The sequence below is a fragment of the Hemiscyllium ocellatum genome, chromosome 29 (genome assembly GCF_020745735.1).
Source record: "Hemiscyllium ocellatum isolate sHemOce1 chromosome 29, sHemOce1.pat.X.cur, whole genome shotgun sequence".
In the NCBI taxonomy this organism is placed as follows: Eukaryota; Metazoa; Chordata; class Chondrichthyes; order Orectolobiformes; family Hemiscylliidae; genus Hemiscyllium; species Hemiscyllium ocellatum.
Genome location: NC_083429.1, coordinates 18405579 through 18549757, shown reverse-complemented (window position 1 = coordinate 18549757; position 144179 = coordinate 18405579). Strand labels below are relative to the sequence as shown.

The window sequence follows — 144179 nt, the reverse complement described above, 5'->3', positions numbered from 1 at the left end:
GCATGTGTACATGCAAAGGCTTAAGTACAGACACATGTACATCTGCACACACTTATATTACACACTTATATACATAAGTGCACTAGCAGATTCACAGCAATGTGCAGACACTCTTTTTCTGGAAACAGTCACTATTTGCAGTTTGATGAGAAAGGAGGAGGGTGGAGTTGAATAATTTCCTGGCTATTGTTCCTACCCACCCAACCTCTTGTATCCAAAGGCAAAATTGTCCTGTCAAAACAGGGAGGTCCTGATTAGTTGTCAGCTCAGTAGTTCAGGACTTGAAGTAAAAGACAGCATCTAATGCAGGTGAAATCAGGAGAAAGTGAGGACTACATATGCAGGAGATCAGAGTCAAAACGTGTAGTGCTGAAAAGCACAGCAGGTCAGGCATCATCTAAGGAGCAGGAGATTCGAAGTTTCAAGTATAAACTCTAATGCTCAAAATATAGCCTTTCCTGCTCCTCGGATGCTGCCTGACCAGCTGTGCTTTTCCAACACCGTACTTATTGACTCCAGATGAATTCAGCCGACTTTATTCAAAGCAAGGTCCTATTGAACAGGTCTTTTACTTTTGAAAAAAGATTCTTTGGAAAACACTTGTTTCCGAAATTTCTGAAGTTGCTCAGGGTAGTGGGTAGCTGCAGTCTGCTTTTTATAGCATCTTGTGAGACACAAACTAATCTTGGCTGTTGCCCCATGATAAGACAGTCTTTAATTCTCACTAAAATAAACATTTTCAGTTAAAACCCCGAGAAGGATACAAAGATGGTGCTGGAGTGTTGCGACTTCTTGAGAGTTGTCTACAGCAAATCTTATTCTTAAGTATCTCATAATCATTCTGCTCCTTTAAAACTTAATTCTAGGTCTGTCAAAATTACTAGCAATATTCCCTTAAATCTACTTGCAGGCCTGACAATGGGGCCTGATTACCAACACCAGAACTGCAAGACCAAAGAAACCCTGAACCGAGGGCCAATCAGTGCAGCAACAGGACCTGACTCCACAACAACTCAACATTGAGAAAGCCCGACCAGATCGACCAGAAGACTGCCCAAAGTGATCAAGGCCACGAGTAAAATGTGAGGTCTGCAGATGCTGGAGATCAGAGCTGAAAATGTGTTGCTGGTTAAAGCACAGCAGGTTAGGCAGCATCCAAGGAACAGGAAATTCGACGTTTCGGGCCAGAGCCCTTCATCAGGCTGTGCTTTAACCAGCAACATATTTTCAGCTCTGATCAAGGCCACGACCAGTGCCCAGGCCCTATTGGGAGCACACATTTAGCTCTCAGAGCAGCAGACTTCCCTCACCGACGCCTGGGATCAAGTAGGAGCAGCCACCTACCCAGGATACGTGGGAGACGCGCTGGACTTCAGGTGGAACTGAAACTCTGAGGTTTCAAGCTCCCCCTCCCCAGCTTATGCCTGGCAAATGTCCAAACTAAACAAGATGCATGATCTTAAAGCTAGACTCACCTTCCAAAAGGAATTGAGGGACTGTTGTGTGCTGTGTTGTACACAGACATAGCTCACTTCCGCTATACCTGACTGCACCTTCCACCCTGAAAGTTTCTCAATTCACCAAATGGACCACTAGCGCCCTCGGGCAAGGCAAGGAGGGGTGCAGTCTACCTCCTCATCAACATCTCCTGGTGCTGAGACATAGTGGCCCCGGTGAGTCATTGCTCCCTGGATCTGAAATAATTAACAGTGGAATGCTGTCCATACTACCTGTTGCATGAGTTCACCTTTGCTATCCCTACAGCAGTCTGCATTCCACCCCATGTGAAAGTGGGGATTGCAGTTGATGAAGTATATATTGCTACAAACCCTCTTCAGATAGAATATTCCGAGGTCTAGTTCATAATAGCCAGTGACTGCAACAAGAATGTGCTACCAGAGTACCATCAATAAGTGTCCTGCTCCACCAGAGGTCTGAACATGCTTGAGCCTTGCTACACAACCACCAAAGATGCCTACCGTTCCATTCCCCGTCCATGAAAATTAACACTATGCACCTGCTCCAGGCTTACAAGCAGAAATTGAAGTGTGAGGACCCAATATAGAAAGTAGCACAGTGTTGGTCTGAGGCAATGGAAGGGCTTCTACTGGATCGGTGGATGGTCCACGTTAAAGAAATCAGTGACCAATACCGTTACAGATTGCAGTAGTAAGTAGATCGAAAACTGCATGCCAAAGAAGTTGGCAGCTGGAAACCATGAAGATCCACTCCCTAATGAGGTTCAGGTCTGAGGTATTCAAGTCAGATAACCCTGATCTATACAGGAAATCCAAGTAAGATCTTTACAAGGCCATCAAGGATGCCAAGAGGTAATACCAAACTAAGCATGGGACCCAGACTAGCCACATGGACACCAGTCATTTGTGGCAAGATTTGGACAACATAATGAGCTTCAAAATGAAGTCAAACAGAATCATAGACTAAGTGCATCTACACCCAATGTGCTCAATGCATTCCCTGTGTTCAATTTGAACAGAAGGTCAATTAAACCTCAGAAAGATTGAAGGAGCTAGGGCTTTTCTCATTGGAGGGAAGAAGGATGAGAGGTGACTTGACAGAGGTGTACAAGATGTTGAGGGGTATGATGGAGTGAACAGCCAGAGACATTTTCCCATTGCGGCAGTGTCTATCTTGTCAGGGTATAATTTTAGGGTAATTGGAGAAAGGTTTAGGGGAGATGTCAGAGGTAGGTTCTTTACACAGAGAGTGGTGGGTGCTGGAATGCACTGCCAGCAGTGGTAGTAGAGTCAGATACACTGGGGACATTTAAGCGACTCTTGGATAGGCACATGGAAGATAGTCCAATGAAGGGTATGTAGGTTAGTCTGATCTTTAAGTAGGATAAAAGGCCAGCACAACATCGAGGACTGTAATGTGCTGTACTGTTCTATGTTCTATATTCTAAATAATGTCACCGACCCCAAAAGCCTTGGATCCACAGTCACCACTACAAACATGAGACCAGCTTTCTTGAGGGTCAACCCACAGAAAGCAACTAGCCTGGATGGAACCCCCAGCCATGCACCCAACATTCTACATGGACCAGTTGGTCATAGGCATCTCCAACTTCTCCTTACTACGGTCCGAGCATACTCTAACATTAGCATAAGGCAATCCACTGGATTGTGACTGGCATTGAATTCAATTATTAGGCTGGACAATGTGAACAATTAGTAGCAACTGACCAAACTTACATCAACAGAACTTCTCCAATGTGCGCTTTGTACCAGCAAACAGCTCAAGCAACAATGCCACGAGGAAACATCACCTCCACATTTCCTTCCGAGTTATACACTATCCAGCCTTGGATATATATCATCACTCCTTCATCTTTGCTGAGTCAATCGCTTTGAATTTGTTAACCAAATATTACGTTTCTCAAGATTCACAATTTCAGAATATCATCCCTTCAAGGAATACCTATATTGAAAGAGGAAAACAAAAACTAAAATCAACTAACATTACAGGATTAAGTTGTTAGGTGAAGAGCAGTCATCAGACATTTTAGGATGACTTTCTTAAATTAATCCATTCATTAAATGTTGACATCACTGGCTGAGTTAGTACGTACTCATCATCCCTAATCGTTCTTGAGGAGGTGGTGCTGAGCTGCCTTCTTGAACTGCTGTGGTCCATGAGTGATAAGTGTCTGTCATTTGTGTGGCATCAATATTAATGGTCAGTTATCAGCACAAGGCAGGTATTACTGCATTTCGACACAGACTGCTCCAGTATTTGAAGAGTCACAAATGAGTCATAGAGATGTTCAGCATGGAAACAGACCATTCGGTCCAACCCGTCCATGTCGACCAGATATCCCAACTCAATCTAGTCCCATCTGCCAGCACCCGGCCCATATCCCTCCAAACCCTTCCTATGCATATACCCATCCAAATGCTTTTTTAAATGCTGTAATTGTACCAGCCTCCACCACTTCCTCTGGCAGCTCATTCCACACACAACCCACCCTCTGTGTGAAAACGTTGCCCCTTAGGCCCCTTTTATATCTTTCCCCTCTCACCCTAAACCTATGCCCTCTGGTTCTGTGCTCCCCCAACCCAGGGAAAAGACCTTGTCTATTTAACTCATCCATGCCCCTCATGATTTTGTAAACCTCTATAAGATCACCCCCCCAGCCTCCAAAGCTCCAGGGAAAACAACCCCAGTATGTTCAGCCTCTCCCTATAGCTCAAATCCTCTAACCCTGACAACATCCTTGTAAATCTTTTCTGAACCCTTTCAAGTTTCACAACATCCTTTACACAATATTCCAACAGTGGCCTAACCAATGTCCTGCACAGCTGCAACATGACCTCCCAACTCATGTACTCAATACTTTGACCAATAAAGGAAAGCATACCAAACGCCTTCTTCACTATCCTATCTACCTGCGATTCCACTTTCAAGGAGCTATGAACCTGCACTCCAAGGTCTCTTTGTCTAGCAACACTCCCTAAGACCTTACTATTAAGTGTATACATCATGCTAAGATTTGCTTTCTCAAAATGCAGCACCTCGCATTTATCTAAATTTAATTCCATTTGCCCGCTCCTCAGCCTATTGGCCCATCTGATCAAGATCCCATTGCAACCTGAGGTAACTTTCTTCACTATCCACTACACCTCCAATTTTGGTGACATCTGCAAAGTTACCAACTATACCTCTTATACTCACATCCAAATAATTTATGTAAATGACAAAAAATATTGGGCCCAGCACTGATCCTTGTGGCACTCCACTGGTTACAGGACTCCAGTCTGAAAAACAACCTTTTACCACCACACTCTGTCTTCTACCTTTGAGCCAGTTTTGTATCCAAATGGCTAGTTCTCCCTGTATTCCATGAGATCTAACCTTGCTAAACAGTCTCCCGGGGGAACCTTGTCGAACCTTGTCTGCCCTCATCAATCCTCTTTGTTACTTCAAAAAACTCAATCAAGCTTGAGAGACATGATTTCTTATGCACAAAGCCATGTTGACTATCCCTAATCAGTCCTTGCCTTTCCAAATACATGTATATTCTGTCCCTCAGGATTCCCTCCAACAACCTGCCCATCACTGACATCAGGCTCACCAGTCTATAGTTCCTGCCTTGTCCTTACCACCCTTCTTAAATAGTGGCACCACGTTAGCCAACCTCCAGTCTTCCAGCACCTCACCTGTGACTATCAATGATACAAATCTCTCAACAAGAGGCCCAGCAATTATCTCCCTAGCTTCTCACAGAGTTTTAGGATACATCTGATCAGGTCTTGGGAATTTATCCACTTTTATACGTTTCGTGACATCCAGCATTTCCTCCTCTGTAATATGGACATTTTTCATGATGTCACCATCTATTTCCTTACGTTCTATATATTCATGTCCTTCCCCACAAAAAACTGATGCAAAATACTTGTTTAGTATCTCCCTCATCTCCTGCGGATCTACACAAAGGCCGCCTTGTTGATCTTTGAGGGGCCATATTCTCTCCCTAGTTAACCTTTTGCCCTTAATGTATTTGTAAAAACCCTTTGAATTCTCCTTAATTCTATTTGACAAAGCTATCTCATGTCCCCTTTTTTACCCTCCTGATTTCCCTCTTAAGTATACTCCTACTTCCTTTATATTCTTCTAAGGATTCACTCAATCTATCCTGTCTATATCTGACATATATTTCCTTCTTTTCCTGAACCAACCCCTCAATTTCTTTAGTTATCCAGCATTCCCTATACCTACCATCCCTTTTTTTTACCCTAACAGAAATATACTGTCTCTGGTGTCTTTTTATCTCATTTCTGAAGGCTTCCCATTTTCCAGCCGTCCCTTTACCTGTGAACATCTGTCCCCAATCAACTTTTAAAAGTTCTTGCTGAATAACATCAAAATTGGCCTTTCTCTAATTCAGCTTTTAGATCTGGTCTATCCTTTTTCATCAACATTGTAAAACTAATAGAATTATGGTCGCAGACCCAAAATCCTCCTCCATTGATATCTCAGTCACCTGCCTTGTCTTATTTCCCAAGAGTAGGTCAAGGTTTGCACCTTCTCTGATAGGTACATCCACATACTGAATCAGAAAGTTTTCTTATACATGCTTAACAAATTCCTGTCCATATAAACCCTTAACACTATGGCAGTCCCAGTCTATGTTTGGGAAGTTAAAATCCCCTACCATAACCAATCTATTCTGAACATTGTGCAATCTTCAGTCAATATTCTCACCTCTGACTTCATCATCAATGATAAATATTTACAAACCATCTATTTATATTTGGGTCAATGCATTTAGATCAATATATTGAGATAAATGTTCACTTACCATTAGCGGTTTACCACACGTGGCTCAGTATATAGTCAGCACTCTTTCTGCACTATTGCACTACTCCTACCAGGGACCATTATAACTCCCATTATAGTCTTAAATACTTATTCATGTAGTGATGCTAAACTTGAGTATTACTGGAGAAACATATTTTATTGAAGCATTTCATCTTGCATTCAACAGGATATTATTTCAAGGGCTAAGGATGATTCAAATATCAAAAAAAAGGCAGCTGGACAAGGCAATTTATTTATTTCCTCTCAACAGATGGGGGCATGACTCAACATCCAAGTTTGTGCTTTCCCTGCCAGGAACTGTCGAAAGCAAGGTTTAAAAATCAATTACAACCCCTGGTCTGTGTTGTTAGTGGACTAACCTATTGTGAAGTTCATAACTTAAGGACAGTCATTAAATTCCTCTGCATTGCAGGTAAAAGAAAAATACAATATCTTGCTCTGAGTGCTGAAAGTCAGCCACCATCAAAAGGAAACAGAACAGGTTTGATGGGCCTGATGGCATATTCCTGTTCCTATTTCTTATATTCGTCTGAAACAAAGCAAAAAGAAGTTCAACTAAGCTGCAAAACCAAACATCTTAAAATCAGTCATATATTCAAGAGGTTCCCTCATGTAATCTTTCAGCAGTCAATTAATTGTATTGCTCAGATTTTCCATTCCCAGTCACTTTGGCTATTTGTCATGTTTTGAAATCACATGTTGTACTTAAAAGTCCAATATTTCCATAGGTAATCTATGGTTAAGGTCCATGGTTATGACATTTATTATGTTCTCTCTTATTATTGAAGTGATTCATTTTTTTTAATTCGTTATGTCTGCTCCAATGTTTTGTAAAAAAAAATCAGAAAAACGTTTTGTGAGAGATATAAAGGACATTAAATGTTTTTATAAGCTTATTAGCGAAAAAATTACATGTTGTCCATGTGTGTGAGAAATGGATGACTTCCAGCTCTCAAGAAACAAAAACTTAACTCTATCCCAAACCGCTTTCAGTTTCAATGTTTATGGTGTCCACTCATCGTGGTCAAGAAAACACAAGCAAAACCTGTTCTTCCTCAGGCAGCTCCGGAAATTTGGCATGTCCATAAGGACCCTCATTAACCTCTATAGATGCACCATTGAAAGCACACCATCTGGGTGCATAACAGCCTGGTATCCAGGACCATAAGAAACGACAGAAGGTGGTAAGCACAGCCCAGGCCATCACAGAAGCCAACTTTCCATCCATGGACTCCATTTACATGGCTCGCTGCAGCAGAAAGGCTATCAACATCAGCAAGGACCCATCGCACCCCAGCAATAATCTGCTACAATCTCTTCTGTCAGGCAGAAGATACAGAAGCCTGAATATATGCACCAGCAAGTTCAGGAACAGCTTCTTCCCGGCTGTTATTAGACTGATGAATGCACTCTGTAGCCTCAAATTATGCTGGCCTTGGTAATGTTGGTCTCACCTAGTGCATGCCCTGTATAATGTAACGTGTCTTTTTCTGTCTAAGTCTTTCTGATCTATATGTCCTTGTTTACTATGATCTGCTTGTACTGCTTATAAATAAAGTTTTTCACTGTACTTCAGTATCAGTGACAATAAATCAATCAAATCAAATGAAAAGGTCAGAGTCACATTTACAACAGTCCTCTGGAGATTCAAAAGGGGTCATTTGAGGATGCTTGATAAGTTACTGCTGCACGTCCAGTACACTCTGCAGTAATATGCTGCAATGTTTTGCATTTCTCCACAAGTACCTAATTCGTTTGTCCTGAGGCTCTTGCAGTGGCTGCACAGATGCCCCTACCTTGTCCTGAAACCAATTACTAAGGATCACTCTCCTCATGGGAGTTCAAAATCAATAAATAGAGTTTGTCACAAGGAAATATTTAATACCCTTCCTGTGTTTCCCACGCCAAGTAGTAGTTCTGATTCTCGATGGTTGCTCCATCTAGGGCATCAGATTGGAAGGTGTGCAGTAAGTTGGTCGAACAGATCATTATAGAGTGGGTAACCATGAGGTTTCAACCTGTTTGTGAGTTTTTTCCAGTCAATGGATCTGTTGGGGAAGGGTTGCGTGCAAAGACAGAAAACCAAGGAAGATGTATTAAGTATAAGTTTGAATTGTCCAAGAATCATAGAATCTCTACAGTGTGGAAGCAGGTCAGTCAACACATTGAGTTCACATCAACATTTCAAACAGCATCCCACCCAGACCCACCCCATCCTGTAGCCCTGCATTTCTCTTGGCCAATCCACCTAACATTTGAGTTGTGGGAGGAGAACAGAGCATCCAGAGGAGACACTGGGAGAACATGCAAACTCCACACATACAGCCACATAATGATGCAATTGAACCAGGTCCCTAGCACTGTGAGGCAGCAGTGCTAACCATTGAGCCACTGTGCCATCCAATATGTTGCGCATTGCTGCATTTAATTAATTGTCAATAAGATGTTAGGGTGAGATCTATGTCAGGCAGGGCCACAGTACACTGCAGAAAAGAATAAGACAGCAAGAGCTGAGGACTGGAATGTTCCCAAGAGGAAACAGGGGATCCTGACAGCAGAATGAGTTCCAGCAGCAAATTGAAGGAACAGACACAGAGAGTGCTGGAGAATTGTAACTGGTTGGACAACATCTGCGAAGACAGAAACAGAGTTAACATTTCATCTTAAGCAACATTTCATCTTCCATTTAGGCACTTTACAGTTTCAGGGTCTCAGTATTGAATCCCATTCCTTCAGAAACAGACCATAATATGCATGTTCCAAGTTTTCTTAAACTCTTTGCCTGACTCACACACTCCGGCCGCAGCCTTGTCTTGGTTACTCGGCTCACAGCAGACAAGACCCATTCTCTCCCCTTTCATACCTTAATTTACACTCATTTTACATTTTTTTTCACTCTTTCACCACTATTACAATCCTTCTGGTTTTTGCACTGGCCATCTATACCATCTGTTCCCTTGTATTTTCTCCATCTCTGTCAAAATTATACTTTTAAAAACCCATTTCAGTTCTTAAGAAGGATCACATTGACTAAAACTGAAAGAACTGCGGACGCTGGAAATCAGAAACAGAAACAGAAATTGCTGGAAAAGCTCAGTAGGTCTGGCAGCATCCATGGAAAGGAATCAGAGTTAATATTTCAGGTCCAGTGGCCCTTCCTCAAAATTGATGCTAGCTCAGAAGAAGTTGTTTTTATGCAGAAGTTAGGGTGGATGAAGGGATTAAGGAGCAAACGATGGGTGAAGATTAAACCCAAAAAGAAAGAAGAGCAGTTGGACAGACAAAGGAGTGGATAACGATCAGTCTGGGAGAATGAAGAGCTACTCATGGGGACAATTCAATGAATCAGAGAAGCTCTACAGTGTGGAAGTGGGCCATTTGGCTCATCGAGTTCACACTGACCACTGAACATCATTTCCCACTATGTCCCCCCCCCCCCAACCAACTCTATCATTGCAACTCTGCATTGACCATGGCCAAACCACCTAACCTACACATCTTTGGACTGTGGGAGGAAACCAGAGTACCTAAAGGAAACCCACACAGACACGGGGAGAATTTGCAAATTCCACACAGACAGTTGCCTAAGGCTAGAGTCAAAGTCCCTGGCACTTTGAGAAGTCACACAATGCTAGGTCATATTCTCAACAGGTTTATTTGAAATCACAAGCTTTTGCAACACTGCACTGAAAGCTTGTCATTTCAAATAAGCCAATTGGAATATAAACTGGTGTTATGTGACTTCTGACTTTGTTGACTCCAGTCCAACACCAGCACCTCCACATCTTGCTCTGTGAGGCAGCTGTGCTAACCACTGTGCTACTCCATATGCTATTCACACGTTAATAGGTCACAATGGATTGTATGCAGTAGCAGACCATATGATAACAAGGTAAAAACAATGACTGCAGATGCTGGAAACCAGATTCTGGATTAGTGATGCTGGAAAAGCACAGCAGTTCAGGCAGCATCTGAGGAGCAGTAAAATCGACGTTTCGGGCAAAAGCCCTTCATCAGGAATACAGGCAGAGTGACTGAAGGGTGGAGAGATAAATGAGAGGAGGGTGGGGGTGGGGAGAAAGTAGCATATAGCACAATAGGTGAGTGGAGGAGGGGATGAAGGTGATAGGTCAGGGAGGAGGGTGGAGTGGATAGGTGGAAAAGAAGATAGGCAGGTAGGACAAGCCATGGGGACAGTGCTGAGCTGGGCCTTTGGATACTGAGGAGAGAGGACATAAAGCAGGAGGTGCTACACCTGCGATTGCAGGGGGAAGGTATTGTACTCTGTGCTACTTTCTCCCCACTCCCAACCTCCTCTCATTTATCTCTCCACCCTTTAGGCACTCTGTCTGTATTCCTGATGAAGGGCTTTTGCCCAAAACGTTGATTTTACTGCTCCTCAGATGCTGCCTGAATTGCTATGCTTTTCCAGCACCACTAATCCAGCATGTGCTAACAAGGCCTGGTGTGTGGGGTTTGGGGTAAGGACATGGGAGAAGGTGCCTCAAGGCCTAAAATTGTTAAACTTGATATTGAGTCCAGAAGGCTGTAGAATTCTCAAGCAGAAAATGAGGTACTGTCCTTCCAACTTGCAATGCAACAGGGTTAGGGTTAGGGTTAGGGTTAGCATTACATCAAGCCAGGGAACAAGGTAGTGTGTTGAAGCACCAGGCAACTGGAGGATCAAGGTTTTTTTTGCACACAAAACATAGATATTCTCTGAAGTGGTCAACGAGTCTGTGCTTTGTTTTCCCAATGTAGAGGAGACCACATTGTGAGCTGTGATTATAGGTGTGTGAAGTGCAGGTAAAGTGCTGCCTCAGCTGGAAGGTATGTTTGGGCCTTTGGATACTGAGGATGGAGGACATAAAGGGGAAGGTGCTACACCTTCTGTGATTGCAGGAGGAAGGTGCCATGGGGTATGGGGAGGTGTTGGGAATGAAGTAGGAGTGGACTAGGTTCTCCCAAAGGATCAGTTATTGCAAAAGGCTGACAAGGGAGGGGATGGGACTATGTATCTGATGGTGACATCCCACTGGAGGTGCCGCACATGGTGGCTAATGATCCTCTGGATGTGGATGTTCAATAGACAGACAAAGGAGTGGACAACAATCAGCTTGGAAGAATGTATAGCTACTAATGGGTGAGATGTAGGTGAGGACAAGGTGGATCCTTTTGCTGTTGTGGAAGGGATGAGAGAGAGAGAGAGGGCTGAAAAGAGGGCAATGGGTCAGACCCAGCTGAGAGCCTTGTCAATTACAGTGCTGGGGAATCCTTGGTTGAGGAAGAAAGTGGACATTTCAGAAGCCCCGTTGTCAAAGATGGCATCATTAGAACAATGTGGTGGAGATGGAAGAACTGGAATAATGGAATAGAGTCTTTTCAGGAAGTAAGGTGCATAATCAAGGTAACTGTGGGAGTTGATTAGTTTGTAGTGGATTCATACTTAGTACTCTGCTCTTCTATTTCTCTCCAATAGTTCTGGGGCCAATAGGGTGTGCCATCAACCAACTTGCTGCTGTGTCCTAACTAGTGTCCAACTTTTTGAGTGTTGTTTGAGCTGCGCTTGTTCAGGCAAGTGAAGAAATTCCATCACGTCCTGATAAAATTGTGTTAAACAGCGGTTTAACTAGTAAAGAGCAGAGAATCTAACTTTATCCTTGAATACTGAGTCAACATTGAGAAAGATCCCTGGATATGTCGCTGCTCACCAAATTTCAGTGATTCCTTGTCATCAAAATGAGGGTGACTACTCCAATAGACAAAACTATGTTGTAAAGATTACATTCTTTTAGCTAAAAAGTTTTTCAAGTTCAGGGTTAGTGTGGACGATTGATACAATTATGAATTCTACAAATTTATGAAGGTTTGGGATACGGCTGGGACTTTCGTTCCCTAGTCTGGATCATAGAGGTGGGATATTTCCTAGCTCTACAAACCTGACTAGTGAAGCTGGCTTTTTGAGGTCGGATTCTAAATCCAGTTGGTGTGACTTGCTGGGAAGCTCGAAACAAGAACAGGTCAGACCTGGCCCCGTGCTCTGCTATCCCTGTACTGTCACTGACTAGGGATTAATAAATAATGAATGAAATCATATGCATCCCTCCATGCTTCAGCCTTCACAGTCTCTCTCACTCCTCCATCACACACTCCCTATGTCCTATCAATGCTAAGCCATGTCCCATAATCCCTTGTACCCAACCTTCCAAGATGGCGGCAGTGGAGCAGCAGTGACCAAGCTTCTCGCCTCTGGCTTGTCCATTCCATCTGTCTTTTTTTTCTTTTTTCCTTTTTTCGTTCTTCTTATAATTTCTTTTAAAAGTACTTTTTTAAAGTTTTTTTTTGGAAAGCAACTTACCTTGGAGAAATGGTGACAATATAGGAGCAGCTGAGGGCCAGATCAGAGTGGGCTGGAGGTGCAAGTGGAGTGGGGTGGCTAGCTTTGCCAGAATGGATCAGGACAGTGCTTGGATTGGGGACCGGTGTAGGTGGTTAGTGGCTTGCAAACCCAATCAGACCACATGTTGAAATGCCTTGCAAATGATCTACTCAGGCCTTTTGTTGAAAGACTGCAATGATAATCTTTTTAACTTTTTCTTTAACCTGTACTATAAATAACTGAAATGTAATTTTTTTCCCTTTCTTTCCTTTATTTCTCGATTTTGCATTTAAGATTTGTACCCAGGTATTTTGTACTGAAGATGGCGCCACGTGGGGTGACATTGTACACTTTTCACTGGATTCCTGAACTTCTGTACCTGAGTACACCTGACAATAAACCTAATTCTAATTCTTATGTCTCACTCCATCCTTCACACCACATATACCCACCTTTCTGCTCCTCCATAACCCAAGTTCATCTATGATCCCACTCTCCCTTTGTCATCCTGATGACAACGTAGTGCCAACATAGCCTGCCTAACCACCCTTCCTTCACCCATACCCACACTGTCACCATACCAGTTTACCAAATGTCCACCATGGCAATGTCAGGAACCATGCTGCATAGCGTAACATTAAATGTTTATAGATGAATTCACTATTTACAAGTATCACATTTATTTAAAAGAAACATTCAACACATTGAAATCCCTTCAACTAATCTCACATGAAAACAAGCACTGTATTCTAAGTTCTTTAATAGCTTTGATCGTTGACAGATTTAACAGTTATTTGACAGTTCTGAGGACTTTACACACATTTTAGGTCCATTCATGTCTACTTTTAACAATCCAAACGTGTACCAGAAAATTCCAACCACTCCAATGGCGTATGAACTTTCCTCAGGGTTCATGAACAGTGGATATTCTAAGCTGAGCTGGGACCATATCTAAATGGGCACTTCAGCTCTCTGAGCTGGTCTAGTCTATGCATTCTGAGTTCCAGACAGTGGGGATATGCAAATAAGATTTATCTGGATACAGTTGATCATTTAAGTGACCAGTGTGGCACAGGAGAGTGGAGGAGAACGGGAACAGGAGATTCGATGTTTCGGACATAAGCTTTTCAAGGAGTGGCTGTGCCCGAAGCGTTGACTCTCTTGTTCCTCAAATGCTGCCTGACCCACTGTGCTTTTCCAGCCCCACACTTTTTAACTCTAACCCTCCAGCATCTGCTGTCCTCACTTTCTCCATCTGAATGAATCCATGAACCGCACACTTACGAAGCCTGGCTGCCTCCAATCCAACCCCATGAAATCGACAATGTTGAATTCAGGAAGAGGACTTCCAATTTTCCGGAATCTTCACTACATTTGCTTCATGAACGGGACTTTCTGCTGTGGCCATACTCTGGGCTAGAGTTTATGTTGAATTGCTGGTGTTGAACTGGGGTGGACAAAGTCAGAAGTCACATAACACCAGGTTGTAGTCAGCAGGGTTATTTGAAATCACAAGCTTTCGGAGCACTGCTCCTTCATCAGGTGACATCTGATGTCATGTGACTTCAGACTCTGGGCTAGAGTGTTTAATCAAAGTGAAAGTGTTTGGGGGAATGGTATCTTGTGTTTCAATTCTGAAGTCTGCCTAATACCAAGTCTGAATTTTTTGATGTTTAGAGTTTAAAGAAAACTCATTTTTAATTTGGGAAAAGGTGAAAGATCATTATATTTGTAAATAATAGCAACAGCTTGGGCACTGATAGTGCGTCTGCAAGGTCCATCAAATGTGTTGAGAAAGTCAGGATTTAACCAGTTGTGCTTTAATCTTTCTATTTAATTTCAAGATGAAAGAGTTTTGGGATCTCACAGGCAGCTGACTAGCATTTCTACCTGAATACAAGGCTCATGTAATTCACCTTGGTGATAGACTTTGATGAAGGAAAGTTTTCTAAAATAGACCTGAAAATGCACTGACACAAGCCATCTGCCAAGACCTGAGAGCAGCTAAAGGTCAAAATTTTGAATGGTTTACCACACTGGAATATGGTGGCAGCTCAGATTCTGATTGGAAAGTTCTGAATGTGTGAGGCATTCAAATAAGCTAGAAGATTTTCTTAGCTTTAGCTAGACAGAGATGTCTCCAAGAAATCTCACACTGCGAAAGACAGGTCTAGTGTTAAAGTTTCTAAGCTGGGAAAGACAAAGATCAGAAATAAACTGACAGGAATAAAGAATGACTTTTAACTGGTCTGGGAATACATCGACAGAAAGGACTATAAACATTTACTTAATATAAAGACTTATACAATTAAAAGTAGGGCCTGGGACAGTGTTTCTGAACAGAGAGACCTTGGGGTTCAGGTACACGATTCTTTGAAGTCTGCATCACATATAGATGGGGTGGTTAAGAAAGTATTCAGCACGCTTGTCTTCATTGCTCAGTCCTTTGAGCATAGGGGTTGGGACATTATGTTGACGACTTACAGTTCAGGCCTCTTCTAGAGTGCTGTGTCCAGTTCTGGTCTCCCTGTTATAGAAAGGATATAATTAAGCTGGAGAGGGCTCAGAAGAGGTTCACTAGGATGTTGCCAGGAATGGAGGGCTTGAGATATAAGGAGAGGCTGGAAAGGCTAGGATTTTTTTCACTGGAACATAGGAAATTGAGAGGTGACCTTTTAGAGGGTTATAAAATAATGAGGGGTGCAGGTAAAGTGAATGATAAGGGTCTTTTCCCAAGAGTTGGAGATTTCAAGATGAAGAAGCATATTTTGAAGATGAGAGGTGAGAAATTTAAAAGAAGACATGGGCACAATTTTTTACACAGGAAGTGGTTTGTGTGTGGAGAGATCTTCCAGAGGAAATGTTGGACACAGGTATATTTACAATGTTTAAAGGACATTTAGATAAATACATGAATAAGAAATGTTAGAGGGATACGAGCCAAGTTCAGACAGATGGGGTTAGTTTTGTTTTGAAGAATGGTCTGCATGGGCTGGTTGGACCAAAAGGTCTGTTTCCATACTGTATGAATCTATGGATCTACAATATTTATGGTTGTGCTATATGCTCAGTATAGATTAAAGTGTAAATTGCATACAAAAAGAGTGTTTAGCTAATTGTGCTTTAATACCGTTTGAATAGTAGATGTCTTAAAACATGAAATCTTATCATGTCATCTGCTCAGCTATCAACTGGAAGTTTCAATCAATTTCTTTTTAAAGATGATTAGTCTCTATTTGAAATGTATTTTTTCCGCTATATTGCACATTCTCCCCGTGTTGGTGTGGGTTTCCTTCAGGTGCTTCAGTTTCCTCCCCTGGTCCAAAGACATGCAGGTGAGGTGGATTGGCCATGCTGAAGTATCCATAATGTTCAGGTGGTGGATTACCCATCGCAATATGTTGCGTTATGGGGTTAGGGTGTTGGGCTAGGTGGGATGCTGCTTGGAGGATTGGTGTGGACATGATGGATGGAATGGCCACTTTCCACATTGCAGACATTCTATGGAATTCCTCACAACATACAATTTCATTCCAAAATTCAAATATCCATCAGATAAGGGAAACCGCAACTTATGTTGAATTGAATTGAATTGAATTAATTGTCACGTGTACCGAGGCACAGTGAAAAGCTTTGTCTTGTGAGCAACACAGACAGATCACAGAGTTAAGTAGCATAGATAAGTAATTAATAAGCAGCAAAAACAAAAATGCAGGTACAGGCGAATGCTATGAGTTTGTGAGTCCATTTAGTATTCTAACAACAGTAGGGTAGAAACTATTTCGAAATCAGCTGGTGCGTGTGTTCAGGCTTCTGTACCTTCTCTCCAATGGTAGAGGTTGTAGAAAAACATTACCAGGGTGGGATGGATCTTTGAAAATGCAGACAGCCTTTCCTTGACAGCGGGCCTGGCCAATGGATTCTATAGATGGGAGGTTGGCTTTTGTGATTGTCTAGGCCAAGTTCACCACTCTCTGTAACCGTCTCCGAACTTGAATGGTACAGTTGCCATTCTGGGTAGTGATACTTCCAGAAAGAATGCTCTCAATGGCACACCCATAAAAGGTATTCGCAGTCATGCCAAATTTCCTCAGCTGCCTGAGGAAGAAGAGACATTGTTGGGCCTTTGTAACCAGTGCGTCCACATGAAGAGTCCAAGAAAGCTTGTTGTGGATGACCACTCCCAGGAGCTTGACACTCTCCACTCGTTCCACCTCTGTGCTGTTAATGTGTAGGGAGGCATCAGTAACATCACGCTGAAAGTCAGTAATGAGTTCCTTGGTTTTGCTGGAATTGAGAGCTAGGTTGTTCTCAGTGCACCATTTTTCCAGATCTTCCACCTTCTGTCTGTAGTCTGTTTCGTCGCCATCTGAGATTCAACCGACTATGGTGGTGTCATCAGCGAACTTGCAAATGGAATTGGTCTGGTATCTGGCGACAGAGTCATAGGTATACAGCGAGTACAGTAGGGGGCTGAGTATGCACCCCGGGGGTGGGGGGGGGGGTGGGGTGCTCCAATGTTGAGTGTTCATTAGGATGAAATATTGTCCCCAGTCTTCAATGACAGTGGCCTTTGGGTCAGGAAACTGAGGGTCTAGTTGCAGAGAGTGGAGCTTAGTCCAAGATCACTAAGTTTAGTAATCAGTCTCATGGGGATAATAGTGTTGAAGGCTGAACTGCAGTCAATGAGTAGGATTCTTATGTAGCTGTTCTTGGTGTCAAGATGTTCTAGGGAGGAGTGAAGGGCACTTGATATGGCATCTAACATGGATCTGTTGGTCCAATAAGCAAATTGGAGTGGGTCAAGAGTAGTGGGGAGGCTGGAGTTGATTAATGCCATGACCAACCTTTCAAAGCACTTTATGACCACCGAAGTTAGAGCCACTGGGTGGTAGTCACTGAGACATGCTGTATGAGCCTTGTTGGGCACAGGGATGATGTTGGCCTCTTGAAACAGGCAGGAACAGTGGCCTGCTGCAGGGAGAGGTTGAAGATGTCTGAGAAGACCTCAGCCAGTTGATCTGCACATGCTCCGAGTGCACGGCCTGGTAACCTGTCTCAGACTGAACTCCAGTTTTATTCGACAAATTTGACTCTGGAATGGTCAATTAAGCTATTTAGTTGTAAAATAACTGCCACTGGTAGAGGTCATGAGCAGGAACAAATACACGCAAAAGGCAACAATGTGAATTGATAACATGGAGCACATTCGATGAAAAAATATAATCAGATAAATATCTCTGCTATTACCCTCTTAGATCAGTCTCCCCTTGTTTGAAAACCAAAACAAATATAATCTATAAAGAATCCATCATTTCTGTCCAATCAAGATTAAGACTTTAGGATTGCAATTAATATTCTTGGACATGTCTAACTTTCTCCAAACAAACCTTATTCTGCTATGGTTTTATATTGAAATTTAGCACCAGAAAAGGAATCATTTAACTCAAAAACTTGTTCCTGTTTTCTCCACATGCCCTTTCAAACCCAGAAACCTAAGAATTATATATCTAACTCTTTGTTAAAAGCATTTAATGTTTTGGCCTCAACAGTTTTCCTGTGGGAAAGAATTCCACAGGTTCACCATTCTCTAGGTGAAGAAATTTCTCCCCATCTCAGTCCTAACTGGCCGACCATTCCTGTGTCTTTCCTGTCTAGTCCTGTTAGAATTCAATAAAGTTCTATGTGATTGCCCTTCATGTTTCTAAACTCCAATGAATATAATCCCAACCGATCCAGTCTCAGTTCATATGTCAATCCTGCCATCCCAGGAATCAGTCTGCTAAACCTCTGTTGCACTTCCTCCATTACCAGAACATTTCTCAGATGAGGAGACCTAAGCAGCACATAGGAATCTCAATGTGGTTGCACTCGGCAAATGCAGCAACAAATCCCTACTCAGTGCTCAAACCCATTCGCTACCTACAAGATACACACTACAGAAATTCACTAAAGATTGTGAAACAGCACCTTCCAAACCCATGCCCACTTCCAGCTCGAAGGACAAAGTGAGCAGATACATGAGAACATCACCATCTGCAAGTTCCTCTCTCACACGCTCAACATCCTGACTTGGAAATATATTGCCATTCCTTCACTGTCATTGGGTCAATATGCTGCAATTCCCTCCTTAACGGTCAACCGATAGCTTGTGGACTGCAACAGTTTAAAAACTCAACTGACCATCACCTTCTCAAAGGCAGCTAGGGATGATCAATAAATGCTTGTCCAGCCAGCAAAACCTACATCCCAAGAGTGAATTAAAATGTCATGGAGATATTCCACTTCGTTCCCTCATCTAAATCATTAATATGCTTGTCAATTGCTTGGATTCAAACATGGATCCCTGTGGTACCTCACTAAGTTATTGGCTGCCAATCAGAAATAGATCTATTTATTCCTGCTTACTGTTTCAAGTCTACCAGGCAGTTCTCTATCCGTGTCAGTACACTGCCTTCAATCCTATGCACCTTAATTATACATGCTAATCCTTTTTGAAGAACTTCATCAAAATCCTTCTGAAAATTCAAGTAAACCACATCCACTGGCTTCTCCTTATCTACTCTACTAGATTTATCCTCAAGATATTTCAGCAGATTTATCAAACATGATGTCCTTTCATAAATCTATTCTGACTCTGTCCCACCCTGTTTCTGTTTTCCAAATACTGTGCTATTAAAACTTTTCAAATGTACGCTAGCATATTCCTTATCACTGATGTCAGATTAACAGGTCTATAATTCAGTTTCTAAATAGTGGGGTTACATTAGAAACACCCCAATTGCTAGGAACTGTTCCAGAGTCAATAGAATCTTGAAAGATGACCATCAATGCATCTATTATGTCTGGGTTCCATTCCTTAAGTGTTTTGTGATGTAGCTTATCAGGTCCTGGGGATTTTATCCCATCAATTTTCCTGACATATTTTCTCTACTAATACTGATTTCCTTCAATTCCTCCTTCTGACTGGACCTTGTATTCTTCAACATTGGGGAATATTATTTCTGTCCTCTTTTGTAAAGACATAACCAAACTTTCTATTCAGTTAATCTGTCATCTCTTTATTTCATGGAATAACTTCCCCAGTTTCTGATTGTAAGGGACCTACATTTGTCTTCATTCATCATTTTCTCTTCCCATCTCTATAGAAATTATTACAATCAGTTTCTATGCTCCCCATAAGCTTACTCTTGTATTCTGTTTATCTGCTCTTAATCAATCTTTTCATCCTCCTTTGCTCAAATCTAAAGCACTTCCAATCCCCAAGTTTGTTGTATTCTTTTGTGAATGCATGTGCTCTTTTCTTGGGTCTAGTGCTCTTCCTAATTTTCCTTGTTAGCCATGGCAGACCACCTTTCCCATTTAATTTTGTAGGAGAAAATGAGGACTGCAGATGCTGGAGATCAGAGCTGAAAAATGTGTTGCTGGAAAAGCGCAGCAGGTCAGGCAGCATCCAAGGAGCAGGAGAATCGACGTTTCGGGGCATAAGCGAAACATCGATTCTCCTGCTCCTTGGATGCTGCCTGACCTGCTGCGCTTTTCCAGCAACACATTTTTCAGCCCATTTAATTTTGTCTCAGGTAGGAATGAACAATTGTTACCGTTCATCCATGTGTTCTTTAAATGTTTATCATTGCCTTTTCACGATCATCCCTTTAAGTAACACTCCCCAGTTTGGCTCCAGAGCCAACGTGATGTCATCACCCTTTATTTGGTCTGAATTCTCTCCAGTGGCTGAAACCACTTTTTTAATGTCAACCTCATTCACCACCAGAAACTTTAATAACCATCAACATTGGATATGTCCAAAAAGCAGGTTGATACATCCTGAAAACCAAAATTGATACATAAGCTATTGCCAACATGTGACCAGTACACATCATAAATGACACGTCCCCGAACAAATGGCACTCCATGGTACAAGCTACAAGAGACCAACTCACAGCTTTTAATGGATCATCAATTCCACGCCATAACACAATCATATTGCAGTGGCAGTACACAAGTTCAACTTGGATTTTTGAAGTTTTCCACTTTGTTGATATCACTGGTGCAGCAATGGTCAACACTACCAATATACACAAATCTCAGCATCGTAACCATTTAGAAGAAGCATACACACACAATGTTGAGAATTGAAAATGCTCTGTCCCAGTTGGGGAACACTTCAGCAGTCAAGGACATTTGGCCTCAGATCTTCGGATGGCCATCCTCCAATGCTGGTTTCAAAGATACACAACAATGCAGAGCCACTGAGTAGAGTTTGATAACTCAGTTCAGTACCCATAAAGGCGGCCTCAACCAGAATCTTGGGTTCATGTCACACGGCAGGTGACCCCACGACATAATACACTTCACACACAAACTCACACAAAAGCACACATACATTTGCATTTACACACATACTCTTACACAAAATCACACTCACACAGAGAGCCTCTCTCATACACATGCTCTCTCTCAGACACACACACACACTCTCTCTCTGTGTCACTCTCTTTGACACACACACACACACGCGTCTGTGGGGTCAATTAGTATTTGTAGATATATTCTATTTTATTCAAATTGCACACAATCTGTAAGCAGTCAGTCCATGATGAATTTTATCAATTCCTACTTTGGAAATAGAACCAATCTGACTCAAGGTTGGGATACAGACAGATTCTAACCTCACACCTTTAATCCATTGTCTGAGCTAAATGTCGCCTTCTTTTTATAAACCCTGAAGTTAGCTCAGGAATGCGACTTGAAAGAAATTCCCATTCTAAATGATTAAAAACTTAACAGAAATCTAGGTCTATTCAATACATCATACCAGTTTATGACACTTTGATCTTTTATTATAAATTCTGTTTCCTATAATCCTGTCCCACTAGCTACCTGATGAAGGAGTAGTGCGCCGAAAGCTTGTACTTCTAAATAAACCTGTTGGATTATAACCTAGCATTGTGTGATTTTAAAGTTTGTACACCCCAGTCCAACACTTTCCTTTTCAAAGAGTGAGGAGAATGAAACAGATAGCAATAACAGATAAATAGAAACCTCCAGCAAGAAGGTAGGGAACTATTACAATTACCAACTAGACAGACCAAGCAAATGAGAAACCCAGTCACAAGTATCTGGATACCAGAAAGTTTTCAGAGACAGCCAACAAGCCCAGGTCATATGACATCATGACCAATCATGAAGCTGATTTACAAGGGACTAGAAGCCAGCTCAGACTATTGTATGATGCATCAATCATTAACACAGAGTGAGGAAGGAATTCTGATAATGATTGTGTGATGATGCTTATTGACAGCAACAAAACACAGAAGCTGTCAGCCAAAAATAACAAAGAGTAGAGTCATAGAAATACCAGGCCATGAGATTGGAGATAATGTTTGAGTACAATTCTGCTGGTGCTGATAACTCAAAGCACCATTTGGATACACAATCTTGAGTTGCTAGAGCTCATTGAAATCTATACCATTTATATGGAAGAAGTATTACAAACTTAAACTTCCTTTTGGAAAGGAGAGGGCTGTTGCATGTATACCTTGCCATTAAGAGACTCACGTTTAAGGAGTTTATATGCCAAGTACATACAATGTTGTGATTTTGCATCCCAGTCAATCTGCTGTGGATTTGCAAGCTACTCACACAGAAATCAGTTAATGCATTACAATATCTGCTTTATTAATTAGAATGTGATTTACTGTTTCAAATACATTAATCCATGGAATTATTCAATCCCCAGTGAGTGATTATTTGATCATTATCATTAACATGATACCAGCTAAAAAGACAAAAGCAGCAGACATTTGGGAACACCACCACCTACAAGTGTCCTCAAAGTCACAAAGCATAGAAGAAACTCTGATGAAGATCTGGAACTATGTGGCATTTCTTCAATTTCACTGAGTTAGAATCCTGGTATTCCACCTCTGTCCTTGCCCAATCCAAACAGCATTATCAATGTATTTTTACCTCATGAATTGCAGCAGCTCAAGAAGGTGACTCACAAGCATGTTTGCAATAGTAACTAAAGATTGGTAATAAATGATAAATGAGTGATATTCACAGCCTGTGAATGAACAGAAAAAGAGACTCCTTGTCCAATCCAGTCATGGATGACCCACAGTTACTTCAAACTTAACATTGGCAAGAGAAAAGCCATCACCTGTACTCAAACTCTACCTATATCATATAACTGCAATGCATCCGGCTCAACCATTCCCTGACTTTACAGACATTTGCCCAGTTTGCTGGATTCCTCATTACACCTGAGTTCATTTCTTTCTGTGCATGTCTCTGTGAAATGCATTTGTTTATATTTATACAAAAAGCAGAATGTCAATGCATGTTGCTGTTATAATAGATGCATGTTTGAAGAGTTAACCAAAATGGACCTGCAAAACTTCTTTCCAACCATCCACTAATTTGCAGACAGTGCATGGAATGAGCTGAACTGTGCACAATTGTACTGTGTATGTGACTGCTGTACTTACCCATTGGCTTTACACTACTTTAAAAGAATGTTCATTGTTGTGCTTTATTTGATGCAAAGGCATACGAAAATGTCCAGGTAGCACTGTGCCATAGTGGGACATGTAAAGGAAACAACAATATTCCTTTTCTTGTTCCTGCAGATTTTGTACAATTACACAAAACCACTTTATAACAGGATGTGAAAGAAAACAGTAAAGCTTTGGAAGTTGTGGGATCATTGACTACTGACTATCTGTAATGACATCACCATTAAACTCAGGGGTGCCTGAAAAATAGACTATTCCTATTTCAGTTCTGAAGAACTATTCGTATGTACTGTTCCCAAATGAAAGTTTATAAGAATAACTCAGAGAACCAAACATAGTTGCTGATCCTATTATCCTATTTCCACTTGAAATATAATGGGAGATTACAACTTTTTGGACTTGCTCCTAAATTAAAATTTACAACACAGTAATAGTCATTTTACTGATAAATGAATGTAAAAATTCAAATAAATTTAAAAATAAAACCCTGGAGCAAATGCAAAATGTGCTTTTCCTCATGTCATACAGAGTTCTAATGTAGAATAATTCATAGCCATCAATTGTTATGAGGTTTGACCTCTAGGGAGAGGCTGAACAGACTGGGGATATTTTCCCTGGACCATCAGAGGCTGAGAGGTGACTTATAGATATCCGTAAAATCAGGATGGGCACGGATAGGGTAAATAGAGAAGGTCTTTTCCCTGGGTAGGGGGAGTCCAAAACTAAAGGTCACAGGTTTAAGGTGAAAAAGGAAAGATTTAAAATGGACCGAGGGGCAACATATTCATGCCGAGGGTGGTGTGCATTTAGAATGAGCAGCCAGATGAAGTCGTGGAGGCTAGTACAATGACAACATTCATTTGGCATCTGGATGGGTGTATGAATCAGAAGGGTTTGGAGGGATATGGGCCAAATGGGACGAGATTAATTTAGGATATCTGGTTGGCACGGACGAGTTGGATCGAAGGGTTGGATTCTATGCTGTATATCTCAACGATTGTGTCAGCAAACCTCCATATTATCATGATATCATGTAATTTCTGGCATAGTAGAAAGAAAAGAAGATGGACTTCATCATGTTGTGTCTCGCAACATTAAATGCATCAAAGAGTTTAGGATTAATTGGAGTGCAAATATGCTTGAGGTATCTACAGCAGAATATGGAACACAGAACAGTACAGCATAGGAACAGACCCTTCGACCCACCATGTCTGTATCCACTATGATGCTATTCTAAACTAATTCCATCCACTTGCACATTGTCCGTATCCCTCTATTCCTTGCCAATTTGTGTGTCTGTTTAAATGCTTCTAAAGTGTTGCTATCATATCTGCTCACCACCTCCCTGGCAGCACCCCCTCCAAGCACCCAACACGCTCTGTAAAGAAAATTCCTTGTGCATGTCCTTAAAACTTATCACTCTCACCTTGAATCTACACCTCCTCGTACAGGACATTTCCACTTTGGGAAAAAGACTCTGAGTATCCATCCTATCCATACCTCTCATAACTGGATATACTTCTATCAGGTCACCCCTCAGCCTCCGATGCTCCAACAAAAACAATCCAAGTTTCATATAATCCCTACAGTGTGGAAGTAGGCCATTCAGCCCATTGACTCTCCAAACAGCACCCCACCTAGACCCAACCCTTACTCTATCCCTGTAATCCTGCATTTCCCATGGCTAATGCATCTAACCTGCACATCTTTGGATTGTGTGAGGAAACCAGAGCACCCAGAGGAAGCCCACACAGACGGGGGGAGAATGTGCAAACTTGACACAGACAGTTCCCGAGGCTAGAAATAAACCCAGATCCCTGGCACTGTGAGAAGTCACACGACTCCAGGTTATAATCCAATAGATTTATTTGGAATTACGAGCTTTCAGGGCTTGAGAGTGGTTTATCCAACCTTTCCTCATAATACACTCCAATCCAGGCAACATGCTATAAACATTGTGACAACGCTGCCCCTTTACCATGTATTTTTCAAGAGAGGTCATAAAGGCAGAGGTGCCGAAATGTCTGGACAAGTGTCAGGTTTCACAGTGCCAGAGGAGTGGTCAGTTCTCCCAGGTGTTTTCTAGTTTCTTTTTTATTAGATTAGATTAGATTAGACTTACAGTGTGGAAACAGGCCCTTCGGCCCAACAAGTCCACACCGACCCGCCGAAGCGCAACCCACCCATACCCCTACATTTACCCCTTACCTAACACTACGGGCAATTTAACTTGGCCAATTCACCTGACCCGCACATCTTTGGACTGTGGGAGGAAACCGGAGCACCCGGAGGAAACCCACGCAGACACGGGAGAACGTGCAAACTCCACACAGTCAGTCGCCTGAGTCAGGAATTGAACCCGGGTCTACAGGCGCTGTGAGGCAGCAGTGCTAACCACTGTGCCACCGTGCCGCTTTTGTAGTAGCAGAGAAAGTGCTGTTGTGCAGAAAGATTCCAAGCTTCAGCAGACGGTTCCTGACTGGCTTTCTCTCTGAAATCTCTTTGGAAGTTGTTTCCTCGTGCCTGTAAAACTGGAGTTTGAATTGACCTTTTGGCAACGAGTGTGCTTCTGGGATGCTATGGGAATTGGAACAGCTCTTTAGTTAAGTTGCTATATCGAGTCAGTTGAGTTTTCAAATAACTATGTTCTTCTAAATTCTGTTTCCTTGTGTTCGTGTTTCAACTGTAGTGTCTATATCAATTCTGTTTTGCTTAAAGCCAAGTGGTTTAACTAGTTATATCACTCCTGGAATATCCACTTCACATCTGCCTTTAAAATGTTAAAAATAAGAGTCTAGGTTTACCTCTTGAAATGTTTTGAGGGGGTTCAGTCGCGTCTATAGCAACCTCTTTGGCACCCATTTCAAAGCCTCCACATTCTTCTTATAGTATGGTGACCAGAACTGTACATAATGCTCCAAATGTGGAGGAGCTCTAACATGACTTGCCAACTTTTATACTCAAATTAATTGCAGCACCAATCTTCTGATAACACCATAAACCACACTGAAGTCCATTGGGCCGCATGACCACCATGAGACCATAAGAAACTAGTTGAAAAGGTGCTCGGTAATGCAACAACCAAAATTAATGTTTGGTCAAAAGAAAACAGAATAAAGAACAAAGATCTTTCCGACGTAACAGAATGAAATAAATCAGAATGTGAATAAATAGTTGGGTCTCAAAATATAGGCAGGGGATTGATCAGCCCCTTTTTTTTAAATAATTATCAGTACAGCTTTGAGAAGTTAAGTGACTGTTTCATTTCTGCTCCTCATCCATATGTTCATCTGGGATCAATCTCAAAGACAGGCTGAAGCAAGTTGAAATAGGAACAATGCCTAAAAATAATATTGAATGGAAGGTTACTAAGAATGTCTTGGTGTAGCAAATAATTTTTTAAATACATAACAAACAAAATGTATTTGATAGGGCACTCAAACGCAAGAAATCACAGGCATTAAATAGCTACTCCTAAAATGAAACAAGGACTGTGCATGCTGGAGATCTGAAGCAAAAACAAACATTGCTTGAGAAACTCAGCAGGTCTGGCAGCATCAGTTGAGATATAACAGAGTTAATATTTCAAGTCTAGTGACCCATCCTCCGAAATGGAAATAGTTACTTAATTTCTTTTTTTGATAAGGGAAGAGAAAAATCTAACCTTCAGGATCAAGAAAGGAATGAGTCAATACTCAAATGGTAGGTATGGTTATGAATAGGTGAGATGATTTTATATCTTGCAAATATTTGACGTGTTTTATAAAGGAAACTAGAAACTGACATTTATGGAACATGTTTTGTTTTGTAAATTGATGAATGGATTTGTTGTCTTGTTCACTGTGAATGATGCATCAAACCACAGTTTAATGGAAAGGTGCAAGCCTGGTGATTGCTCTGATCCTGTCAGGCACTTTCAGTTATATCATTCACTTGGATCTGTGAATTGTGGATTATAACCTTACAGGAACCATGCCTTGTTCCCCACCTGCTTGATATCTTGCATTTCAAAATAAAAAGAGAACTTTTCATACTTTTATACTTTTACTTTTTATTCAACTTTTCTCATGCTGATTTTCTGCATTTTGATACTGAAATTAAAACTGAGAAGTTCCCTTTAAATCAACATTAAAAAGAAAAGTTAAATATTCATCATGAATGAACAGTCAATGAGAATTGAGACACCTTCAGGTGTTTTGGTCTCAGGCTTGGGTATTTCAATCCTATTTTTAGTCCACATGTGCACTATTTACTTTTAAAGTTACCTGATTACTCCATTTTCATTTAACTCTTTGCCATCCTCCCCCCATTTTAGATCTATTTTCATCCAAATTCCTGTTTCATTTTGGCTTTGTCATGCCATGCCCTATGCACAGTCAAGCTGCATTCAGTATCTCATTTTTGTGACTTACCCAAATGAGTATGTTTCTGGTGTAAACCCAAGCAATGAGAATTAGAAACTAATCAGCAATGGACCTATCACAGGCAAACCTGATCCTGACCTGAACTCATGTCCACACATATTCCTAGCAGTGGTTTCCTGGGTGACAATCAACAATAAGAATTTTGGATGAATTTATGTTTTGTTATAATCTTCTGAGGAGGTGTCTAATAGTTTAGATTAGATTAGACTAGACTTACAGTGTGGAAACAGGCCCTTCGGCCCAACAAGTCCACACCGACCCGCCGAAGCGCAACCCACCCATACCCCTACATTTACCCCTTACCTAACACTACGGGCAATTTAGCTTGGCCAATTCACCTGACCCGCACATCTTTGTGACTGTGGGAGGAAACCGGAGCACCTGGAGGAAACCCACGCAGACACGGGGAGAACGTGCAAACTCCACACAGTCAGTCGCCTGAGTTCTCCTCTTATTCCTCATGTTGGAATACCACAACGACATTTTTTTTGAAGAAAAGAGTATTCTGGTTCTTTGTTCATAAAATCCCCGTTTGCAGAACCCGGGTGGTCAAAGTGAGCAGACAGGGTTCAAAGTTTGTTATCTTACAAAAGTGAGAGATAATAGACAGGAACCCACTCTAGGTGATCTTTCTTCAGTGGCTTAATTGCTTGTCCTAATCTTCATGAGTTGCACTTATTTCTTCTGGGACTAAGGACAAGTCTGTAAAATATAATTTAAATCTGGGCTGGTTTATTTGTAATCATTTTGTCTCACCATTCCCCTGGTTGGGGATTGAGGGCAGATTAAGTATGAAACCATTCTACTTCCATTCCTTCTCCTCCTAAGGCTACACATCGTACTTCTGTATCCAATATGGCAGTGATTTCTAGAATCGTAATGACAGCACCACATGCGCCTTTGCAGTCCTTCCTATCTCTCTGTAAGAGTGATTCAGTTCACCCCATTCCCATGTCCTTTCCCAGTAACACTGCAAATGATTTCTCTTTTCATGTTTATCTAATTCTATTCAAAAGCCACTGTTGAATTCAACTCCTCTACTGTGCATTCCAAATCCTAACCAGTCTTGTGTAAAATAGCTTTCCCATGTCACTGCCATTTTCCAACCACCTTAGATTACTTTTCTCTGGCTCTCAACCCCTTTATCAATGTGAATGGTTCATATCCATCCATATTATTTCGTAATAGTTTTTCATGACATTCAACACATTTATCAAATCTTGTCTCAGTCTTCTGTATTTTGAGCAGAACCAACCCTGGATTCTCCAATCCATTCATGAAACTGCTGTCTGTCATCCCTGGAACTAATCTCACCATGTTTTACACATTCTTTAAAATGCTTTTAAGTCCTGCAGTGCCCAGAATTAAGAGACAGTGTACCAGTGGAGATTCTCTAAAACTTCATCATGACTGCCTGTCCGAGAATTTCTCACATTCCCCCAGTTGTAGGTTGAAGGAATGAACCAAAACATTGAAAACAAAAAAGGGTGAACTAATATAGAAGAAAGTTGAAAATGTGTTGCTGGTTAAAGCACAGCAGGTTAGGCAGCATCCAAGGAATAGGAAATTCGACGTTTCGGGCATAAGCCCTTCATCATTCCTGATGAAGGGCTTATGCCCGAAAATTCGAATTTCCTATTCCTTGGATGCTGCCTAACCTGCTGTGCTTTAACCAGCAACACATTTTCAACTGTGATCTCCAGCATCTGCAGACCTCATTTTTTACCCTGATATAGAAGAAACCCTTGTTTAACAATGAGCTTATTGTTTTATCAATGTATACATTATAGCTCTGAATGTCTAGATAGCTATGTCTCCATATCTGGAAAGCACTCAAGTTCGGTAAAGCTGTGAAAAAGAAAAGGTACAGACAGAAAACAAGGTACAACAAGTGGAACTGAGAATATATGTTGAATCTGTCTACATACTCTATTCCCCCAACTCAGAAATCTTCTCTAGCCCTAGACCCTGGATTCTCCAATCCATTCATAAAAATGCAGTCTCCCATTTCTGGAACTAATCTTACCATGTTTTACACATTCTTTAAAATGCTTTCAAGTCCTGCAGTGCCCAGAATTAAGTGACAGTGTACCAGTGGAGGTTCTCTAAAGCTTCATCATGACTGCCCTGTCTGAGAATTTCTCACTTTCCCTGGGTTGGGAATCCAAAATTCCAAGACCACTGACTTCCTCCAAATCTGATCTATGCTGGCCATGCCAATAGCCACTATACTTCTAGCTGCATAGGCCATCAACACTGAACTTCTCTTTCTGAACCTCTCTGCCTCTCTAACTTTCTTTCCCACTTTATGTCTCTCTGTAATACTACCCCATGCAAGCTGTCCTAATAATTCTTTCTTTGGCTCAGTATCAATTTTAAAAAAAAATAGGATTAGGCTCCTGTTCAATGCGTTGCGATATTTCAGTGTATTAAATGCAAGTTGTCGAGATATCAACATCAAAATGGTTTATAACAGCAGCTATTGCTTTCAAATAAATTGCAATCTGTGTTCTTTGAACAGATATTAATCTGTTTCTTACAATATCACAGAAACAGGTTTATATGCATTAATTGCCTTTTATAGCATAGTTTGTTCAACTTACCCTTTTGCAATACAAGGTATATACAGACATTCAACTTGTAAATTAGCTTTTAATCCTTTGACTAATGTTGGTGCCTTGTCTATTCAAATTAGCATAGGTTTAGGTTTTGGGTGCAGTGTTGGAAAATTTGAAAAAAATGGTGAGAGAGAATGAGTACAACAGGAACAGGAAAATGAGGTGCTCTAAACTCTTCACACTTTAGAATTGGAATTTGGGTTACATCAGTAACAAGTTGCTGTCAGTGAGAGGGATTTGTTAAGGCACTCCCTATTGCCACTGTTTATTAAACATTTTACATAGTGTAAGAAACTGTTACACATGCCATTTCTTCGATAGTACACAGTTCTTTTTCATGTAAAAATGCATGCATGTAATAACAGAAACATCTGTCTGAGGAAATAGTTCATGGCAGTTAATTTTAAGTCAGAAGTAGCCCTTGTATAAGTGTTTTGGTTTAATACTTAATATGCTGCAAGGGATTAATTGTAAAGTTACATAATCATCATCATCAAGAACTATTTGCATATATAGTAGACGATGTCCCATTTTAATGGGAAAATCGCGTCGGTGATTATTTAATAATGCTATATTTTAAAAGTCCAAAAGCTCTAAGAACTAGGGAATAAATTGCTTCCAGCCATTCGCATCTTATAGAAAATAGCTGTATCAGTGCTTTTGTCATTAGTAACACTTTATAGGAATAAAGTTTTCTCAACAATTACTACCCTATGTGTCCCTTTACTCAGTAAAAAGGCAGAGCCAAATGTACAGATAGAAGGTCTACAGGCTACAAAATGACTATATTTTGTCAAAATGGATTTGATAGTAAAACTGCATCTGTGACCGAGGTCAACTCGTGTAATACTGTAACTTAAAGGATTTGTCATTTTCTGCATAATTTATACAGTAACTTGCTTTATACGAGGATGCGTGGTTGATCCAACATTGAATTCTTACAAACGCACAGCGTTCGCGTATCTTGTGTAATCAAATTTTCTTTAGCATTCCTAAGGACAAAACACAGCTCTTTGTAGCAATGTTCTTCACTTGTTAACACTGTTTGTCAGGTTAGATGTTCCAACAGATGTGCCTTTTCTTTCAGTTCATTTCATTGAGGAGACATCCCTGTTCAACAGATGTCCTTTCTGGAAAAAAGCATCATCAGTAAAATAGAAGCTGGGAGTAAGTTCAGTTCCAGTAGTCCTGAAACTAGTCAAATGCCCACAACTGGTCTTCCAACTGGAAATTTGTTGGTAGATCCACAGTTACTTTACACTGCGGATACATTGTAGGACTGCTTAGTAATCCAGTGTTGCTAAATGATGATCAAAGGAACAACATCTGTAACTGGCAAATGCCAATAATTAATTACAAGCTCTTAATTGTTGCAAATGTCTAATATTTGCTCTTGCTTCATGGAAGATCATTGTTAGTTGGTCAAAATGGTTACAAATCTGCTGATGTACAAAACTATTACAATGTGTTCACTTGGTCAATGTTCACTTTGAGACAACAGCTTACTGTTTGGAGACTTTAGAGGTGGCAAAATGTCCATAGCTAGCTAATGATTCAGGAATGGACATCAATCCAGTTTAGTAACAGTTCTGGCACATATTAATGTTCCAAGGACAAATGAAGTTCCATGATCCCAAGAGTTCCAATATTGGGTATGGATTCACTTAAGTTTCCAAGCAAGGAGAAATAAAGGTTAATGCTAGTAATAGCTGCCCAAGTGAGAGGGAACATGTGTGTTAGGATGACGGGGCACATTTGGATTGGGGTAAATGCCCGCCGTAGGAGAACTCCAGTATGGTGAGGTTGCTCCAAAGAAGCTAGAAGACGTCACTGGCATAGAGGTGGGATGAGGGGATACAAAGTTCATCTTCTGTGGATGTGCATGATAAGCGGACATGTAGGATAGGTCTGAAGGATACTTATACATAGAAGACTCTGTTGGATGTGGTTGGAGAGCCTGTGCAATGCCATGGAAGTCAAATTTGTATGCATAACGTTTGCCATGAACTTTGGTCATGATGTTTTTGTCGTAATAATAGCGCAGAGCTCTGCTCAGCTTGTCATAGTTCATGTTCGGTTTGCTTTTCCTCTCTCCCCAGCGCCGCGCCACTTCATCTGGATCTGTCATTTTAAACTCGCCATTGGTTCCCTCCCAAGTGATGCAGTTGGCATTGGAACTGTCAGACAACAACTCGAGGAGGAACTGCCAAAGTTGTATTTGTCCACTTCCTGAAAGAAAATGAAAGTTTTGGGGTAAGGCTTTTGCCACTCAGTGATAATATGCAAACAGCAAATTCACACTTTGCAACATTTAAAATATGGACATCAATCAAAACTTTGATTCTATAAGTTACAACCAACAGTTGAATTGAGCCTTACAAAATTGCTACTTAGAGCTGCTATATTCCCACTGCTAACACTCAAGGTATGTTAGGGTAAACCAGCAGAGACCAGTTTGGGATCCTGATCACAGTCTAATGATGGTCCACTTGGCTGATATCAGGCATAGAGGGATTGTCTTATAGGGTCGTAGAGTCATACAGCATGGAAACAGACCCTTCAGGCAAACCAGCCCATGTTGACCATAATTCCAAACTAAACTAATCCCACCTGCCTGCTCCTGGCCCTTATTTCCCCCAAAACCTTTCTTATTCACGTACTTACGCAAATGTCTTGTTGTAATTGTATCCACATCCACCACTTCCTCAGGAAGTTCATTCTACATATAAACCACCCTCTTTGTAAAAGGTTTTCCCCTCATGTCTTTTTAAAATCTCTCTCCTCTCACCTTAAAAATGTGCCTCCTATTCCTGAAGTCCACCATCCAAGGAAAAAGGCACTTACCATTAACCCTATTGAAATTCCTCATGATTTTATAAACTCCTATAAGGCCACCTCTCAGCCTCAAAATCTCCAGTAAAAAAAGACTCAGCCTATCCAGTCCATCTTTATAAGTCAAACCTTACATAATTGGCAATATCCTTGTAAACCTTTTCTAAACACTGTCCAGCTTTATAATATCTTTCCTATAACAGGGTGACCGGAACTGGACACCATACTCCAGAAGAGGCCTCAACAATGTCCTGTACAACCTCAACATGTTTTCCCAATTCCTATACACAGAGGACAGAGCTGGGGAGAGGTTGAGTAGATCCAGGCCTGTACTCATTTTACTATAAAAGAATGAGAGATGATCTTATTGAAATATGTTAAGATTCTCAGGGGGCTTGACAGGGTATATGCAGAAGGGTTGTTTCCCTTGTGGCAGAATCTACAATAGAGGCCATTATCTCAGAATAAAGGGGTCACACATTCAAAACACAGATGAAGAGAAATTTCTTTTCTCAGAGAGTTGCAAATCTGGGGAATTCTTCACAACAGAATGCTGTTGAGGCTGGATCATTCAAGCACATTCAAGGCTGAGATAGACAGCTTACCAATCAGTAAAGGAACTGAGGGTTATGGGTAAAAGGCAGGAAAGTGGAGTCGTGGGTTATCAGGTCAGCTATAATCTCATCAAATTGTGAAGAAGACTCAATGGCTAGAATGGCCTCCTTCTGCTGCTATGTCTTATGATATTGTCTTCCTAATCTACTATTCACAGTTTTCTGCTATGTCAGAACAGAACTTCTCTATAGTAATATCCTGAGTGCAAATATATTAAATATCTACATTCAACTGTCAATGATTTGATGAATTGACTGGAAGAAATAATTATTGGTATAACATGGGGTCGGCAATGGTTTTGTAATTCACAGAATTATGACAACACAGGAGGTCATTTGGTTGCTGACAACAGAGTCAAATCTATCAGTGGATGTGTCAGTCAAGAGCTGTGTCTGAAGAATCTAAAGTGTTTATTAGTTCTGACGTCAATCTGGGTCAGCTGCTGACTTGGCTACCGTAAATTCTGTTGAAACTGAAAAGCTGGACATACGAGCAACATTCATAATTCCACCTCAGAGCAGGCAAAGTACATGTACAAACAATGACATCTTCTGGAAGTCTATCTTTTTTAGCAGATTCTGAAAGGAAACTCTAAAAAAAATCAAAAGACCAACAACCATGTAACTATGTAGCAATAAAAAATAGCAAGGTGATTTGAATTATAAGGAGAATTCCTTGGAATAATGGAGGTACTGATGTGACCAATGAGTGAGGTCATAGGAAGGTGTTTTTGTGTCACTTGTGCAATTTTGGAATTACCTATTGAATAAGGTAAACTTGAATGCATTAACGTGCTGTGCACCCTGTCAGCAACATCACTGTCATTTTGCCTATTTGTGGCATCTAGTGACAGATGGAAAGAAATGTTGGTTCTACACATCAACAAACCGAAGCATCCCAACAATGCAGCATATTGTGAAAAACTGAACAGTGCTGAAACATAATATAGAACATAGAACATAGACAAGTATAGCACAGAACAGATCCTTTGGCCCACAATGTTGTGCCGAGATTTAATCCTAATGTCAAATATAGTAACTTAACCTACGCACCCCTCAACTCACTGCTATCCATGTGCATGTCCGGCAGTCGCTTAAATGTCCCCAATGACTCTACTTCCACCACCACAGCTGGCAACGCATTCCATGCATTCACAACTTTCTGCTTAAAGAACCTACCTCTGGTGTCTCCTTTATACCTTCCTCCTAATATCTTAAAACTATGACTTCTCGTACCAGTCAATCCTGCCCTGGGGAAATGTCTCTGGTTATTGATTGTATCTATTCCACTCATTATTTTGTACACCTCGATCAGGTCTCCTCTCTTCCTCCTTCTCTCCAGAGAGAAAAGTCCGAGCTTATTCAATCTTTCTTCATAAGGCAACCCCTCCAGTCCAGGCAGCATCCTGGTAAACCTTCTTTGCACCCTCTCCAAAGACTCTGTATCTTTCCTATAGTAGGGCGACCAGAACTGGACCCAATATTCCAAGTGTGGTCTCACCAGGGACTTGTAGAGCTGCAGCAAAACCTCATGGCTCTTAAACTTGACACCCCCCCCCCTCCCCCATTAATGAAACCCAAAACACCATATGCTTTCTTTACAACCCTATCGAACTGGGTGGCAACTTTGAAGGATCTATGTACTTGCACATTCAGATCCCTCTGTTCCTCCACACTGCCAAGAATCCTGTCTTTAATCCTATATTCAGCATTTGAGTTCAAACTTCCAAAATGCATCACTTCGCATTTATCCAGGTTGAACTCCATCTGCCATTTCTCAGCCCAGCCCTGCATCCTGTCTATGTCATACTGCAGCCTGCAGTAGCCCTCGATACTATCGACGACACCTCCGACCTTTGTATCATCTGCAAATTTACTAACCCACCCCTCAACCTCCTCATCCAAGTAGTTTATAAAAGCTACAAAGAGCAGAGGCCCAAGAACAGAGCCCTGCGGGATCCCATTCAACACTGACCTCCAGGCAGAATACTTTCCATCTATAACCACTCTCTGCCTTCTGTCTGCCAGCCAATTCTGAATCCAGATTGCCAAATCTCCCTGTATCCCATACTTCCTAATTTTATGAATGAGCCTACCATGGGGAACCCTATTAAATGCCTTGCTGAAGTCCATATACACCACATCCACTGCTCGACTATCATCGACCTGCCTTGATACCTCCTCAAAGAACTCAATAAGATTTGTGAGGCATGACCTTCCCCTCACAAAGCTATGCTGACTGTCTTTAATCACACTATGCTTTGTCAAATAGTCATGAATCCTATCCCTCAGAATTTTTTCCAAAATTTTGCTGATCACAGACGTAAGACTGACTGATCTGTAATTGCCAGGGATTTCCTTATTACCCTTCTTGAAAAGAGGAACAACATTTGCCTCCTTCCAATCCCCCGGTACGACTCCTGTGGAGAGTGAGCAGGCAAATATCCTCACCAGCGGCTTAGCAACCTCCTTTGTTGCTTCCCAGAGCAGCCTTGGATAAATCTGGTCTGGCCCTGGGGACTTAGCAATTTTAATATTTCCAAAATTTCTCGCACATCAACTTCATCAGTCTTGATCTGGTCAAGACTGTATCCCAGCTCCTCTAAGTTTCATTTACAACAAGTTCCCTTTCCTTGATGAAAACTGAAGCAAACAACTTATTTAGGGCTTCCCCTATCTGCTCAGACACCACGCACAAGTTCCCTACACTATCCCTGATCGGCCCTACCTTCTCTTATTCCTCACGTATGAGTAAAATGCCTCTGGGTTCTCCCTAAGCCTTATTGCCAACCCTATTTCATGCCCCCTCCTGGCTCTCCTCAGTCCAATTCTGAGTTCCTTTCTCGCTAGCCTGTTATCCTCTAAAGCTGTGCTAGATCCTTGCTTCCTCCACCTTACGTAAGCTGCCTTCTTCCTTTTGACAAGAAGCTCCTCTGTTCTCACACTTTAAGTGTATAAAACAGATTGACATACTGAACTGTTCAGTGATAAACTGCATCATGTTAAAATGATAGAGCACATTATGTTGAACTGAACCTTTCTAAATTAATGTACCATATAGTAATAACATTAGAGATTGTCTCACATTATGATAAAAAGCACTTTGCTAAAATGCTGTAGCCCACAAAAATACTATACCACACTGGAAAAACTGAAACAGATTAATATATTGTAGCAAACTGGAAAAACTGAACAATAAACTTTCACCTTTCTGATAAACTGAACACTATAATAAAACACGGCACCAAACAATAATAAACAACTTCATTTGAAACATTTTCAACATTGAAGTGTAACAAATAACATACCATACTATTCTATGACAAACTGAGCCAAATTGTGGAACCACACCACAATAAAGTAAAACCTGGAAAATATTGTGATAAACTGCAGTACTCAAATGAACATACTGAACTAAATTTTAAAAATTATTGGATTTTTTGCACACTGTTCTAAACTAACCCACATAATAAATTGTATTACACAATGATAGAATGAATCACATTAATGTGTCTGCAGTAATAAAGTGAACAACTCTAAAACAATGCACCACATTGTCATAAAATTAGGAAATTCACTATAGATGGGATAACTGGCTAAAGGATATCCACTCCTCATGGAAGTAAGGTAAGTGCCGTGTAATCTTTAATAGCACAATGGAATGTGGCTTTTAGATTGGAAGATGATTAATGTTGTCCACACTTGTTAATAGAAAGAGATAAAATGTATTTAATTAACTATAGGCCCATTAATTGGATGTCAGTATTAGGGAAGATATTTAATGGAATCATGCAGGAGGCAAAAGCTGACTATTTAAATTGAGAAAGATATTGTACGATGCCTTCATGACTACAATAAAAGGGAATTTCTGTCACATATCCTTGACTATGGCTTTTGGTGCAGTTTGGAATAAGAATGAAGATTTTTGATATTAGAGGCTATCACCTGTAATCTAGCTCTTACCCTTCCCCTTGCTTCTGACATCAATCCCATCTTCACTCATCTCTGACTTTGGGTCTTTCTGTGATCCTGAGCACTGGGGAGATGTGATGTTCTTGGTCAGATCCATGCCCCCCCAACAAATCACCCTCCCCTCCTGGCACCCTCCCCTGCCACTACAGGAATTGCAAAACCTGTGCCCACATCTCCTCCCTCACCCAAAGGAGCCTTTCTCAAAGTTTTACCTGCACATCCACCAATGTAATTTATTGTATCCGTTGCTTCAGTGCGGTTTCTTCTACACTGGGGAGACTGGACGCCTCCTTGCAGAACACTTCAGGGAACATCTCTGGGACACCCGCACCAGTCAACCCCACCGCCCTGTGGCCCAACATTTCAACTCCCCCTCCCACTCTGCCGAGGACATGCAGGTCCTGGGCCTCCTCCACCGCCACTCCCTCACCACCCGACACCTGGAGGAAGAACACCTCATCTTCCGCCTCAGAACACTTCAACCACAGGGCATCAATGTGGACTCCACCAGTTTCCTCATTTCCCCTCGCTACACTTTACCCCAGTTCCAACCTTCCAGTTCAGCACTGTCCTCATGACCTGTCCTACCTGCCAATCTCCCTTCCTAACTATTCGCTCCACCCTACCCTCTGACCTATTACGTCCATCCTTAACAGCCGATGCTTCCCCTGGCTCCATCCAATGAAGAACAGCAAGCCTTTGATTGTCAAGTAGCTCTCAGTGGGTGGGATACCTATCACCCAAGTCCTTGATCAAAGGAAAGACGGACAGCAGTCAATTAATACCTCGACTGCCAAGTGGTGACCTTCCACTTGCTCTCAAGTCAGTGAGCAAGATGCCTGTCAGCTAACAAAATGCCAGCCACTCTGTCTAGTTTTGAGTCCACATATGATGTGTGATATTCAGGTTTAGTGAAAAAATGTCAAGGAGATTAAAGGATGAATCAGATTGACAGTTTGAAAAATCTTGCTATCAAGATGGACCCAGGGCTGGAACTGTCACCTTGAAAGGTGCTTTAAAAGAGAAACATAAGATGGCAACCTAGTATGTTACACTTGATTTAACTTGCTTCAGTTTATAATAGATAACAGAGTCACAATCCTGTATGGTTTGAACTGTCCACTTGAAAGAAGAGTTAATTTGAAAGAGATTCATTAGATCATGAAACACTAAGTTATATTTACGCTGAGTTGCTAAAGGTTATAACAAACAATTGGGTCACAATCCTCCACCATTTAAGTCTAGACATTGGATAGATATAAGGAGTAGACTTTTTTTGGAGAGTGATGCACCTATAAAAAAAAGCCAGTCAGTTCTGGCAAAAAAAATGTTAATTTCCTTCAAGAAAGGGCAATACCTGTGTCTGGTGAAGATGGAGCTTGAGTACTGCATGACATTAAACAGGGCAAGAGTGATCCCCTGAACTTGTTTCCAAAACAACGTCAGCAAGAAATTATCCAATTAATTTTTATTTAAGTAATATGGCTTTTATTCAGTTTCCTGCATATTTCTAGACCAGTGAGTGAGGTTACATACAGTTACAATTTTTATCCTGTCTAACACTGTAGGTGTGACTCTGCACATATTTAAAATACTGCAATCCGTACTGATAAATTGACCAACTCTAAAATACAATAACACTTTATAAGATACTGAACCACAAATATCACATTGCTGTATAGTATGCAAAGTGCTGCACAATAAATTACTAGATCACATTATGGTTCAGACAAACACCATGCTAAATTTTTGGATCATACTAAATGAACTAAGCTGTAAATAAATATTATCCCACATTAGTACAAATTTAAGGAAAAAACAATGTTATGAATTGACCTGCATTTAAATATTCTACCAAGCTGAACAACAATAACATATGCATTGTAATACACAGAACTGCACTAAAATACTGTACAATATTGTAGTAAACTGAGTTACAACAAAATATTCAGCTACACTGTGATAAACTAATCCACAAAATTCCATATTAGATAGTAATAAGTTCAATAAATTCAAAAAATTACAAAATAAAATATTTTCAAACTGTAATGAGCTAGATGATACTGAAGTACTCAAACCACACTAATGAAAAGAACCACATTAATATACAATACTCTGCAATGTAGTCAGTATGAAATATTGTACCAGACCATACAAAGTAAATAACATAGTGTCTCACTTGAACTAAACCATTCTAAAATAGTTAACTGCAATGCATTAAAAATAAATCATATTAAATCACTGTAGCACAATATAATCAACTTACTAACCAAATAAGTATTGTTTTAATAAATATTAATAAATTTAACTACCATAAATACTGTACCACACTGTAATGAACTGAACAATAAAATAACTGCAATACAATGAAGCACAACAGGACACCAGCACACTGCAAAAACTGCACTATAAAAAATACAGCAACACATTGTAATAATAAACGACAGCATTTCACTGCAATAAACAGCACAATAAAGTACTGTACCACATTTTAATGAACTGAACCATGATAAAATAGGCAACTATTTTGTAATGAACCAAACAAATGCAGTATTACACTGTAATGAACTAAATGATGACAAAATAATCTAACAAGCTGCAATAACCTACTCACATTAAAATATTTCACCACAGCATAATAAACTGAACCACAATGAAATAAACTAAATATTATTCTACCCAGTAATAAATTAAATGGCAGTAATTATTCAACTTCAATATAATAAACATAAATCAAAAATAAAAATCTGTAAAAGAAACTGCAACACCTCAAATCCGAAATAAAGAACTAATTGTGTTTTAAAAGCAAAATGAAAGTGATCTACTACAGCACAGTGCAATAAACTGATGCAGACTAAAATACTGTAACATACTATAATAAGATGACCCAAATAAAAGCTGCTGTATCACATTGTAACAATTGAATCGCAATAGTGCATTGTACCAACTTGTAATAAAATTAAACACAATGAAATACCATGCGACACTGTAATATACTGCACTACAATAGCATACTGTATACCTGAAATAAACTGAATAATACTAAATATTGCAAAGCGCTGAACTATTATAGGACACTGGTATACTGTTAGATTTGAACCACAATAACCTGCTGTACCATATTGTAATGAACTACATCACAATGAAGTACTGTGCCACACATAATCAACAGAATTGCAAAATGCTTCACCAGAAGGTAATAAACTCAACTACTATTGAAAATTTCACCATTGTGTATTGATATTCCTTTACCATGTCATAATCGCAATGACAATTTAAGAAACTGCACCACAAAATACTAAATCACACAAAAATTAATGGAATAATAAAACATTATCTCATAAATAAAACCACAAAATAATGCAAATTACAACAAACTAAATCACAATGGAATACTGAACTCCAAACTATAACAAACAATACAATAAAGTTGTGTACTATATTGATGAAAGTTGGACCAAAAATTAATAATGTATGATATTGTAAAAATAATAGACTGTTATTTTTCAATAAGATACAGTACCACACTTTGATAAACTGAATACAATATTGTATCAAACTTTAATAAAATGAACCACACAAAGGCACTAACCTAAGTTACTGTAACACATTGTAAGCAACTGAACAGATTCTAAGCAACTGAACAGATTGGTCTACCATACTGAATTAAACTGAACCACAATAAAATATCACACTACATTGCAACAAACTGAACTACAATAGGGCATTGTATCACACTGCAATAAATTGCAGCACAAAAATAGTGTAGCTCAGCTATTGGTGGGCGGCACGGTGGCACAGTGGTTAGCACTGCTGCCTCACAGCGCCTGTAGACCCGGGTTCAATTCCCGACTCAGGCGACTGACTGTGTGGAGTTTGCACGTTCTCCCCGTGTCTGCGTGGGTTTCCTCCGGGTGCTCTGGTTTCCTCCCACAGTCCAAAGATGTGCTGGTCAGGTGAATTGGCCAAGCTAAATTGCCCGTAGTGTTAGGTAAGGGGTAATATGTAGGGGTATGGGTGGGTTGCGCTTCGGCGGGTCGGTGTGGACTTGTTGGGCCGAAGGGCCTGTTTCCACACTGTAAGTCTAATCTAATCTAATCTAAAAAGAAATATTGACAATCAGCGAAATAAAGCATCTTACCACAATTTAATAAACGAGCACACAATAATATAGTTCATCACATTTTACTGAACCACAAAAACATTTTGAATGACATGGTAATAAATTGACTCACAATAACAAACTGAACCTCAGTAAAATATTGTACCACTCTATGAAGACAAACACAGAATGAAGTAAGTCCCATTCTGTAATAAATCCAGGGATGTAATCAAATAGTGTAATAATCTGGTCTACAGTAACATATTGCATAGTACTGTAATAAACTGAAGAATGAACCACAGTACCACACTGTAATAGAGCTAAGAGGGGTGGCGGAGACAACAGCATAGTGACAAAGCCATGAGACTAATCATCCAGAGACCCACAATAATAATCCAGGAACATAGACTCAAATCTGACCACAAAAACTGGTGATATTTAAATGCAATAATAATTCTGACTCATAAAGATAACTTCAGCAATGGTGTTGGTGACAATTATTATAACTCTTACAATAATTTGTCTGGCTCATTAATTCCTTAATTCCCTTCTGGACAGGAAATTTACTATCCTTACGTGGTCTGGCCTACAGTTGACTCCAGACCCACATCAATATGGGTGACTCATAGCTGCCCTCAGAAATAGCCACTCAATTCAAAAGCAATTACAGATTGTCAACAATTTGGACCTTGCCAGAAAGGGTTCCATAAATTGATAAATAAAACCTTAAATACACCACAATGAAACAAATGATATTACTTTGCAAAAAATGGATTCTGTATCGCACTTATTGTACCAAATGGTAATAAAGTGAGACACAATAAAATACAGTCAGAGTGATAACATATGCAGTATTAAATGTGTTATTTTTTATTAATTGGTGGAATATAGGCTTCACTGGTTGGAACAACATTTATTATGCCTCCCTTAGTTCCTTTATTAGGCCATTACAGAAGACAACTAAGAGTCAGCTGCATTGCCTTCGGTTTGGAGACATATGTAGGCAGGACTAGGCAAGGATGGGAGATTCCTCTCTGAAAGGACTTTAGTGAATCAAATGGGTCACATGGTTGTCAATAGATTCATGTTTTTAAGTCCAGATTTTTTTAAAAAATTGAACTCAAATTTCGTCTGCCATGGCAGAGTCCAAAACTATGTCCCAATATATTGGTGCTCTGAATTTCTGACATTACCACTGCAATACTTAAACATCATAGAAATTAGAGAAACGATAATTTTCTTTCAGCAAATCCGTGTTACCAGCACATCTGACATGATTCTTTTTTCTTTTTCAGTTCATTGGATATGGGTATTATTATCCAGGCTGATATTAATTATCCATTCCATTGGAATGTGCTGTTGAGCTGACTTCCTAAGCTGCTGCTGATGTAGATACACCACAGCACCAATAAGGAAAGAATTCCAGAATTTTGAATGAGTGACAGTGGAGGAATGGCAATCATTGCAAGTCAATGACCTGCTGCTTGAAGGAGAAATCACAACTAATGGCCTTCCACAAGCATCTATCTTTCTAGATGACAGAGGTTGTCAGTTTGAACGATGCTGTCAAAAGACCATTGGCAACTTTCTGCAGTGCAGACTGTAGATGGAGGACAGTGCACTGTGGTGGAGAGAGTGAATTTCTCAGGTGCTGATCATGATACTAATCTACCAGGATGCCTTGTTCTGAAATGTGAAGAGCCTCTTGTGTGTTTTTGGAGTTTCATTCATCCAAGCAAGTGGAGAGGATTGTGTCACACTCCTGAAGTGTGCCTTGTGGATATGGACAAGTTTTAAAGAGCTCGGAGGTGAATTATTTTTCCCAGAATTCCCAGCATCCGATCTGCTCTTGTGGAACTGAGTAGTTATATGGCTGATCCAATTCTGGTTCTTGGACTGAGGGTTCAATAACCATAATGTCTTTGAACATTGAGGGAAGTTAGTTAGATTCTCTCTTGTAGGAAATTGGTCTCTGCTTGGTATTTTTATGGTAGAATGTTACTTGCTACTTACCAGGACGAGCCTGAACTTTCTCAAAGCCTTACTGTTTGTGAGTCTCAAGACTTGAGTTTAGTCAAACAGGTAGATTTTAAGAAGCATTTTAAAGGAGGAGGGTAGAACTTTTGAAAGGTTTAGAGAGTGAGTCTCAGAGTTTCCTGTTATAGAGATGGAACGTAATGATCAACTTCACTGCGATTAATGAACTACATTAAAATACAAACTATATTCATAAACTACACTATATTAAATAACATACCAATAATGAGGTAAGGTTTTAGTCAGAATGAGGCACAGATTTAAAATAATTGGCAAATAATTCAGATGGAGCACAGAAGTTGTATTTTTATAGCAAGTTGTTTTGATCTGAAATGTTACCCAAAAGAGTGGGAGTAACTTTCAAAAGCAATTATATGCAAATTTGAAGTGGAAATATTTGGCAGGCGACTAAGAAAGATATATATTTATATAGTGCCCTTCACAACTCAAAACATTCCAAATTGCATTATGTCCAAGTAGACATGAATGTAAGAAACATAGCAGTCAACTTGCATGCAGCAAGATTCCATAAACCACAGTGTGATCATGACAAGATTATTTTATTTGAGGGGCAAATACTGGACTGGACATCGGGGAATGATATTCCCATATTTTTCAAAACAACAAGTGAAATCTTTTATGGCACTTTGGAAAGCAGACAGGACTACTTCTTTCTGGATCTCATCCAGAAGACTCCCTCAAGCATTGCATTAAAGGGGAAGGGATGAGTTGGGAAATCAGACAAACTGAGTACCTCCTTCAAATATCCAGAACAAGCAGAAAGGTTATCTCTTGTGTTAAATAATTCAATGATTGTACACAGTGCACTGCATCACACTACAATATATTACTTTCATACTGCCATGTGGTGTAACATACTGCACAGTAATATGTATATAAAGTGCCACATTGAAAAGCTGCACCACAATATAATTCATTACCTGTGCTATTATAAGCAAAATAGATAATAACTCAACACAGTCAGTGGAGCCCGAAATGTCTTTTCAGCTTTCAAGATATGTTGCTCTGCTATTAAGCATCTGTAAAATCACTTTCTCTAAATGTCTTCTACATATGATTGTGAAAAAAAAACTGAGAAATACTGAGGATCATTGTCCCTTTGTTCCTTTGCCAAGTTATGGAATTTTTTGATGTTTTTTTTGACATAAATAGCAGTTCCAAATAGCAGAAAGTAAATACAGCTAATCAGCCTGTGCCTCTAAGTCAATAAACATATGTCCATTGCTCATTGTTTCTGGTGACGTTGCAAATCAGTTTTCTTTTGTTAATTCAGTACAAATAATGAGCACTGGTACACTCCAGCATAGTTCTATATATCTTTCGCAGATAATCGCCCTTTTATCGATTCATCATCTTACCTGGATTGGCTAACCGGCTGCTGGTGGGTCCTAGAATTTGATATGGATCTGAAATACAGAAGCACTCTCCTCAGTATTCACCAGAATGGAAAACTAAATAAAAATGGATTTAAATTAAAAGAACATTCAAATCAAATGTTGGAATTCTACAACAAGCATTTATCTAAATAGAAAGCGTCAGAAAAGTATCAAATTTCCTCTGTTTCAGACCCGCCCTCTAGCTCACGCTGGCCTCTGCCCTTTGTTGTGCAATCACCTCAGAAAATGTACCGGACTGGTAAATGACAATTACACCAGAGAGTCACTGATACTGCCCAGTCAGTTTACTCATCCAGTTTTGGAGCAGATTGCAAGAAGTTTTGAACACCAGATCACCAGACACACATTTGGTTTCCTATTCCAATATATGTTCAGTCTATAGCCCTGTGTGGAACAAATCTGATTTCATATGCACACAGCCAACTCCTCAGTTTTAGATATAAGCAATAAGTTCTTGCTTTATACATCAGCCCATCCAAGGCTAGTGCTATGAAGATTGAAATGTTGGAGTTGAAGTTTAGGCTTAGGGAAAGTGCCCAGGAAAGGTGAAGATCTTTTAGGGATGTGGAAGGAGAGTGAAAATAAAGGAAGAACACTCAATTAGTGTCCTACATTAGTTTACATCTTCTCCCCATTTCTTTCCATTGCTACATTGACAGAACATTCTGCAAGGCCATCACACTCTTTCTTTTACTCTTCACTATTACCTGGTTGGGGTCGAGGTTGTTCTGAGCTTTTATTCACACTTTGCGTTGCTCCAGGAGAAGCTGAAAAAATAGATTCATAAACTAATTCAAAGCATTATGTATAGAAGCACTTCTTTGAACAGAGGATGAGTAACATTTGTCAGGAAGGTTGAAAGTGGTCAGAAAACACGCTTTTTCTGAAAAACAGTTCAATAAATAGGAGACAAAAATAGAAATTTCTGGAAGAGCTCAGCAGGTCTGGCAGCATCTGTGAAGAATTAACATTTTGGTTCAAGTGTCTCTTCCTCAGAACAGACTGTCATAGAATTGGCATTATGGAAGAGAGGAGGGACTGAGGAACCGTTTATCATCCAACCTTTGGAAAACATTCGTTCAAATAGTGTTTTCAGTGCTCATAGTAAAAACTAACCATGCTCTGAAATTTGACAAGCATGTGTTTCTCAACCACTAAGATTTGAAATCAGATAACACACTTTATGGTTCAGAAATTAATGAACTGACACTGGATCTCAGAGCCATATTGATGGAAAAGGACCTGCCATTGATCTGTCTGTGATGGATCATTTGACAATAGAGGAAATGTTCTAATTGGCCTTCAAACATCTTAGGAAAGATGTTGCAAAATTTGCAAGGGTTCAGAAAAGATGTACAAGGATGCTGCCAGGACTGAAGGGTTTGAGCTGTATAGGGTAGGACTATTTTCTCATGAGCATCAGAAGCTGAGGGGTGACCTTATAGGGGTTTATAAAATCATGAGGGGAATGGATATGGTGAGTAGCCAAGGACTTTACCCCAGGGCTGGGGAGTCTAAGAGCAGAAGGCATGGATTTAAGATGAGAGGGTAACAATTTAAAAGGGAACTAAGGGGTAACTTTTTCATGTAGAGGGTGGCACGTATATGGAATGAGCCGCCAGAGGCGTAGGTGGAAGGTGGTACAATTACAACATTTAAAAGGCATCTGGATGGGTAAATGATTAGGAATAGTTTAGAGGGATATGTGCCAAATGCTGGAAAAATGGCACTAGACTAATGTAGGATATCTGGTCAGCCCAGAGGAATTGGAGTGTAGGGTCTGTTTCCGTGCTGTACATCTCTATGACTCTATGATACCGTAACATAAGTGTGTAAGTGTGGACTGGACCACACTTGATTCTAATGTTTCACATAATTAAATATTAAATTGGAGCTCTACTCTTAAAGAATGGTAATTTGGGCAAAATACTTGAGAGCTACTGGCATGGGTGAAATTGCATCCAGTGTAAGCTGTTCTTGGGAGAAAAGAGTAGCAAACGCAGCATCAAAACAATTTGAATGTCAATATATCATCAGCTATCTCAAATATAATTGATCGCAATGAAATACACAGTTAAGAGAAAAAGGAACATAAAAGAGGGCTGATAGAAGAGGACTATAATATGCCAGTGCTCAGTTTGGGAGTATTAAAGGTTGATTGACTCTTATTCATTCAATTCTTATTTTTAAAGTAATTACAGCACTTACTGAAGTTGAAAATGGCTATAAATTGGACAAACTCCTACAGCAATTAAACGAGTTGAAAGTTATTGGTTGAGATTTAATGTCACTGATATTAAATTGGTTTCATTGCCAATTGGTTGGGGAACTGGCAGGAACCTCTAACTACTTCTGAAACCCACTAAATTTTAGTACCTGTGTGGCATTTCACTGACCTAGTGACAGATCCACCCAAGGATTCAGAACCCAGGGGAGGGGAAGATCAATCCCAAAAGCTGCTGGTCAGATGGTCACTCACAGGTGATTGAAGTGAGAAGACAGTCATGTGGGGAAAGCCAATAGACCTTGAGAAATAGAAACAGGATATTGGCCATTCAGCCCCTCAGGTCTGCTCTGCATTGGCTGATCTGACATTCTTCATGTTCACTTTCCCCATAACTCTTGATTTCCATAGTGATCAATAATCTCAGCTTTAAATTACACACAAGGACTCTGCCCTGATGGCTCTTTGTGGCAAGACATTCCAAAGACTTACAACCTGCTGGGAGAAGAAATTCCTCCTCATCTTATCTCCTTTATTCTGACACTGTGCTCCCTGGCCCCCGACACTTCCCTGAGGGGAAACGTCCTTGCAGCATTTACCCCATCAAGCCACTTAAGAATCCTGTGTGCTACAGTGAGATCAACTCTTATTTTGAAACTTCAGTGAATAGAGTCCCACCCTGTTTAGTCTTGGTTCACAATACAATCCATCCATGCCAGGGATCATGCTAGCCAACTTCCTCTGAACTGCCTCCAGAAATGATATCTTTCCTTCAAGCGGGGGACCAAAACTGCTCACAGTCTTCGAGAAGGGGCTTCACCTGCACCTTGTACAGTTGCAGGAAAACTTCCTGACTCTTGAACTGCCAAGCCCCCTGAAAATAAGTGCTGGTGTTAGCCTCCCTCATTATCTGATACATGTATGATAGCTCTCTGTGTATTGTGCCCAAGTACCCCCCAAATCCCACTGTATAGCAGTTTTTGGCAGTTTTTTTCCACTTAAATAATACTCTATTCTTTTGTTCTCCTTTCCAAAATGAAACTTATATTTCCCACACTACACTCTGTTTCCCACACTATACACAGCTCATCAACTTGAGGAGGGACAGGCGATCAGAGGGAAGGACACGAAAGGATCCTGAGTGTGATACATGCCACTTTTCCCAGCACTCAGTGATACATTCCCATAAATAAAGGACTTCTGCCTCCAATGAAGTCACAGGCAAAGGTGACAAGGTTTTCTGGATGCCTTTCAGGAAGAATACAAAAGGCCATGTAGTTCCCATTTAATTCCTGAGCCACCAGTAAGTTCGATGGGTTCAAGGATAATTGGTGCCACGTGTCTCATCTGTAAGTCTAATTGGCCACAATTAAGTAGGCAAGTTGTACACATTAACATGGTCTCTATCCCCTCCTACAGGAACAAGGACGTCCTGCTGCAATTATACAGTTCTGAGGAAGGGTCACCCGACCCAAAACTCTATCTCTGATTTCTCTCTACAGATGCTGCCAGATGTGCTGAGTTTTTCCAGCAATTACAGGGCTTTGGTGAGATCATACTGAGACTATCATGTGTGGTTTGTTCTCCTTAGCTGAGGAAGAATATGCTTGCTATTGTGGGAGTACAGCAAAGGTTCTAGGAGAAAGTGAGGATTGCAGATGCTGGAGATCAGAGCTGAAAAATGTGTTGCTGGAAAAGCGCAGCAGGTCAGGCAGCATCCAAAGAGCAGGAGAATCGACGTTTCGAGCATGAGCCCTTCTTCAGGAATTCCTGAAGAAGGGCTCATGCCCGAAACATCAATTCTCCTGCTCTTTGGATGCTGCCTGACCTGCTGCGCTTTTCCAGCAACACATTTTTCAGTACACCAAAGGTTTCCTAGATTGATCTCTCATGTGACAGAACTGACAGAACTGATTTGGTTAGGATTATATTTACCAGAGTTTGAAGAATAAAGTGAGGGAATTTTTTTAAGTTTAGATTCCCTACAGTGTAGAAACAGGCCCTTCTGCCCAACCAGTCCACACCGACCCTCCGAACAGTAACCCACCCAGACCCATTTCCCTCTGACTAATGCACCTAACACCTATGGGAAATTTAACATGGCCAATTCACCTGACCTGCACACCTTTAGACTGTGGGAGGAAATCCATACAGACACTGGGAGAATATGCAAACTCCACACAGACAGTCACTATAGGCTGGAATCAAACCTGAGGCCCTAGTGCTGTTGGTCAGCAGTGTTAACCACTGAGCCACCGTGCTGCCCTTAACGGACCTCATGGCAGCTTATAAAATCCTAACAGTACAAGATAGACAAAATGCAGGAACCCTAGAATTCCCTCTGTAACAGCATGTGGACTGCAGCGGTTCTGCAAGGCAGTGCGCCACCACCTTCTCAAGGGCAATTAGGGACAGACAATAAAAATGCTGGCCCAGGGAGTGATGTCTGCATCCCATTAGTGAATATAAAAAATGTTCCTGATGATTGGAGAGTCCAGAACCAGTCTAAGGATACAGGGTTGGCCATTCGGATTGACATGAGGAGAAATGTCTTCATCCACAGAGTGGTGAGACTGTGGAATTCTCTGCTACAGAAAGGCAATCAGGCCAAAACTGTATGATTTCAAAAAGGATTTGGATATAGCTAAATGGTTGAAAGGATATGGGGTAAAAGCAGGAATCGGTTATTATATTAAGTGATCAGCCATGATTATACTGAATGGCGAAGCGGGTGCAGTGGGCCAAATGGTCAACTCCTGCTCCTAATTCCTACCTTTCCATTGTTCTTGCCAAAGGTTTTATCGGAGCTGGAGGACTGAGTGACATCTTGTGCGAACTAATTCAGGGCCTGACAGCCAGGCTTCCTTCCTATTGGACTGGATTAAATTTCATCCAATAAATCAGAAATGATAACAGCATCCAGTACATCTCTCAACGTCTTTTTATTCTTCCTCTTAAATGGAAATATACTGTACCATCTCCACCAATCGGGAGACAGTTTCCTGGATCTGTATCATTTGATCTCACTGGCATTGTACGCATCAGAGTTCTATGGATTTCTCACAGATCTGCAATATAATGCTGTGAAAATGTCCAACTTATGTGATGCCCAGTTCATACAGATGTGGAGCCAGAAAAATCTCCTGTTTCCTTCTCTTGTATCCTTATTGCATTGAAATCAAGATTCACCGCGCCATTTCTAACTCAAATATATTTTTCTCAGGATTTCAGGACAAAGCTCTTTACTTATTTGAAGCCTTTCATAAATTTCTACAACCTAAAATTGGTCTCTCTTCATGAATATTCATCCTGAAAGTACTTTTCAAAATTGCTGAGAGAGAGGCCCCATTGCAAGCCTCAAATTCCAGAATGCTATACATTCATCTCTGGGATTTTCTGAACACTTATAATTCCCAACTGCAGGTCTGCATTCAAAAATACACTGTTAAACTTTGCTCAAACTTGCTGATGCTCTGTTCTATTGATACTTGTACTTAGTTTTATTTTTAAATGTATTTAATAGCACTTACTTTTTGTCACATTGTTCATATTATTGCCCCATCCAGATCTCCTGCCAGTGTCATATGATGCATCTAAAAGAAACAAAAGACAGGGTCTAGTAAGCCAATAATTTATTAATCCTGTTCCAACAAGATTAGATCATAATATTCCAACAGTCCAACAGAATTAATGAGGCTACTGCTTAATGTAAATGTGTCAATACTACAGCATTGCAACTCTGGACCTGCACAAAAACTAAACAAAATTAACAGGAATCAGTAGGTCACCAAATCATATATGAATTGTGAAACTGGAAAAAACCACAACAGATTATCCACGCAGTTACCTCATTCATGACCTTTGGTGTGCACAATGTTTTGTTCAACTTCCTATATAACAGCAACGATTACATTTCAAAACTTGGTTTTGTAATGCACTGGGGAAGAATGAAAAGAATGACAAAACCACATTTTCTTTAAAAATTCTGCAACATACAACAGGCAAATACCCAGAACTTGGTAACAATTGGGTTTTCCTCCTTCAAATGCACTGCACAGGAGATCTTGTGGTGCAGTGGATAGCATCCCTAACTCTGAGCCAGAATCTCTAGGTTTAAGTCCCACTCCAGGATTTGAGAACCAAAGAATGTGTACTTGTAGCATAGCCAAACAGATTGAATATCAACTTTAAATCCTTCTAGTATACATCAATGGCAGGCCGTAGGAATGGGAGAGATTCCATCCTTGTGATAGAAAGTAATTGTAGCCTCCACCATCACTATCCATAGCTCCAAGTTATAAAATGTACATAAATGCGTGTGTTGTCACAACAGCTCAGATCCTTGGATGGTCCATGAGGATCAGAATGGTGCAAGTAGAATGGGGAGAAAGTGAGGATTGCAGGTGCTGGAGATTAGAGTTGAGAGTGGGGTGCTGGAAAAGCACAGCAGGTCAGACAGCATCCGAGGAGCAGGAGAATCGATGTTTTGGGCAAGAGCCCTGATGAAGATTCCTCTGCTTCTCAGATGTTGCCTAACCTGCTATGCTTTTCCAGCACCCACGATCAAATAGCATGGGGGTTCAGTTTGGATCTGGGATCTGCCTCCTTGCTCTAATTGTGGTAATCTAGGTTGAACCTGTTTTCAGACAGAGAATCAATAAGAAGGGGCACACTGCAGTTTATTTCTGACAGTAGGACAAGAGGTTGATAACTCTTCCACAGGTAAGTGAAATCTTCTAGCTTGGATACAGGCTGTTTGAAGAATGAGCAGTTGATCTGATAATGGCAATGACCAGCCTGAGTGTGACCACTGGTAGGCATGTTGTCACAATGACTGGTGCGTTACTGCTCACGTAAACTCATTGGCCCAGACTGTCCTGTAGTGGAACATCTATATGTAAGTACACGTAACCAGTGCAAACAAAAATGGTATTTCTACAGTGTACAACTATCTCATTATTTGTGCCACTTAGTTGGGAGATATTCTTCTTTGCAACATTGACTTTTATGAAAACAGGGAGACATTATTTATCATAACTGCATACACCCATTCCATTAACATCAATGCCAGTCATCATTTTCCAGGAAGAATTAATTCTATTTTTAATATCATTGTCACTTAAGTTTGCTGTATCTTGCTGCACAAACAATGGTGAGCAAGCAATATTTACTATTACCAATGTGTAACTCAGCCAGCAAATTCAATGGATTAAGAGATTTGCCTCAAATTACAAATCTCCAGGCCTTGCGTTTGATTTTGTTGCTGGGTACTTATTGTTATTCAAGTAGTACCTCACCCTCATTTCAACATTATTTTTAAGAATTTAAGTTACATATTAATAACCCATTAACTTTGTCTCAGTCAATTCAATATTATACACTTTGAACATGTGATAATAATATGGTCAAAACTTCTGTGACACAGGAAGCGAACAATTTCAAATGTTCAATATAATTTCCACATAAAGCAAACATCAATACAACGTTTTCTCTTAATTTTCTTTTCTGTCCCTTTCTTTCACTCCCACTTAACCCAATCATTTTTCTCTTGCTTCATTTTACTTTCTGCTTTTGATTTGAAAGCCAATTTGTGCTACTTTCTTCTCCTTTCGAACTTTTTTTTCTAAGCTAAAATCTCATTGACTATAGAAATGTACTACTGGCCCCAACAAAGGCCCCAATTTCCCTGTTGCTCCTGCTGCATAGAATCATAGAATCATACAACTGTACAGCATGGAAACAGACCCTTCTGTCCAACTAGATGCCTTAAGTTAATCTAATCCAGATGTGGAGGTACTAGTGGTGGACTGGAGTTGGCAGAGTCAGAAATCAGATAACACCAAGGTATAGTCCAACACCAGGTTATTGTTTATTTGAAATCACAACCTTTCAGAGTGTTGCCCCTTCGTCAGGTGAAGAAAAGTATTATATGAAATGCAATGAAAAGTCAGGAACATAGGAGTGATATTAGGGAGGATGACGTTTGTTTAAAGAGTTATTTAAAAGTGAGAAAGTCAAATGGACAAGTTTGGGGAAAGAATTGTGTGACTTTTGGTCTCCTTGTCTGAAGAAGGACATACTTTCTATTGAGGGAGTCCAGCGAAGGTTCACCAAACCGATTCCCAGGATGGCAGGAGTGTCATATTAAGAAAGGTTGGATTGCCTGGGCTTGTGCTTGCTGTAATTTAGAAGAAGGATCTCATAGAACCTATCAAACCTGATGGAACTGGACAGGCTAGATGTGGGAAGAATGTTCCTGATGCTAGGAACATCCAGAACTAAAGATTTAAGAGTAAGGGTTAAGCCATTCAGGACTGAGATGAGGAAGACTTTTTTTCACTTAGAGTTGTGAACCTGTGGAATACTCTTCCACAGAAAGCTGTTGGGGCCAGTCCCAAATATATTCAAGAGGGAGCTGGATATGGTCCTTATGACTAACGTGATCGAGTGAAATGGAGAGAAAGCAGGAATGGGATACTGAAATTGGATGATCAGCCATGATCATGTTGAAGGCTGGTGTAGGCTCGAAGGGCCCACTCTTGCACTTATTTTTGATGTTTCTAATTCCAGAGCTTTGATACGAGGTAGATGAAGGCAACCTACTGCCCCCTCAACCATGACCTCACCTCCCATCACCAAACCATCATCTCCCAAACCATCCACAACCTCATCACCTCTGGGGATCTCCCATCCACAGCTTCCAATCTCAGAGTTTGAGAACCCCACAAAGCCCGATTCCACCTCCTACCCAAAATTCACAGACCTGACTGCCCTGGGTCGACCCTTCATCTCAGCCTGCTCCTGCCTCACCCAACTTATCTTGGCATACCTTGACACTGTCCTGTCCCCCTTAGCCAAGGAACTCCCCACCTACGTTCGGGTCACTATCCATGCTGTCCACCTCCTCCATGACATTTGATTCCCCGGCCCCCAACGCCTTATCTTCAGCATGGACAAGCAGTCGCTGTACACATTTATCCACCATGATGAAGGCCTCCAATGCCTACATTTCTTCCTGTAACGTCGACCCAACCAGTACCCTTCTACTGACACTCTCATTCGACTGGCTGAACTGGTCCTCACCCTCAACAAGATTTCCTTCCTCCAAACCAAAGGGGTAGCCATGGACATCCACATGGTCCCCAGCTATACCTGCCTCTTTGTCAACGTGTAATAGTCCATTTTCACAGCTACACCGGCACTAGACCCCATCTTTTCCTCTGCTACGTTGATGACTGTATCGGCGCTACCTCATGCTCTCACGAGGAGGTTGGACAGTTCATCAATGTCACAAACACCTTCCACCCTGACCTCAAGTTTATCTATACCATCTCAAGACACCTTCCTCCTCTTCCTGGATCTCTCCATCTTCATTTCCGGTGACTGACTCAACACGGATATCCACTACAAACCCACTGACTCCCACAGCTACTTGGACTGCACCTCCTCCCACCCTTCCACCTATAAAAACACTATCCCTTATCCCAATTCCTCCATTTCTGCTGCATCTGCTCCCAGGAAGACCAATTCCACCACAGAACATTCCAGACAGCATCTTTCCTCAAAGACCACAATTTACCCACCCACATGGTCGATGAGGTCCTCCAGCTCATCTCCTCAACATCCCACACCTCTGCCCTCAGACCTCATCCCTCCAAACCGTACAAGACAGAACCACCCCCTCCCCCCAACACCCATCTTCACCTTCCACCCACCAATCTCTGGATATGTTGCATCACCCTCCACCATTTCCACCACCTACAAGCAGACCCCACATACAGAGATATATTTCCCTCCCCACCCCTATCTGCGTTTCAGAGAGACCATTCCCTCAGTGACTCCCTTATCAGGTCCACGCTCCCCCCCTCCCCCTCACCCCACCCCACCAACCTACCCTCCACTCTTGGTACCTTCCCTTGCCACCGCAAGAAGTGCAAAACCCATGCGCACACCTTCCCAATGCGGATTTCACTAGTTTCCCCATTTCCCCTCCCCTCCCCTTATCTGAGACCCAACCCTCTAACTTGGCACTGCCCTCTCAACTTGTCTTACCTATCCATCATCCTTCCCACCTATCTGCTCCATCCTCCTCTTTGACCTATCACTTTCAGTCCCTCCTTCATCTACATTGCATTCCCAGCTTCCTTCCCTCAGATCTGCACCCACCCTCCGCCATTTACCTCTTAGCCCCCTTGGCCCACAAGCCTCATTGCTGATGAAGGATTTATGCCCAAATTCTCCTGATTCTCGGATGCTGCCTGACTGGCTGTGCTTTTCCAGCACCACACTCTTTGACATAGATGAAGGCATAGCAATAGCGAAATGAACAAAATCTGGAATGGTCAAAAGGAATTTGAGGGGTACAGGCAATTTGGCTGCTGTGGCTTGAAGGAAATTACTGAGTTGGGTGGCACGGTGGCTCAGTGGTTAGCACTGTTGCCTCACAGCTCCAGGGACCCAGGTTCAATTCCTGCAACTGTCTGTGTGGAGTTTGCACATTCTCCCCTTTAGGTGAATTGGCCATGCTAAATTGTCTGTAGTGTTAGGTGCAGGGGTAAAATGTAAAGGAATGAGTATGGGTGGGTTGCTCTTTGGAGGGTCGGTGTGGACTTGCTGGGCCGAAGGGCCTGTTTCCACACTGTAGGGAATCTAATCTAATCTATGGAGAAATTTGAAAACAAAAATGAGAATTTTCAAACCAAGACATTGCATAGTGGGAACCAACGGAGATCAACACATCCAGCGAAATGGGTAAAAAGGACACAGTGCAAGTTCAAAAATGAGCTACAGAGTTCTGAATGACCTTGAGTGGAAAAAGGCTGACCGCAGTTAGTATGAGCTGGAGTTAACCAAACATGGATGAGTGTCTTAGCAGCAGATGGGCTGATGCAGGGTGAATGGCAGCAGGTTACGTGAATATAGGCAATCTTAGCAATGGTGCATACCTATGTTTGGAAACTCACATATAGCTTACGTCTGACACCAAGATTGTGAACAGTCTGGCTGAGTCTCAGACAGTTGCCAGGGAAAAGGCTGGAACTGGAGCCTACGGAGCTGAGTTTGTGGTGGGGATTAAAGGCTTCATTCTTCCCAATATTTAATTGATGGAAATTTCTGCTCATCCAATACTGGATGTGGTCCAAGCAGTCGAACGAAACAGAGACACTGAAGGGATCAGAAGTCCTGCTCAGGTGGGGTTTATTGGAACCAGAGGGAGATGAGTTTTATTTTTAAAAATGTAGTTGGTTGCGATGTTTGGAAATGTAATGCTGAAACAGTTTCAGCAGTTAGTTTCAAACAGATATTGGATATATACTTGAAAACAAAATGCAATAGCAGGGAGGTGAAACTGATTGGATAACATGCTAAAAGAGACGGACAGCCAAAATGGGCTGAATGGCCGTAAAATAAGCATTGCGTTGTGAGAATTAGAAACCTGACAACAGTGCAGGAGTCCCTAATTGAATGCTGTAAAATACTGCGCTTTCACGACTTGAGTCACCTCGTTGACTGAGGGGCTGTTGTTAGGTCAGTATTTAAAGTAGCTCCGCATGATTATTTGTGAATGTTTAAGTTTGTTTTATTCCCAAAAAGAAAGTTTAAGGTCAGCTGTATAAATGAAGGCACGGAATGTGGCGCAGCTTTCCAAAGCAAACTGGCCTTTCAAAAGAATTATTTAAATGTGGAAAAGTTAAATGGAGCTGGAAGGGGACGTTGTTCGAATTTGCTGGCTGAGGGTTTGTGTGAGTGTGTTGTACACCGGCCAAGAAGAGGCGAGGTCACGAGTTTAAATAATTAGTTGGTAGCCAGACTACAAGAAGCAATACACAAACAGGACTTAGGAAATGGCCAGGATTTAATCATTTCACTGTAAACACGCCGTTAGTGTATGTACAGAGCCACAATTGCATAATTATTGGGCGCCATGCCAGAGAGCCCACCAGATCGTTATTCGTTAAAGAAAAGAAATCCATCTCGCCCCCCGCCCCCTCTAAAGATGAATTGTTTTTCTTTGCATTTGTTTTACATTCCGGAAAGACTGTTCGTTATAACAGAAAGAGAATATTTCTCGTGTAATTAAGATGTTTACAAATTAATCAACTTCTTCAAACTCTTCTATATAATTATATAGGCTGGATAAATATAAACATTCCAACAAATTAGATAAAATTACTCCGTAAGAATCAACTAATGAAAACGGATATTTGAAGCATTTCATTCAAGCAAATGTCTACTGTAATTGAGTCCACCTTGGACGGAAAGGGGAATAATAAATTATTTTGTTTAATACATTTCAGTTTGTTTTATTGGGCAGCGAAATCAGCTCTAAAATATCTCGGTGTTGTCTTCTAATGTTGAACAGAATCGTCTGTCATTCGCACTGTAATCACTGTGGAGTGTGCCCGGGGAAAAACATCTATCCCCCAGCCCCCGCTCAGCGAATTGAACAAGTTTCACGGGCTTCAGCGGTCCCCGAAGCGCTGCACTTCCTGAACTGTGGGCTAGAGTACAGCTCCCTCTTTGTTTTCCCCTCTCGCACTAGTTTTTTTACACGGCGTAAGTTTGCAGTCGAGTGTTCAAACCAGACAAAACACAAAATCGACAGCAGAGCCGAGTTGAGTTCCTGCCACTGTGCTTTGTCTCCTGTCTGCAATCCCCTCTCACCCCCTCGCCATAAAAAAAATCTATCACCACTTCCCCCTAGTTTAAATTCGCAAGATTTACTGCCTCACCTTGTCACACACAATACAACTTCAGTGTATAGAAAGACAAGCATGTCCTGGGTTTCTGAGTTATTTTGGAGCTGGAATAAGCTCAACTGTTATAAAATGAAATTCATACTCTTTACATCTGGAGAACTGTAGATTGTGGCTTAGCCTTGTGTTTAGTGGATTGATATCCCAAAGAGTATAAATTCAAATCATGAGGATATAAATTTGTTTTTTTTATATTTTAAAAGAACTGAATCTTTTAAAAAAAAGTGGTGTTTCCTTTTGAAATTAAACCCTGCCCTGTTTCCTGGTGTGATCCCAATCGTTGATTCTGAACTGACCCATGATAGCAAGACTTGGTCAGCATGGACAAGTTGGACCAAAGGATCTGTTCCTATGCTCTATGACATACTCGTAGGATAATGAAAGTTGAATCATAAATGTCAGCCTTGTGCCCACAGCAGAGGATACCTTTAACTGAAAAAGAGAATATATCAGAGACCCATAGGGACTCTATAATGTATTTGAGCTACAAGCAGAATTTTTTCTCTCAGGCACACATTTTGGAAAATCCACAATAGTTTGATAATTGTACATCTTTGACTGCAGTTGTACCACACTGATCAACACAAGTTAATATAGCTTTTGCCAAATGCAGTTTAAACTAGCTCTGTTATCCTTGTCTAGCAGATTACATTCTTTAAATGTATGTTAGCACGCAGATATTGCTCCTTCTTCTAAACATTATGAGTGTGCAGGAGGGTGTGCCCACTATCTCATCAAGTTAAAAAGACTCTGAAGTTAGTGCCCTTGAAAATCAACAGACCACCCAAACACTTCTCAGATTTGGCTATATACCCAATTGGAATTAACCTCTGCACAGTACAAAGTCCATGATGCGAGAACCCTTCTAGGAAACCATCTCACACGCAAGTGGCTCTAATGTCTTTTGAAGATGTTCAGCTATCAGAATCACACTGTATTTTTGCCTCACTTTGTCCAGAACTAGTTGGTACCAATTCAGAACTGGTACAGAAGCTGCAGTACCATAACCCATATCAAGGTTATTCAATAATTGTTATATCAGTGTCAGTGCTGAATGGCTCTTGTGCAGTTACAGAATCATAGAGATGTACAACATGAACTCGTCCATGTCAACCAGATATCCTACGTTAATCTAGTCCCATTTGCCACATTTGGTCCATGTCTCTCTTAAGCCCTTCCTATCTGTATACCCATCCGAATGCCTTTTCGATGTTTTGATTGTACCAGTCTCCGCCACTTCTTCTGGCAGCTCATTTCAAACTTGCACCACCCTCTGTGTGAACAAATTGCCCCTTAGGCCCCTTTTAAATCCTTCCCTTCTCACCTTAAACCTATGCCCTCTAGTTTTGGACTCTCCTACCCTGAGGAAAATGCCTTGGCTACTCACCCCATCCATACCCCTCATGAATTTATAAATTTCTAGAAGGTTAGTGACATTCTTGGCATAAATTTTCAAGATTTGCTAAAAGTGATCACAGGGAACAACTAACAAATCTGACCAATAACGATGACTTTTATTTAGGTAGCACTGATAACAGTAAAACATTGCTGGGTGCTTCAGTGAACAATAACAAAGAAATGGTTGACACTGAGCCACATATTGGGGTTGATGGTCAGAAGCTGGTTTGCAGAGGGTTTCAGGGAGCATATGGAATGAGCTACCAGCGGAAGTTACTGAGGTAGATACATTAACAACGCTTAAAAGGCATTTGAACAAATACATAGGAAAGGATTAGAAAGGCATGGGCCAACTGCAGGGAAATGGGGTTAGTGTGGATGGACATTCTGGTCAGCATGAACCAGTTTGGGCCAACTGTTATTGTAAGACTTTATGACTCTATGAGACAACAAGGAGCACTTAGAATCAAAGGCAAGGACGTAGGGCAAAAGAACAGAAGTGGACAGCTGAAGAGATGCCCCCAAGGTTAGAGCAACTAAAATAGTGTTTTCTTTTACTTCCACCTGAGTGGAAGGACTCTGGACTTCAAGTCAAAGATGCACCTCCAACATATAGCAGCACTGCTTCAGGGTTGATGTTGTGCTGTAACATGTTCAGTTCCCTATGCTCACTCACAGATTTATAGAGCCACAGATTTATACAGCACTGAAAAGGCCCTCCGCCTATCAGGTCTGCACCAACATGTGAAAAGATGTGACCGACCCAATGCAGTTGATTGGCAGTAATATCTTGGAGTCAAGAGGTCAAAATTCAATAAGTGTCTCAGAGGGTTATTAGGCTGACAGAGATAGGGAAGGGTGAAGCCTTGAGACATTTAAAAACAAAAATGAGAATTTTTGTCAGCAGCCTGTGCAGGTCAAATATCATAACATATGATATTTGACCTGCACAGGCCAAATATGGGTCAAGTACAGGAAATTGGGATTAGCATACTTTTAGTGGTAGTTATGTTGGTGCAAATTCAATAGGCCAAAGGGCCTTTTCAGTCCTGTATAAAACTATGGATCTAGGGATCAATGAGTGAGCACAGGGAACTGAGCATGCTACAGCACAACATCAATCTGTAATGTAGCACTGAGAGAGTTATGCTACTGGTTGGAGGTGCATCTTTGACTTGAAGCCAGAATCCTCATGTACCCCCTCAGGTAGAAGTAAATAAAACACTATTTTAAAGAACAGCAGGGAGTAAGCCCCATGCTGTGGCCAATATTCATCATTCAATCAGCATCCCACTGAGTCATTATCACTTGGTCAATGTGGAACTTTGCTATGCAAGGTTGCAGTTCTGTTTCCTACATTACAATAATTTCTTCAAAGTATTGGACTCCAAATTATTACTGTCAATCAGCTGCATTGGGTCAGTCACATCTTTTCACATGCCTGACACAAGATTTCCAAAGCTAACTCTTCACTCTGAACTCCATTAAGGCATGAGGTTACCAAGAGTGCAGAGAAAGGGGTTTCTCAAAGCGCTCCCTGCTTCAATAGAATCTCTCGCCCAAGATCACCCAGACTGGAAAAGAAACATTGCGATGATACCAACAACCTCAAATGTATGATACTGGCCCACATGCAAACAATAGAAGGAAGTATCAAAATCCACCCAACCACCTCTTCAAACCCCACCTGCTGCAGGATGGATCCAGCATCAAACAGTATAGTTAACCCAGGACCCACAACTCCAGAGCAGTGGATATTTATCCTTGGTCCCAGGGAATTGTCTATGAAGACAACTTCAAAGAACCTGACCCAAGGGCAGCACGGTGGCTCCATGGCGAGCAGTGCTGCCTCACAGCATCAGGAACCTGGGTTCAATCTCACCCTCAGGCAACTGTATGGAGTTTGCACATTGTCCCTGTGGCTATGTAGGTTTCTTCCAGGTGCTCCAGTTTCTTCCACAGTCCAAAGATGTACAGGTTAGGTGGACGGGCCATGGGAAATGCAGGAATAGGGTTGGGTCCGAGTGGGATGCTCTTCAGAGAGTTGTGTGGACTCAATGGGCTGAATGGCCTGTAGCCACACTGTAGGGAATTTTATGAAATGGAGGTCAGCAGTTCTGGTGAAACAAGACACAGTCTGAGTTCTGGACTAAGGCAAGAAAGTCTCTGGGAAAACCAATCCTTCTGCGTTTGGGTCCAAGTAATGTCACAAGAGGTCTGCTAGTATTTACTACTTGGTTAGAGACTTCGCCTATGATGTACAATTATGTTGTCTGAACATATTCTACTCAGATCACTGAGTACTGAGGCAAGCCAGATCTGTGTGTTGGTTGGGTATGAAATGTGAGTGTTTCTGCTGCCCTGGTCCCTGTCTCAGTGAGTACACTGAGTCCAATACTAGGTCAGGGTGGTTAGACAAAGCTCAGTCTTCGTCAGGACTGAGAAACGGGCTCCCGCTGAAATATCACGTCGTTTTGGAATTACTGGTTAAAAAAAATGAAAGTTATATAAAAAAAATGCAACCTCCAGGGATTACAGGGAAAGAGCAGCCTCGCCCAATTCCCTCCGATCCTAAACCTCTAACAGACACAAAGTGCTGGCCGCTGACCACTTGATCAAAACCTATTTAAAACAGTGTGTACAGATCAACAGCGAAAAGCTGACTCGAAGGCTCTGTTGCTATTAGCGAGCAGGTCAGAACCTGATTGTTAGACCAGCCTGGGTGAGACAGGCAGTTATTCCAGCAGCAACGCTCTCAGATTAATTAAAACGACAAAGAGAGATTTTTGTTTCTTTTTGTTTTATTTTCTCCCTATCAGTAATGAATGCGGCAGATTGTTTTTTTTATTTTGTGCACCTGTCTGACAGTGAGTCAGGCCAAGGACCCTCACCCATCCCACCTCCCACCAGCTCTGTTCCTGATGGGCTATTTGTTCAGCTTCCACTTGGAAAAAATAAAAGAGGGCGGGCAGCCCCATTAAAGCATCACGGGTTGGGTTCTGATGAGCTTTTGTCTCAGCAATGCACCTTTTAGTTTAGAATTCAGGTAGAGGCGAGGGGCAGCTGAATGGAAGCGATATGGAGAGTGCACTCTACCGATGACACAATGCCGCACCTGCATTCGCCACTCCAGACTGCGTTCAACAAGCCTCCTGCAGAGACTGGCCATATCAGTTCAAAAGACTCATCCCTCAAACAGCCGCACTGGCAGATTGTCCCTGCGCACCATCCTCCTCCCCTGGTAACTGAACGAGAATTCTATTTCCACTCGCATTTCCGGCGCAGTTTCAGAATCTTTTCCCAACTTCTCTCTTGAAATTGTTTCTTTTTTTTTCTGCCACTGATGAGTCACAATGTGCTGACAAGTCCAGAAATTACTCCCAACCCATATTTATATCTAGGACTATGCCGAGTCTCCTCTCGCAATATTCATAGGCCATTCTGCCACTGTGTTCGTGCTATCTCTTTGAAACATCTGCATCCACCTATTCTGTTGTTATAGTTTTCAAACCTGTTCCCCTTCAACTAATTATCCCCAGTTCAATGTTAATGTTGTAACTGAATCTTCTTCCAGCAATTTTTCATTGAAGTGCATTCCAGATCACAGCAGCTCTCTCAGAGAGATAAAAAATTCTGTCCCCTCCCCTTCTTTTTCCTTACATCCTTGCCTCTGATTCTAAGTGCTCCTTGTTCTCTCATAGAAACATCAATGCAGGAATAGGCCTTTGGCCCAAACTGGACCATATCGACCAAAATGTCCATCCACACTAACCCCATTTCCCCGCAGTTGGCCATATGTTTCTGACCCTTTCCAGTCCATGCATTTGTTCAAATGCTTTTTTAAAAGTTGTTACTGTGCCCACCTCAACAACTTCTGCTGGTAGCTCATTCCATATGCATTCTGCGTAAAAAAAAGTTGTCCCTCAGGTTCCTTTTTATTCTTTCCCCTCTAAGCCTCAATTCCCCAACCCTGGGACAAAGACTGAGTGCATTCACCATATCCATGCCTCTCCTGATCTTAGTTACAAATCACACAACACCAGGTTATAGTCCTACAGGTTTAATTGGAAGCACAAGCTTTCAGAGTGCTGCTCCTTGTCACAACCACCTGATGAAGGAACAGTGCTCCAAAAGCTAGTGCTTCTAATTAAACCTGTTGGACGATAACCTGGTGTTGTGTGATTTGTAACTTTGTACACCCAAGTCCAACACTGGTATCTCCAAATCATGACTCTCATGATTTTATACACCTCTATAAGGCTCCCCCCTCCGGTTCCTATGCCCAAAAGAAAAATGTCCTAGCTTGTCACACCTCTCCCTATAACTCAGACATCTGGCAACATCCTTGTAAATTTCTTCTGCACTCTTTCCAGATAAAAAACATTCTTCCTATAACAAGGTGACCAAAACTAAACACAGTACTTCAAATGTGGCATCACTAACATCCTGTATAACTGCAACATAACTTCCCAAGCTTTGCACAATTTCCTAAATGATGAAGGCCAGTGTGTCAAAAGCCTTCTTCACTGCCTTGTCTACCTGTGACTCCACTTTCAGTGAACTATGAACCTGATCTCCAAGATCCCTCTGTTCTATATACTCCTTAAGGCCCTACTATTCATGATAAAACTTCTACCTTGATTTGACTTTCCAAAATGCAAGACCTCACACTTATCAATATTAAACTCCATTTGCCAATTCTCATCCCAGTTCCCCAGTTGATTAAGGTCGTGCTGCAATTTCTGATAACCTTCCTCACTGCCCACAATACTGCCTAACTCAGTGTCATCTGCAAGCTTACTAATTATGATTGTACATTCTCATCCAAATCATTCATATAGATAACAAACAGCAATGGACCCTGCACCAAGACCTGAGGCACTCCACTAGTCACAGGTCTCCAGTACAATAGCATCCTTCTGCTATTACTCTCTGCTTATTGCCATCAAGCCAACTGTGTATCCAATTTGCCATCTCACCCTGGATTCCATGCAATCTAACCTTCCAGAGCAGTCTACCATGTGGAACCTTATCAATGACCTTACTGAAATCCATAGAACCTAAGTCTACCATCCTGTCCTCGTTAACCCTCCTGGTCACTTCATCAAATAACTAACAAATTTGAGAGGCAAGATCTCCTACTCACAAAGCCATGCTGACTATTCCTAAACAAACCCTACCTTTCCAAATGTATATATATTGTATCCCTCAGTATTTTCTCAAGTAACTTACCTATCACAGATGTTAAGCTTACTGGTCTAGAGTTCCCAGTTTTTTCTTTGTAGTCCTTCTTGAATAAGGGCACAACATTTGCTATCCTCAAATCTTCCAGGATCTCACCCGTGGCTAACGACGATGCAAAAATATCAGCTAGGGCCCCTGCAATTCCTTCTCTGGCCTCTTGCAGTGTTCTCGGATATATCTGGTTAGGACCAGGAGATTCATCTACCTTCACATATTCTAATACATCCAACACCTCCTTTACTGTGATATGGCCTGTCCCCAATATATCACCACTAAGTTCCTCAAGTTTTCATGTTTCCATGTCTTTTTCCACGGTAAACACAGAGGAGAAATATTATTGAGAACCTTGCCAATCTCCTGCAGGTCTACACAAACATGTCCACTTTGGACTTTGAGATGTGGTATTCTCTCTCAAGTTATTCTTTTTCCTTTAATAAACTTAAAGTACCTCTTTGGATTCATCCTAATCTTCTCGGCCAAGGCTATCACGTGTCCCCTTTTTATCCTCCTGATTTCCTTCTTCAGTAAACTTCTGTATTCCCTGTATACCTCCAGGATTTCCACTGATCCCAGCTGCCTGTACCTGAGCCACACCTCCTCCTTTTTTCTGGTCAAAGTCTCAATATCTCTTGTTATCCAGGGTTCCCTTTTCCTGCCAACCTTGCCTGTCACCCTCACAGGAGCATACAGACCTTGAACTCTCAATACCTCACTTTTAAAAGCTTCACACTTGCTAGAGGTCCCTTCACCTGGAAACAAACTACTCCAATCAATCTCTGGAAGTTCCTGTCTAATTCCATCAAAATTCTCCTTGCCCCCATTTAGAACATGAACCTATGGACCATAATTATTTTAAAATTAATGGAACTACGGTCACAGGTACCAAAGTGCTCCCCCACTGTCACCTCAGTCACCTGTCCTGCACTATTTCACATGAGTACATCGAGTTTTGCCCCTTCCTGAATTGGACCCTCTAGAAACTGCTTGAGGAAACTTTCCTGAATGCACTTTACAAATTCCATCCTATCTAAGCCCTTAACATTGTGTTAGTCCCAGACAATTTAGGAAAATTAAAATCTCCTACTATGACAGCCATTTTCCTCCAGCAAGTCTTCCCAATCTTCCCGCATATTTATTCCTCTACTTCCTGTTGACTATTTGGGGTCCTTTAGTACAGCCTGAATAATGCCACCATACCCTTTTTATTTCTTCGCTCCACCCACAAGGCCTCACTGGATGATCCTTCAGTTACTTCATCTCAAACTACTGTACTATACGCGCCTTAATCAAAATGCAACTCCCCTCCCCTCCTTCCACCTCCTCTGTCCCGCCAAAAGCACCTGTACCCTGGCACGTTAAGTAGCCAGTCCTGTCCCTCCCTTAGCCATGTTTCTGCAATGTTATAAAATCCCAGTCCCATGTACCTATCCACGCCCTGAGGTCATCAGCCTCACCTGTCAGCCCTCTTGCATTGAAATAGATGCAACTTAATCCAACAGGCATTCCATGCTCTGTGTTACGTTCTGGCCTGACCTGTCTCTTCAACTTACTGTTTCTGATTACTCTATCTCCATCCAGCCTCACACTTGCCTCCCTTGTGTTGTGGATCCTAACCCCTGCCAATATAGTTTAAACCCTCCCTTGCAGTACAAGCACACCTGGCTGTTGAGATATTGGTCCTCCTCCAGCTCAGGTGCTACCTATCCCCTTTGAACAGGTCACCTCTGTCCCAGCTAAGATCCCAAAGATCTAAAAATCTGAATCCATGACTGCTGCAGCAATTCTTTCACCACGCATTCATCTGCCATATCCTCCTGTTCTTACCCTTACTAGCGCATGGCACTGGAAGTAATCTGGAGATTACCACCAGCGAGGTTCCGGTTTTTAACTTTATTCCTATCTCTCTGTAATCTCTCTGCAGGACCTCATCCTTATTTCTACCCATGTCATTTGTACCAATGGAGATGTCCTACTAGAGAAGTGCGAAACTTGACTACTCTTGGGAAATAAGACAGGGCAGGTGGCATGGGGGGAACACTTTGGGGCCAGCGACCATAATTCTACTGGCTTTAAAATAGTGATGGAAAAAAAATAGACTGGATCTAACAGTTGAAGTTCAAAATTGGAGGAAGGCTAACTTTGATGGGATTAGGCAAGAACATCCAAAAGCTGACTGGGGAAGATACTCACAGGTAAAGGGATGGTTGGAAAATAGGAAGCCTTCAGAAATGAGATAACGAGAATCCAGAGACTGTATATTCCAGTTTGTGTGAAAAGAAAGGTTGGTAAGTACAGGAAAAACTGGATGACGAGAGAAATTGAAGTTTTGGTTAAGAAAACAAAAGGAAGTCTATGTCAGGTCTCGACAGAGATTGCATGAATCCTGAGAAGAGTGCAAAGGCAGTAAGAGTATACTTAAGAGGGAAATCAGGAGGGCAAAAAGGGGACATGAGATTGCTTTGGCAAATATGTTTAAGGAGAATCCAAAGGGATTTTACAAATACATTAAGGACAAAAGCGTAACTAGGGAGAGAATAGGGCCCTTCAAAGATCAGCAAAACGGCCTATGGGTGGAGCCGGAGGAGATGGAGAGATACTAAATGACTATTTTGCATCAGTGTTACCTTGGAGAAGGATATGAAGATATAGAATGTGGGGAACTAGATGGTGACATCTTGAAAAATGACCATATTACAGAGGAGGAAGTGCTGGATGTCTTGAGATACACAAAGGTGGATAAATCCCCAGGACCTGATCAGGTATAGCCTAGGACTCTGTGGGAAGCTAGGGAAGTGATTGCTGGGCCCTTTGCTGAGATATTTGTATCATCAATAGTCAAAGGTGAGGTGCCAGATGACTGGAGGTTGGTTAGCATGGTGCTACTATTTAAGAAAGGTGTTTAGTATTTGCCAAAGAACTATAGACCGGTGAGCCTGATGTCAGTGGTGGGCAAGTTGTTGGAGGGAATCCTGAGGGACAGAACTTACACATATTTGGAAAGGTAAGGACTGATCAGGGATCGTCAACATGGCTTTGTGGGTGGGAAATCATGTCTTACAAACTTGATTGAGTTTTTTGAAGAAGTAACAAAGAGGATTGATGAGGACAGAGCAGGGAAACGTGATCTATATGGACTTCAGTAAGGCATTCGATAAGGTTCCCTATGGGAAACTGGTTAGCAAGGTTAGATCTCATGGAATACAGGGAACACTAACTATCTGGAAACAGAATCGGCTCGAAGATAGAAAATGGAAGGTGGTGGTGGAGAGTTGTTTTTCAGACTGGAGGCTTGTGATCAGTGGAGTGTCACAAGGATTGATGCTGGGTTCACCACTTTTTGTCATGTATATAAATGATTTGGATGTGAACATAGGAGATATAGTTCGTAAGTTTGCAGATGACAGCAAAATTGGAGGTGTAGTGGATAGCAAAGAAGGTTACCTCAGAGTCCAATTTGATCAAATGGCAGATGGAATTTAATTTAGATAAATGCGAGGTGCTGCATTTTGGAAAAGCAAACCTTAGCAGGACCTGACACTTAATAGCAAGTTTCTAGGAAGTGTTGCTGAACAAAGAGACCTTGGAGTGCAGATTCATAGCTCCTTGAAAATAGAGTTGCAGATTGATAGGATAGTGAAGACGGTATTTGGTATGCCTCCTTTTATGAGTCAGAGTATTGAGAACGGGAGTTGGAAAGTTATGCTGTAGCTGTCCAGAACTTTGGTTAGGCCACTTTTGGAATATTGTGTGCAATTCTGGTCTCCTTCCCATCTGAAGGATGTTGTGAAACATGAAAGGGTTCAGAAAAGATTTACAATGATATTGCTAGGGTTGGAGGATTTGAGCTACAGGGAGAGGCTGAATAGGTTAGGGCTGTTTTCCCTGGAGCATCAGAGGTTGAGGGGTGACCTTATAAAGGGTTATACAATTTTGAGGGGCATGGATAGATTAAATAGAGAAAGTCATTTCCCTAAGGTGAGGAAGTCTAGAACTAGAAGGCATAGGTTTAAGGTAAGAGAGGAAAGATATAAAAGGGACCTAAGGGGCAACTTTTTCACACAGAGGGTTGTGCTTGGATGGATTGAGCTGCCAGAGGAAGTAGTAGAGGCTGGTACAATTGCAGCATTTAAAAGGCATCTGGATGGCTATATGAGTAGGAAATGGGCCAAGTGCTGGCAAATGGGACTAGATTAGGTTAGGATATCTATCAGCATGGACGAGTTGGACCGAAGGGTCTGTTTTCATGCTGTACACCTCTGTGACTCTATGACTCCATGACTTCTTCTACTCTTTGGAAATACTTCAGAATTGGAACTTCTCAACTGTCTACTTTAGGGAGAAGAACACCAACCCAGAATGAAAGTACAGTCAAAATAAAACTTGAGTTGTAATATAGTGGTTATACTGCAGCTCTAATCCAAAGATTATGAGGAGTGGATTAGTGTGTATCATTCATGAGTTTTACTGGTTTTTGTTCCTTCTGGAAGCTGCTGTAGTCTTCCTGTTAAACTAAGGTTTGCATCCAACTAAGGGTGTGAATCCAGTCAATCTATTTCATGCTTTTTGGAAGCTTTAGCATTTTTCCAAAGGAGCAGTTCTCCAAGTTAGAATCCCTACATGTGAGATGTAGGCCATTCAGCCCATTGGGTCCACACCAACTCTTCGAAGAATATCCCACCCAGTCCCACTCCCCTTACCCTATCAATGTAACCCAGCATTTCCCATGACTAATCCACCTAGACTATATGTCCCTGGACACTATGGGCAATTTAGCAGAGCCAATTGACCTAACCAGCACACCTTTGGACTATGGGAGGAAACCCATGCAGACACAGGGAGAACATGCAAGCTCCACTCAAACAGTTGCCAAACGAGAATCAAACCCAGGTCCCTGGCAAGGCAGCCTTGCTAACCACCGAGCCACTGTGCTACCCAATCTTTTGAGAGCAATCACAGAATCCCTATAGTATGGAATATAAACAATGTGTTTTATAAAGTAGATTTAGACACTGCATCAGTTGGATTTGAAATATTGACTTAGAAAGATTTGGAACATGAGCGCATAAGAAACAGAAGCAGAGACAGGCCATTCAGCCAACTGTGTGAGACTCTGTCATTAAGGAAGAAACCTCAATGACACCTTCTTGCATTCTCCCCACATTCTTAAATTCCCTTTGTACAATCTCTGTCTTACACCCAATATGTGAGAATCCACAGCTCTCAGTGGGAGAGAATTCAAAGCTTCACAAACTTTTGAGGAAAGAAGTGCATCCTCATATCAGCCCCAAATAGCCAAAACGTATTCTCAAAATTGATGCCCAGCTCTGGACACCTGAGTACAGGGAAACATTTTCCCAACACCTACCCTATCAAGGCCCTTATATAAATGCATATGTTTCATCGAGATCACTTTTCAAACTTGTATATTCTCAGGAATATAAGCCTAGTCTATTTAATCTTGCTTCATTGTACATTTTCCTCAGGCCAAAAATCAGTCCTGTGAACATTCATATCACACTCTCTTGGCTCAGCGTATCTGCTCTTTGGTAAGGAGTCAATCTGTATGCAATACTGCCTTGCTGTTGAACTTAAACATTTGCTTCTGAAGCCAAAGATCTTTTTTTTAACAGATCTGTCAACATATTCTGGTGTCTTCAAAGATTTAGCCATGTCACCCCTTGGCCTTCCTGCTCCCCATCCCTTTAAGATTATAACATTTGTGAGATTGCATTGCAGTAATTGAGAGGGCAATGTAATATAAGTGAGGCTGTTGAGTAATAAATTAGGCTGTTTTGCAATAAGATTGAATGTTCTTCAGTAAACTAGGCAGTTCCGTAATAAATTAGACTGCACTGTAGGAAGATAGACTGTGTTGTAACAGGATTCTATTCTGTAATAAGTAGGACTGTTCTGTAAAAAGGTTTGTTTTGTAATAATGAAATAGTACGCAATAATGAAACTCTTCTGTAACTAATGAGACATATCCATCATATTTGAGACAGTGCTGCAGTAAGTGAAATTGTTGCGTATGAGTAAACAGTCAGGAGGAAGGAAAGCAACTGCAGAGATGAGGAAATAGTTGTTACCTTGAGGGTACAGATGTAGTAAGGTTGATAAAGCAAAAAAAAAGATTATATTCACTGCTTGCTGTCAGGGTGAAGGAAGAAGAGTATTCTGGGGAGCATTCTGCAGTGTGTAGAGGAGTAAGAAGCTTACAATATTATTGCAGATATAATGTTAATTCCAGCCATTAACAAAAAGATTGACATTTGTAGCGGGTATGTGAGTGAACTGTGACACTAGTCAAAATTCCTGAAAGCTTGATCAGTTTATAAAAAAGACAACTTGAAAGAAAAATGAGTATCAGTTAAAACATGACTGGATGGCAAGGAACCAGAATTCAAGACAACAAGTGATTGGGGACCAGAGAAGGAAATTATCTTATTTTCAGATTGTAGGCACATACAATTTGTTTTTTTTTTGCATAAAGTTGAATATCAGAGCTTAAGAGCACGGTAAAAGTAACCTTAAAAAAAAATTACATGGTATAATCTCGTACAATTTCAGTAATAGCGAGGAAGTTAGAAAAGAGTGAGAGGACAGGAGGGAAGAGAAATACAGGAGCAACTCAAGAAAATGCCAGGAGGCACTTATAAGGAACAGGTCTGAAAGACACTGTTGTGTTAGAATTAACCAGTTATGAGCAGAATTTGCCTACACTGGAGTAAATGTGGGTATGAGTAAGCATGAGCATTTGAGGAAAGTGTGATAGACAGCCTGGTGGGGGAAAATGTGATAGCATACACTGTTAAATGTCTGTACAGGGTTCATGATCTTAATTTCTCCATGAAGCCACTAAGTAGATGTGTTTTCTTAAAACTTCTTCATTCACCCTTCATCATTTATTTAAATTGGCTTCAGTTTATGTCAACCAAATGCATAGACGAGTTGCATCAACCCATTCATCAGTCTGTTTCTACATGGTGTTAAGTTGCGATTTGTATTAATAGTGAATCAAGGCAACACTTTTAGGTCTGAGAAGTTTTCTGAAGCATGCATATTACTGCCTGAGTGCTTCTATCATTTTAAATTTTAATTGGGAAACTGAATTCCTTGCTGGAAAAGCGCAGCAGGTCAGGCAGCATCAAAGGAACAGGAGAATCGAGCTTTCGGGCAAATGCCCGAAAGCTCGATTCTCCTGTTCCTTTGATGCTGCCTGACCTGCTGTGCTTTTCCAGCAATACATTTTTAAGCTCTGATCTCCAGCATCTGCAGTCCTCACTTTCTCCAAACTAAATTCCTTATTTGGAAAAAGCAATTCCAAAATATGAAAACCTGTGTTCCAAATGAAGAAATGGAATTTTCATTCTGGGAACATGAAACCTTGGCAGTGAGGATTCACCCTACATTTCAATGTCAAACTATCACTTCTTCAGGCAGAGTCATGAGAGTGCCTTACTTACTGTCTAGCTGCACATTTCAAAACAGCTGCTGAAAGACAGCCTGGGAACAGACATTTTGTACTGTATTTCCCTTTCCAATGACGTTGTTGAGTTCTGCTCCTATGACCTCATGAACAAGGCGTGAAATTTCATACAGAAGACACTCACTGTTGGCAAGTCCCACTTGTGATCTCATCGCAGGAAATTCTCTGTCTCTTGACACTGAAGCATAAAATCAGACTCTACAGAAGGTGAACAGATCACCACCTCAATTAAGTTATCAACCGAGACATCATGACTGGCAACATTAGTGGATGAGAGCTTAATTTATTCATAAATCTGGCTCTCTAAAAATACAGACATAATATGGTTCAAAATATTGAAATTTTGTTATGCTCTTGAGGAATGAATTTCAATGGTAAGCCGTATTTTGGCAGTTCCCAACTGCCTTTGAGCAGTTAGCTTCTTGAAACCCTGTGGTCTGTGTGGTGTAAATAAAGCCACAATGCTGCTAAGCAGTTCCAGGATATTGGCCAAGTGATAGCGAATAAATAGCAATATTGTTCCATGTAAGATTACTGGAGAAGGATTTGAAAGTGGCACTATTCTCATGTATCTGCTGCCTTATTCCTTCCAGTTGGTACAGATTATGGATTTAGAAGACAGTCTGAACTGCAACAACTTACCATTGATGAATGAATGTAACTCAACCTCAGAACTTCATTCTGATCCATTGGTTGTTAGTTCAATGAGCTCTGACTACAGCATGTGGCTCCATTGTTCAACACGGGTGTAGTCCCATGTTGTACCTTCATCATTGAGAACTGAGGAAGGGTCACTCAACGCAAAATGTTAACTCTGATTTCTATCCACAGATGCTGCGAGACCTGCTGAACCTTTCCAGCAATTTCTATTTTTGTTTCTGATTTACACTATCCACAGCACTTTTTTTATGTTATAGACTGTGGTTGAATACAGTTCTGCTGCAGCCAACAGTACCCATTGAATGACTAGTTGTGATCTGCCAGATCTATTATAACCATGATTCATTTTGCAGATTGGTAGTGCCTCAGTGTGAAGCCAGTATTTTGTTCACACTGCACAGTGATCACTCCTACCAACACTGTCATGGAAAGTAAGGATAGTTAGGTCAAATAGCTTTTCCTTCTAGTTTGTTCGGTCACTACTTGCTCCACATCCAATCTGGTAGTTCTATCCTTCACCATTTGGCCAGTTCAGTCAAGCTGGTGCAACCGAATGGCTCTCAGTAATGGACATGGAAGGCCACCACCCAGAGTACATTTTGTGTCCATGCTTCTTCCAAGTTATGTTCAATATGAAGGATTCATCAACCAGTAGAATTCAGGCAGTAATAATCAACAGGAGGTTGCCTTTCTTATGTTTCCCTGTTGTCTCTATTATCTGTGTGGATAGATAGTTGGATGGATAGATATGTAGGGAAATAGGTAGCAGGCAGATAGAGACAGACATTGTTGTTTTACAATCTCGTTACATCCCAAACTAATTTATGGTCTTTTTCATACTTTAGTTATGCATGTTGTAATCAAAGAAAATAGTAGCCAATTTACATATTGCCACAAGCCCCACACAAAAAAAGTGCTAAAGGACATATAATCTGCCTTTAGGGGTTTTTCTTCTGGCCAGGACATTGAGAAGAAGCCCCTGCTCTTTTATGCATTAATTTTATGGAATTATTGTATCCACCTAAGAGAGAAGACAAGGCGTCAATCTAACATTTCATCTGAAAGATGGCATCTCTCACAAGATAGCATCCCCTCAGTTGTATGATGTACCTACAACCTGTGGCATGGAAACAAATGTGTTACTGCTGAGCCATCGATAACATATTCAGGAGATGACTTGAGTACCACAAGTGCAACTGTACATGAACCATGCCCATGACAACTCTCTTACATTAACAACATGGAATACAGGGTTTTTAAGGTTGTACATTTTTGGTGAGGCTTGTCATCCAATCAATCTTAAGTTGGTACAATCTCTGACATTATGAGAAAATTGTTCTGCAGCTGAGACTGAAATTTAAAATATATATTGAACAAACTTTATTATTATTATTATGGTTATTGAACCTAAAGTTCAGTTAGTGACATTCCCCATCTATAACTTACAGTATTATGGAAAATGTTTTGGGCCTATAAGTCTGAATCTCCTTAAAGTCACTCCCATACTTTCAGAACTGTGACTTAGCTTCTTTTCCACATGAAAGTGAGATACCTTCTCACATCACAGTGAAGGTACAGCAGCACAGTGAAAAGGTCCAGTCTATATAGTTGATGAATACTTTTGTGGGCTTTACTAATTGCCAATGTGCAGCACGGTGGCTCAGTGGTTAGCATTACTGCCTGACAGTGCTAAGGACCTGTGTTCAATTGCTGTCTGAGGTGACTGTGTGGAGTTTGCACATTCTCCCCATGGCTGTGTGGGTTTCCACTGGTTGGTCTGGTTTCCTTCCACAATCCAAAGATGTGCAGGTCAGGTGGATTGGCCATGCTAAATTGCCCAAATTTTTAGGTCCATTAGTTGGGGGTAAATATAGGATAGGGGAATAGGTCTGGGTGGGTTACTCTTCAGAGGGTTGGTGTAGACTTGTTGGGCCAAAGGGCTTTTTTCCACACTGTAGGGAATCTAACCATATCAAGATTATATGAGCTTGTACATTCATTGCCAGCAATAATGAACAGTACTTCAGCTTAACACAGGATAGACTCCATTTTATGTTATTTTTGTTGCTGGTTATTGTAAAATATAGAAGCATGGGAACATAGAAAATATAGGCCATTCTGCCTTTGAACACTCTCCACTATTAAATATGGTTATGGCTGATGCTCTATTTCATTGCCATGTTCTGGCTGCTTCTTAACACCGATGTTGTCTGGAAATCTATTTATTTCTTAAATATATTCAGGGACCTTGCCTGCACAACTTTCTGTGGTAGAAAATTCCATAGATGGACAACAGCTGATTGGTGATGTTTCTCCTCATCTCAGTACGAAATGGCCTTCCACAGCATCCTGAATCAATGATCCCCTCACCCCCAATCACCAGCCAAGGGAAACACAGTCTCTGTCCAGCCCTAGTTATGCCATTTAATGTGATTCCCTCTCATTCTTCTACACTCCAGTCAATACAGACCCAAGTTTATAAGCTTCTAACTTATCTGTGAAAAAGTACAAGACCCACGATTTGAGTTCTGCCCTTTATTGCTTACTTGCTCAGGAGGTATGGGAAACAGCAGATCCATTACTTCTTTTCTGTCATGCTGGGAAATGGTTCTGGGCCTGCTCTTTCAATGTGCTGGGTAGTCATGCTGCCAACACACTGCTGTTTGCTTGGCAATTACTTGTCATAACTGTTCTGATTTCAAGAAATTCTTTTTGTGCATGAATGGCTCACCAGGAGATATAGCAAGAGTTAAACTCATGCAGTGGAACATTTTCTTTACACTTTCCTGGAATATGAGTGCACTAGAAATGGTGACAGATGCTATTTGGAAGGGAGTTCCAAGACTTAGTGACAGTGAAGGAACGGCGATATAATTCCAGGTCAGGATGATGTGTGACTTTGAGGGACTGGTACTATTGTATCTGTTGTCTTTGCCTTCCTAGGTTTATTTGTTGTGGCTTTGGAACGTACTATCAAAAGAGTGTTGCCAAGTGTCTGGAATCACGTGTGCACCAAATCAGACAAGGTGGGAGCATTGGCCCATTTCTGAATTGGTTGGGGTTTCTGGAACTATAAAAAAAAAAGCAACTTCTGTTGTTTAGTTTCTACTTCAGGCCCATAATTTACTAACTTTATTGATTTCACAACTTGCCATGGCTGCATTTGAACCCACACCTGGGTGTTAGAGTTCAGTACCAAAGACTAAAGCTAGTAATGCCTTTTCCATTTCGCTGTGAAGTGCTTTCGAGAAAAAGGAAAGGCTCAACATTTTTGTCTAAGGGTTTAATACCTCTAAGACGCACAATATCCTTCCTAGACATGGGCATCCAGTACCGTTGAACTCTTTACTACAGCTCACAGGGCAGCATCAGATGAAAGTTTTGCAATAATATCTGTCATCCATATTGGTCTACGGACTATGCTCCCAGTTCTAACCAAGATAAGCTTAAGACTGTTTATTAAGGCTTTCTGAAATTCTATTTTGTTTCCAAAACTTGGTGTTTGGGTCAACAGGTGACCTGTTTATAATCAGTGCTTCCTGCTAACCACAGGCTGGAAAACAGCTGTCAATGTCATTGACTCAAGGTCCTCTGCTTGTAGGAAGCACATCATTAACACAAATGCACATCTTGTTAGGTTAAGGTAGGTTAAGAGATCGGGTAAAGATCTGGCAAATGAACTACAATGTATGCAATTATGAAATTATCTATTTTGGCAGAAAAAAATAAAAAGATGCTTATTACTTAACTGGTGAGAGGCTGCAGAGCTCGAAGACACAGAGAGATCTGGGTGTCAAAGAACAACTAAAATTATAGCACAGCAACAGGCCCTTCAGCTCTCCAAGTCTGCACTGATCCAGATCCTCGATCTAAACCTCTTGCCTATTTTCACAGGATCTGTATCCTTCTGCTCCCTGTCCATTCATGTGTCTGTCTAGATACATCTTAAATGATGCTATTGTGCCCGCCTCTACCACCTCCACTGGCAACATATTCCAGGCATTCACCACCCTCTGCATGAAAAACTTTCCACACATATCTTCCTTTATTTTTTCCCCCTCTCACCTTGAACTCGTGACCTCTAGTAATTGAGAACCCACTCTGGGAAAAAGCTTCTTGCTATCCACCCTGTCTATATTTATCATGATTTTGTAGATCTCAATTAGTCCCCCCCTCAACCTTCGTCTTTCTAATGAAAATAATCCTAATCTACAAAACCTGTCTTCATAGCCAGCTCCCTCTATACCAGGCAGCATCCTGGTGAACCTTCTCTGCACCCTCTTCAAAGCATCCACATCCTTTTGGTAATCTGGTGACCAGAACTATATGCAGTATTCCAAATGTGGCCAAACCAAAGTCCTATACAACTGTAACATGACTTACCAACTCTTATACTCAGTACCCCATCCGATGAAGGAAAGCATGCCATATGCCTCTAGACCACTCTGTAGATTTGCGTTGCCACCTTCAGGGTACAATGGACCTGAACACCCAATCTCTCTGTGCATAAATTTTCCCCATGGCTTTTCTATTTACTGTATAGTTTGCTCTAGAATTGGATTTTCCAAAGTGCATTACCTAGCATTTGCCCAGATTGAACTCCATCTCCCATTTCTCTGCCCAACTTGCCAGTCTATTTATATTCTGCTGCAGTCTTCGACAGTCCCCTTCACTATCTGCTACTCCACCTTACTGCAAACATGCTAATCAGACTACCTATACCTTCCTCCAGATCATTTATGTATATCACCAACAACAGTGGTCCCAACAGGAATCCCTGTGGAACACCACTGGTCACAGTTCTCTGTTTTGAGAACGTCCCTTCCACTACTACTGGGAGAAAGTGAGGTCTGCAGATGCTGGAGTATCTGAGCTGAAAATGTGTTCCTGGAAAAGCGCAGCAGGTCAGGCAGCATCCAAGGAACAGGAAACTCGACGTTTCGGGCATAAGCATTCCTGATGAAGGGCTTATGCCTGAAACGTCGAGTTTCCTGTTCCTTGGATACTGCCTGACCTGCTGCGCTTTTCCAGCAACACATTTTCAGCCCTTCCACTACTACTCCCTGTCTCCTGCTACCCAGCCAGTTCTCTATCCATCTAGCTGGTACACCATGAACCCCATGTTGACTTCACTTTCTCCATCAGCCTATTATGGGGAACCTTATCAAACTCAAGACACTTACAGCCCTTTCCTCATCAATCAACTTTGTCACTTCCTCAAAGAATTCTATTAAGATGGTAAGACATGACCTTCTCTGCACAAAGCCACACTGCCTATCACTGATAAGCCCATTTTATTAAAAATGTAAATAAATTTTATCCCTCACTATCTTCTCCATCAGCTTCCCTACCACTGGCATCAGGCCCACTGATCTATAATTACCTGGATTATTCCTGCTACCATTCTTAAACAAGGGAACAACATTAGCAATTCACCAGCCCTCGGGACTTCACCCGTATTCAAGGATGCTGCAAAGATATCCGTTAAGGTCTCAGCTATTTCTTCTCTTGTTTCCCTCAGTAACCTGGGATAGATCCCATCCGGACCTGGGGACGAGTCCACATTAATGACTTTTTGAATATCCAACACTTCCTCCCTCCTTATGCTGACCTGGCCTCGAATAATCAAACATCTATCCTTAACCTCAACATCTGTCATGTCCCTCTCCTTGGTGAATACCGATGCAATGTACTCATTAAGAATCTCACCTGTTTTTTCAGATTTCCGGCATAATTTCTCTCCTTTGCCCTTGAGTGGGCCAACTTTTTCTCTAGTTACCCGCTTGCTCCTTATTTACGAATAAAAGGCTTTGGGATTTTCCTTAACCCTGTTTGCTAAAGATATTTCATGTCCCCTGTTCACCCTCTTAATTCCTCATTTCTGTTTGGTCCTACTTTCCTGATTTTCTTCCAAAGTTTTGTCCATTTTCACTCACCAAGACCTTACATATGCTTCCTTTTTCCTCTTAGCTGGTCACACAATTTCACCTGTCATCCATGGTTCCCTTATCTTGCCATTTCTATCCCTCATTTTCACAGCAACATGTCTGTCCTGCACTCTAATTAACCTCGCTCGAAATGCCTCCCGTATAACAAATGTGGATTTAGCCTCAAACAGCTGCTCCCAATCTACATTCCCCAGCTCCTGCCGAATTTTGCTATCGTTGGATTTCCCCTAATTTAGCACAATTCCTTTAGGATCACGCTCGTCATTGTCTAAAACCTATGGAATTGTGATCACTATTTCAAAAATAATTCCCTCCTGAAACTTCAACCACCTGGCTGGGCTCATTCTCCAACACCATTCCAATATGGCCCCTTCCCGAGTTGGTCTATTAACTGCTCGATAAAACCCTCCTGGAGCTCCTTCATGTCCTAGTGCATGAATCATGGAAGGTTAGTTTTCAGGTCCAACAAGTAATCAGGAAAGCTTATAGAATGTTATAATTTAGTGAGAGGGAAATTGAATGCAAAAATAGGGAAGGTATGTTTCCGTTGTACAGGCCATTGGTAAAACTGCACCTGGAGAATCATTTACAGTAATGGTCCATACTTATGCATTTGAAGCAGTTCAGAGATAGTTTTATAGAGTAATACTTGGAATGAGCAGGGTTGGCTTATGAGGAAAGAGTAATTATGATAAACCTGTATCCTCTAAAGATTAGAAGAATCAAATGTGACTTAATTGAAACAATTAAGATCCTGTTGGGATTTGATCATGTGGATGTCGAAAGGATGTCTCCTCCTGTGGGAGAATCTGGAATTTGGGGTCATATTTTGCAAATAAGGGGTTGCATCTTTAAACAGAGATGAGAATACATTTTCTTTTCTCTCAGATGGTGGTGATCCTTGAAAATTCCCATTCTCAAAAGACAGCATCTGTAAAACCTTTAAATATTTTTAAGGCTGAGATAGATAGATTTTTGATTACCAAAGGGATGAAATATTAACAAGTGTCTGCAGAAATGTAGAATTGAGGTTAAATTCAGTTCAGCCACAATCGTATTGGAAGGCAGGGGATGCACGAAGGGCTGAAAGGTTTCCTTTTGTTCCTCTGTTCATAAGTTGGCAGAGATCAGACCTAAATTGTGCTTGGGATCAAATATCCTAACTTTGAATGATATTGCATGTTCCTCAACTGTAATTATATCAAAATATTGGAACTTCCTTCTGATCAGCACTGTGGGCATTCCTCCCTTTCCTATTCCTGCAATCTCCATTCCCACTCTCCCATCCCCAATAACCTTTCCATGCACTGCAGTGCTGCAAGAAGTTAGCTCAGCATCATCTTCTCAAGACTAATTAGGGATGAGCACAAAATGCTGGTGTTACTCATCCTGCTCATTTCCTATGAACGTATTAAAAAATATTAAAGGCCAATGAGCCAATGGCTCACTATCCTGTCTCAATGGCTCATATTTCACCTCTCTGAGACTCAGCACCCATATATCCATGGCAAAGGGTCACATTCCTTTCTTAATTATTCTCTTGTTTGTTCATTTGTTCACTTGATAATATCCTACCTCTCTGTCACTCATTGCTCTATCTCTCTGTCGCTCAATGTCCTGTCTGTATGACTCAATGGCCAACTTCTCTGTGCAGTCATACAGTGTTGCTCCTGTACTATGTTTTATAATGCAGTGGGTGCTGATTTCACACTGGGTAACTGGACTACTATGTGCCACATATTTGTTATAGAGCATAGATTAAATCACTAGTCTGTGCTAAGGTCGGTGGTGCCAAACAAGGGAATAAGAAGATTCTTCCAACACTGAGCTGGGAAGGGGAATGTTGACATTAAATCTGGGGAATTAAGATCTGGGTTGTCCCATCTTATTGATTGATTGGTTGACGAGAACAACTTTAGCAACAGATTTTAAAAGTTAAAACATTATCAATGGTAGGAGGAAAGAGTATGATAGCTACATGAATAAAAAATGAAATATTTGGAGGGATGTGGGCCAAGAGCAATAAGGTGAGACTTGTTTAGGTTGGGATAATGGTCAGGATGGACTAGTTGGTCTGTTTCCATGCTATATGACTCTCTGCGTCAATGACTCTTTCATAGAGCCAATAAGAACAAGATTGGCTGCAAAGCCTTCTTCTGTGCTGCATCAATTCATGATTCACATGAGAAAAATGACCAGTTGACACGAGATACCAAGATCTAAACACACCCATGGAACCAAACCCAAACATTAGTCAGTACATTCTGCAAGAAGAGGGGTGTGGTCCATTCCAGATGCTGAATATGAGCATCACATTGTTTTGCTTTCTGGTGGTCATGGGCCAGTGACAATATACCTCATTCAAATGCACTGGAACATTGTAACGAGTTGCAGACTGACCTCAGCCCTCTCCTAGACATACTGATCAGGGGATAAAGTTCCATCTGACATAGTATGTGTGGAATGATATGCAAGGAAGAAGTTCTAGTTGGTTCCTTCAATGCTACAATCAAACATCCTGAACATCAGATCTACAGTATTGCCATTACTAAACATTGCTAATACTGATTGGACATACTCCTAGAGATTTCATCACACAATCTGCCTGTCATTGGCATCCCACCCAGTCAAACAGGTTTTAACTCTCATTTCTATAACTAATAGACAAAAATGTTTCACCAAATGCAAGAAAATATTCTATTTTTAATACCCGTACCACTTTCCTCAGTAGTTTGTAAGAAATTAATCCTCAAGACTCCAGGACAAATGTGGAGGTTTAACATCCTTACTGTAACAGCAGAGGAGAAATAATAATCACATGAGCAAATTACTCACTATATGAGGATCCTAACTACTGACTATGTTTAGATGTTTATGATCTGAATCTTAACAATCTCAGAAACATTGACTTAAGAGTTGGGTGGGATATCCTTTGAGACCACATTCCAGTATTTATCTGTTTTGGGAGGGGAACTCTATTTAAAGCTGTTTACTGGTTAGTGTTGAGTAAATCTGAATTTACTTCCCCAGTGACTCTTGCTGTTTTTATGCGATACTCAAACCCAAAGCGTGCCACATTCTGATTAAATGTATCATAGAAGCAGGCAACTGAAAGCACAATTATCTAAGCTTTGTTGTTGGCTCCAGCCTCAGTTTTAAACCACAGAGATTGGAGAAGTTCAGTAATATACAATCCTTCAGTATTTTTCAGAGGGAGTTAAGAGATGTTCTAGCATTTTCATAATGTGGGTATTTAAAGGCAGAAGTGACTATTATCTTCAAGACTTTATTGTCAATCAGAGTAGAAGTCCCATTGTCTCTTAATATCCAGTTTTCCTAGCCCAATGATTGTTCTAATGCCTGGATCCTATAATGCTTTGTGCAGTGAGAATTTGTCACATATGAATCCAGCAAGTCAGGTTACTCTACATGGGGAGAATCACACTCCAATTACTAAGACTGCTTTAGAGCAAGAGTCATTGATTAGAGATCAGAAATGGGAAACCTGGATGAATTAGGAGAAAGTGAGGACTTGCAGATGCTGGAGACCAGAGTTGAAAAATGTGGTGCTGGAAAAACACAGCAGGCCAGGCAGCATCCGAGGAGCAGAAGAATCGACGTTTCGGGCATAAGCCCTTCTTCAGGAATGAGGCTGGATGAATTAGCCAGTTTCGCTCAGAGGAACTTCAGGTATGTTTAAAATGTTGGTTTGCCTTCTGCTGAAGATCTGCAAACTCATCAGAGACCAGCAGATTGACCCAGAGACTAACCTGCTCCATGTGGTTAAGCTACCATGGGATAGTATATTTCCTGATTTAACCATTAAGGGGAGCTCCATCTTTTTATTTCCGTGCTTACTTCCAGATCTTGTATTCTCAACAATGATGGTTCAGAATTTGCAGTCAAGGTAACAACGAAGCTGCGAAACAGTGAAGTCCTCATTATTGTCTCACTATTGTTTATGTGAAAATGGCACAGCATATTCTGGTGAAGGGCTGATGTGAGGCAACACACAGATATCTGAGACTAAAAGCAAAGTACTGTAGATGCTGGAGATCTGAAATAAGAACAAAAAGTGCTGGAGAAAGCAGAAAAATCACATTGAACTCAAAATACTAATTCTCTTTCTCTCTCCACACTTGATGCCAGACCTACTGAATTTCTGTGGCACTTTATAATTTTAATTCAGATTACCCAAAAGTTGCTGGAGTGAAGAAAGTATCTTGCTATGAATTCATGAAGCTGCCGCATTTTTACACTATAGATACAAACTAAGTTAACTGCAGAAAGTTAAGTCTTGCCCATTTCAGTCTAAAGGAGAAAGTGAGGACTGCAGATGCTGGAGATCAGAGCTGAAAATGTGTTGCTGGAAAAGCACAACAGGTCAAACAGCATCCAAGGAGCAGGAGAGTCGACATTTCGGGCATGAGCCCTTCCTCAGGAAGAAGGGCTCATGCCCGAAACATCGACTGTCCTGCTCCTTGGATGCTGCCTGACCTGCTGCGCTTTTCTAGCAACACATTTTCATTTCAGTCTAAATACCACTTAAGACATGATCAATAATACTTCAATTCAATCTCTGTAGAATGGAAAATGTGGAGTCTCATTCCTTTTGTTTTTTTTGTAGGAAGTGTTAAAAATATCATTGTCTGTTTTTCTTTCCACGTTGTCCATATTTTTCTCTACCCTTAAATCCAATCTTTCTTTCATTATAGAGATGTTTAATCATTTTGAAAGGAAATTGGATACATGCAGGAAAATGGTACTGACTAGACATGAATGTAATGATACAAATGACATTCTTCAGTATTATAATTACTCCATAGACTTAATTTTACACAATGTTATCGTTCCACCACCCCCCAAGGAGGAACTATCTCACAATTCCACAGCAATTTACTACTGGCAGCAGTATCAACTGCTTTAAGGCAGGAGCACTGCTCCCATCTTGGGAGGAGATCTACCCACTTAAAGAGTTGCCAGTCAATTGGATGGCTGACAACCTTGTCCCAGCAGCACCAACTGGGAGTAATGGCTGCTCTTGGAAATGCTCACAGATGGCACCCGGTTCTGCTATGCATCTCCTTTGTTATCGCCGACATGAGGTTTACTAATATAAAGTGGTGAATAACTAACAAACAAACAATGTTCGATAGAAGAGACACATATTGAAATAATGAGAAGTAGCTTCTCACATGCTAACTAAGGAACATTAAGCTGGTTAACAGCATTACACTTGTTCAGAGATATGAATGCTTCCAAAGAGCTATCAGGCCTACTTGTACAGCATGGTTGTCAACAGTAAAGACAAAATTAACTGACTTGAACAACTGAAACAACAACTAGAACTGACTAACTACATCCAGAGATAATCATTTTTTTCCCAGTGGGTAGAACTATGCAAAGGTTTCAGAGTTAACTCTTACAGGCTAACTGCTTTGGTGCTAGGTTGAAGATCAAACCCAATGAATCTATAACTTAATCACAATGAGAAGAAACAAAGATATTGGAAGCGGCCATGTGCCTTCAACCCTCTGCTGACGTTTCCTTTAACTGGTAATTTATTTGGACAAAGCAACGTATGGACATTGATGAAACATTGCACGTCATCTTTAACATAGTAATACTGCATTCTCCTTAATAACCAGAAGATTGTTTCAGCTGTATTTCCAAATCACTAATAAAAATATTTAAATGAGGCAAATTCAACTCACCTTCTTTGCCTGGGAGACGTGCTGATTGGTCAGTGTGAGATGACGTGGAATAGCTTAATGGAGAGCTACCTATGGAAGATATTGCAACCAGTCAATTAAAGATCTACAACAAACAAACAACAGAATGAATATTGGTAACAGTATAATCCTGGGCAGCCCACAACCAAGTAACCACTTCACAGTATTTGCAAATCAAGAGTATCTTAACTGATACAACTTGGGTAATGGCTGACAGAGATCAAAATTATCTCAGTGCTTTAACAGATGACAAAATAAAACCACGGAGCTGTATGTCTGACTTTCTTTAAAACTTCAAAGATATTAATTAAAGTAATTTCTCTTGATCAACATGTATTTCAAATGTCAAGTCAAAATTGCAATGGCAAGAATGTAACATGATATATATCAGCTACGAGACTAAATCTAATCTACCTATGATTCAATGGTTTATGCAAACCAATGTTATTCTAAAAATGATGGTTATAAGATGAAAATAAACAAGCTGTATTAATAGATCATCCCACACTTACTTCAGACGTCACAAAATGCTTCAGAGCCAAGGAATTACTGATCCAACACATACTTAACAGTCACTTCCATAAATATTTTGCAGAAAAGGAATATCATACAAACAATATATTATTGGGTGAAGTTAGTCTATTCTCATAAAATTAGTCCATAGCAAATTGATAACCTGTTTCACACATTATTAAGTTGAGGGGCAGCTTTTTCGCATGGTGGGGTGGTGCATGTGTGGAGTGGGCTGCCGGAGGAAGTGGTGGAGGCTGGTGCAATTGCAACATTTGGAGGGCATTTGGATGGGTGTATGAGTGGGAGAGGTTTGGAGGGATATAGGCTGGGTGCTGGCAGGTGGGACTGGATTGGGTTGGGACGTCCGGTCAGCATGGACGGGTTGGACTGAAGGGTCTGTTTTCACACTGTATATCTCTATGACTCTATGACTTGAACTTAGAACCAAGAGTTATGCCTATTGAGCCACAGCTGCGATCTTGTACTATTTATTTGACTTATAAATCAACGTACAATAAGGAAGACTGTAATAAAGATACACAAGAATACACACAAGAAAGAGAAGGATGAGGAAGCTGGCGGGGTTAGATGTAGAAAGGCTTTTGTGCAGATAGATCTGACAGAAATACCGGTGGGATTTCATGACTAGTGGTACATTGACTTAGGTGGTGTTCTCTCCCGAATTTGCACTTTGGTTCCATGATCCAGGTGTGGGCCATTAATTGAATACAGTAGTGAGATAACATCATTCAGGACTGATAACCTATTTGATCATCATTTGATCCATTTGAGGCTTTGAATTCAGTTTAAATTTTGAACTCAGAAATAAATAAAAACACACTCAGCTCAACTGGTGACATGGTGGCTCAGTGGTTAGCATTGCTGCCTCACAGCACCAGGGACCTGGGTTCAATTCCAGCCTCAGGCGACTGTCTGTGTAGAGTTTGTGCATTCTCCCCATATCTGTGGGGCTTCCTCCCACTATCCAAAGATGTGTAGTTTAGGTGGATTGGCTATGCTAAATTACCATAGTGCATGTTAGGTGTATTAGTCAAGGGTAAGTGTAGAGTGATAGGGTGAGGGAATGGGTCTAGGTGGGTTACTCTTTGGAAGGTCAGTGTGGACTTGTTGGGCTGAAGGGCTTGTTTCCACACTGTAGGGATTCTAGAACTGATCCATGGCCTGTTTGGTTCAAGTCGATGAACTAAAAAAAATTGTGTGTCATAGAATGGGCTAAGGATTTGTTTAGATATTATTTTGAACTGATGAGTTCAGAGAGGTTATGACCACACATCTCAGAAACTAGTGAGACTTAACCCTCGGTTTCCATGCTCAAAGATTTTGTATATTACCACTGCACCAGAAAAGCCCTAATTATATGAACTGTGCTGAGGATCTATTATCCAACCAAGTAATTGCCACTGATAAGAATCAATTTCAACCTCTTCCTACCCATTGCTTTCACTGATATGGGATAAGGGTGCCTTGTAAATTGAGCCATTGGAAAAACTCTGTGATTTGCTCCATGTAGTGGTATGGAACCTTTTACATACAAGTGAACAAAGAGACAGAGTTTCGCATTTAATTTGCTAAGCAACATTTCCAACAATGTAGCACTTTCTTGCATTGATCTGTCAATCTATAAAACCATAAGCCATTGATAAAGGAGCAGAATTAGACCATTTGGTCCATCGAGTCTGCTTCAATATTTGATCATAGTTCCTCAACCCCATTCTCCTGCCTTCTCCCCACAACCCTTGATTTTCTCCTCATCTCAGTTCTCAAGGATCATCACTTCAGTCTGAGGCTGGGCCCCTGGGTCCTAGTGTCTCCTACAAGTGGACACATCTTCTTCACATCCAGTCTATCCAGGCCTCTCAGTGTTCTGTAAGTTTCAATGAGACTGGTCCCACCCTGCCCCCAATCTTTCTGAAGTCTATTGAGACCGGACAGAAAGGTCTCAACCACTCTTTCTATGACAAGCCCTTTGTCCCCAGGATCTTGTAAACCTCCTCTGCACTCTCTCCAATGCCAGCACATCCTTCCTTAGATACCCAAGCAGCTCACAATATTCAAAATATGGTCTGACTAGAGTCTTAAACAGCCTCAGCAATACAGCTCTTTATTATATCCCTCTTGAAATGAATGCTATCATTGCATTTGGTTTCTTAACTGCCGACTGAACCTGCATGCTAACCTTAAGGGAATCCTGAACCAGGTCTTCTAAGTCATTTTATTCTTCAAATTTTGAAGCCTTTCCCTATTTAGAAAATAGTCTACACATTTATTCTTCCTATCAATGTGAATAACCTCACACTTTCCCATATTGTGTTCTATCTGCCACTTTCTTGCTCACTCTCCTCGCCTGACTCTGCAGGTCCTTCTGTAGACTCTCCACTTCCTCAACACTACCTGTCTCTCTACCTATCTTTGCATCATCTGCAAACTTAGCAACAATGCCTTCAGTTCCTTTATCTAGGTCATTACATATAATGTGAATACCAATCACTGCAGAACTCCATTAGTTACCTGCTGCCATCCTGAAAAAGATCCCTTTATCCCCACTGTCTGCCTTCTGCCAGTCAGCCAATCCTCTATCCATGCCAGTCACTTGTCCCTAACACCATAACTCATCTTATTTAACTGTCTCTTACATGCCCCCCGCCCTGTCAAAGGCCTTTTGGAAATCTGTCAGCATAGATTCTGTTCCAGATTATTGCATGAACCTACTAATCCTCCAACTCTGAATTGAGAGGACTACCAAAGAAATGAATGAGTCTAAACATAAGGCTTTTGTAGTGCAGTAGTAGTATCTCTACCTTTGAGCCAGGACGCCTAGGTTCAAGTCCGACCTGTTCCAGAGTTGGGTCCCAACATCTCTAAACAAGTTGATTAGCAAACAGATTTTTATATAGCTAGAGAATTCTCTTCAATTTCTTTGTATTGTTGTTCAGTCTTCATTCAAATCACTTTCAGCTCCATGTTGGCTGGAACTGAATGTCCTTGTTGTATCAGTCCAGCAAAAACATCTGACAAATTACCAATGCCAAGAAAGAAACCTGTTTACACCAATTTAAACAATCCCTACCACCCAAATCCCAAACAAGTGTCCTATTTATGTTTTGAACTAAATTGTCTCTTTGTAAATCAGGCTTACTGAGTATTACAGAGTATGATAAAATTAGGATACTTTTTCTTATACGAGTTAAAATGAGGGAACACAGCCAAGATGAGAGTTACCACTGGGTCAATTAATTTGCACTCTGCAGATAAATATGAAACTATTCACTTTGGTAGTAAAATCAGAAGCTGGATTATTATTTGAATCATCATAAATCTGGAAAAGAGGATACCTGGGTGTCCTTAATCACCAGTTAAGCATTCTGGTGAAGTAGGCAATGAAGAAGGCAAATGGTACATGGTCTTCATAGTGCGAGGATTCGAGTACCGGAGCAAGGATGTCTTGCTGCAATTGTACAGGGCCTTATTGAGATCATACCTGGAGTATTACGTGCAGTTTTGGTCTCCTTATCTGAGAAAGGATATATTGGCTTTGGAAGGAGTGTAACAAGGTTTACCAGACTGATTTCTGGGATGGCAGGAATGACGTACAAAAAGAGACAGGATCAGTTAAGATTATACTCATTCGAGATGAGAAGGATGCGGCGTAATCTCACACTAACATATAAAATTCTAGCAGGATGAGACAGGGTAAACACAGGAAGAGGGATCGCAATGACTCAGGAAATCAGAACCAGGTTAAGAATAAGGTGTAGATGATTTAGAACGGAGCTGAGGACAAATTTCTTCACCCTGAGAGTGATGACCCTGTGAATTCTCTGCCAAAGAATATTGGGACCAAAACATTGAATATTTTCAAAAATGAGTTTGATATAATATTTAGGGCAAAAGGGATCAAAGTGTATTGGGAGAAAAGGCAACCAGGGAACTGAGTTGGATGCTCACTTATGATGATAATAATGACAAAACAGGCCCAAGAGGTGACATGATCTACTTCTGCTCCTATTTTGTATGTTTTCAATATTTCTATCTTATTTCATAATAATATTTCATCATAAACACATAGGAATGACAGACACACATACCCATCCAAAATGTTTTAATATGTCCTTCCCCACAATAAAAGAACGTTAAAAAAAATCATTTCAAAAACAAAGAAAACTATGTTCTCCTGAACTGAAGTTCTAAAAAGATCACAATAGCTGTTACTATCACTACACAGTGAACCAAACATCATTTCTGCTATCACCTAACATAGTTGGTCTGCCTGATCCCACCTAATGCAAAATCCAATTGACGAAACTAATCACCAACATGGTCAACAGAAGCATTTGCTCCTCTATCCACTCTTGAAATTATACTGTAGAGAAATGTTGTTTTGTTCATCATCACCTTGCCCTAGTGGACAGCCATAATATATCAAACACTCCTAAGGCTAAAACTGTCAGAAACTCCATGTAAAACTGAGATCCTCACAGTTCCTTGCACATCATTACACCTCCACAATGTATCATTTACAGTTAATTCAGTTGCAGGAGGATTAGAATCTATTACAAAAGTCACTAGATTCAACTCTTCTGTTACAATCACAATGAAGAGTTATTTATGCCGAAGAATTACAGTTCTGTGGCTGGAATGGGCTTTGTTTCATATGATGTCAATGTTTCAGGGTTAGATTAGATTACGGGCAGCACGGTGGCACAGTGGTTAGCACTGCTGCCTCACAGCGCCAGGGACCTGGGTTCAATTCCCGCCTCAGGCGACTGACTGTGTGGAGTTTGCACGTTCTCCCCGTGTCTGCGTGGGTTTCCTCCGGGTGCTCCGGTTTCCTCCCACAGTCACAAAGATGTGCGGGTCAGGTGAATTGGCCATGCTAAATTGCCCCTAGTGTTAGGTAAGGGGTATATGTAGGGGTATGGGTGGGTTGCGCTTCGGCGGGTCGGTGTGGACATGTTGGGCCGAAGGGCCTGTTTCCACACTGTAAGTAATCTAATCTAGTCTTACAGTGTGGAAACAGGCCCTTCGGCCCATCAAGTCCACACCGACCCGCCGAAGCACAACCCACCCATACCCCTACATTTACCCCTTACCTAACACTACGGGCAATTTAGCTTGGCCAATTCACCTGACCCGCACATCTTTGGACTGTGGGAGGAAACCGGAGCACCCGGAGGAAACCCACGCAGACACGGGGAGAACGTGCAAACTCCACACAGTCAGTTGGGAATGTAACTGACAATACATTCAGTTAAAGTGGAATTCTTTGTTCACACACTTTTCTTATGTAGTTCACTGTGACATCCTAATATTCAACAGAAATCACACAGCAACCATGGGTAAGAAACCAGACACTGACCATTGCTACTTTGGACTGATTTTCTGGAAGTGAGCTACATAGAGTAAAGGTGAAACATAGGGAGTCTGCTGGGCTGTATCTGGAATACTTACAGAGCAGTAAAATCTGTGAATGGAACAATCCAGAGATTAAATGTGCCTCACCCACTGCTTCAGTTCCAAATATGAACACTTGCCTGCTGCAGATGGAAGATTCAGTTTGTCTAGACTCACTTCCCAGTGGATGGTAAAATGGCTTCAAGACATGAAGTCTGAATTCCCTGTTGTGGATTTTCCAATCTAACTCCTACATTTGACCAGAAGGGGGAGTGTGACTAACATGTTCATAAATCAAAACATAAAATCGAAATGTATGAAAAGAAAATTCTTTTAAGTCCATGGTTCATTTATTTATCAATCTGACCTTCTGTTTATTGATTTGGCTTTGTGTTTTTTTTCATTAGAATGCACTCTGTTCACAGCATTTTGAAAACATCCTTTGTAAAGTTGCTTCCAAGTGGTCATGCAATAAGTAGAGTGCACTAAGTAGACTATCAGCAGGCTACCAAAAAGGGGGAAAGTTGTTCTGAGCAACTTTGGGTAAGTCTGCCCCTTCCGTAATAAAAGAAAGAACTGCGGATGTTGGTCATCTGAAACAAACAAAAACAGAAAATGCTAGAGAAACTCAACAGGTCTGAAAGCATCTGTGGAGAGAAAACACAGTGTTTTCAGTCCAGAGACCCCTTTTGTTTGTTTCAGCCCCTTCCCTGCCCTGTAGCTCATGAGGTGATGTAGAGACATGCACCATTTAGTTGGCAGAGACCTAGCTGAATTTTAAAAAATACACTTATAAGATATGCCAAATAAAAACCAAAAGAATTGTGGATACTGTAAATTAGAAACAAAAACAAAAACTGCTGGAAAAGCTCAGCAAGGTCTGGCAGCATCTGTGAAGAGAAATCAGAATTAACGTTTCTGGTCGAGTGACCGTTCCTCTGAACTCAACCCGAAACATTAACTCTGATTTCTCTTCACAGATGCTGCCAGACCTGCTGACATTTTCCAGCAATTTCTCTTTTTTTCTCATAAGTTATGCCTCAGTCCTGATGTAATGCTGGCCCTGAATTACCTGCCCTCCTGAACATATTAATTTACTTTCCAGTCGGTCTAATCTATTATTTTTCCGTTGAAAAACACATATCTATTGCATTATCTCTGAGAGCATCTCTAACAAAATACTTTATAAATCCCAAGTCTCTTGCTCCCTCTGATTTATATTTGTCCCCATTTAGAATACACACTGAATTGGACCATAACCTGCAATGAACCATAAGCAATGTGCTAAGAAATTATAAAGGCCATTTTGGCCAAATACTTCAGGCACCAATAAATAGAAATCAGGAAGGGTATCTGCCAGTACTACACCCATCAATTCTATACAACAATAGTTGAAAAGAATTTTTATTTGGTTATTTGTCTGCTTGTATCAAAAACAATGGTAATGCTTTACTTCCAGCTTGGTTTTTTTCTATGTTACTACTTGAAACTAAGTTTTGCACCCAGCTATCTTCATACATAATGTGACGACATTGTACACTTTTCACTGTACCCTGGTACTTCTGGAATGAGTGCACATGACAATAAAGCTCAATCAAAAAGGAAGAGGTGGCACTTTGGGCTGCAATGAAGGGTTACTCTATTTTCAGTGCAAGACCCTTTTGTACCATCATTGTAAAAGAATTGAAGCCAGCGCCAATCCCAGAGATTCATTAAAAGACTGGTAGATAATTGAAATGCTTATGGACACTTCTTAAAGAACCAGCTCCCAAAACACTTCATTTAATGACATCTGAAAATAGCAATTAGCTGACCAAGAATAAACATGTCATTGCAAAGAATTCAGACTACTGCTTAAAAGAAGTCACATTTTAGTGTCCACTTCTCTTTGGATGTTTGAAGAAGACTTTTGAAGCACACCAGGCGACTTTCTAAGCAACTCTGTTCGAAACAACAATTTAAATAGTATCCATTTATAGAGTATCCTTAATGTAATAAAAGATCCCAAGTGGAATTCATTGCCACAGAAGGCTGTAGAGGCCAGGTCATTGAGTAAACTGAAGACTGAGATAGAGAGGTTCTTGATTACCAAGGGCATTCAGGGTTATGGAGAGAAAGTGGGACAATGGTGTTGAGAAACTTATCAGCCATGATTGAATGGCAGCGCAGACTTGATGGGCAGAATGGCCTAATTTCTGCTCCTATGTATTATGATCTTAAGTGTGTCATAGTAAATTATAACACTCATTCAAAGGTTGAGATTTTATGGCAAATGATTAAAAGCTTGGTTGAAAAGAGAAGCAGAGAGTTTTTGGACTGAATTAAAGGAACACAGCTATGTTGGAGGCTTGTGGGGCTGGAGGAGATAACCACAACACAACGTGTTGAAGGCACAAAAAGATTTTGAAACAAAGAAGAGAGTTTTAATGTTGAACCATTGGCTAATCTGTGACCACAGAGGTGATAGGTGAATGAGATTTCATGGAAGTAAGAATATAGACAGCAGAATGAGGAGTGATATAAATTTTAGGAAGGATAGAATGTGGAAGGATTGCACTGGGATAGTCATGTTCAGAAGTAATAACAATGGTGGAGGGATTCTGACAAGCTGATAAGGTCAGATTGTGAGGATGTTACAAAGGTGAAAATATGCAGTGTTAACAATGCTGTGGATATGTGGTCAGAGGCTAATTTATAAATTGAAGGCTCTCAACAGTCTGGTTCAGGCTCAGAAAATTGTCAAGGACAGGAATAAAGTCAGTGACTAAAGAGCAGCTTGTAGCATGGAGAAAAGACAATGGTTTTCATTTTCTTAGTGTTTTATTGAAGGAAATTTATGTTTATTCAGTTCTGGATGGTGGCCAAGCAGTCTGATAATTTCAGAGAAAATAGTGACAAGTGTTATCAGCTTGTCAGAATCCCTCCACCATTGTTATTACTTCTGAACATGAATATCCCAGTGCATCCTTCCACATTCTATCCCTCCTAAAATTGATATCATTCCACATTCTGCTGTCTATATTCTTACTTGCATGAAATCTCATTCACCTATCATCTCTGTGGTCACAGATTAACCAATGCATCAACATTAAAACTCTCTTCTTTGTTTCCAAAACTCAAGTGTTGGAAAACCTGTTCAACCAAAGTATAGCATTCCATCCATTCCCAACAGGTCCTGGAATAGAAGGTGAACTCATAGCCTTTAATTCAAAGGTATAGTGCTACCCACAGAATGGCAAAACTTCCTAGCAGTACTGCAGAGGGAAGTGAAAACCAGGAGAAAATGTTAAAATTTAAGTGTTGCTGGATTGGCAACAGTTATAGGTCAGCAAGAACAATAGTGAAGGGCAAAGTGAACTTGACACCAGTTAAGATACAAGCAGTAGAATTTTGGATAACATACAGTTTATGTAGTATACACAGTGGTGATACTAGCCAGAACACTGGAATAGTAAACTCTAAACATAACAAAGGCATGAATGAGAATTTCAGATGAGTTGAGGGAAAGGGAAAGGGAAAGGCGGGTGACACATGAAGATGATGTATGAAGTGTTTGCAATGGAGGAGATATCAGATTGAAAGTCTAACCCAGGACAAAACATGAAAATACAAACACAAATAATTAAATTTGACCTTTGGTAATATGAAAAATTAAAATTTGCTTCAAAATAGTTTAAAATATTCTGAGTTAGTGGTTTGGTTTCCATATCGATTTGTATTTAGAATTTAGTTTGTAACCCTTAATTTCCTTTCTACTTCATGGAAAGGCTCTGATCCTGATTCTTACATTCTTTAAATTGCATAATTTGGAATTGAATCACTCAAACATTTTATTCAAGCAACTTGCATGTCTCATCCACACTCCAATGTGTTTCTTTTCAACAATTTCATGTTGCAGCCATGAACAGCAGAGAGTTAAGACCATTGAATAGCTCAAAGTTCAACCACAAAATGGTCAATAGAAGGGGAATGTCAGGCCAAGAGTACATAGGAAGATATAAAATAAGAGTAGAAATTGATTATTTGATCCCTCAAGCCTGCTCCATTACTTAATATCATCATGGTTGGTTTATTTGCTTTACGAATTCCACATTCCATTCTACCTCCAATAACCCCCATTCCCTTGCTTAACAAGAATCTAACTACCTAGTCCTCAAAAATATTCAATGACTCCACTTCCACCATCATCTGAGACAGAGAGTTTCAGAATCACGCAGCCTTCTGAGAGAAAAGCTTCTTGCCTTTGTCCAAAAGGACAATCCTTAATTTTAAAACACTTTCTGTACTAAAAAAACATCCTTTCCACATTCTCTTTCTCAAGACCATTCAGAATCTTACACACTTCAAACAACTCCCTCCTCATTCTTCTATACTTCAGGAACAAGCCTAAATATGACAAGCCTGTTCACTTTATCCTCAGAAGACAACCGATTCTTTCCTGGAATCAGTGTGATAAACCTCCTCTGAACCATCGAGTGAGCTAAAGCGAATTTTATATGGAGAGGAGAATGGATTCAATAAATGCAAACTGGTGAGTAGATTTGAGATCAAGTGACAAACTGATGAAAGTGATACCAGATAGAATGAAGTATGGAGGTTCATGGCTGGTGACAGGTCAGAGGCCTAGATTATAATGGCTTGTTCATGGAGCCATACCTTAGTTACTTGGAATTGTATAGTAAGATTAGCCTCAAATTGGGAATTTATTGTTTCAATTGAAAAGTGGGATTGAAAAATAGCATTTTAATTTCATGATCTGTCAACTTTCAACATGCTCATTATCTTTTCTATGTTAGTTTGCAGTCTATAAAATGGAATAGTACTGACACATCTTGGTAATCTTTTGTTGGAGAATTTATATTAAGAGAATAAGGTTGCCTTTTTTTTCACTTGCAATGTAATGGAGGCAAAATGGAATGTGATGATGAATAACAAAGTGGGGAAATAACTATTTAAAAAGACAAAAGGTTTTAACACTTAAAGAACAAAATACTCACTAACCAATAACACGACAATCACAATGTACATGCCAGCATGTGAGAAGACCATCCAACCCATCATGCCCTCAGTAGCCCATTGAAACAATGAAATCGACTTTCTTGTTACCCTCAGGACCATGACATTCCTTTATCAATTATATACTTTTCTTCCAAAGATGTGCATGTTAGGTGAATTGGCCATGGAAAAAAATGCAGGCTTACAGGGATAGGGTAGAGGATGGGTCTGGGTGGGATGCTTTTCAGAGAGTCAGTGTGGACTCAATGAGCTGAATGGCCTTCCACATTGTAGGAATTCCTTTATTCAGTGGCAATTTATAAGATATTATATACTCTTTTAATAAATATTTGTCGCCCAATTATGTCTTGTACTAAAAAATCAATGTGTGTGTGAGTATTGATCTACACTTCATTTAATAATGTGAAATATTTCTAATATGGAAGTATGATTGAACAATACTGTGTGTTAAACTATATGTGGACTTAGAAGGATAAGTACATGAGAGAGTCAAAGCCAAAGGATTTTGGGATGTTTTCTGTCAGATTTTGAAAATGGATTGAAAACAGTATGTGAGTCAACAACTACCAGGGAAATTTGGCATGGCTGAAGTGAGGAGGAGTTGTGGAAGAGCTGTAGTGTGCGGGCGGTAATAAGTTTCATTCCAAAATGGATTTGAGGTTGGGAGCTGCCATCAGTTTAGAGGATAAGAATTTACTGAGAGAAGCAGGTCTTTCTGTGGGAGAGAAAGGAGCACCCAATAACCATGTTATATTTGTCGCAAGAACATCATGTCCAGGTAAACAAAAACATTTCCTGGTGATGGCAAGGAGGAACTAAGGAAATTCATGAGAGCTAAATGAAATATAAGGAGATGATGTCATGGTGAGGTGAAGTGGAAGAAGCAGCTGTGCAGCAAAACCTTTGGCTCAGATCTGCTTTGCCTCAATAACATATTTCTGTGGTTCAATATTCCACATACTTCTATGACGCATTTTGAATTGAACAATACCATACCTAACTTTTTGATTAAAATAATTTTATAAAATCTCTACCACTTTAAATTAAATCAACCAACCAAACAGTAGCCTCTGTTGTATTACACTTTCAATAAAAACAAGCAGAATAATATTGTTAACAGCACCAGATGTGAAAAGTTATGATCCTGGCCTGCTGAATTAACCTCTTTCTTCTGAGCTTCTTTTGTATGTTTTAAAGGGAATACGCTCTTTCTATTCAGTAGAGCTCCAACTTCGAACCCTAAGGAATTGGCTGGCCCAGTGTTTTTACCTTAGATCTTCTCGTAAGTGTATGATTATACAGTAATGATTTTTACCTAAATATTTCATACTGCAACGGAGACTATTGGTGATAGTATGATATTCGCTGAGCCTTTTTGTGATGTAAGGGTAAAGAGCCTTCGGTTAGGGAACGCATTTGAAAAGGAATTGTCCCAGAAGACCCGTGGAGACTTTGAGTGTTTATCAGGGAAGTAATCTGGGATTAAACAGCAAGGTTCATCCATTTGCAATCATACTAAATACCTGTAAACTGAAACCTAACACCATATCCCAGCTACTTCTCACAGGAACAACTGTAAATGAAAACAATAAGTATTGGTGAACCTCAGCAAGTCTTACAATATCTATAGAGAGAAAAACAGAGTTACTGCAGTAACTTCTTCAGAACTGATAGCAGCTGTAAATGGTGGTGTTTATGCTAATGACAGGGAGTGGTGTGAGGGGAAGGAGAGAATAGAATCCAAAGATTCAGAAAGGAAGAGAAAAGGAAAGGCAAACGAACTGATTGCTGATGATAAGTCAAGAGATTTATCATAAATGGAGTGAAAACCAAAGGAGGTCTATTCCCGAGGGTGGGGAGTCCAACCTAGACAGCAAATGCTTAACCTGAGAGGGGAAAGACTTAAAAGAGGCCTAAGGAGCATCTTCTTCCATGCAGAGGGAGGTGTGTGTATGGCATGAGCTGTCAGAGGAAGTGGATGGGTATATGAATAGGACGGTTTGGAGGGATATGGGTCAAATGATGATAAATCGGACTAGATTCATTCAGGATACCTGGCTGGCATGGGTGAATTGGACCAAAGGGTCTGTTCTCATTCTGTATATCTCTATGTCTCTGTAACTGTAGATGCTGTAAATCAGAAACAAAAGCAGAAATTGCTGGAAAAGTTCAGTAAGTTTGGTAGCATCTGTGATGTGAAATCAGAATTAATGAAGGATCATCAGACCTGAAGCATTAACTCTGATTTCTCTTCACAGATGCTGCCAGACCTGTTGAGCTTTTCCAGATAAATGGAGTGCTCCAGCAAAGCTCAACATGAGCTGGAGGAACAACAGATAATTTTTCACTTAGGTATCTTACAATTTTCAGAAATTTCAATATCGAATTTAACAATTTCTGAACGTGCACGCTCTCCCCTCTATTCACGGCCTTTCCCTCACTGTTCTGGGTCCCATTCCAAAAGGGGGGTTGCCCGCAGAACTAACCCATTTCCAGCCATTCACATTCTCATTGGCACCCATTCAGTGTTCACCTCCCTCCCAGTTTATCACCAGCAACCCCTTTGTTTGCCTCTCTTCATTTTCTCCTGTAGGCACCGTCTCCATGTATTCTACTCACCCCTTCCCGACCCATCTCCATCATCAGTGTAAATACCGACCTCATCCAGCTGCTATCAATTCTGAAGAAGAGTCACTGGACTCCAAATGTTAACTTTTTTCTCTCTCTCACCACCAATACTGCTCGAACTGAAAAGGTTTTCCAGCTATTTCTATTTTGGGATTCAGATCTCCAGTGTGAGCAGTACTTTGTTTTATTTATATATTAGGAAATTGCATGGATTAAAGGCCAAATTCTCACCCTCAGATCAAGTATCATTTCAGCAAATATTTAATCCCGAAAAGCACGGGACTTCATTGTAATTTATGAATACTCTGCCTCAGGGGTAGACGCGAGTCAATGCCTTTAGCCAACGTGGGGCACCAGTAATAGCGCCAAACACAGTTACCTTTACAGTGAATACAAAGGAGAGGGTAAGCAGCTGGACTCACTTAAAGTCGCTTATTCACTGGGACACCTGAGACACAGTTTGGCAGAAACAGCAGCCTTTCATTTATTAATAGAACCAAAGACTGGAGTTAAGGAGTGTTAGTGTGGACCTGTAACTGTTTGAGGCACAGGCAGTGCTTAAGAAGAATATGTGGACTGTATATGTGAGATCGTTTCCTTATAACGCAAGCAGCATCCCCTGTGTGTGCGTGCAGGCTGCAACTCTGTTATGCAACCTTTATCCCCCTCATTCATGTTCAGCTAGAAGGCCGGAGTAAAAGCCCGAAACAGACCGTGACCCTGAAAGCCTCAGTGAAATCCTGTTATTAGTTACCTTATTATTTTCCCTCCCACCCATTCCTCTTGTCTCCTCTGCTTCCCTGCCGTTCACAACACATTATCCCAGTCCACATATTGCAAAGATAGACAGGGCGGCAAAGCTGGGAGGTTCTCAGTATTTCTCAGATGAATAAACTGCATATTACGCTTAAAATTGCAATGAAACCTGCTACGAGGAGCAGGACAGAAGACGCCAAGTTTTGTTTAAGCAGCTAGAATAAGGTGAAAACACCGTGCAGGGAAACAGAAACTGGGAATTTTGCAAATAATCTGATGCATCGATTAAATTATATGCAGTCAACTAACCGAGAGTCTGTAACGTGGATACTTTAGGGACAAATTTCTGACATTGAATGGTCGTCTGAATATTTGAATCATATTTGTAAAGCGGTTCAAATCGTTGTTTTATGTTGGTTTAACATTTTGCAAGGTTTTGTACAGATTTACGATGTCATTCTGTCCTTAACCTCTGCAATAATTTCGAAGATTTCATTGGATTAGATGTTAAATGCCGCTATAATGGGAATAATCAACGCCATGAGAGTGCGCGTTCATGTGTGAATTTGTACAGTTATAAATGGTATCTCCCTGCTTGTGTATGTTTGGTAGCTCTGTGTGTTGGAGCGGGGAGGAGGATAGGGGAGGGAAGTTTTGTAGTTTTATTAACCTTCTTAAACCAAAAAAATTGTCTCGTCCGCTCAGATTAAACAGTTAATAAAATCCAAACGCTATTCAGTAAATCCGGGTTTAGTTTGAAAATGCCTATGATTACTCGGGAGTTAATCTCTGCTCCCTTGTCTCTTTCCCCAGTGTGATATTAAAGGGGGCCATCGTGCAACCGGAGTTATGTGGCAAGCCATTTTGTCAGAGACATTTCACATCCTAAACATCCCAAAGCTCCAGAGAAGGACTGCTCTCATTCTAGCACGGGATATTGACTCAGGGACAACCCTCAGTGCGGAGGCCTCGCTGCAGAGCCGGTTCAGCTCAGAGTTGTTCTCAACAGGAACGGAAGGTTCACGAATCTCCAACCCGGCTGCCCTCAGGACTGTGATGTCGATTCCCAACATCACGGGCTGCGGTTCGATTAGAAAGTCCCAGCCCTCAAAGCTAATCGTTATTAAGTTTCTACGGTCTGATATGGAGAACAAGCCGATGCTGCACAGTCTTTTACAGGACCATTGGACCCGAGATGCCTTGAAGCAAGCGGCCGACTCGCAACCAGCAATGCTGGGTCCTCTCTCTCCCACACAGGAAGGGTGCCATCCGGCCAGAACCGACAGTGGAACCCACTCTTTACAGGAATATTCCACACCTGGAGCTGAATCGGTTCTCCCTTTGATGGTGCTCGTTTCAAAACTCAAAACTCGAGTTTTAAAGCTCAGGTGGATTCAGCCCCAGAACATCCCGAACTGAACAAATGATTCACATATTCAGACGAACATTCAGTGTCAGAAATTTGGGATCGAATAGTACAGGCCAGAATGACTCCCCACTGCGCTCACACACTAGCCACACTCTATTACATGTCGGCAATAACCTTATACTGTGTGGGCCAGGGAGTTACAGCAGGGAGAGAGTGGGCAGCCAGAGTGACTAGCGAAGGCCCAACTAAAATCAAGCAGGATTTTATGTATATATACATATTATGTATTATATATATATAATATATATATATAAAATACATACAATGGAGCTCGACAATATCGAAGCTAATCTAACCTGGCCTCTTCTCATTTCACGAATGCCAGTTCCAACGCCACTGAATCCAACCTCCGGACAACTGCCCCTTTTGGCTCTAATCAGCTCGAGTTCGATTATTTGCAGAACGCACCAGCCACACTGAAATCAGCCGCGTTTTCAAAATCCTTGCAGCCAGTTCGCTCAAAAGATTACGGAAATAATTCATTCGCTAATCGCACCGAGACTGCTGTCTGACACAGCACCGATTTACTGAAACCAACTTGAGGCGTTGAATAGGGAAATGTTCGCTCTGTTCCATTACCCTGATGCACGTTGTATGGCACGATCTGCCTGTACTGCACCCACAACAACACCTTTTCTCTGTTACCTAGGTCCATGTGACACTAATAAATCAAATCAAACGGTACTGCCGGGCAATCTGAGCTTGCAGTCCTCCCCACCCACATCCTTTTCTTCTAGAAACGTATACAATATTCCATATTTCAGCATCTTAAGTAATGGATAGAAAGGCTTTTTACACGGTCAGGGTGGATGGGGAGAGAACGGAAGTGGGGTGTCGAGATAAGGGGTCAGCCGTGAGCAAGTTGAAACGCGAGGAGAATCGATGGGCAGAACGGTCTCTGTAAGCGGGAAGAGACTGACTCTGAGAGGTGTGTTTATTAGAGAAAAAAAGGTATGCAAAGACTCGGGATAACGAATCAAGTTATTCCCTAATCCAGTCAATTATAATTATGATATTGCATTTAACTGAAAGAAATTGCCAGTTTTATAATAGACATTTATCATTATATGCATCAACTCAGTCTGGGTGTAACGCACAGGCTAACTGCGGCGACACCTTAGAATAAACGGCACTTCTGAAATTCTTGCCCGCGCTGTTTTAGTTTATCTTATTGGAACAGAAATCTAACAGGCCAGCGGTTGTTGTAATCAATGTCTCCCTGTTTCTCATACATCAGATGGAAATAAAAAGCAGCGTATATTAAAAGTTGCTACAATGAAACTGTATGTATCTGGAACCCCACACCTGGTCTTGAACAAAAACACATCCAGGTTTCCGGCCAAGAAATAAATGTATAGTACCCCCCGCCGCCACAGTGTCCAGTAATCTCAGGATTCAATTTCTGAATGAGACCGAAACCCACTGGTTTGTCCACAGACACGAGCCTCACTACATTTTGCAACGTGCACTGACATGAGCAAAACATCACATTTGAAAGCTACAGACATTTCAGAACAAGACCACACAAGATGTGTCCGTGAAATGCTTCCTTCTTTCTAATTCGTTGAATACAATCATTTTGTAAACTATTGGCAACAAAAGACTTGCTCGATTACACTCTGACTGCAACTGATGAGATCCAGGATAAGTTACCACCACTTTCAGTGGGATCTTGATACTCATAACACCGACACACTGACTCACTGACACTTCTAGTTAGACTGATGGTGAGAGTTGTAACCACACTTACTTTCCCTGAGGTAATTTAGGTGTGAGAGCAGGACTTCAGCATTGTAGAGGGAGGTCAGGCGGAGAAAGTCTTCCTTGTTCATTTTACAGAGCTCCTTGCCGTCCGTGTTGTGAAAGAGGGCCGTGTCGATCTCCAGAAGCCCGTATTCCTTGATGGCCCACTCCAGCCACTGTCTGACGTGTTCCTGGCTCCAAAGAGTCGGATCTGCGAAACACCAGCCATTTAAAGAACTCATCCAGAATCCTGCACAAACCGCACCGACTGCACAACACTAAACTCTCCAATCCACACGTTGTTCTCGTTAAAGGGACAGTGCCGATTCTGTACGCAGTTAATACTGAAGCTTAGCTCCCACCAGCCGCTTGACTCAATCCAGATGTATGCGAGCCAGTCGGCTAATTTCTGGTAATGGAAATTGAGTGCATAATTGGATCAAAATCAGTGAGCTTTAGAGATGTGGTCGAGTCTTATCACTGATATTTCACCTTGGTGTAATTAAAGCAAAACTGAGACGGGGGCACGCAGGGGGAGGGGAGCAAGGTGGGGTGGGGTGGGGGGAGCTTCTGAGAGACCTCCATTGATGGGCAGGCCTCCATCTGGCCTGAGAGACTACCTTTGCTACCTGTAGTTACCTGCCGGCACGATCACTCTCCGCTCGTTGGTGGTCATGTTAGGCGGCGGTGGTCCGTTCTTCTCGTCCATGTAATTGCCGTAACTCATGGGGTTGGGGTCGGTGCCACTGACCAGCTTATTGCACTTGGCCACGCTGCAGTCTACAGGTGAATCCCTGTCAGGGGTGAAGAAGGAGACAGACGTCAGAGCCCGGGAGGTACAAAGCGACACAGGTGCCGCAGTTCGCCCTCCGTATTTGTTCACATCCTCAGGTCGCTGTACAAACCAAGCGCCCTGAACGAACCTCCTCTGAAAATGTGGGCAGTTGTTCCCAGGGTTTGTGACTCACTTTAATTACATCTGTGTGTGCACACAACGGTCAACAGTAGATTATCCCATTGTTTAAATGAATATAATACAACATCGATTAGAGGAAAACGGGCAAGATTGCCTGTCTGCGTTAGATGTGAATGAAATTTCCTCAGGATCGATTTCATCTAATTTTCATGCCCCCAGCCTTTCCAATAACCCAAATGCAAAACTAGTTGTGTTCGGCTAAAAAAAAATCAACTTCACAGGCCCATGCACGTAACCCAATGTTCAACAGAGACTGATAACAAAGAGAAGGGAGGCAAAGTGAGGAATAAAGGGCAAAAGGAGACAAGATGTGGCAGAGATTTTAACATGTCTGTGAGTGCAGCCCTACAGAGGCGGGACACAGTCATGTAGGGACTGTTTATATTACTGGGCTAGGAATCTAGAGAACGTGTGTTCAAATTGCCCATTGCAATTTGAGGATTTGAATTTCATTTTCTGAAAGATCTGGAATCAATAAAAGCTGGCGAAAGTTTTGGACCAGTTTACAGATCGAGACGCGCATGGAGACCCAACGGGCTCACTGCCATCCGGTTCTCCTCACCCGGCTTGGTCTCCGTGTGTCTCTCGATCTGGAAAGTGGCTGAAAAATCCGCTCAGTTGTGTAAAAGGCCCACCCTTAACTTTTCAAGAGAGCTCGAGATGAACTAATCCCCGCAATAAATGACGCATTTTACACAGAAGTTAAGGTCTTAGCCTTGTCGTTTTGTTTTCTCGCAAGGCCCTCTATATTTACTGACGAAGGAGCGACCCGTCTCTTTGGGAGCACAATGAGCAGATCATAATCCAATCCCACAGCCCTCCCAGCAGAACCACGCCATACAGCTGGGGACTGTACGGATCCGGTTGTAAGTATAGTAGAGTTTGTTCTCTACAATAAATATGTAATCACATGCAAACATATTATGTGCAAGCTTGTTGGAAATACAATGGGAGAATTCATACGCAATTTTATGTAACAAATTGAAGTAAATTTCATGTCAGTGTATGCTTAGTTGACACAAACACTCTTGGGTGGTGTGTACTTAAGAAATGATATTGGGCGAATGGGGTATTACCACATGTTGAGTGGAGATGAATTCAGGAGATGGACAGTTTGATGGCCCCCTCTCTGCCTGTGGGATCTGCTTTTGTTGGAAAAGGCTGTCTGATCCGATGTTACCTGGACCCGTTAATATGGTCGTATTCCCTCTTGATATGAACCCTGACGGGCTGGTTGATCCATTCTTGTTGAGGCAAGGGATTGATTTTGTGCGTTTGTCCATAGTCGGCTGCAGCTGAAGCCGTCATATCCGCTTTGGGGAGATGTGCAGCCACGTACGAGGTGTCAAACAGGGACTGATCGTCACTCACAACCGACAGGGCTTCCTGAAAACAGCAGAAAGAGCAGAGGGCATACCGTCAGAAAGGTGCAGGTACAGACAGTAATCCCAACTCGAGGTGGTGAACCCTCCCAACCTGAGGCAGAGATTCAGGGGACAATCCAACCCATGAGAGAGCGCCCCCTCTCCGTTATGTGATTGTGACAACAGATTAATTATTGAAAATGGCCTCAACCTCAACAATGAGAATGCAATCACTTCAGAAAATATTCATCAATATCCTGCACATCAGTTTTAAATCCATCTCCACACTATGGACTATCTGATACGTTATAAATGTGTACATCCCGATGAGCCGACGTGAGGGTGCGTTTTTATGGGTGTCACAGAATCATCATTAAGAACTCAGGCCGTGAACAAAACACCCATAATCGTTTGGAACCCAGGGTTTGCTGAAAAGGATACCTTGTGGCGAAGTTTGCGCCCATCAGGGCAATTCGCAAGAAATACCAATTGGTATGTTTGAGAATTGCCTTGACCAATAACAGACGTAAAACGTGCGAACAAATGCCCTTTTTCAGCAAATTTTAACGGAATATTTATTAACTGAGCAATTCCAATAACCGTATTATCTCCATGAAAACTGAAAGGACAGGAATGTCAAATATATTCGGACATACTGTCCCCAGGAGCTGGAAACCCTAGTCTGGTACCTCCCGATCCATCTCTGGAAGTGACCGGGATGTCTACAGGTTACGGAGAAAATGCTTTTGCGTTGGCAAGTATCAATCTTGCATTCAAAGGGTGTAGCAAAACTAGGGCAAAGTCTGAAGCAGATCGGGAAGGTCACTAGAGGTTCGCGAGTGGTTTGACAAAGGAGTGAGCAGTTCCTATCCGCCGCGGCCCGGACTAATCTAGGACATTGGCAAGTATTTTCCCCATACTGTCTGTGTTGCTGCTGCAGGCTTGTCTGCTCAGTGACTCTGCAGTTGCCAACGCTCAGAAATCCAAGCCAAAACCAAACTTCTGTGAGCTCGGCTAAAGGGGTAGAGCCAGAGCGGGGAGAGGCGCCTAACCCTGCTCCAGCTCAGAATTAGTACAGCAGAGAGAGAGAGAGAAACACGAAATAAACACCGTCAAAAGTCGAACATAAATCAGAGGGAATGCGGGAGGAGAGCAGATAGTTTTCCATCTTTATTGTGTTAAGGAAAAAGGAAATCTGTCAGGAAACAGGGGTGTAAAGAACGGAAATGTCTGCTGGGTCGATAAGAGAGGGGGTTTGCTGAGGATCCTACAGTTCAGTTATGAATCAATCAAGCCTTCATTTAAAACTGTTTGTTGCAAGACCCTGAGGAGCGCTCACCCCTCTCCCTCTCTCTCTCCGCTTGAGCATTCGCCACTCTGTAACACTGGATTTGAAAGGGGGTCCTCCTGCCTGGTCCTATTTATTGACTCTCCCTCTGCCCCGGGGACAGCAAGTCTCTTTTTGGACCGAGCAGCAATGAGCTGCGGGCGGCGCGCACACACAGCGCGGCCGCTCTCCTTCAAGGGGACAACATCGCAGGGAATTGCTGGTCACACGGGACACTCCAAGGCACGGTCTCCGCGCGTCTGAGGGAGGGGAGGGTTGGCATTGGTTTTCAGAGCCGCTGGGCGCTGTGCCACCCGGCGTTGCGCAGTTGGTCGTGGTCGGTGGCAGGTTCCCCCCCCCCCCCCCCCCCCCGCCTCTGCAATGAGAGCAGCCCCTCACTCTCCTGGTCTCACCCAGGGTGAATGATAGCCAGCTCTCTGCCCCGGGCGCAACTCGAGAAGCAACTGTCCACAGCTCCTGCAGGACTGAGCACAGTGACCCCTCTCCACAATCCTCTGCCTCTGCCAGGCCAAGAAAAAAAGACATTTCCAAAGGAGATAGACAATCTGACGGCATGGCGCTGCTGTTGGGCTGGAAACTTGGGGTGGGGGCAGTTGGAGCGGGGGGCGGGGGGGGGTAATGAGGTGAAGGAAAAAAAAGTGGCGTCACCCCCGAAGGAAAAGCGAGAAACAAAACATCCCGAGGACAGGAGGCTGTTCAAGCCCCCCCCCCCCCCCCAGAGCCCCCCCTCCAACCCCTTCCCTTTACCTTAATAGTGCCGTCCATTTCCCCCGATTTCTTCCCTTTTCCACAAATCGGAACAATATCGCAAACATGACACGGTCAGGAGGTAATTACAACCACAATTCTTACTCGGACAGGCGAGGTAACCGGATGAAAGATTGGCAATACTGGGAAGTGAAGTCAGCCGCCCGGGAGGAAGCCGCTGAACCAATGGTGGGGGCTCATTACACATTTTTTTTTGAAAGCAGGATATTTTGGCCGTCAAGATAAGGGAGAGAAAAAAAACACAGAAACAATAGTCGTTTCTCTTTTCCGTGGTTCCAATGCGTTTTCCTGTTCGCCCCTCACCCTCTCTCAGACACACACACACACACACGTTCACAGTTACTTCAGAGTAAAATAAAACCACCGACGCTTATGTTTACAACTGGTCACAGAGTCACTTAGCAAATCGTTCGCTCCCCTTGGGTGAGTACACATCGGCAGATTATCTCCATCCCCTTACGCCCTATTTAAGGAAGACTTTGACATGTATTTATTTACCAAGATCAGACGAAACAATCCTGCCCCCCCCCCCCCCCCCGAGCATCATCTCGAGCAGCCAACAGCGTTTCCCCAAACCCCTTGAAAAGTTACCAGTAACCAGTCACCAAGCTAAGCAATTCTCCCATCGGATTACTGCAACATGTTCATCTGCACTTAAAATACACTCTTAGGAACGTCTTATTCAGCATAATTCAGAATGAATGGTTTACCTGCTCAGGTGATTTTAAAACAACTTTATTTAAATGTATTTATTTGGAATCTGCCCTTCAAGTCCAGACGTCTCGCTCTTGCTTTGTATTAAAACGCGTTACAAGTCTTCAGTTGCCTTATCCGATTGTTCGGTCTTGATTAACTTGGCGAATTTAGCTCACAGTCCTCTCTCTCTCTCTCCCCCACCCCCTCCATTCCCCCCGCCTCTGAAATGATTCTCATCAATTCAGGCAGCATTTCACTGGAACTGCAGATCCCAACCTGAGCGGATCGCAGTGAGGCACTGACCAATCGGGAGAGGGCTATTTCAGCGCTAATTGCAGGTTTCGCTCCTGGATGTATGCAGTTTCACTTTCCCTCTCTCTGTCTCTAGCGGAAAACTCTCCGTCTCCTAAATCCCCGGTTCACTGTAATCAGTTACTTTAAACGTGTCTCCAACCTGGACTCCAAGTGTGGGATTTATTCAGAGCCAGTCAATGAGAGAGGGGAAGAGGCTGGCGGTTTGCAATAAGAGTAATAGAATATTTTAAAGAGAGAGAGAAAAAAATACACTTGACATTGGTGTGTTGGCCATGCCAAGGATTGCCTATGCAGAGTTGCTGCAGCTCACGAATGAATGCGCCTTTCTTTGCAGGTAACGGAGATTCTCATTCCTGATCAGCGGCGGAATGTCCTTCAGAAAGTCAGCTGTTGAGTCCCTGTCCTCCTGCTCTCTTCCCTCCTCGCCCGTGAGACCCCACCCCCTCCCCCGGCATAGCCCTCTCCCTACCCGGCTGCAGCTAGAGCCCACTGTCGCTGTTATCCCTCAAACCCGAGAATGCCGAGCCTTGGGCCATGCAGTCACCGGGGGGAGAGGGGAGGGGGGAGGGGGCAACAGAAGGCCGAGTGAACAGACCCGAAGGTTTGTTTACAATGGAGAACCGATTCTCAGGTTGTCCCTGGCACCTCACTTTTTTTTTCAAGAATTTAAAAACAAAACGAAAATTGCCTGGGGAGAACGGGTTCAAACCACCAACAAGACCCCCCCCACCCACGCATACACCCCCCATAATTTATGAGGCAGCTCTGGTGGTGAGCTTTAATATCTCACTTGACTTTTCTTTACGGCGGGAGGGGCGAAGATGACGACAATTTCAGACATTCAAATAAAACGAACCTATTGACTTAGCCTTGGAATGGTAGGGGCAAATTCCCACAATTACAATGGTCCTACGAAATGTTGGGGGAGTGGGTGGGAGGGCGGGGAGGTGTATCTGCAACTCTGAACACACAAGCAAGCTGTCTGAGCCGTTGCTCCAGGCCATCATTAATTTGAGATTTATTTTTATTGGAGAATTTCTAGTCTCCGCTGACCTTAGCAAAACAAGTCTGCAACCAGGACCTGGATGCGCTTGAATGAAACATAATATAACTGCAAAGTCTTTCTTGTTGACCTGATTTGGGGTTTGTCTGAGTGTTTAAACATTGATATTGTACATACCTATCTTTCTAAAGTAATAGATGTTGGGGATTGCAATTAGATCGATGTCTCGTTCTGAGCATCGTCATAAAAGGGCCGATTATTGTCAGCCCGGTGGAAAAAGAAGAGGACGGCGCTTTCTGGCGGAGTCTTGCTCACTTGGTGAGCTTTGGTTGAACTCTGGAAGTGAGAGAGCACGGAACAGAGTGAGAATTGTTCCACGTTCACAGACCTCTCCGCCTTGGCTGGAGACTGTCTGAAAACCAGCCTTTGTGAAATAACACAAACGTTATGACTGGGTGAAAAAATATGCTATTTCAAGGGCGTTAGGCACAAGCCCGAGGTCTACATACTGCACTATTTATCAACGCCACAGAATATCAGAGACATCAATGTTTTCGAAAGGTCTTCTTTAACAGGACCGAGGTGCGTCTTAAGCTTCGGTGTCAAAGCTTCTCCTTTTGATCGTGAGCAGTTAACACTGCCTGAAATGAATAAACCCGGGCCCTTGCACAATTGCAACTGCGTGTTTTTCACCTTAAAAATAATACACACACTTCTTCAATTACCGCAGATATTTACCTTGTATGAAATTGATATATATAGATATTAAAAAACTGCAAGGTGTCTGCATTAGATGCATACACGGTGAGCGAATCACATTAACGAATTGGACGCTAAAAATGTTCTTTTTTTTCAGTCGAGATGATTTATTTCACTGCTATTTTAACCTCTGGTGGATTTTTTTTCCCGTCTGGTCGACTCAAGGGGGGCGGTGTGCAGGAAGGGGAAAGTTCCTCTTTTCTAAAAGGTCTGACTCTGTGAAGAAATGGACTGCCCAAAAAAGAAGGGAGTAAAGGATGAAGGGAAGAATAGTTTAGTTTGGAATTGGTCAGATACGATCTACAGACAAACGCTTGGGACGTGGGCCAGGTGACTGTAGAAACCACAGAGCGGGCCTGACTCTGTGGCTGAAATCCCCTTTCTCCAAATCTTAGCAGCAACTACAGCACTTCCGAAGCGGATTTAAAGTCAGTCCATATCCACGTTAAGCACATTCCTGAGTTGAATACTCAATTCAAAACTCATTTATGTAGACTGTCTACTTAATTTGATTTCACACATGCTGTGATTGGGCCTGAAGTGGGCCTGCCAGGCAATATCAATCTGCGCAAAATAAAGTTATAATAAATTCGTTTTCCTTTCAAATTCCTATCCGCCATTGAACTTGAAGTTTGGAATATTACATTTATGTTAGGTTTGAAAAATGGAGAGACAGGCGACAGACAGAATGTTCAATTCTATCTTTCTTTAAATCAATTCCAGCATTTTCGAAGTTACACCATTCCCGGGTGATGCCTGGGGATGAAGGTAACTCTCCCAATAAGTGATAGCAACAACGGCAAGGATCACATAAGCAAAAATATTGTGAGTGATAAGGACTGAAAGTCGCCCCCAGTATTTAACTAAATAACAGGCAGGGTCTTGCTTTTCAGATTCAGCCAGTTTCTGAAATTGCAAACCACTCTGAAATTGGACAGGGTTATTGCTGTTAAACAGGTGGAAATTCAGACACAGCTGAAAGAACAATTTCAACAATATTTTCCAGGGTGCTCCCTTTTTTCTTCGATTCTTCCTTCCAACAAAAAAAATGTTAAATGGTTTGAAGTTCAGGCCGTTGCAGGAACGCTGCTGTCTCATTCTTACCTTTACGTAAGACGAGGTGTCCGGAACAGTCTGAAACATCTTCCTTCAAGCTGCCCACTCTCCCGCTCCGGTTGGATCCACGTCCTGAAAGGAGTCTCACATTTGAGAAGGAATACAGCAGACGAGTTTTGCTCGTGCCCCTTTCACTCAGGCCACCACACCTTGACCCCTATACATTTCCTGTCGACTGCCTGGCCATGTTGAACCGCACACAGCGGACATAAAATGCATTCCAAATCACTCAGATAGGACATCACTTTACCCCACTCCGTCACAGACACACCTACAAGTGATGATTCTCAGGAAATGTTTAAATACTGCTCCTTCAAACGTGTATTACATTAGTGAGTCTGTTTGTCTGTCTGTCTGTCTATCTATCTATCCATCCATCTATCCATCCTCCAGATACTGTCTCTGTCCCTCAGGCTCCCTCCCTTCCCGGTATATCTGTTGCAGGGTTAATTTTGTGCACCACTTTTTCTCTCTTATTTCCTCCACGCCCATCTGTTCTCTCCTTTAACTTCTCATTTGCCCCCCTCCCTCTTTTTCCTTCTGATTTTTTTTCCCTCTCTTCACCTTTGTATTCTGCCAGCATTCATTTAGATGTGTCCGCTAACCGGAGAGAGTCAGTCTCTTCTCACTCTCGAACACGTTGTAAGTTTGCTTCAACTGTTCATTGCTCCGCGCTGGGTTTTTTAAAACCCAATTTAAAACCAGCCGTTTTTTTTACACGATTTAGGGTCTTTAGAAAGAACACTGGAATAGACAAACTCACCCCTTACGCCGGTTAAAAACACCCTGGGTTTCTTTCACTCAGGCGCTGTAGTGTAGCAGCGAGACAGACTAGTTAACGGGCCATTGCTAGCCTAATACTGGCTGTGTATAAGTCTTGACAAGAAAGTCCATACTGTGGTATAGTGGGGGCTGTGTGCCTCCAAAACTCCAGACAGACCGAGTTCAGCAAAGCCTCGGGGAATTATTATTAACAGAGCATTTTTTTTAAAAAAGAAAAGCCATGGTTTAGTTGATCAATTTCTGAGATGCCTTCTAATTAATTACTGTGAAATGGAAATCCTCCTGTGTCAAACTGAATTCGAAACCCGTCCCCAAGAATTACATTTTCACCATAAACCCGGACAAGTAGGAAACTCCTAATTTGACTCTTTTTTTTGAAAGGAGTTAAACCAAGAAGCGACACTGAGTGGAGCTCCAACTCCGCAGCTCCAACACAATCTCCAACTTAATTTAAAATGAATGGGGAAAGGGAGGGAGCAAATGAGAAGTTAAGGGCTTAACTTTAACAGAGCCAGCCCTAACTTTAGTAACAAAACCAAAAACAGAAAATACCAACTTTTTTTTTAAACAAAGTTATTCAGGGTACATGTATCCTTTTTAAAAAAAAAGACAACCTAAACTTTTAATTCCGTCGGTCTCCCCTCCCCCACTGCGACCCAGGCTGCAGCATATTGAAACAGTTTTCTCTGAACAGTAACATCTAACGAGTCGGGGTGAAAGGGGCCAGACAGGTCGCTCTGTCTGCGTTCAGTTCTACCGTTCAATTATATACTAACGGAACTGATGAAGGTATTTACATTTCTGAGCAACGCAAAGTTAACTAGTTCGTGACATTGTAAGGAAGTATTATTGAGGGAGAAAGAATGTACGTCTGACATTTCCAAAATCACAGCATGTTAACAGTGAGTTCACATTTGAATCATTCGAATCCTTTAGATTTTTGGTGGTGGAGTTTACAGCCACGGCACAACGACACAGCACACAGAGACAAAGATACACACACAGGCAGACACAAACAAGCACACAACACATACATACATTCAAACACATAGATACACACACAAACACAGCCATCTAAGCACATACAGTCAAACACAACCACAGAACACACACAGACACATTCAAACACACACAGTCACACACAACCACAAAATACACACAGACACATTCAAACACATACAGTCACACACAATCACAACCACATAAGCACAGACACATTCAAACATACAGACACACAAACACGAACTCATAAACAAAGACAGCTACGCACAAACACGTCCAGACGCACAAACACAGCCACAAAACACATACAGTCACAGACACGACCATGCAAACACTTGTAGACTCACAAACACATATGCAACTACACAAATGCAGCTAGACATAAACACATACAGACACAAACACAACACACAAGCTTGTACAGTCTCACACAAATACAGCCACTCAAAGACACATACAGACTCAAAAACACAGCCACGTAAACACAGACAGGACCACGCAAACACAGCCAAATACAAACAAATGTGCAGACACACGCAAACGCATACAGCCACAAACTCAGCCACACAAACACATACAGGCGCACAAACACCGATGTACAGATGCAAACAAACCCAAATACACACAACAACGCATACGGACACACGCAAACTCAAGGGTATATACAGACTCGCACACACACACACACACACTAACGTACACAGATAGACGGACGCAGACGAAGATAAACGCAAGAACACGCACATTCACGCAACTGAATGGAAAGTTGATTGAGAATGAGTGAAGGCCGTGAGCTGGAGCAGCGCCGAGTTCTGGAGCTGCTGAAAACAAGCAATGAGAACTATTCCAGCAAATTGTAAGATGTGACAATCTGACAACAATTGGAATAAATAAAATGCCAAGAATTGGAGACATCAAACTCACAAACACTTTAACTTGAGTGTAGGGAAGCGAGTCCTTCAGTAATGGGATTCCTACTTCATCGCTTTCACAGCCCCAGTGCACAGCATCCATTATTCACCAAACTGTAAACTCGATCGAAGCTCAGTAAATAGTTGATTTAAGAATGGCTGCATTTGAGAGAAAGCATCTGGTGCACGACTTCTCAGTCACAATTTACCGCACACTCCAGTCTTATGTAAACAAAAGAAAATGCACGTGTTAACAAGAAATATGGCCTGGAACTTGCGGAAGAGGAATTTCAGAAATGGCATCGCTATTTTGAAGGGCGGTGTGGATCATAGAATCTCAAAGCACAGAAAATGGCCATTCGACATATCTGTGTTGTGTGCTAGCGCTTTGAAATCTGTCCAAATTAATCCAGTACTCAACTGCTCCCCATAACTCTGCAAATCTTTAAATGCAAGGCCCCATTGGCCGTTTTGAAGGTACCTACGATTTTTAATCTCCTGTCAGGGCATTCCAGATGATCACAACATTTGTGTGAAATAATTTCCTTTCATTTCCGATCTGGTTACTTTTCTAGTCATGTACAATGTTTAAGCACTTTTCATTCGCATACCAGTTGGAAAGTTAACTGTTTCTTCCCGCTTGTACTGCCAAAACGACAACGCTTTCCCTTAACCCCTCCCCCCCCCCCAACTCAGATGGAAAGAGAACGATTCAAACTTTTTCCAACTCCTGGATATAATTGAAACCCTTTATCCCGGGTTACATCCTGATAACCGTATCCTGTACCTTTCCGAGACAGTGACATCCTTCCGGATTTGTGGTATCCAGCTGAACACATATTGCAACCGCAGTCTAGAACATAGAACATTAGAGCGCAGTACAGCCATTCGGCCCTCGATTTTGCGCCGACCTGTGGAACCAATCTGAAGCCTATGTATCCTACACTTTTCCATTTTCAGCCATATGTTAAATCAATGACCATTTAATGCCCTTAAAGTTGGCGAGTCTATTAGTGTTGCAGGCAGTGTGTTCCACACCCCCACTACTCTGAGTAACGAAACTACCTCTGACATCTGTCCTGTATCTATCACCCCTCAATTTAAAGCTATATCCCCTCGTGCTAGCCATCACCATCGAGGAAAAAGGCTCTCACTGTCCACCTGATCTAACCTTCTGATTATCTTATGTATCTAACCAATGACTGGTAAGTATTTAGCACAGTTTCCTTGTTTTATTATTTGATGCCCTATTTATAAAGCCAAACAGCCTTGAGTCGTTTGCAACTATATTATCAACTGGCTTTGTCAGCTCCAATGGTTTATGACTCTGCATCACCAGATTTCCATCCAAATAAAATCATTTTGATGATACAGCCACTTCATATCATTATCCCCACATGCATTAGTTCACATTTACTCGTGTTAAATTGAAGTCGAGTTAGGCATGGGGGTCTCTTGGACTCTGCTGCGGGATCCCTTATTTGTGAAGACCCCGGCGGATCTGATTACAGCATTCCCGCCCGCAATGATTATCTTTGATTCTTCGTCAAGAAACGAACTACTTCTGCCTGAGGAAAACATTCGATGAACTACACCTTTCACCAACTTACACCCTCCTGAAATGTGCTGCTGTGCTGTTCAATACAGATATTTTCCTAATCAACCTGTTATAAGACGCCTCTGGGACAAGTGGGACTTAAACCGGGGCCTTCTAGCAAGTAGGTAGGGACGCTACCACTGCATTACACTACCACTGCATTACATTTCCACTGCATTACACTACCGCTGCATTTCACTACCGCTGCATTACACTACTATTGCATTACAAGTGTGCTTTCCTGCTCAATCCATTGCCAACATCTGAATCATTTGCTGGTGTTTAGGACTTGGGCTCCCTGCATCCAGCTTTTTTTCCCTGGAGCGTCAGGGGCCGAGGGGTGACCTTAAAGAGGTTTATAAAATCATGAGGGGCATGGATAAAGTGAATCGCCAAGGTCTTCTCCCAGTGTAGGGTAGTCTAAAACTAGAGGACATAGGTTTAATGTGGGAGGGGATAGATTTAAAATGAACCCTCGGGACAACTTCTTCACGCAGATGGTGGTGCGTGTATGGAATGAGCTGCAATAGGAGGTGGTGGAGGCTGGTACAACATTTAAAAGGCTTCGGGATGTGTATATGAATAGGAAGGGTTTAGAGGAATATGGGGCAAGTGCTGGCAAATGGAACTAGAGTAACTTAAGTTATCTAGTCAGCATGGATGAGTTTGGCCGAAGGGTCTGTTTCAGTGCTGTGCATCTTTATAACGCCATGACTGTGTTTAATAACACGAATAATAATTTTAACACGGATCAAAACTCCATACTTTTCCCAGTCAGTAAATCCATTTGCCCCCGCCACTCCCCTCCCAACTCTTCACCTAACTCCTAAGTTAATATTCAGTCTATACGTAGGTACATGTGTAAAGTTGAAGTATTGCATTCCCCAGATAAAGGTGATTGAAAGAGCAGATCGAGCAGGTTGTCCGAGTGAAGACTCTCTCAGAGCCTGCTCCTCCACTGAATCAAAATATATATCATTTACAAAGTAGATCGCGTGCAAATCAAACACAGAGCGGTTACTGAAAATATAAAACAGCAATAGTGCATTGTGGAAACACCACTCATCAAGGCCGGAAGAAGGGAGGACTATAGATGCTGGAGATCGGAGGCTAGAGTGTGGTGCTGGAAAATTCATCCAGGCAGCTTGTTTGTAAAATAAAGGAGAACGATTCAGGAGAAAATACTTCGTGAAACAAAATTGAGGCCCAATCCGCTGTTAGGAACCATTCTCTAAATCATTTGCAACGAATCTTCAAGTGACCGAGATTAGTGGAGCTAATGCAAAAAATGAATTACAGGCCACATCATTGTAACTAAACGAAATTTGTTTGCATTTGTTTTGGAAAATTTCAATTGAGGTATGTTCGTTTCAAATTTAAATTGTGATAAAACGATCTTTAAGAGGAGGCCGATTGGGTTAAGCCCCCTGCTGCAGTCCATTCGGCACGCTCTCTTTAACCTGTACTAGCTCTTCTCTCTCATTTAGCAGTGAAGACGCACAGGTTGGAATCAGACTATTTCTGCTGAAAGGTCAGCGGCCTGAGAAATTAATTCTGTTTAATTTTCTCGCTACCGATGCTGCCTGCGAGCATTCCCATCATTCTCCGATTATATTGGAGAATTTCTAACGTTTTCGGTCAAATCGTGTTTGTGTGTGTGTGTGTATTAAAGAACGGCAGAGGGAGGCCGCTGACTGGATTTAATCAAAACCTCCAGACATTCGTCTGAATACTGTGTCAAAGAAAGTAACCGATTTATACAAAACCGCGTGAAGAGCAAAGTATGTCTGGTTTGCATCTCCATTAATTTCCGGAATACACTTTATTTTTAAAATGCCAGATCCGAACCCAATGAAAGGCAGTTTGGTTTGGAGCCGAGGTTAGAGTTCCGGGGTTTACAGACTGATGCTCAGAATCCAGCAGTGCCAACACCAACAAGAACTCCCCAACAACCTGATTAAAATGTCATAAAAATGACCTTTTCCTAGCTGCCATCAGTACCGAGGAAGGGTCACTGGAACCAAAAGGTTAACTCTGATTTCTCTCCACATACGTTGGCAGACCTGCTGAGTTTTCCCAGCAATTTCTGTTTTTGTTTCCGATTTACAACATCGGCAATTCTGGTTTTTAATAAGCCATGATATGGTGGTGCTGGTGTTGGTCTGGGGTGGTCAAAGTTAAAAATCACACAACACCAAGTTATAGACCAAAAGGTTTATTTGGAAGCACTAGCTTTCTGAGCGCTGCTCCTTCATCAGGTTACCTATTAATTTGGAAGTACCTAATACCTAGTGCTTCCAAATAAACCTGTTGGGCTATAACCTGGTGTTGTGTGATTTTTAACTATATTAAGATCAAATGAGGATCTGCAGCTCTCAGATACATGTGCGGCCGAAGCAGTGACTGCCAATAACTGGAGCTTCGCCAATGCAGCCAGTGTTAGTGTTACCATCAGAATCAACAACTCCGCGCTAGAAAGAAGCCTTTTTCAAATTACTCAGTGATGTCCAAAACACCAGATGTAATCTTAACTTCGCAATACTGCTTCCAACAGAGACAGAGTACAATAAATCTGACAGTCCCAAGACAGCAGGGTAAAAAAAATACCTCAAATAAATCATAGAAATGCAGATGCTGGAGATCTGAAACTAACACACGCGGGTCGTTCTCGCCGCTGAAACAGAAAGCTCCCATTTCAATGGCCACCTCACATTGATCACGAAAGAAACATTGATGCTGCTCAGTGTTGGGTATCAATGAGCCTCCAAAATCACTCCAACAACTTCACACTGTGAAAATGTGTAAGAGAACACAGTGAAAGCAATTGTTGTCAAAATATGCTTTGGAGAGATGGCGTCTCCAATTTTTTTCATAATTCTCAACTCATATTAATGTACATTTGCCTATGTCACCCGTTCTTTTGAAATAAAAAAAATTCTTCAGATGTGAATATTACCTGTAATCATTGCATTTGTTAAATGACTCAGAGAAGGTGATGGTAAGCCATCTTCTTGAACCACTGCAGTCTATGTGGTGGAAACACAGCCATAGTATTATTAAGAAGGAATGTGTGCACTTACACACAATGTTTATATGCTTGCTATATACTACACATATCACACGTATATAGCAGATGTACAGCTCTTTATTATCCCCTGATGGACATCAAATAAAAGTGAACATTTTTGTTCATTAGAACTTAGTTTTCCCACTCCAGGACATCATTGCAGGAATTCTTCAGAGTAGTGTCCCAAGAGAAGTTATTTTCAACTTCAGTATCTGAGGAATTGTGAATGGTACTGAACACTGTGAAATCATCAGTATGTTGGAGGAATGGCTCGTGATGAAATGTTTCATGCTCATATATAGCAAGACATGGACAATTTTCACATTGGATTGATAAATTGTAAGTAATATTCACATCATACAAGTGTTAGCAGTAACTATCAATAACAACAGTAGTACTAAAGGTGATAACAGTTACAGTGGTAGTAACAGGAGAGAATCTAAACACTTTCCCTCAATATCCAACAGTGTTACCATCATTGAATTTCCACCATCAGCATCCTGGGGATTACCATTGACTGGAATCAGAACTGGGCCATCCATAAAAATACTGCAACCACAAGATCAGATTAGAGGCTGGAAATTCTGTAGCTAGTAATTCATTTGTTAACTTCCCAAAGCCTGTCCACCATCAATGAACACACACTGTGGAGATTGATGAGATACTGATTGGGTGCAGCTTCAACAACACTCCAGAAGATTGACATTATTGAAGACAAACCAGTCTGCTTAATGGCACCCTATACACTCTTTAAAGCACTAACTGCTTCCACCATTGAGGCACAGTGACAGTAGTCTTACCACCTACATATTGCACTAAATCAATTAGACAAATTTCCTTTGACACCACCTTCCAAACATGCAATGTCTACAATCTAGAAGGAAAAGGGCAGCAGACACATGGAAACACCAATTGTATATCAGTTCCTGTCCAAGTCACATATTATCCTGAGTTAGAATGACATTGCTGTCCTTTCAGCATTGATGGGTACAAAACACAGAACCTCCTTCCCAACAGCACCAACACAAAGTGGTCTGCAGCTCACCACCACTTTCTCAATGACAATCAGGCAGCAAATACTGGTCTAGTTAGTGATGCTCACATCTCAGGAATGAATATGAAAACATAGTTATCGTACATTTTCAATTAAAAAACAGATCATACAGAGATTCATTTAAATATTATTATGACAGGTTAGGTCTCAGTTGTTAGATACAGATTGTGGTTTTTCTAGATCAAAGGATCATTGATATGAGATTGAATGTAAAATCTTTAGACAGAGAGCAAGATAATATTCTTTTCAGAGAGTTGTAAAGCAATGGAATTTATTTCTATAGTTAATGGTTAATGCAGAACCTTTATTAAAGTATAAGGTTAGATAAATAAATGGAGGAAAATGAATGTGGAGAACTCTGAGAAAAGTGCAAATAAATGTGATTCATGCTATTTGTTGTCATATAGTACAAATGGCAAGAAGCTCTAGTTGGGTTCAGCAGCCTACTTCAATTTATATTTTTATGCATATAAGTATGCAGACATTGGAACCTGCCAATATAGATAATCATGGGTGCATCTGTTCCATTGTAATGTTGTGACTCAGTTGAGAAAGTGCAGAGTTTCAAACCCCATTACACTTAGGCTCAAAATAAAAGTTAATGATTTCATAAAAGCTTGCAAAATTCTCAACTTACTTGCCTGTTGGAATCAGATCCTCAGATTTCTTGGTGGGCCAAAGTGCCTGTTCATATGTTGTATTGTATTTCATTAACAGAAAATACTGATCAGGTTTATGTGCTTAACAATGATTACTGTTTAGTTATTTTCTAAACCACCTGTTCGCAGATGGTACCACAAAGCGAGGGAGCAGGATGGGACTTGAACTCAGTGGAGGTGACACTATACTGTGCAGCAAAGAACCTAAGGATTACTACTTTTTTGATTCTTATGATGTTTATTTTCTTTTGATTCATTTATTATACTCTCTGCAGCAGATGAGAACTAAACTCAGGCTTCCTGGCTTGAAATTACTGTTTATAAGTAAATTCTCATCACAAATAACAGCAATGAGCTATCAACACATGGCTCTACTAGTTAAAGTTATAGATCCCTTTAAATCCCTCTTATACTATTAGACGGACAGAGGCAACTAAGAAAAAAGGTTTTATGAAGAAGGGGTAAAGAAAGCGGAAAGCACAGTTGAAGAGCACCAGTCCACAGAGTTCAATGAAGTGATCCTCTTGCCTAGCTAGGACTTCCTATTATAGGTTCATAGAGTCATAGAGTCATAGAGATGTACAGCACGGATGCAGACCCTTCAGTCCATCTTGTCCACGCTGACCAGATATCCCAACCTAATCTAGTCCCATCTGCTAGCACTTGGCCTATGTCCCTCCATACCCTTCCTATTCATATATCCATCCAAATGTTTAAATATTGCCATTGTACTAGACTTCATCACTTCCTCTTGCAGCTCGTTCCATATACGTACCACCCTCTGAGTGAAAAAGTTGCCCCTTAAGTCTCTTTTATATCTTTCACCTCTCACCTTGAACCTATGTCCTCTAGTTCTGGACTCCCTGACCCCAGGGAAAAGCCTTTATCTATTTATCCTCTCTATGCCCCTCATGATTTTATAAACCTCCATAAGGTCACCCCTCAGCCTCCGACACTTCAGAGAAAACAGCCCTAGCCTATTCAATCTCTCCCTATAGCTCAAATCCTCCAAACCTGGCAACATCCTTGCAAACCATTTCTTAACCCTTTCAAGTTTCACAACATCTTTCCAATAGGAAGGAGACCAGAATTGTATGCAATATTCCAATAGTGGCCTAACCAAAGTCATGTACAGCCACAATATGCCCTCCCAACACCTGTACCCAATACTCTAAACAATAAAGGAAAGCATACCAAATGCCTACTTACCTGCGACTCCACTTTCAAGGAGCTATGAACCTGTACTCCAAGGTCTCTTTGTTCAGCAACACTCCCTAGGACCTTACCGTTAAGTGTATAAGTCCTGCTAAGATTTGCTTTCCCAAAATGCAGCATCTCACATTTATCTAAATTAAACTCCATCTGCCACTACTTAGCCCATTGGCCTATGCAATCAAGATCCCGTTGTAATCTGAGATAACCTTCTTCGCTGTCCACTACACCACCAATTTTGGTGTCATCAGCAAACTTACTAACTATACCTCTAACTATACATCCAACAGTGGCCTAACCAATGCATGTTCTTCAATCTCTTTTCATCAGGTTCTTCACTTCTTTGCAGGGGGCACAGGTACACAAGTTGACTGATTAAGGGCAACAGCTTACAGCAACTTCAGAGAAAATAATTGACTTTTTTCAGTTTTCAGATTTTTCTTTGCAGAGAAGGAGACTCACAACCTGTCCTTTCAGAAGTTTGAAAGCTTCTCGTGGCATTGTTCACACCCACAAGGTATTTAGCTACTCAGGAAGCAATCAGACAGTTGTTTTCAGGCTGACGACCTTTGGCATCCATAACTTGTCATAACTGCAGAAACCAACCAGTTACTTGGTGCCAGCCAAATCACACATCACACACAGCCCCCAGGTATTAGGTCATTTACAAGCAGCTTCCCCCATTGTTTGAACAATTCACCAGTATAAACATCACACTGAATGAGTTCCAATTAGTAGTTCTATAGTGTTTCAATTATTGTTTCACTCTAAAAACTAGTTTCCCCTTCAATTATTTTTTTCTGGTTACGGAGAAGCTAGTTAAAGAACAACAGTATTTATAGATCACTGAATACACATCGAGTATAAGGTCACACAACATCAAAAAAAATACATATTTGAATATACACTCACACTCCTCCCCCTCTAGAAAAAGAACACCCAGATACATACAGCCTTAAATGGGAATCCTTAATTGCCCATCCTTAATTATTCAGAGGGCATTTAAGAGTCAACCACATTGCTGTGGGTCTGGAGCCACATGTAGGCCAGACAAGAAAGGAGGGCAGTTTCCTTCCTTAAAGAATGTTAGTGAACCAGATGCATTTTCCATCAATTTTCAATGGATTCATGGTCATTATTGGACTCTTAATTCTAGACTTTTTCATTGAAAATTCAAATTCTACTATCTGTTGTGTGATTTGATCCCAGGTTCCCAAAACAATTTATGTTTGCTGATGCTCAGGCGAGTGTGCATGCTTGAGTGTCATATTAATATATTTGAGTGAATTTTAAGGGATAGGTGTTATGTAATATATGTTTGGTGTTATGTAATATATGTTTGACTGCATATTTGGAAGTGTTTGAAGTATATTTCCTAGTTGTATCTGAGCCTATCTTTGGGTGCTGTGTGAATGTTGATTTGGGTGGTATTTATGTTTGTGTGCTATTTGACTACATATTTTGGATATATACTCTGTTAATATATGTTCAAAGTTAATTTTATATGTTTTGTTGCTTTGTGGGTGTATTCAATATCTATGTATTTTGTGTAGTGTGAATGCATATGTTCCATAACCGTCTATTTTGGAGCTGTGTGAATGTAGGTTTTGGTGTTTATGTTGTTGGATGTGGTGTGAGTCTTCATAAAACTTGCTCAGTAATTGCTTTGCTCTATGTGACTTTTTTTTCCAGCAGTATCTGTGTTTCACTGTCATGTGAGTTTATATTTAGGTACGTATATATGGGTGCTGTATTGGTATACATTTGGGTCTGTATATGTTTACATATTAGGTGAATATATGCCCTTGTGTGCATGTTTGAGTGCTGTATGAGTGTATATATATTCAGGTGCTGATGAGGGATATTTTAATTTGCATATATTTTGCTGCTGTGTGTTTATTTGTCTATTTGGGAATTGTGTGAATGCATATTTTCATGAGCATATGTTTGAATGAATGACATTCATGTTTGTACTGTCATAAACAATTGTAATATGATAAATTTTGTAACTTACTATAATATTCTTTCTGAATTGACATAAGAAGCATTAAAATGAATGGCTGCCAAAATTCACCTGACTTCTGTTGTGGATTCAATTGCAATCAGCCAGATGGAGGACTAAAACTATGCTTACTTCAAGAAAGATTAAAAACAGACATTTGAAATTTAAACTGTATTCCAGAAGGGTAAACAGAAACACATTGGTAATCGTTTCTCTAGAGGTGTGACTATGCCATTTGTATCTTATTAAGTTACTGGCTGAGACATTTAAAAAGTCAATTGTTTTGGCTAAAAGGCAATGGATGGGACTGTGCTCCAGACCCCAAATTGGGATACCAGCCATGTTGAGTTGGTCCAGCTGAGAATAAGTATCATGTGCACAAGCCTTAGAAAAACCAGTACAGGTTAAGATAGTTCCAAGCCACAATCTTCACAGAATTAACTGAGAGCAGAATGTGCAAATTAGGCTTTTTCTTTATGTCACCAGGACTTGCAGTGGAAAATATCCAGAAATCACTCCTGTTCCGTTGAAAATGAAATGAAGCAGTTCTCAAGTATCATACCAGCAGAAGAAGTAAGGAAAATGCACTTCACTTACTCCCCTGAGCCATTGTACCTACTGAGCCCATCCATAAAGGCAAATTCAGACTATTCAACCACACAAGCGTTCACTCCTGCTGAACACTTCTTAGTCCAGACATCAACATACAAACAATGAGCTATAGCAATACCTTTAAAGGTTTTGAATTGAATTGTCTTTAAACGATTTTTAATTCCTTATTTGCATTTCCTCCCTGCGTATATTTAGTTAGTTTATGTATTCTTCATTTGTATGTTTTGCTCAACTACTTTACAGCAGAATTTTGCTATTAATTAAATTTTATATTTACTAAGATTAAAGCTTTGCTGCAAGTTATTCTTAAATCAAATAACTTGCAAACTGAAAAAAACAGATCGTTATACATAAACACAGAAATTCTTAGCTCATAAGCCACTGAGAAAATGTCTTTTTCCGTGATGGTGACATATATGGCTGGGTGCTGTGTGAATGTTTATTTCAATATGTATCTGTTTAAATTCTCTGAGCGCATATATGCGTGTGTAAATGTTTGGATGTTGTATGAGTGATGTCTTTTTTTTTATTAATTCATGGGATGTAGGTATTGCTGGCTAGCCAGTATTTATTGTCCATCTTTAGTTGCCCTTGAGAAGGTTATGATGAGTTTCCTCGTGAACTGCTACAGTACATTTGCTATAGATGAATTCACAGTGCTGTTAGGGAGGGAACTCCAAGATTTTTTTTTCCCAGTGAGGATGGTGAGTGGCTTGGAGGGAAACTTGCAATTTTTAGTGTTCTCTTGCACCTACTGCCCTTGTTCTTCCAGATGATAGTGTTTGTGCATTTGGAAGGTGCTGTCTAAGCAATCTTGGTAAATTTGTGGTACATCTTATAGATAGTACACACTGCTACTACTGAACATTGGTGTTAAAGGGACAGAATACTTATGGATGTGTGCCAGTTACATGGGCTGTTTTGTCCTGGATGGTATCAAGTTCCTTGAGTATTATTGAAGCTGCACTCATCCAGGCAATTAGGAGTATTCCATCACACTCTTCACTTATGTGTTTTAGATGGTTGATACGATTTGGGGAGTGAAGAAGTGAGTTACTCACTGCAGAATTCCTAGTTTCTGATCTGCTCTTCAAGCCACAGTACTTATACAGCTTTTTGAGTTCAGTTCTGGTCAATGGTAACCCCTGTGATGTAGAAAGTGGGCGATTCAATGACCGTGATACTATTGAATGTCAAAGGATGATAGATTCTTTCTCATTGGAGACAGTCATTGTCTGGCATTTGTGTTCTGTGAATGTTATTGCCACTTATTAGCCCAAGCCTGTATGTTGTCGAAATCTTGTTGTATTTAGGCATGGACACTTCAGCATCTGAGGAGTTACAAATTATGCTGCACATTATGCACTCATCAGTAGAATATCCCTACTTCTAATTTTATGATGGAGAGAAGGTCATTGATGAAGCAGTTGAAGATGGTGGGGCCAAGGACATTGACCTGAGGAACTCCTGTGGAGATGTCCTGGAGCTGAAATAACTCACCTCAAACAATAACAGCCATCTTGCTGTATGCCAGGTCTGACTCCACTCAGCAAAGTTTTTCCTCTGACTCCAGTTTTGCTGAGGCTCATTGCTGAGGCGGCCACATCAGTTAAATGTACAGGGCAATCACTTTTGTATACTCTTTGGAATTCAATATGTAACATAGCTGCTATCCCAACTTGTCCACTTTTGAACTAGGGCTATAATAAAGATAGAAGTCACACAACATCATATTATAGCCCAACAGGTTTATTCCAAATCACAAGCTTTTGGAACGCTGCACCTTCATTAGGTGAAGCCTAGGGCTGAGCTTGGGTTGTATTGACATCAGATGCTGAGTGGTTTGATGGAACCCAAATTGAGCATAAGCAGTTTATTACGAATCAGATGTTACATGAAAGCACTGTTACTAACATCTTTCATCACTTTACTAATGATTGATGTGATTGTAATTGACTGGTTTGGATTTCTTTTGAGTTTTGCATTTAGAATATCCTTTGGCATTGTCAAGTTGAGGCCAATGCTGGAGCTATACTGGAGCAGCTTGTTTAGGGGCATGATGAATTCTGAAACACATGTCATCAGTACTATTGTTGGAATATTGTCAAGGCCCATAGATTTTGCTGTACCCAGTGCTATTAGCCATTTCTTGAACTCATAAGGAGTGAATTGATGGAGCTGAAGATAGGCATCTGTGATTCTGGGGATCACTGGAGGAGGACAAGATGGAACATCCACTCAGCAATTCCAGTTGAAGACTGTTGCCCATGCATCAGTTTTATCATTTATCATGAATGCTGAACTTCTAAATGGTTGAGTTTTAAAACGTTTGACTCAAAGTATAACGGAAAATTCATGGTAAATATCTCAGCACGAAATCATATCCTTAGTGCCTGGTTGCCCTAGGGAGAGTAACACAAGCAAAAAATTAGCATGAAAGCCTTAACACAGACGCAGTAGTGGTACAGAAAATTTGGAATTACTTCAAAACATTTAGAGAATCTGCATCTTTTAACATTTAGAAAGAACATTAAAGAATTTTTGTACAATGACGAGTACTGATCCATATAACTTGATGACTCCCAACCTGGAAGCAGCATCAATGAGGAGGGCATTAAAATATGGAGACCATGTGGCACACTGGCACAAAAACAGAGGGACCAAGAGAAGAGGGGAGCTGGGAGCTGTGATTGCTCTGGAAGCAAGTGTGCAACCATACGAAAAATTACACGCTAGAACCCTGTTTACATGAATGCTGCTAAATATGTAAAATTGGCAACTGAGGTCCAGAAGAAAAAGTATTAGAATTTGCTTTGAATAACTAAAACTGACCTTACAGTTTGAGTAAACTATCTACTTCTTCCCTGAAATGATATTTGTTGTATTCACTATTCCAAGTGCAGTATACAGTTCACACTGATCATAGTTAATGTAACTCAATTTTAATTTGAATTGATTCTAATCCACCTTAAACTTACAAATGTGAAATCTTACCCAGAAATTTCTTCATTTCATTGTCATTCAGGAAATTTGCTTCTTTGGGTTTATGAATCACATAAGGATTATAACCTGTTATTTGTCTGTTTTCATATTCGAATATTGTGGGAATGTAAATTCAGGTGCACTATGTCAATGAATATTATGCATAAATGAATATGCATTTCTGGGTGCTGTTTGAGTGTGTAATCAGTTGCGCATGTGTTTGGGGCTACATGTGCATATAACCATGTGAATGTACATTTGGGTGCTGTGTGATGAGATAATCAGGTGTGTATATGTTCCAGTGCTGTATGCTTCCATATTGAGTGCACAGATGTTGAGTACTGTGCCAGTTTATATTCAGGGGTGTATATATTTGAGAGGTGAATAAGTGATTTTCAAGACAGTATATATTATAGAGGAATCTTGATCATCCGGCATTTGAGTAAATGAATTTTGGATTATCTGAACAAGGTCACAAGGTCCCGATGCATGGCTAACTATGTTATCCCCCATTTGATTAACCGAACAAAATACTCGTCACCTGTGTCTTTTGGCTAATCAAGGTTACTCTGTACATCGGAGTGTTGAATGAATGATTTAGGGTTGTATACATTTCAGTGTGATGTGAGTAATATTTTAAGAATGAATATGTTTAGGTGCTCGCTGAGTGATATCCAGATGTATATATGTTGGATGCTGATATTTAAGTGCATAACTTTTGAAGATCTTTGACTGAAAATTAGAACATGAAAGCACTTTCCTCAAGTTCTGTGAAATGTGCAATTATTATTAAGAATATTTGAAAAGGACACTTAATAAAACTAATAGATTTTGTAAAAAGATTAATTCTAATTTTCTGAGAAGATAAGAAATGCTAGTCCTTGAGACCTGGTGGCGCTTGACGTGGAAGCAGTACCCATAAGAAGTTAAAAATAAACCATGTACTGGCAGACACAGATTAGATGTGAGAAATAAAGGAGAGCTACAGGCTGAGGAGCTGGATGATGAAGATGAGCAGTAAACACATGCAGACCAGAAAAGAGAGCAGAGAGAGACAGAAGGAGGTACACAAGGAACCTTGTGAGGAGAAACAAATCACTGGGAAGAATTCTGTTTTATTGCATTGGCAGAAAAGGAGACAAGCATTCTTAGAGGTGTTCTGTCTTGGCCAAAAGATTTTTAAGCTTGGAAAGAGATAGTAAAGAACCAGATGTTTTCCCAGAAATAGTGATCTGTACTTTGACTGGAAGTAGTGTCATATATTCTTCATGGATTCCCCAGTAAATCTGTGAGATCCATCCTTGTTGTATCTATTAGCTGCTATTTAAAATATAATAAATACTTTAAACTGACTGAAATTTGTCTGATAACTTAAGTTGTTCTTTTTTTGATTAGTGAACTAAAAGTAAAATCTTGTCCATTGGCCTTTCATTGAAGTATGATTCTTTCAATCTGTTGGTCTCCAGAGAGATCAGAATAAAATTGGGAGCTGATCCAGCATTAATCTGGAATTGGCTACGATATGTGTTCACTGAACCTTTGCAGAGTTCAAACAAATAAGATTTCATATTCGCTTTTAGTGTGTTCACTGGGGAATCAACATGTGCAGCTTTGATGGTTAGCCTTTGTGATGAGAGATGGCTTGTCTCTGAATGCCTCTAATCAGTCAATAGAAGATACCTTGAATGCCATTGCAAAAAAAAAAGGGGGCCAGTTTCAGATCGAGAGTTAAGAAGGAAGAAATTGTTGGACAAATGGCTCAGTACATGAAGCTTGAAGAAGAAAAGAAAGTTTCTGCCAATATTCAAGGAAAATCAACACTACTTCCATCTGAAAGTTAACAAAAAAAGTTGGACAGTATAAGAAAAATCAAAGTAAACATTCAAATGAGAATGTGAAAAAGAAAAGTTAGAAATGGAGGCATTGGAATTGGAAAGAGGAATAATTCTAAATAAACGAATTTATGTTGGGAACAAAAGGTAAGGAAAACCTGGAATCAACCTCTTCTACTTTTGTTTTGCCAAAGAATATTTGCTTGAAACCTAACTAAAGTGATAAAGAAGTGGACTTACTAGACTTTTGATCTTTGAGAGAATTGAAGGGCCAATGAAAATGGGAACTGGGTGAGAAAGTAGGAATTGAGGCAGAAGATCAACATTAATGGTGGAGTAGGTTCGATCAGTGAAGATTTTCAGGTATATTTTTAGATGCTGTGTGAAGAATATTTGGGTGGAGAGATCACCCTGTTATGTGTGTATGTCCAAAGTATGAAACTAAAGAAAAACCTCTAGGTTTGTTGCAGTTTCTGTGCAATGCTATATTGTGAAAAAAGGGAGAGGTTGCAGGGTTTGGTGTGTGAATCACTGTGCCAGATGTAAAGCCTCACAAATCTAGACTGTTAACAGGAGGATCACAATTCTTGAATATCTAACAGCCCCATGATATTTGGTCATATTTAGCGATTTGGACATGTGATATCATGTTGCATTTTAGTGTCACCTGAATGCGGGTGAATCCATACTGCAGAAAACAGAATTCCTGCTGCAATTCACCACACTAGATGCAAGTAGAATTTTTTTCCTTTATACATGGGATGTGGGTGCTGCTGTCTCAGCCAGCATTCATTGCATATTTCTTATTGCCTTGGAGGAGACGGTGGCAAGCTCTCTTCTTGAATTGCAGACAGCCACGTGTTGTTAGGAAAGGAGCTTGGAATTTTGACCTAGTGTCAGTGAAGGAAAGACAAGTTTGTTCCAATTCAGGATGGTGTGCGAGTTGGAGACATTTGCATATGGTGGTATTCCCACGCACCTCTGCCCTTGCTGTTCCAGATGGTAGTACTTGTCACTTTAGCTTACGATTTGAGGAGTTGCCAATTTTGCTAAACATTGTACAAACGTCAGTAAATGATCTCACTTCTGATTTTATGATGGTCAATGGTCATTGATGCAGTAGCTGTAAATGGTTGCAACTAGGACAATATTCTGAGAAACTCCTGTAATGGTGTCCTGGGGCTGAGGCTTGATGGTAAAAAAAACCAATAATCTTTCTTTGTGGCTGGTATGACTTCAATTAGCAGAGCATTTTATTTTCCTTCTAATTCGATATTGTAGCCAGTTCTGCTAGTATGCCTTGATGCCGGACTCAGTCAAATGCTACATTGACATCAAGGACAGTCACTCTCACCTCAGCTCTGCAGCTAAGCTTTCCTGTGCAAGTTTGGACTAAGGTTGTACTGAGGTCAGGAAATGAATGGCTCTGGCAGAGCCAAAATTGAGGATCTGTGAGCAAATTATTGCTAAGAAACTGTAGCTTGATTTCACTGTTGATGACAACACAGCAATTGACTTGGTTGGATTTGTTCTGCTTTTCGTGGATATGACACAGATGGGCGGTTTTCCAAATTACTAGTTAGATGTAGCTATACAGGAACAGCAGTGCATGGCTTGTTCTGGAGCATCAAGACTTCAGTACTATTGATGGAATGTTGTCAGGGCCCATTACCTTTGCAATATCCAATGTCTTTAGCCACTTCTTCATTTTAAGAGGAGTGAATCAAACATGACAAGTGGTATCCATGATGCTGGGTAGCTCAGGAGGATGCTTATTGGAATTTACTGTGCTGGGTGTAGGTAGAATCCTGTTGAATTCAGTATATTCAGACCATATGAATCATAGAATGGCTTGTTTAATATAAAGTAACTTTAATACAAGTTACTGAAGTCCAGTCTGGCAGTACAAGCCAAATGCCAACCATCCATATAATTATCATAGATTCTAACTACAAAAATAAGTTTTGCTTGATTTTGAAGCTGTGATGCTTTCCAGTAAGAACATTGTTTTCTTTCATCTCGATTAATGTGTGCAAATGGCAGTTATTTTCAAAAATTGCAGCTGACACAAAACTTGGAAATATTGTAAACTGTGAGAAAGATAACGATAGACATCAAGACGACAGAGATATATTGTTGAAAGGGAAATCAAATTTAATGCAGTGAAGTGTAAAATTTTGCTCAGTGGACCCAGTAGAGACTTGAAATAATAGACACCATTCCAAAACGAGCGTTCAAGCAGATGCAACTCGAGGCTTATATGTACAAATTGTAAAAGATGGCAAGAGAGGTTGCAAAATTGAAAAGAATTAAAGATGGCTTAAGAGGAAAGAGCAGAGAACATGGCTACGCCCTGACCAATGCCAGCCCCTATTAGTTCGAAAACAGTTTCCTGATCATACTGCTCCATCTGTTGGGGTCTGGTTCCTGATACTGTTTCAACTGTGCATTTTAAATACAATTCTGGGATATCAAAAGCAACCTGTCACTCAAATTCCATCTTTCCCCCAGTAGCTCCTATCTTGCTCCATTTTACCTTCTCCTTGGTGTCTATATCTTTCTGTAATTTTGAACATTCATCTCCTCTGGAACACATGCAACAACCTGGGCTATATGTGATTCCTTTTTCTCAGCTTCCTCTTTGGCTGCTATGTCTGCAAGGATGTTCCCCGTTTGTTACTGGTTTTCCAACTTTGATTCACCTGTACTTTGATAATTCCCACCTCTGCAGCTGCCTGAATTGGTTTCACTAATTCACATGCCTCTGTGTTTCCGCCTGAGGTGATGAATTCTCTCCTACTCCATGGACCATGTCACATGCCAGCTATCAGTATATATATTCACTCTCCAGCCCTTAGCTGTCTTGAGGGCATCTGTAAGGGCTACCTGCACTGATAGGGCTCCTTCTCAACACAAGGCAACCATGTCCCGAAACTTAATCAGATCCAGATTAAAGACAAGTAATCCCCATAAAAAAATATTGGAGGAATCGCCCTCTCATAATCAGAACTGCATGTCATAAATAAAAATGCACACCTCAGAGGAGGCTCAATGTAAAGATATCACTGCTGGGTGTGAAGGTGGAAGGTTACCATCTGGGTGAAGGTAAAAGGTTGCTATCTGGGAGCAGAGTGCCTGACCATCCTACCTAAGCATATTACACCCATATTTGCATGTTGTTTCAGAAGCTCTTGAAACAAAAAACAAAATTTCTCTCTGTTTATGACAAATTCCAGGGAAAGGACCAAAGTGACCAATTAACACTGCAATCAAGCGGCTTCAGATCAACATCTAATCCTAACACTCAGTTCCTCAGTGAGTGGTCACCCTTGCTTCCTTGGCAGGGCAAAGATGAACGACAGATACAGGTGGCAAAAAGCACTCCATGTAAGGCACCTAAACACCTCCAGCAGGGAGTCTAGTTGCCAGAGTCTGACCAGAAGTCAGACACATTTATTCTGGTTCATCCTTGGAAAGAAGGCATAGAGTAGAGCCCTTCGCACTTGCTCATTTCCTGCAGGCCGGCTGATTCTGTAAACATGAGGCATATGGTCATTAGTGTAAGTTGGAAGGACCATTTCCACATCTGGCCCACACAAGTCCTGTCAAACATTTATGCAAGAGGTACAGGAATGGCTCCATGTAAATTGAATAAAACTGGCTGGATAGGGAGCAGGCCTGATGGTCTCCAAAAGTGAAGGGGTGCCACCAAGAATACCTTACATTTCACCTGCAACAGTGTCCTGAAGCAAAAACCTTGCAAAGTCCTGACTAAAGATTCATGACCCACCGTGACAAATGTCATTTCCTGATCAAGGGAGACAAGGATGCTCAACTGATCTGTCCTCTGGCAATGATGGACCAGAGTATGCAGAGATGATGGAGCATTAAAGGGGCTTTTAGATAAGCACATGAATAAGCAAGGCATGGAGAGACATGGACCATGAACAGGTAGAAGGGATTAGTGTTATTTGGCATCATGTTTGGCACAACATTGTGGATTGCAGGGTCTGTTCATGTGCTGTACTGTTCTATATTTTATGTTAATTTTATTTTGGATTACTTACAGTGTGGAAACAGGCCCTTTGACCCAACAAGTCCACACCAACCCACCGAAGCGCAACCCACCCATTCCCCTACATTTACCCCTTCACCTAACACTACAGGCAATTTAGCATGGCCTATCCACCTGACCTGCACATCTTTGGACTGTGGGAGGAAACCGGAGCACCCGGAGGAAACCCACGCAGACACGGGGAGAATGTGCAAATTCCACACAGTCGCCTGAGGCGGGAATTGAATCCGGGTCTCTGACACTGTGAGGCAGCAGTGCTAACCACTGTGTCACCGTGCCACCCAAATGTAATATGTTTTATGTTCCATGTTCTATGATTTATTAATGATACTATTGTGAATAGGCTGGCCTGGCAATAGAGAGGACTGATCTGAGTGAACCACGTGGTTCAGGATAATGACACAGCAAGCTGGAAATGCTCCAACAAAGATTTTAGAAATCCACGTTGAGGAGGTAAACTAGACACCAGTCTTTTTAACAATTGAAGTTCTACTCACTAGGGCAGCAGAGCAATTATAGCTCTGCATCAAGAGAAGGGCATCTCTCTCATCACATTCCTTCAGGACATGTATGCAGTCATTTCCCAAGAATAGCCCGAGGAATTCCATTGCCAGATTGTCCAGCCCCGAAGACTTGCCTTTGAAGAGTAGGTTGAGGGTGCAAGTCAGCTCCTTGAAGCTCAGAGAATCATCAAGCATCAGGGCTGATCTGCTACAGGTCCTCCAAGGGAATTTTGTGAGTATTCATATTGGACATTTCTAGAAAGAAAGGAGTAGAGTGGAATGGAATGCTCCAACTTGAGTCTTGATGCCTTTTGGATTTGAGACATAGAATCAGAGAGATCTACAGCACAGAAAAAGACCCTTCAGCCCATCATGTTTGTACCATTCAACAATAACCACCGAAGTATTCTCATCCTATTAACCTGTACTTGACTCCTAGCATTAGAATCATCGAGTCCCTACTCATCCCTCCAAATAGCTTCCAAAACAACTCCCCTCCACCCCCCAACCCTACATTTCCCATGGCTAATACAACTAGCCTGCACACTGTGGGCAATCCAAGTTACATTTACATTTTTGGAGTGAGGGAGGAAATCCCCACAGACACAGGGAGAACTTGTAAACTTCACCCAGCAGCAGAATCGACCCTGAGTCTTTGGCGCTGTGAGTCAGCAGTGCTAACCACTGAGCCACTGAGACTTCTTTGCCTTCAGATCACAAATGGGCATATAAATACATCTTAAATGTTCTGTGGCATTCTACCTCTACCATCCTCATAGGCAATGAATTCTAGATTCCCACCACCTTCTGTCTAGAAAGTGCAGGTGGACACTTGAAAAAAGAAATTAGGAGTTTTATTTTAGATCAGATTCCCTATAGTATGGAAACAGGCCCTTTGGCCTATCAAGTCCACACCAACCCCCCAAAGAATAACCCACCCAGACCCATTCCCCTACATTTACCCCTGACTAGTGCCCCTAACACTACAGGCAATTTAGCATGGCCAATTCACCTGAACAGCACATCTTTGGACTGTGGGAGGAAACCAGAGCAGCCAGAGGAAACACACACAGTCACAGAGAGAATGTGCAATCGGCACGCAGTCAATCACCCAAGGCAGGAATAGAACCCAGGTCCCAGGTGCTGTAAGGCAGCAATGCCACCACTGAGCCACCATGCTGAGAATGTGACAAAATGCTGAAAATAAAGAAAAATCTAAAGGCACTTTAAAAGTTTATCTGAAACAACAGAATAACTGGAAAGAGTAGGGCTCTTTAGAGATGGAAGTTGCAATCTGTGTGTTGAGCCAAAAATATGTAGGTGAGGTTTTAAATCAATACTTTGAAATTCAATAGCTAGGAATAACTTAAGAAAGGGACACACAAGGGAAAAGACATGAACTGCAATGTTCTATATCATTAAAACAGATGGTCCTGCGATCCTGGGGTTATGCCGTTTTGAAGAGATACAGATTATCTCAGTAAACCACGAGGTGAAAGATGCATAACTGATGGTTGAAGGTAGTAAATCTATTACAAAGCATTGTCTAATCAGAAACAAGGAAGGTTTGGTACGATGCACCCAGAGTATTTTGATGAGATAGATGGATGCTTTGAAAGATTTTGAGTATTGCATTATTATTGATCCAGGAAAGAAACCAATGCTTTATCTCTCATGTATTTATTTTTCATTTGTTCATGGGATGTGAGCATCACTGTCTGGGCCAGCAGTTATTCCCACCTTATAGTTGTGCTGAAGAAGGTGGTGAGTTGCCTTCTTGAACCACTCCAGTCCTTGGAGTGTAGGGACACCCATAGTGCCATTAGGAAAGGAGTTCCAGAAATTTTACCCAACAACAACATAAAAAGAACAATATATTTTCAAGTCAGACGGTATGTGGCTTAGGGGGGAGAGTCCAAGGGTGATGTTCACAGGCATCTCCTGTCCTTATCCTTAAAGATAGTAGAGGTCAGAGTTCGCTATCAAAAGAACCTTGGTCAGTTGTCACAGTTCATCTTGTAGGTGGTGCACACTGCAGCTGCTGTGTGTCAGTGGTGGAGACGCATAATGTTTAAGTGGAGCATAAGATGTCAGTAAGTGGGCTGCTTTGTCCTGGTTGCTGTCAAAGTTCTTCAGTGTTGCTAAAGATACATTTATCCATGCAACCATATTGTACTCTTGACTTGTGCCTTGAACAACCAACAAGAGTTGATGAAAGATGATGCTGAATATCAGTTCAGAGTCACAAGCGAGGAGTTTTAATCAATGCAAAGAAGTAGTGTGTATAAGACTATAAAACCATAAGACATAGGAGTGGAAGTAAGGCCATTCGGCCCATCGAGTCACTCCGCCATTCAATCATGGCTGATGGGCATTTCAACTCCACTTACCAGCGTTCTCCCCGTAGCCCTTAATTCCTCGAGACAACAAGAATCTATCAATCTCTGCCTTGAAGACATTTAGCATCCCGGCCTCCACTGCACTCTGCGGCAATGAATTCCATAGGCCCACCACCCTCTGGCTGAAGAAATGTCTCCGCATTTCTGTTCTGAATTGACCCCTTTAATTCTAAGGCTATGTCCACGGGTCCTAGTCTCCTCGCCTAATGGAAACAATTTCCTAGCATCCACACTTTCCAAGCCATGCATTATCTTGTACATCTCTATTAAGTCTCCCCTTAATCTTCTAAACTCCAATGAATACAATCCCAGGATCCTCAGCCGTTCCTCATATGTTAGACCTACCATTCCAGGGATCATCAGTGTGAATATCCGCTGGACACGTTCCAGTGCCAGTATGTCCTTCCTGAGGTGTGGGGACCAAAACTGGACACAGTACTCCAAATGGAGCCTAATCAGAGCTTTATAAAGTCTCAGTAGCAAATCTCTGCTTTTATATTCCAACCCTCTTGAGATAAGTGACAACATTGCATTCGCTTTCTTAATCACGGACTCAACCTGCATGTTTACCTTTAGAGAATCCTCGACTAGATTCCTTTGTACTTTGGCTTTACTAATTTTCTCACCATTTAGAAAGTAGTCTATGCTTTTATTCTTTTTGCCAAAGTGCAAGACCTCGCTTTTGCTCACGTTGAATTCCATCAGCCATTTCCTGGACCACTCTCCCAAACTGTCTAGATCCTTCTGTAGCCTCCCCACTTCCTCAGTACTACCTGCCTGTCCACCTAACTTCGTATAACTGCAAACTTGGCTAGAATGCCCCCAGTCCCTTCATCCAAATCATTAATATATAATGCGAACAGCTGTGGCCCCAACACTGAACCCTGCGGGACCCCGCTCATCACCAGCTGCCATTCCAAAAAAGAACCTTTTATCCCAACTCTCTGCCTTCTGTCAGACAGCCAATCCTCAATCCATCCCAGCAGCTCACCTCGAGCATCATGGGCCCTCACCTTGCTCAGCAGCCTCCCATGTGTGCGGTATGGTGGCACAGTGGTTAGCACTGCTGCCTCACAGCGCCAGAGACCCGGGTTCAATTCCCAACTCAGGCGACTGACTGTGTGGAGTTTGCACATTCTCCCCGTGTCTGCGTGGGTTTCCTCCGGGTGCTCCGGTTTCCTCCCACAGTCCAAAGATGTGCGGGTCAGGTGAATTGGCCATGGTAAATTGCCCGTAGTGTTAGGTAAGGGGTAAATGTAGGGTTATGGGTGTGTTGCGCTTCGGCGGGTCGGTGTGGACTTGTTGGGCCGAAGGGTCTGTTTCCACACTGTAATCTAACCAATGTGGCACCTTATCAAAGGCCTTTTGAAAGTCTAGATAGACCACATCCACTGGATTTCCCTGGTCTAACCAACTTGTCACCTCTTCAAAGAATTCCAACAGGTTTGTCAGGCATGATCTCCCCTTACTAAATCCATGTTGACTTGTTCTAATCAGACTCTGCTCTTCTAAGAATTTAGAAACATCCTTAATCCTTAATGCAAGGAGACAATTCTGTCATATTGCAGGTAGAAACCTTCCACTCTACAAGCAGATGCTTTGACAAATGGTCTGAGATCACAGTGGCATGGTGGTTAGCACTGCTGCTTCACAGCGCCAGAGACCCAGGTTCAATTCCTACCTTAGGCAACTGACTGTGTGGAGTTTGCACATTCTCCCTGTGTCTGTGTGGGTTTCCTCCCACAGTCCAAAAATGTGCAAGTTAGGTGAATTGGCTATGCTAAATTGCCTGTAGTGTTAGGTGATTAGATTAGATTAGATTACTTACAGTGTGGAAACAGGCCCTTTGGCCCAACAAATCCACACCGACTCGCCGAAGCGCAACCCACCCATACCCCTACATTTACCCCCTACCTAACATTACGGGCAATTTAGCATGGCCAATTCACCTGATCCGCACATCTTTGGACTGTGGGAGGAAACCGGAGCACCCGGAGGAAACCCACGCAGACATGGGGAGAACGTGCAAACTCCACACAGTCAGTCGCCTGAGGCAGGAATTGAACCCAGGTCTCTGGCGCTGTGAGGCAGCAGTGCTAACCACTGTGCCACCGTGCCAGGTGATGGGATAAATGTATGGGAATGGGTCTGGGTGAGTTGCTCTTCGGTGGATCGATGTGGACTTGTTGGGCCAAAGGGCCTGTTTTCACACTGTAAGTAATCTGATCTCCTCGAAACCTCCTGCCCCCGGTCATTGATCACTCCAACAAGGGGAAACATCTTTTCCTGTTTACCCTATTTATGCCTCTTATAAGTTTTACATCGCAATCAAGTTCCCAATCCCTCCTCTGCTCCAAGGAAAGTAACACCAGTCTATCCAATCTCTCTTCATAGAAAAAACTCTCTAGCCCAGGTAACGTCCTGGTAAATCTCTGCTGTACCCTCTCCAGTGCTATCACATCTATCTTATAATACAATTTTCAGAACTGCACAATACTGTAGCTGTGGTGTAACCAACAACTCATATACTTCAGGCATTACCTCCCTGTTCTTAATCTCTATACCTCAACTAATAAAGCCAAGTATCCCAAATGCCTTCTTAACTATTTATCCATCTGTCCTGCTACCTGAAGGGACCCATGTATGTGCTTCTGATCCTTGTTGCTTCTCAAGGTCCTATGTTCATTAGGTATTCCTTTGACAAGAAATCTGTTGTAGGCCAGAAGCTCGAAGAACTGCTGAGCTTGAGGAACAGGATTCTGAACCTCACTTATGCATCCTGAATCTAACAAGTCACAGCTCTCAGAGTGCATCCGTCTGCACTAAAATGCAGGTCTCCCTCAACACTTTCCCTCCACACCTCTCCCATCTGGGAAAAAAAAAATCCTCTGATTGATAAGCCAGAGATATTCAGCATACAATTCTGGGAGGAAGTCAATGTGGGATATTCCTGTCTGCACCATCACCCAGTTGATGGGATGTTGTGGATACAGTCCTTTACCAGGTCAGGCTAGGCAACACCCATGGACATCACGATACCCATCAGTGGGTGCTGTTTCAGGAACCACGCCCAGCTTAGGCCCTGTCTCTGCTCTCAATGCCGGCAATGGTGGATTCACACTCTCCATCTCTAGAGGAGGGATTGGAAGATAGGTAAGGCAGTGCCACATCCTCAATGACAAAGGGACAAAACTTAATGTTCGGGAAAGCTGAGGAATGAAGCAGATCTTCATTTCATTAGGGATTTCTTGCACCCCTCCCTCCTCTTAATTTCCTCCCATTGGGCTTAGGATCATTTGGGGCACAACAGACACAGAGTCCCATGGTTTTGTGATGGTCCTGTCAGCTTTAGCAATATGCAGCATGTGAGGGAGAGTATGTTGGGCTCAGGGCCATGGTAGAACTCATTTGACTCAGTACTACACTGGGGAGATGTGTGACTTGGGGCCACTTGGGTATTTGGGTTCAGAGTTTCTCAGGTTTGGGGCCATGTGGGAGATTATCACATTTGGAGCTACATAGAGGCATTCTGAACTTGGGGCTATTGGGGGACTGCCTTGAGATATTTTGTCTTCTTCCACATGGTTTTTCTGTGTGGATGTTCTCACCCCTTCACATGACCAGCAGCCATGGTGGTATTAGCTGCTGACATAGACACCCACTCTGGCTTGCGGGTTTGGATCTGCAATGAACTGCTCTACAGGTGGTGGAATCCCATTTAGTTATGACTTCAAAAGAGAATTGGACAAGAACCTGAAGTAAAAATGCCTGTGGGATTGGGAAAAAGAACAAGGAATGGTATAGCATAATGTCAGGATAGACTCTGGGTTGAATGGCTTACTTCTGTGCAGTGACTGTTCTAATGCAGTGATCATTATGAATTGGGGAGAATTACAGTTGCAAGCTTGGGTGATACATAATTACTTTCAATTTAGAAGCTTTTATAGAGTCATAGAACATGTTTCGGTTCAATTCGTCCATACTGACCCTCACTAAACTAGTCTCATTTGCTTGCATTCAGCTCATATCACTTTAAACCTTTCCTATTCATGTACCTGTCCAAAGGTTTTATAAGTATTGTAACTGTATCCATATCTACCACTTCCTTTTGTAATCAATTCCACATACAAACCACCCTCAGTCTGAAAAAGTTGCCCCTCACATTTTTTAAAATCTTTCTCCCACCACTTTAAAACTATTCCCTCTAGTTTTGAACTCCCCCTGACCTAGGGAAAAGACCTTTGCTATTCACCTTATCTATGCCCCTTATGGTTTTATAAATCTCCATAAAGTCACACCTCAGTCTCCTATGTTCCAGTGAAAAAGTCCCAGCCTATCCAGCTTCACCTTACAACACAAACCATCCAGTCCTGGCAACATCCTGGCAAGTTTTTTTCTGCACCCTTACTAATATCATTCCCATAGCCAGGTGACCAGAACTGTACCCAATACCCCAAAAGGGAAGATTGTTATTTATCCATGTCTAGATCCTCAAGCATATCCTTTGGTGGAACTAATTTTATATTGCAGCACTTATTAAAATCAAAAGTTATTTCAAATAAATTATAAGCTATTTGATATACAGTTACACATTCAAATGCACAGACAAGGAGGAACAGTACACCATTCAACCTATCCAGTTTGCTCCGCCATTCAATAACATCATATCTAATCAGATTGTAATCTTAAATCAACTTTCCTGCCTACCCTTGATGATCTTTCACCCTTTTACTTAGCAAGATTCTATCTACGTCTGCCTTACAAATGTTCAAGGACTGTGCTTCCACGATCTTTCAAGCAGTATTCTTACGACTGAGTCCTTCAATCTTGCTGTCTTACAGCAAAAGAGGCTATTAAGCCCATTTAGAGTAACTTAACAAGGCACTAGTCAGACCTCACCTGGAATAGAACATAAAACATAAAACATCACATTACATGTCCTTCAGCTCTTGATGTTGTGCTGACTTTCTGTCACCTGTAAGATCAGACTAACCTGCTTATCTTACATTTTGCTATCATCTATGAACCTATTCAAGTGTCACTTAAATATCCCTAATGTATCTGAGTCTACTATCACTGCTGGCAGTGCATTCCCCACATCCATCATTCTCTGTGCAAGGAACCTATCTCTGACATCTCCCCTAGACTTTTCTCCAATGCCCTTAATATTGTGTCCCCTCATGGTAGACATTTCCACTATGGGAAAAAGTCTTGTCTCTCCATTCTATGCCTCTTATTATCTTGTACAGCTCTATCAAGTCACTTCTCAACTCTCGGTCCAACAAGAAAATCCCTAGCTCCCTCAACCTCTCTTCATAAGAGACGCCTCCCCCCCCACAGTCCAGGTAGCATCCTAGCAAAATCTCCTCTGCACCCTTTCTAAAGCTTCCACATCCTTCCTATAATAAGACGACCAGGACTTTGTAGAGCTGCAGCGTAACCTCACAATTCTTAAACTCAATCCCCCTGCTAATGAAAGCAAACCCATATGCCTTCTTAATTACCCTATCAACTTGGGTGGCAACTTTAAGGGATCTATGGACATGGAACCCAAAATCTCTCTATTCCTCCACATTGCCAAGAATCCTGTCTTTAACCCTGTAATCTGCATTCAAACCCGACCTTCCAAAATGAATCACTTCATACTTTTCTAGGTTGAACTTCATCTGCCACTTCTCAGCCCAGTTATGCATCCTGACAATGTCCCAGTGCAACCTACGACAGCCCTTCACACTATCCACAACTTAACAAACCTTCATGTTATCGGCAAGCATCCTAACCCATCCTTCCACTTCCACATTTCAGTCATTTATAAAAATCAAAAGAGCAGAGGTACCAGAACTAATTCCTGTGGAACACCACTGGTTACCAAGCTCCAGGTTGAATACTTACCATCTACCATCGTTATCTGTCTTCTTTGAGCCAGCCAATTCAGTAACGAGACAGCCAGATTTTCTTGCATCCCATGCCACCTTACTTTTTGAATGAGACTACCATGGGGAACCTTATCAAATGTCTTGCTAAAATCCACATGCACTACATTCACTGTTCTACTTTCATCAATGTATTTTGTCACATCCTCAAAGAATCCAGTGAGGCTTGTGAGGCATGACCTGCACCTCACAAAGCCATGCTGACTATCTCTAATCAAGCTATGCTTTTCCAAATAATCAGAAATCGTGTATCTCAGAATCCTGTCAACAATGTGTGCACCACCAACGTACAACTGACTGGTCTGTAATTCCCAGAGTTATTGCTATTCCCTTTCTTGAACAAGGGAATAACATTTGCCACCTTCCAATCATCTGGCACTATTCCAGTGGACAGTGAGAACATAAATATCATTGCCAAAGGTGCAGCAATCTCCTCCCTCGCTTCCTGTAGTTACCTTGGGTCTATCCCATCTGGCCCAGGTGATTTATCTATCCTTATGTTTTTCAAAATTTCCAACTCAGCCTCCACTTTTATATCAATCTGTTTGAGCATACCAGACTGTTACACCCTGTTGACACAACAACAAGCTTCCTCTCATTGTTAACAGTTTTGGCTCCCTATCTAAGGAAACATATACAGGCACTGGAGACAGTCCAGAAGAGGTTCTCTGGCCTAACCCAGGTCTGGAGGATCTTATGATGAGAAGTTGAGTAGATTGGGTTTGTACTTATCGGAGTTTAGATGAAGGTGACCTTTTGAAACACAAGGTTCTTAGGAAAGAAAGCAAAAAATGCTGGAGATTACAGAAGGTCAGGCAGCTTCCAGGGAGAGAAAGCAAGCTAAGGTTTCAGTTTAGATGACTCTTCACATCTAGACTCAGAAGCTTAGCTTGTTTTCTCTCCATCAATGCTGCCTGACCTGCTGTGTGCTCCAGCATTTTTTGTGTTCTGTTCAGATTTCAGCAGTAATATGCTTCTGCATAAGGTTCTTAGGAGACTTGACAGGGTAATAGTGAAAGGTTGTTTCCCCTTGTGTGAGAGTCTGGAACTTGGGGGCATAATCTCAGATTAAAGTGTCACATATTTAAGACAGAAATGAAGAGGAATTTCTTCTTTTGGAGGGTTGTGAATCTGTGAAGTTCTTTACCAGGGAGAGCTGTCGAGGCTGTTTATTAAGTATACTGAAGACTGAGATAGATTACTAATCATTGTTGGAATCTAAGGTTATGGGGAAAAGGCAGGAAAGTGAATTTGAAGAACATCAAATCAGCCATAATCTCACTGAATGGCAGAACAGGCTTCTATTTCTATGTCGTATTGTCTCATCTGCATTAGTTATCAAACACCTTTCTACGTTAGTCCCAGCTCCCAGCACTTGGTCTGTACTCTTGTCTGTTATGGTGTTTGAAGTGATTATCTAGATACTTCTTAAAACTCTAGAGTAAATGTACAAAGAGGACAGGCGGTAGATGCCTGATATTCCCCATTCTTTCATTTCCTGCTCCAATCCCTTATCTTGAAATTCCATCTCAGACAGTGGTTTAATGGCTTGCAGCAGGACAAGGAGCACAAGGAGAGGATAAGGAGAATATGGGGTAAAGAGTGCATGGGAGGGGGTGAGGAGAGTCTGGAAAGGGATGAGGAGTATGCAGGAAGGATTAAGGAATGTGCAGAAAAGGGTAAAGATTGTGGGAAGGTTTGGGAATAGGCAGAGTGGCTATAGCGAATGTATGGGGGGGGGGTTGGTTAAGAATGTTTGAGACGGGCAAAGGAGCATGGGAGAGGAGTAAGAAGCATGGTAAACTCAAACCCAATGGTAAAAGTGTGAGCTGGTGTGTAGAGGCAGCAGGTTTGGGATTAGAGGGCTCAGAGTACATGCATGGTGTGGGTAGTTCTGAAATGCAGACACAGTGATGTGAGAGGGAAGGGGAGAGGTAGCCTGTGGAGGAATGAGGAGAATGTGTCAGAGGTTTGTGTGATCTGCAGCATTGCTCTCAGAAGCCGACAGTGAAATTATCTCTGAGGCGCAGGCTGGGTCCAGTCTGTGGACTTTTTACACCCTTGGTTGTTGAGCTGAATATGATGTCACTTTGAGACTGGGGAGACAGTGGGGTTGGTAAATGGGTCTCTCCCCTGTGCTGTGCTTTGAGAGTGACTCAGTGATGTGTAAAAAACAGCCACAATCACTGAATTTGTGGACAGAAGGAGCAGCAGTCCTTCCTTATGAATCTTTATTTCTCTCCACAGATGTTGCCCGAAATGCCAAATTTCTCCAGCACTTTCTGGTTTTGCTTCAGATTGCAAGTATTCTTAATTCTTAATTTTATTTCCTTATGTGTTATTCATTTTAAATCTAACCTTAACATGATAGACAAGGCTGAAATATATGCAAGATTCAGATGTCACGTGTTACAGAGTCATAGAGGACTACAGCACAGAAAACGGATTGTTAGCTTGTTGAGTCTGCCAGTCTAAAACAAACACCTAACTCCTCTAACCCCATTTCCAGCGCTTGGCGGATATCTTTCATAGCCTTGGAATCTCATGTCATATCAGAATACTTGTTAATAATCGCAGGAGTTTCTGTCTCTGCCATCATGGCAGGCAATGACTTCAAGACAATATACACTCCAGATGTTTCTGTGAGCACAAGTTAATCAAACATGTTAAAATGATTAATTCTTTTATCTTTGAAAAATGCTAAAAACAGAACCTACTTGTGTTTTAATGTTTTAGCATGAAAACAACAAAAATCCTGGGATATTCAATTCATTTTCTTTCCCAACTCATTGGTAATCCATAACGTTCAGATTTATTGATGGATGTTTTGCAACAGATGTTATGAAGATTTCCAAAAGCAGAAGTCAAAATAAAACTGTAAATCTGAATTTCGCACAGAAGGTGTGGAAATAACACAGTAGGCCAGCAGCATCTGGAAAAAGATGGATTAGCAAAAGGTATAGTCTGGCAAAGCTCATGCAAATTCCAAATTCTGTCCAAAGATACA

The 144179-nt window shown here is 41.4% G+C and overlaps 1 protein-coding gene across 6 annotated transcripts; it reads right to left on the bottom strand.

Moving 5' to 3' along the window:
* Positions 1-30220: 30220 nt before the first annotated feature.
* fli1 (Fli-1 proto-oncogene, ETS transcription factor) lies at positions 30221-113416 on the bottom strand. Of its 6 annotated transcripts, none has more exons than XM_060847005.1 (10): positions 113259-113416; positions 110538-110621; positions 104361-104566; positions 102844-102998; positions 102212-102415; positions 84690-84758; positions 51013-51075; positions 45966-46025; positions 45220-45267; positions 30221-32512 (listed from the first exon to the last, which is right to left on the bottom strand). In XM_060847005.1, exons 2-10 carry the CDS (start codon positions 110574-110576, stop codon positions 31983-31985), a joined length of 1374 nt encoding a protein of 457 aa, XP_060702988.1. In that variant the 5' UTR covers positions 110577-110621; positions 113259-113416; the 3' UTR covers positions 30221-31982. The 6 variants fall into 6 exon arrangements, with proteins under 6 accessions (XP_060702988.1, XP_060702985.1, XP_060702990.1 ...); XM_060847002.1 differs by lacking the exon at positions 113259-113416 and adding an exon at positions 111313-111781; XM_060847007.1 differs by lacking the exons at positions 110538-110621; positions 113259-113416 and adding exons at positions 106640-106835; positions 107371-107589.
* Positions 113417-144179: the final 30763 nt, after the last annotated feature.

Coding starts and splice junctions, on each gene's coding strand:
- fli1 (XM_060847005.1), bottom strand. CDS start 110,576: ATGTTTCAGACTGTTCCGGACACCTCGTCTTACGTAAAG. Junction 84,759..102,211: donor CCTAAATTACCTCAGGGAAA/GTAAGTGTGGTT, acceptor TATCTTCCATAG/GTAGCTCTCCATTAAGCTAT. Junction 32,513..45,219: donor CAGCCGGTTAGCCAATCCAG/GTAAGATGATGA, acceptor ATTTTCTTTCAG/GAAGTGGACAAATACAACTT.